General features: G+C 41.4%; 2 protein-coding genes across 5 annotated transcripts; both read left to right on the top strand.

Moving 5' to 3' along the window:
* Positions 1 to 36306: 36306 nt before the first annotated feature.
* On the top strand, positions 36307 to 69829 carry SH2D1B (SH2 domain containing 1B). 4 transcript variants are annotated; one of them, XM_054187939.1, is made up of 14 exons: positions 36307 to 36997; positions 45199 to 45304; positions 47797 to 47850; positions 47979 to 48137; positions 49061 to 49418; positions 50520 to 50707; positions 51881 to 51960; positions 56545 to 56649; positions 58292 to 58346; positions 58774 to 58906; positions 59389 to 59627; positions 63587 to 63650; positions 66131 to 66299; positions 68949 to 69821. In XM_054187939.1, the coding sequence occupies exons 11-14, from the start codon at positions 59494 to 59496 to the stop codon at positions 68984 to 68986; spliced, it is 405 nt and encodes a 134-aa protein (XP_054043914.1). In that variant the 5' UTR covers positions 36307 to 36997; positions 45199 to 45304; positions 47797 to 47850; positions 47979 to 48137; positions 49061 to 49418; positions 50520 to 50707; positions 51881 to 51960; positions 56545 to 56649; positions 58292 to 58346; positions 58774 to 58906; positions 59389 to 59493; the 3' UTR covers positions 68987 to 69821. The 4 variants fall into 4 exon arrangements, with proteins under 4 accessions (XP_054043914.1, XP_054043913.1, XP_054043912.1 ...); XM_054187938.1 differs by having other exon boundaries at positions 56545 to 58346; XM_054187937.1 differs by having other exon boundaries at positions 56545 to 58906.
* Positions 69830 to 72953: 3124 nt separating this feature from the next.
* On the top strand, positions 72954 to 100156 carry CIP2A (cellular inhibitor of PP2A). The gene is made up of 21 exons (XM_054187936.1): positions 72954 to 73144; positions 74779 to 74926; positions 76264 to 76376; positions 77842 to 77936; positions 78530 to 78626; positions 79614 to 79736; positions 79904 to 80049; positions 80733 to 80808; positions 81905 to 82132; positions 82614 to 82773; positions 83616 to 83757; positions 84525 to 84624; positions 85535 to 85653; positions 87255 to 87447; positions 89635 to 89709; positions 89793 to 89903; positions 90682 to 90878; positions 92559 to 92672; positions 94521 to 94603; positions 95089 to 95228; positions 96292 to 100156. Exons 1-21 carry the CDS (start codon positions 73043 to 73045, stop codon positions 96460 to 96462), a joined length of 2733 nt encoding a protein of 910 aa, XP_054043911.1. The 5' UTR covers positions 72954 to 73042; the 3' UTR covers positions 96463 to 100156.
* Positions 100157 to 116676: the final 16520 nt, after the last annotated feature.

Genomic DNA, 116676 nt, shown 5'->3' on the forward strand with positions numbered 1-116676 from the left:
TTATAAAGTAGTATTTTCTTTGTTGTTTTAGGGCACGACAAGCAGAAGAATCCTAAAGTAGGCACGAAAGACAATTTTATATTTGGAAGAGAAGACATACTTAGGCAGGGAGAGGGTGGATATTGAATTTCTTTCTTTGGGCTTAGCTGAATCTGCCTACACTTGATATTTGTGTAGAGAGAGGGAAAAAAAAAGGAAAAAAGAAAAAAAAAGGGAAAAAAAAAGGAAAAAAGAAAAAAAAAAGCAGTGCATTGTGGATGCTAAGGGTTTTTTTTTGTCTTAAAAATGCATGTTACTATCTACAGAATGGAATAATTAGAAAACCTAGAAGTGCCTGTGTTAAGTACTCATGGTTTAGGAAATGGTAACTCGCACTTATGAAGTTCCTTAAACTTGTATGTTTAGGCATCTGTGGTATATATACAATTGCAAGGTTTACGCTCCTTTTTGAGGAGGGAGCAGGAGTGTGGCAGCAGCCAAACATGTTAGATATCTATATCTAATTTCTGTGACGAGAGAGCAAACTGTTGTCACAGAACATGGATCTAAGGCAGTTCTCCCAAGAGAGGAAGTCAGCCAGTTTCCAGAAGCAAGACCATTACTAGAATTTTTGTATTTAAAGCGCTTTTCTGGTTCGGGATGAACCTTGGCAGGATGGAACGTTTTACTGTGGTTGCTTAAAAAGGCAACAATCCTTAGCAGTTCCCAGCAGTCTCCTCCAAGCCTGGAATTTGCTGTACATGACTGGAAACCTCAAGGGAAAAGAATTTCCAGTTTTAGTGACCTCAAAGTCCCTTCAGAGTTTGTATTTTCCCGTTCCTCCACCCCAAGAAATCAAAAAGCCCTCTGGAATCCTACCTCTTTGTTTTCAAAGAAGAAAGTCTTTGCTATGCCACTAAAAGAAGATCTCTGGGGACTGCCTTAACTGTTACTTAGAAAATGGATATTAAAACTAAATATTAATTTTTTCAAGTGCAGTTGGAGAAAATGCAAATTTAACAGGCAGTTGGCACAAAGGTTCAATGCGTTTGACTTGATAAACCTGCATCTCTTATTTACTTAAGAAGTCAAGAAGTTTGGTACACTTTTGCAATGCACGCATGTTGCCAGCAAGCTGGACTTTTCTAAGACTGCAGAATGCGTGTGTATTCTAGCTTCCCAAAGGGGAAATAAATTGCTCAGCTGACAACAGAATCAGGCCTCAAATGCCTTCTTTCTCTATCACTACTCAAATTACAACTTTTCTTTGAAAAATTGTGTCATATTCTAAGTGGCATAGTGGAAAACCCCTTGCAAACAACGAAAGAGAGACTCTTTGTAGTAAAAGACTTGAAGAGTGTAGGTATTCCTGCAACAAGTAAATGACATTTCTGTTTGAATCTTCTAGGATTTGCTGGGGAAAGTAACTACAGCAGAAATTCTTTGAGGGGGAGCTCATGCTGAAGTGAAGTCTGCTCTGGTTCTAATCTCACAAACACATCGGAGAAGTAGAAAAACTCTTCTTTTAAGCTTAGCACGTGGCTCTTTTTGCTTAGATTGCAGGTGCAGACCTGGTGCTCCTTGCATAGCAAACATAAATGAGCAACAATGCTACAGAAGAGAGGTTGGGGTAAAACCGCCAGAAAGAGTGAGGCCTTTCAAGCCAGCCTCAAATGCTGCAGAGAGCTCTTCTGACTCCTATAGTGAATTTTGTAGTTGAGGATAAAATTAAAAAAAAACAATCAGTGTCATTCGTGCGTTGTAGATAAAGTCCTGAATTTAGGTTCTATTTAAACCAATGTTAAGCATAATGCTATCTCATTAACTGCCCCTGAAATTATGGCTGCTATTACAAGCAATATAATGGGTTTCCTGTGGGGAAACCACAGGGTTTTTTTCCGAATGCTACAAAACCTTATTATCAAGGACTGTAAAGAGAAAACTTCTTATCTTGGTAATTCTGCACTGTCAAAATTTCCATTGAAAGCGAACACTGCACACTCGTGCAGCTTTGGGTGGGGTTTTTTGTGTTGCGTGCTGTGAGATAGCTGAGCACTCTCTGCACAGGTAGCAAAGAGAAAACAGAGCAGATGCCACTTCATCCAAGACCTGCAGAAGTAAAGTGTGGCCTTTCCATTGACTTCAGTGGATTTTATTTTCTGTTCAGACAGATACTGTATCCTGAGAGAGAGGTAATCTCTAGTGGTATTTCTTTCAATAGTCACAAGAAGATTGAATTTCCTATTCAAGTTGCTATAATCCACTTACCTGGTTTTAGGATTTTTGTAATTGCCTCCTGACACACTTATACAAAGACTGTGGGCAGATATTTTCCCCAGTCAAAGACCTGATCCTGCAACTATTCCTCATGTGAGACACCCTAGTGAAGCCAGTGAGTCCCGCTCTGTGCTTGATAGCAAGCTCGCAACTCTATCAACTTTGTTTGACCAAAGTGCAAGAAGAATTTGTGAGCAAAATAGTGTCCCTTAAAATACACAAGCTTGTGATTTTAAAAGTTGCTGGGGATTACTATGAGCATGGCCATGGGGCTCAAGGTGAAGCTAGTGTAGAAAACACAAATTTGTGTGTATGGGGCACGGAGCCTTGTGGAGAATCTCCCCAAATAGTCTAAGTCCCTTCCTGCAATGTGAAGGCTGAGCTAATAAACCCGACTCCTCAGCTGTGCTCATTGCTGAAGTGATTAAACCAATTCAAGCTCTGCAGTGCATCCTTTAACTAGCTTAGCCTTTGCTTCTATTCCGTTGCTTCTAGTTTAAGTGTTTGGCTAGGAGAATGTCAGAAGCTTGTCCTCTCTGTTGCAATGAGTTAAACTTGCTCTGCTTTGAGTGAAGTATTCTCAAATACAATTTTGAATGAAAATAGCCCTTGCTTTGAACAAAATGCCACCTGTGCTCTAGCGAATGACTGGCCTCGCAGCTAATGAATTGTTATAACTCAGGCTGCTCTTTGTGCATTTGAGCTCTAAGCCTCTTCCACCGCTCCTCCAAGCCTGTGTTATCACAGCATGGTCCATGCTGGCTCTTAACTGGACTTTGTCCTATCCCTCTTCTGGACGCAACAGAATTTCTGAGCTCCTTAAAAGCTGTTGGAGGCCTAGGCTAGGCTGTCTTGTTAGGGGTTCCTGTTAGAAGTCAGACTCTGTGGTATAGGTGTCTGCTCCCACCTCCCTTTGCCACGACAACGCAGGTAAAAAGCACTTGAACTACTTTGCCCCTCTAACATCCTTCCTGCATTTTATCCCTGAGGGACACTGTTCCCCTAACGTGACACAGTTTCCAGAGGCTGCAGGAGGACACAGCACTGGGAGTCCAGGGGTGTGTTCAAGCACACGCCTGCAAAGGCACAAACAATGATGGGGAAATAAGACAGTGCATGAGCCTGCCTTAACTTAATCTCTGTGTTTGCATATATTTACCAATAAGCCAAGGTATCTCTGCAGTGCAGCTGAATGCCTGCTAAGATATAATTAGTGTGCGTGTAGGTTAAGATGAAGATTTGAAATAGTCTGTGAAGGTAACTCTTGGAAAGTGGTCAGTGACGCATTGGAGTAGTGAATTTGAACCGAATCACTCAACTCCTGAACCTTTCAGCTTAACAGTGTTGTGGTTGCATCTCTATTTAAAGAAATGTCTGGTAAGCAGATAAAAGTGCTTGTCTCGCCACACTCACGGCTGTTAGAACATTGTTTTCTTACTGCTTCCTGTTCAGCGGCACATTTGGGTGCAGCAAAGCGTGTGCTAGTTTCCTTGTAGTATAAACTGTCAGTGGCTTGTTAGCATTTGCAGAAAGTAAGAGCACAGGTGCGTGGAAAATGGCTGTCTTGTCCCACAAAATGTTGTAAGGTGGTAAAGTGATTGTTCCACACTGACATGCGCATTTTGGCATTTCTCAGAGGCCAAAATGAATATTACAGCTGTTAAAGGCGTTTTCTTTGGACATGGAAGTCTTGGGTTAAAGTGTCTGCAGGGAGATGGCAGGACACGGACTGAACTCCTCTCTCCACGTAATAGCAGAAAAATGCAGTCATGGACCCTGCTAGACGTCGTGGGCAGCCTTGCTCTGTCACACACAAATGCTGCATCTTCAGTGGGAGGAAGTTTTCCCACCAGAAGCGTCACGGCCCATTTCACTAAGCTTCCTGGCTAACAAACTCACGTTCTCTCAGAAGTATGTCATTGCTGAAAAACTGATTTAAGCAAACTCTGTTGTTGCTACTTCAGATATATAAACTAGCAGAATAATCCCATTAGTTTGAGTTTTTCTTTGTTTCTAATCTAGGGTACTATGATCTTTCTATTCATGTCCCATGCTTAATAACTCTTATTTTGAGTCTCTTTGACTACTTAAGAAAGGCGCTTTTCTCTTTTATGAAATTATGTTACTGAGGAGTATTTTTTGTCTTCTTTTTTGAGTGAGTGCAGCTCCCACTTCCATAGTTGATGCTTAGGAAAGAGTTACTCTACATGCTATTATTGGTGCATATAAATTCTTGCTACGCTGCTTAGTCAGTACTATATTTGTAGCACTGTCCAGGGATGCAGAAATATTTGCCTGAGTGGCTTCTCTCCTTTCATAATCTAAAGAACAAAATTACATAGTATTTAAAGATGATAGGCAATCGTGTGATTTGATAGCTATTCAGAAATTTCTGTTCAGATGCTGGTTTAACTGATGAATAAAAAACACGCATCCTTCTATATCACCACTGATGTATACGCACACGTGTAGGTTCAGCTTTCTGTGTCAGATATAACCAGGTGGGGCAAAGACTTTGTGACTGGGATGGGAGTGGATGACACCAAACAGCCGGCAGCGCTATCCCGCTGTCTGAGCACTGCAGAAATAGATGGTGTTTCTGTCTTTAAAACTACTTGTGAGTTTAGCAGAAAGTGTGCTAAAACTACTTAGCTCTTAGAATACTCTTTAGGCTGCGGTCTGCAGCTGCTGAAAATAAAGGCTGTTGCAAATGGAGTGCAGAAACTTGTTAGCATTCCCTTCAAGCAGAGGAGGCAGGTAGAGCAAGCTGTTTTCCAACCTTACTTCCCCTTCCCTAACAGAGGTGGCACGTGGTAATAAGTAGCGTGATGGCGGGTAGAGGGGTATAGGGAGGTGGACTGTGTGATGTAGCCGCACCTCAGGATGGGGAGGGGAGGAAAAGTACCAGCACCCCTGAAGCTTAAAAATGAAGTGAGGCAAGCAAGGGAAAGGTGTGTTACTGTTACTATTTGATCTTTGTGCGCTGAACCTTACTTTCTTCTCAGTACATGACTAAGTGCGTGCTTAAAACTGCTCATCTTTGCTGTGAGCCATGAATCCTGGATAAAGAATCCACTTTGTACCTCACTCCACCCTTTACTTGAAGTGAAACTTTATTTGAGGAGTTATAGCACTGTGCTAAAATGGAGAGAAGAATGTAAATTATTTGCTGTCGTTCTTGGAAACAATTCTGTGAACAGTCACAACCTGTGCATTGCTGCTACTTGGGGAGAAAAAAAGCGTGGTGGTAAAGGCTGACCATTCTGGTTTGCGGCTTTCTCCTACTGAATGCTTTTATTCTGAGTTTGAAATATACACATCAAGGCTTTACATCATGGGACAGTTCACAGAGGGTCATTAATCACACAGAGATGGCAGATTCTGACTTGCCTGACACCAGTTTTCCTGGAGCTGTGCTACAACTCAGTAGCAGTAACAAAACTGCGGAGTGCAAAGAAAAGCTGGGATATTCTCCATATGTATATAAGACTGCTTTTCTTTTAAACATTATTAACATCCAGGATACGTCAAAATTTTGCGCTGGTAACACTGTTGAAAAAACATGCAGCATTTGATTGTCATGCAAACCCCAGTTTCTTTCTCCACAGCTATAGGCAAAGGAGGTTCTTTTAAAGAAACTGTTGATAGCTTTTTTTTTTCTTAATTGAGAGAAAAGGCCTCTGACTGAGGCCATCTGTAGCTCACAAAGGTTTCTATTTCACTGGTTAAACATGTATAATTTTGCGTGATTCATATGCTGATGCTACCACTTGACGCTAACTTTTTTCCCCTGCTATCATGTAATGGAACTCTGTAGCTTAATGTGCCCATCCGCGCAGCTCAGGCAATGCTGAAATCCAGAGAGAAGCTATACAGAAATGAATTTGTATTGAAGTGCTTTTTAAAGCTTGATATAGAGGACTTTTTACAGGACTGTCTATCCTTGAAACGTATCAGAACACTTTTTATAACATGTTATAGATAAATGTCTAGTCACTGGTAATATATAGGTTTCAGGAATGGAAACAAGATTAGCCAGACAGTTTTTAAAAATGGTCAAGTACAGTGGTTTATGATGACATCATGACTAGAAATGCTGTGCTATGATAAAGTGAAATCAATAAATGCCGTGCATCATACACAGCATGATTTGCAGTCAGTTCTGATACAGAATACATCTCTTACCCAGCAGCAATACCTGTGACATTGCTTAAAGCCGTGATGGAAGGGTGCCATCAAATGAGGAGTGCAGGTTGGCTTCTCCTGAGTAGCGATAGTAACACACAATTTCCTCCACACACTGGAGTAACTTTGTGCAAACAGAGCCGTGGTACGTGTCCAGAGTCTCGGCTCTGAATTTCTCCTGAGCATTACTATATTTGCAAGTTCAGACCTCCCATGACTTGCTGAGAGCACTAATTCACATCTAATTTAAGCACAGGTGAAATCTGGAGATTTAGTGCATTTAAAGCTAAATGTGTCCAGGTTTTCAGAAAGGGCATTATACTAGGACTTCTAAAATCCCTGGAGTGAGGGAGATTATACCCTACCTATCAGGCTTGTGTTTTATAACATGACTTAAGTATCAATTCAGTAATATTTCCCTGTGGTTGTAGAGAGCCTGACAAAACAACCATGAAATACTACCTGTACTTCTCGCTTTGATGCCCGTGTTATTAAAGATGTCATATTGATGATTTAGAAGGTTAAATTTTAAGTTTGGAGAAGCGAAGGAGGGGAGCAGAGCACTATTATAAGGAATTTCACTAATGTGTGGCGAGCTGTACTTACAGTACCATACTTGTATGTCTCCGCTTTCCCGGTGTGACACCTGCCCCTTTGACCATCCTGGCCCTGAGGTGGGTGAGGGACTCCAGTTAGTTTGCTATGAGCAGGTCACATTTTGAGCGCTGTCTTTCCCAGTGACCTGCCTCCCTAGCTGCAGTGCAGGGCTGCGGCATCTCTCCTGCACTGATTCAGGAGGTAAAACTCTAACGGCAGTGGAGTGTGTGATGGGAGACAGCTGGGCAAGGTTGTCTTACCCTGTATGAGAGACTTGACAGCACGAACAGCAGAAAGAACAGAGGCTTGTCTGCATGTGTGAGCCTTTAGCAGCATGTCACTGATGTCTTCTATTAGGCAGAGGGGAGGGCATGCAGATCTTTAAAACGTAGAAAATGCTGGCCAAGTAGTGAGATGTCACCTACGCAATTAATACTTCTTAGAGTGAACTAGTTTATTCATTGGTCAGAGAGATACTATATGACTATACTGCAGGGTTATTTTGTACAGATCAGCCATATCCCTCCATCCCCTGAACAGAACACTGAAGCTTCCAGTTAACTGGCAGCTGCCTTGCTGTGGCTCAGAGATGAAGATGTTTGCTGTCCTGGAGTGGGATCAATAACTGTGCTGCTTTACTTCCAATGTCTGTGGTTTCTGGCAAGCATAAGGACTTTTCTGCTATCTTAACCCAAACTACGACTTAATTAGAGGATTTTAAAACGGTCGATACAACCATCTGTTCTGTGCGAAGACTTTCCTATGATGATAAGCTGAGCAGCCAGAACTTCAGATCCTTCCAGCAGACACCGGTGTTAATTTGGAGAGCTTTTCAAGCTCTTTCCTTCCAGGCTAGCTCTGTTGTGTTCTGTCCTCATCTCTCTGCTTTTAAGCAAGGAACCAGTCCCAGGCCCTCAGCAGGAGCTGGAGTCTTTTCCCAGTGCCAGTGAATAGTCTCATCCTCCTTTGTTTCCATTTCCTTCTCCTCCCATCTCTGTACAAAGGGTGACTTATCTTGAGAGAGCAGAGCATGGAGTGAAAACAAACCAATATATAGGTACGGTAAACATCAGGTGAAGATACATAATTCAGTTTACCACAGCAGGATGGCGTTTCTGAGACAGGTGTTTAAGGTACAGAAAAGGATTTTCTGGGGTATCAGATACATGGCTTCTGTTGGGAGAAAAGTACTGGGGTTTGTCTTCCTTCATTAGCATGACAAACAAAAAAGCAGAGTGCACTGAGTACCAAAGCTGTATTTATCTTCACGCCATGTTCAGCGTTTTCTCAAGGTGAATATTCTAGCTCAGAAAGAAATTGTGAAAATGCAGACCAAGGCAGCAAGTTCCTAAGTCTCCGTGCATGCTTTTCAGCAGCACGTTTTGAAGTTGAATGCCTTTGCTCTCAGGAAATTCCTCAGGTTATGGATGCCTGAGTTTAACGATGAACCTGTTACATCAAAGACTGAATGGGAGCATAGGTCTTGCTACACAGGGCAGCTGCGTAGTACTGCAGGGAAAAGAGATGCAAGATTTAAGATGAGGGAGAGATAAGGAATAAAGAAAGAGATGTGGGAGAAAGACACAGAGCAGAATTCAAATTGTTTCAGTAAAGGACAGATAACAAAGGTTCCCATGATGCCGGCCGTGCTTCTTTAAAGTAGCCAGAGGCATTGAGCCTTGGATGGTGGTGCTAACCTCTCCTTCTCGAGGAGGCCTGCTGCAAAAGCAAAACTGAGTCCTCACATAAAGACTGTGCTGGGGCAGTGAGGGGGGCAGGAGGTTGGAAGCCGGTAATGGACGTATAAAGCATGTCCATTTCTGTGGAAAAATCTGTGCAAATGTTGAATCTTGCCACTTGAGGATCCTTTTCCAGCTACTTGGTTCTCCCCATCACCTGCCCTGGGGAAATACTCCACCTCCTGCCGAGGGCACAGAGCAAGCTCCACACACCAGGGCAAAAGACTAACAACCAACAAAAAACCCAGAGGAGCTTTTCTAGGTTTAAAAAGGAAGCAGCTGTGGAGGAGCTAATTCTTGAGGAGGTCTCAATTCTCTTCACGTGGTTCGTTGTGGGTTACCTTCACTGCCAGAGATGAAAAGACTCATTCTCAGGTCTCTAGAGAATAACACCCCAACCAGGTTTGCTATGGAATTAAGGTGGTAGTAAATGTAACAGATACCTCCTTGGGCTTTTGGGGCAATTAATTTTGTGGTTTCGTTTTGGTTTTTTCCTCCAGTGGGCAAGCTGATTGACAAGCACTGCAGTGTATTACTACCTCAGTGGTGTCAGTGCTAATGTTTGTGGTTTGCGGTCTTACTGTTGTTGTCATGGTCTGGATGCGTTTTGTGGTATAGGTTAATTTTTAATAAATTCAGGTCACTTCATACAACACATTGTCTTTAGAGCAACTTCTAGCACCAGACTCAGTAGGAAGACATGAAAAAATGACTGCCACTTGTGGAAGGCTATAGACTTAAAAGGTGACTCGGAAAGAACAAAGAGTCCTACACAGTACTGCATCATTTATAGCACTTTTATGTAAGCATGCCAACTGGCTTGATTTATGTGTGTGTATATTTGGACTTATTTTCCTCCTATTATCCCAGAAATTGATTCTGTTTCATCATGCCTCTGAGGTTATTTAAAGACTCTGTGATATTCCATCACTTGCCTGAGCTACAGTGAGTACACTGGAACAAATGCCCAGATGCTCCATCTCCAGAGGACAAGGGCACCTGTGCCTCCGCGCAGAGACGAGGAGAGCAGGTTCTGCTGCTGGCTGGACCATGTGTGCCTCTGTTCTGGGGATCAGAAGAGGAGGTGGTATTCATGTGGGTTTCCCAGGATGTGTCCTCCCTCATTCTGCACTTGTAAATTTTCTCTTAATGTGGCAGTCTGAGGTGTTTGGGATTCTGGTAGCCTAATAGGAGTAAGTGGTGTTACAGAAGCGTGGAGGATGGTTTTAATGTGTCTCCGATGGGTCAAATTTATATGTTGGCTCTAAACACTGTGCACCCACAAGCACTGAGTTTGGGCTTTGTCAGATGTGGTGCGACTCTGCCGCTCAGCACGTTCCTGCCAGGACGTCCACGGACAGAAGCATGGAGAGACGCCCTCAGCAGCACTTACAAAGGAAGGATCACGTTAGTTTTTTCTGAGGGGTAGCCTTACATGTTCTCTGACTCCTTTGGTTATTTACCATGACAGATGAAAGTTCCTGGTTGAACCCATTGAGTGCTAATATGATTATTGTCCAGCAACTTTAGACAGAAGAAGGTCTGGCAATTTAAGGAGATGAAGAGGCACCGGTGGAAAAAGATTTCACCCCTGGGCATGCAAGTGCTATTTCTCAGAAGTAACCTGCGACAGAATATAAAGAGCACCATCTACTGATAAAGAAGAAAATGAACCATTTGTATACAAAGGCTCTTTTTTTCTTTTTCTTCTGCTTAGTCAAGATGTTGGTGGATTTCTGAATGCAGGCTTTAATCTGGATTTTGGTTGTCAGTAGCAAGATGTTTTAACTATTGATTGCATTTGATAATGGTGCTGATAGAGAAGATGGTGTGTTTTACCCATACACGGCCTGTTCTGTCCTTCAGCAATCCCAGCAAAGAAGGGGCCTAGTTAGCACCCTCGATATGCATAGATATGCCTGCTGCATATATCAGCTGCCTCCCTAATCCTTATTGTCATGGCAGCTTCTTTCAATATCAGCTTAGAAAAGCGTGTTGAGCTTCCACAGACTGTCATGGTTTCTTTCCAACGCCAGCTGCCCTCAGCCTCCTGGCTGAAAACTGAGTGATTTGTGACAACCTCACCCGACAGCTTTATGTGCTCCATGCTGGAAACACTCCACAAACTTCAGGCACTTCATACTGACACGGTTTTTTGTGCGTGGGAGTGGGTCATGAGGGTTTTCTTGCTGTCAGCTTCAAGGCAGACCGCACTGTGTTCACCTTAGAAATTTGTCATCATCTTAAAAGGAGGAGAGTGTTTCTAGAGTACTCGTTACCTCTTTGGATCTCAGTCAGCCTGACCTGCCCCCTCTCTGCTATGAATGAGTATCTGTATTTTTAATCTTGCGTCCTCATCACTGAGTGGTTCTACATCATCAGGGCTTCTTGTTCAGTGCCAGAATGAGCAAGAAGTTGAATCATTCAGAATCCCTAATTCCTGAATTTAAATCATTTGCCTGAGTACTCTTTTTTGGGGAGGAGGGTGAGTACATCACACTTGATCTAAAAAAAGTTCCTAGGTAAAGACATCAGAAGTTTTCTTAATCTTTTTGATTGAAAAGTTTAGCTTAAGTAAGCTCTGACAGGAATGATGAGACCTTCACAGATACCTGGGACTCATACGGTGTAATCTCTCTATCCTGATACTGCCTGATGATATACGAAGAGGGAGCATGGCCTTGCTTCCTATTTTACAGAAGCACAAGACTGCCTCTTTTGTTGTACACCAGCACCACTTAGTGCTGAGATGTTCCACAGGTCACTAATGGAAAAAAAAGTTTATACATGTTGGTATTCAGTTTCTAAGTGAAGCCTACGTTCATGAGGCTTTGTGTTATAGGTGACTTTGTGGGAGCACCTAACTATTTTTTATTCTATCTTTGCTCTCTTTTCCCTCCCCGCCCCCACTTTATACAGCTTGCAGCATCTTTTCCTGCTGTTAGCAGTACATCTGTCAAGTACACAGTTTATGCACTAGAATCTAGGGTGCGATTCATTTTTTGGGCCACCCCTTGCCAGTCAATTCCAAAACTATAGATCCAGCAGCTGTTGCAGTTACAAATTTAAAGATTCTGGATGTTCTCCATCTCTAAGTTTCTGTGACCTCTAATGGATATGGGGATACTGAATAAAGTCAGAATATAAACAAGGGAGAGAAGATCTTAGACTGGTTATTGTGGTTGGGGGAAAAACTCAAAAGTGAACTTCTGGATAGTGAAGTGCTACCAACTTGGGTTTTTTTCCCCCCCTCAATTAATCAGCTGGTTTAGAGGGGTCTTCTTCTTACAAACCTTGTTTTAAAGAAACATAGTGTACATAGTGTTCTGTTGGGTTCAGTTTAGTGCAGATGATTAGAGAGCAAGACTGGGGGTGGGGGTTGGCTGATTGTTTTTCTGCTTATATCCGTTATCTATAAACTAGGGAAAAAATCAGATCTAGAACCATAGTAATATCAAGCACATCCTTTCCTGGGAGGAAAGCAGGAAAAGGGGCAAGTAAAGCTCTTCTTGAACCATTCAACTATTCTGAACATGTTCTTCCTGATATAAGATTTGAATGAAACTACTGCTGCCTTACCTTGCTCTGACTCAGAAATAAACACGAGCAAAAGGAAACACGTGAGATTTTTATACGTCATAAGCTTATACCAGCAGACATTTCTGTCACCTCCCATCTTTAAATATGACACTTGGAATACAAGCACAAGATGTTTCATAGCTGATTATTTCCTTCGTTGTTGCAGATAGCATTTGATGGTCACTTCTTGACCAAGCGCAGATCAGCTAATGCTTGTTTGCAGACAGTAGTCCCTGAAGCAAGACTGGAAGAGTGCACACAGCTCACCCAAACGGAGCTCTACTACATAATAATATTAGGGAATGGGAAGTGGTGTTTGTGGCACACCAGGTTCTAAATGTCTGGACAATGTCCAAATGTTTTTATTGCAGTTTTCTGAGTGCAAATAATCTTCATGGTTATTTCCAAAACCTCCTCGGCCTGGTACCCATGTGTAGTAGAAAACAGCAGAGTACAGAGGTGGCAGCTGCAGAAAGACAGCAAGACCTTTGGGATCAGGGCACAGGGGAAACGGAGACTCCTCTCACTTAACGTGCGGAGCAGTCATGCATCACTGAGGGACCAGGGCCTAAATACCTTCAGCTAGAATGCAAATCTGTCAAGCTGATGAAAGCAGTGCCTCTTTTTATTTCAGTGTGAAGGGATGCATGCTCAAAAAATACTTAATATCTTATAATGGAACAGCCTTTATGCTTATATAATTCTCTCTTTAGATCTGCTTTTGACTATCGTCATACACTTTGTTTTTCATCCAAGAGTGGGGAAGTGCAGAGATACAACTGTGTAAAGTTTCTAAGTTTGTCACAGTTATCTGGCAAATATCTGCTAAAGCCTGCCAGACAAAGGCATCATTTGTTTGCTCTAAGCTCTATTTAGGCTATTTTCTTATTTCATTGTAAGACTTCGTTGCAACTTCCTGTTCACTTAGCAAGTGAGTTGAAAGAAGACTTTGTTGCTTCTTTTTTCTATGCTAAATAATTTGGTTGTAGTAACTGTTTTGTCCAGTAATCAAATGGAGAATAGGTGAGAGATTCCATAGCTAGAAAAGTTCAACATTTCACAACAAAATGTATTTAGGACTAGAAACTGGTCTCTAGGTTGGATAGAAGACTTTGTGGTGTGTATTGTTTTTTGCAATGAGTAATGCAGCTATTGTATCTTTGCATGCTGACTGGCAGGAAATAATTCTATAGTTTAATTTTAAAAACAGTTTCATTATCCTAAAAAATGTGGGTAGGTGTTAAAACCAAACCAAACCAAAACAAAAAAAACCCACATTTGTTTGGGGGTCTTTACTTTGTGTTTGAGCTTTGTTATCTCTTTCTTCAGGTGTGAAGCTCAGGCAGGTCTTGCAGCAGAGGTTGTGCCAGTGTGAGATAGTCTGCTTCATGACACTTTTTTTCTGGTAGAATTTGGGGGTTTGGTCTTGAACTGCAAAGAAAGATTTAACCTGCAAGATATAAGATTCTTTTCTTGTATGTAAACATACTTTTCTTGTATTGTAATTCTACTTCTGGGAAGTTTTGGGAACATGTAGGATAGTGAGACTTCATGTGTTGTCTTGGTTTTCATGTTGTTTGTTTGTTTAATAGCAATTCTAATACTTTTATGAGTATTTTCATTTGTATCTAAGGCCAAAAAAAGCCATCTAGATAAAATGAGCACTGACTCAAAGAAATCCTGGTTGCCGCCACACATGAAGTTTGCGGAGGACTGATTCTTTAGTTGGATCCCTGCGCTGCCTATGCTGGCACCAAAGGTGGGAGGGGGAACGATAGGGGCAGAGGAAGCAGAGATGAAATCTCTGCATCTGAAGTCAACAGCTGATCAATAGCAGCATGGGGGAGGCAGGACCCTGGTGTCTGTCCATGTTTTGCATGAACACTGGTACCTTAGTCAGCCTGTATAATCCACAGGGTGTTCAGCATCTACCAGCTCTTTCTGTGCTGCTGCAGTGACACATCCTTGATCTCTGTCCCATGTTTCCACAGTGGGGACAGTTTGACCTTCCCACAGGGACCTGAACTCCCCTCACAGCCCCAGGCAGAGCCCTGTGGCCATCTCCAGGGCAGGCTGGCAGCGTGGGTGCTGCAGGGGACACAACCTGTTCTGCCTGGGATGAGTCATTGGTGCCCCGCAGCTGTTTCCTGGGTGGAAGAGCCGGAGCAGAGCCATTGGCATCTTGTGTCTAGCACAAATGACCTTTGTAGATGTGTGTGCCCATGATAATGCCACTCTTTTGTGATTTTGTCATATTTTATGCTTGCCAATTTTCTGTTTACCTAATGACTATATGAAAGGCAATACGCACCTTTTTCTGTTTGAGTAACTTGCCTAGAAAGCTCGCAATTAGAGTTGGTAGCAACATTTACAGTAAGAGTTTTCCACCAAAAGGTCACGTGAAATAAGATCTAAAATTTTCATTAAAAATTGCTTTGATGTTTCATTTTGAAAAAGATTGAGCAAATATTTAGAATCATAGAATCATAGAATCTTCATGGTTGGAAAGGACCTTTGAGATCATCGAGTACAACCAAACAACCTACACTCTCTGCCACTAGACCATGCCCTGAAGTGCCACATCTAGACGTTTCTTAAATACCTCTAGGGGTGGTGACTCAACCACCTCCCTGGGCAGGCTGTTCCAGTGCCTGACCACTCTTTCAGTAAAGTAGTTCTTCCTAATATCTAACCTAAACCTCCCCTGCCCCAGCTTCAGACCATTTCCTCTGGTCCTGTCGTTATTCACCTGGGAGAAGAGGCCAACCCCCACCTCTCTCCAACCTCCTTTCAGGTAGCTGTAGAGGGCAATGAGGTCTCCCCTCAGCCTCCTCTTCTCCAAGCTAAACATGCCCAGCTCCCTCAGCCTCTCCTCATATGACTTGGTCTCCAGACCCCTCATCAGCCTGGTGGCTCTCCTCTGGACACGCTCCAGCACTTCAATGTCCCTCTTGTACAGAGGGGCCCAGAACTGAAGACAGTACTCGAGGTGAGGCCTCACCAGTGCCGAGTACAGGGGGACGATCACTTCCCTACTCCTGCTGGCCACGCTATTCCTGATACAAGCCAGAATGCTGTTGGCCTTCTTGGCCACCTGGGCACATTTCTTGAAAGCTCCCCTTTCATCACCATTTCACAATACATTTCTTCCTTTAACAGTTGCGGATAAATACTGCTTACTGTGCAGAATCTCATTTTAAATGGTTTAGTTTTTATCTCCTTTGGGGTCAATGCTTTTAGAAACCTTGAACTTCTCCAAAGGGCAAAGTGTCTTGTGACTACAACTAGTCAAACTACTGTGCCTTTAAAGTGCTTAGCACAATAGAAACCTTCATTTCAGTGGCACCCTCTGGCTGCTACTGCAACAAGTACATAACCTGGTTTTATCAAAAGGACTTGGAAAGAAAGTCAGTCAAATTCTCCTCTGAGTTTATTATCAAAACAAGTATTTATTACTTGGAGTGGGTCTACAGGGTAAAATCAGAACACTAAATGGAACAAGGACTGAAGAGATAGGAGGCTATGAAATGAAATACATAAATGTAAGGGTAGTGGAAAAATATGTGTCAAGGAGCAGTAATTAGGGCAGCAAAGGATATATAGCCAAACAATTAATAGCACCAACAATACCTGGATGAAAGGGGCCACTTCTATTAAAAAAAGAGGACTGAAAAGTAAAGGGATTTGTATCGCTGTTGAAATGAGATGTGAGGAGATGCAGAGAAAGATGTGGTGAATTGAATAGGAAAGGAAGGTGGGTGGAGGAAGCAAAGGGAAACCTGTTGTTGCTTTAAGCAGGCTTGGGCAAGCTCTCCAGGGGCTGGCATATGTCCTTTCCTTACCTGTAGCAAGCAGCTAGCATGTACTGTAGCTGGTTAGCCCCTTTTGGAAGGTTAAGTGACTTGCTGAAGACTTCAGTGAACTGGTATCAGCTGCTTCCTCACTGTTGAAAATGCTGCCTGCCTCTGCGTGGTCATATTTCTCCACAAGCCTGAAAGCACCCTAGTGGAAAATGCTTTTATTGGGGTGTTAAGTAATGTGCCTAGCGGTCAGCTTCCAAAGAATGGCTCTGGGACTCTCAGTGGGCAAGAACAGTGTCTCGGAGATCACAAAGGGATTTGTGAGGCTGGATTATGCACAACATGTTGAACACAGGTAGGCAATTGAGAGGATTTAGATAATGGTTAAGAAGATAAATGCCAAAGGTATGAGAAAAGGTCATTGACCTTTCACGGTATCCAACCTTTGTTAGCAGTGCGGCTGCATAGTGAATAATCTAGTTTCATCTTGGTCGCCTGACCGGCTGATAATCCCATTCAAACCTTGGTAATTCAAGCCGATACAACTCACCATACCCTCTTCAAATCTTTATTCAGTCCTCTTCTCCTATCCCCTATTTCAGCTCTGTCAGAAATAAGCGAGGCTAAAGCCTGTATTTAAGTTTCCTGCACAAAGTAAAGGCTAGCTAACCATGCTGTGCAAACTCCTTGTAGCAGTAGCTGGGCAGTCCTTTTGATAGCAAAAGCGGTGTGTGGCTGGAGACGTGGTGTCCTGGAAAACTAGTTTCCTCCTGAGAGTCTTGGCAGCATGGCTCCTATGAGGATGGGCCCCACATTAATACCTCTCAGCCAGTATCTTGCACTTTAGTCTTTCTCCTTTTAATTCCTAAGAGCAATTTAGGTGAGGGAAGAGAGTGAGAAATCAGCTCTCTTTTGAGGGTCAGGAAGAAAACAACCGTAAGAGCTCCAAGTAAAGCAAGCTCAGAATCATTAACCAGGAGCTGAACAAAAGATATAGTGAGTTGCTTGGTGGGTGCATAAACTAACTGCTGGAGAAGATACTGGCAACATCCATACAGAGAAGTGTTACCATGGCAATTCCAGGCTAAAAAAGGGACCCAATTCAAAAGTCCTTCACTAGCGGGGTTTGTGAGAACAACATGTGAATCCTGCTTCCTTCTTCACCCACACTTTCATTTTGAATGACAGTTTGTAATGAAGTAGTAAACTGGCCGGTGGTGAACAGAGCAGGCCCCAGGAGGATGGATGACAGGATATCCTTCTCCTGGATGGCCTGAGCAGGACATAGCAGGGCAAAGGAATGTCCTCTTCAACGAGCTGTTTTGAACCCAGAAAACCTGGCATGTGATCCACTGAAATGCCATATATTAGGGCAGGTGGTATAGTTTCAATTGAACTCAGCCATTAAGAGCTCTCATCATTTGGTCAGTGCTGACAACCCAGGGCCTAACTAGTCTTAAACCAGTTCTGTATATTCTTGTAGCTACACTTCCAGCTCTGCTCTTCTTGGCTCTAGCACTTGCTTCATTACCGTGCTACTGTAAGAGGGAGCACGAAGAGCAAACTCTTGCTTTTACAATCAATTCATCTTGAAATGGGGTTGCATTTGGAGAATGCTTGGGTTTACTTGATAGAGTTCGTCTGAAACCTAATCATACATGAAAAACAAGATGGGGGGATGGATACAAATCACATGAACACTAAAATCTCATGTTATAATGACAGTACTAGATAAAATCTGGATATTGTGCAAATACATTACCCAAGCAGTGACAAAGGTTGGAAATTCTCTGGCTCAAGGAAACAGCTTGTTTACCTAATCTGCTCCCTTTCTGCTTTGTGAGAAATGCCTGCCTTGTAACTGGAAATCTAAGTAGGTAACACAACCCATTTCTTCCTGTGTCATCTTTTATTCTTTCTCATGCAAGGCTGTCCAAAGAATTGAAAACCTGGATGACTTCTCAGTATGTGCATATCCGTATTTGTTTTGAATATCTAGCTTTTGTAAGCTACTTCAACACAGAAACAGCTTACAAAACTAGCTTTAAAACAGAAATTAGCTTATAAACCAATCAAGTATGTATGTCATTTTGGGTTTGGTGGTCTTTTTTTTCTCACTTCAGGCAAAACCACTTCAAAATGGAGAATGTCACTGTGCTGAAAAAGACTGTGAGAAAGACTTGGTTTTGGTGATCATGTGGCTTCAAAATGTTTTATGAAAAATCCTATTTTAATACTCTTGCCTACATTTTGAGCTTTGGTGCAAAATCAACTTTATTTCAAAGTTCTCGTTACCTTGAACTAAAAGTTATTAATGTTTTCGGGAATCTTCCTTGGACTGACAAACAACAACAACATAATTTTCCTTTTATTTGCTTAAATTTTTGTGTCCCCCTGAGTTTTCTGAAATAAATAATCCCAGCCTAAATAAAAAAAAAAAGTACAGACTGTAGTAAAATGCAATTCCATGCAGAGTTATCTTTTCAGTAGGTTGCTCATACTAGCAACAGCAGGTTCTTGTTAAATTCAAATCCTTCCACGTATGAGGGACCTATAACTCCTGTTTCATTGTAGGGATAGAAATTAAACAGATCCATAGGAGTTGTCTGCCTCTTGCTCTATCAGCTGTTATCGTGCTAGATGGCATGCAGTGTGTCTAGGCTGTCATGGCTCCTGCTCAAGTGACTGAGAAACAGGCATTGATCTGTGAGATCTGAGAGCAAAGCTGTGTGGAAGACGATAGTATGGAATACAGTCCATGGCATGGAATTTGCAGGATAGCTCCATTGAGTCCAGGTAAGCATGAGAATTCTTGACTAATTTTATAAATACCGGCTAACAAAATGCTGGAAACTAAGAAGAATTGTAGCAGATGGTAGTTATTTCTGGTGCTAATAAATAATGACACATTATTTTAACAGAACGGAAAAGAAAAAGCAACAATTTGCGGACTTCAGTGGATATTGCATATTAATGGATTGTCCTGTGAGGAGCTATGAGGTTAGTCTATAATCACTGAGTATTTCTTTTGGTTTTTTTAGCTATCTGTAAGAGCAGTAATGCCTTCACAGAGGTACTACATATTGTTTGAAGTCAAATGGAAAAGAACATAGCATTTAATCAGAAGTGTTAATGAATGGAGGCACACTGAAAGCAACCATCCAGCTAGTACTTGACCTGAATGGTAGATCTAGAAAATTATGCTGCTGTGAGAAGTGCCCACTGGATCAGCTGGGTGGTCAGTGCAGTGTGCAAACGATATTTGCACCCTTGCTGCTTGAGGAGTTCAGCTTGGGATTTCGTTATTTTGATTGAAGAAAAGAACACTTGATGGCTTGTTAAGAGAATTAGCTTTAGAGCACTTAAAAGGAAAGGCAACTTTTTTTGTTGAGGCCAAAGAACAAAACCCACCCTAAATCTACAAAATACTTCTAAGGAGGTCAACATTGCAATAAAATAACCAGTCCCTTTATATCCATAAGACTTGGGAGTCGCCTTAATTCCAGGAAACTGAAGAACCCTGTTGGCTCTGAGCCTGGCTTGCAAGTTGATACACAAAATTAAATTCTAAAAGAATTTCTCTCAAGAAAAAACAAGTGAGGCTTGTGCTACTTGTATGCAGTGCTAAATAAGTAGGGGTTTTGACATAAAATGCCACTCTGTAACTTTCCTGGCTAGGTACAAGAAGAATAGGAGAACATCATTATTTTTTTAGTTCCAGGCCATTCATCTTTCACTCTTGGAACTCAGTCTTCTAATATTCATGTCCACATATATCAAGGCATCTCTTAATGGCTGTGAATATGATCTAGCAGATGGAGACTTTCTTTGAAGCTGGAAAGAACACAAAGGAAACATTAAGTTATTTAATGCATTATTTTGTACTTGCTGTGGTAAAGGTACATCATGAAAGACTTGGAGTTAGATTTTCTTGTAACTAAGTTATTACATCTAAAGTTTAGGCAAGGATGTTAAAGTTCCTGCGATGCCAGAAAGCGGAGTGCTCTTTCAAAAACTATATGCTGTACGTAAGTCACCATCAGTGACCATTACATTGCTTGCCAAACATTACTGCAAAAACATGAAAACACGAATAAAAGACAATTTTTTTAGTGTTCTGGACTAATATACATTTGCATATATGTGTATGTATACATACATATGCACATATACACGCATATGCATTTCTTTACCTTCCAATTCTCAGTGTCAGGCTCTCAGAGTAACTCAGCTGTTTAAGGGCACAACTACAATATTCATGTAAAATCTTGTCACTGTTACAATTTATTTCTTTTTCTGCCCAGTAGTCTCCTTTCTCTGAGGGCAGAAAGCGTCCTGGAGGAGGGACTATGTTTATCTGCAGTAGCAAAGCATCAGACACACAGTAAGTAGAGCTAAAAATGAGCAGATAATAGGCAAGTCCTTTATGTGTTCTGTCCCCCTACTAAGCAAAGGTTTTGGGCTCATGGAGATCATAGACATAGCTATTAAGCTATTTTCAAGTGATCTTTTTTTGGGAAAGCATTAAGCTGAAATATCTTCTAGCTACCCTTGTCTTCTTCAGCAGCATAGCTGCCTAGCCTAGTAATGGTACCTTTTTTTCCTCTCATGTTTAAACATTTCCTAAAGTTTGAATACACTAATGTCCAAACCTGTTCGTCTGAAGGGATGTACCTTCTCCAGCACTTGCAATACAAGTGCTGTAAAATAGTGTTGCATTAGAAAGTGCTAATTAGCTTAACATGAAACACTAAAATTAAGAGAGTGTAGGCAGGTTATCTCCATCAACCTACGAGATTTTTCCTAATAACTTTCTCATTGATTTAGAAATACATCTTCTAGTCTCTCATGGCTATTAAATGAGTCCTACAATAGTTAAATAATATGAAAAGATTGAATGCTTTGCAGATCTCTAAATGGACAGTTGAAGTTATTTATATCTTATAGCTGCTTTTCTTAGATAATGTCTTCTGATAATGAAACAACTCCAAGCATTTTGAAAGGTCATCTTTCATTCTTTTGAATATAAAAGGAGATCAAAACATAGTATTTAATGGGAACACGGTAAAAGCTTAAATTATGGAAAGTTCCTGCCTCCCATTAATAAACCAGAGATTGCAACAGACTCAGAGGGGAGCAGCTGAATTGTGTAGTTACCAGTGAGACCTTCCGTGCTTCAGTAATAGGAATGAAAGGGTGACTCAGAACCATTCTGAGTAGTCTCACGTCAAAAGGGAATCTGTTCCCTGATTTTCACCATCAGCAGTCAATAGGAAACATTCCCATTTGGATATTTTAGGATTTGAGATGGACTCAGAACTTTTCAACCATTTTCCTAAAGCTGTCTTAAAATATTATTTCACGTTTTGGTGGAACATTAGGATGACAGGATTAACAAGAGAAAGTTGAGTTCTAGAGAAACTTGAGGTAATGTATCATTCAACAGCTTAAAGTTGAGTGGTTTATAATAAACTGTCTGAACTTTCCTTCAGTTTCCCAGGTCAGAATAACACGGCAAAACTTTTTTTTCACACTGAAGTTTTAAGACACAACTTTATTATGTAGCATACTTCCTTTGCATTTAGGTAACAAGGACAGCAAGAAAGAACGCAGCATGATGTCCGGCATGAACATTGCTGGGGTGCCTCTTTGTTCAAATTATCAGGATTTTAGCAAAGCAACAGGACAGGAAATGTGACACATTCAGCAGAAAAGAAGGGACCTGTAGCAAGAACTGGAGTAATACAAAGGTTGAGTCAAATCTGGCATTGCATTGCATGGTCACCTCCATGCATTCAATCAAATTTTCTGTAATTTACACCTAGGAGATGTGTGTAAGAGACATTTAAAAACATATTTTAAACCAAATAAACCAGCAGCTACTTCTTAGTAATATTTGATTTGTTTTCTTTAGCTCAACAAAGTGATGTTCAGGTTTACCAAGAGAGTTCAGAAATACTTTATTGAAGACCCTTTGCTTTATCTCAACCTTTATTTTTCAGACTATTTTGGGCCAAAGTAGGGATCCTGCATTTCGTCTGTCTCAGAACAGCTGTTGCAGGCATTGTGCCTCAGAGTTTGTGGGATCTTACATTGGTTATGGCATGAGAAAGGAACCGGTCAGGAAATTAAGCTACGTATGTCCATATGCAAAAAGCCATTGCTCAAATTTAATTGGGTAGAATTACAAGTCAAATATGGCCTTCATTAGCATAATGCTATTTTCAGGATACTGTTAGGGATTAGTGGTTTCTCCAGAGAATATACAGACCACATGCATCAGGGGAAAGCAACAGTAATTCTCACTTCAAGAAAAACTTCAGATTTACATAACCAGCCTTGACTCATGATGCAGGTTTTATAAATGACTAATCTAAAAGATGCTTGCTATTCAAATTATGAAGCCCCTGTGAGTACAGGCCCATGACTCTGAATAGAGAAGCCATAAAAACATCAGTATCTCTGACATAAAACTGATGTATTTCGCGATAATGTTTCACACAGAACTCAGGGTTCCATTTATCAGCAATGTCTGTAGCTGGGTTTTGTACAGGTTATATGAACGAAACCATGAATGCTTCAGTCGCATCACAGATGTTAATACAATGGCATAATAGAGAAGCTGAGCGAGGTGGATTTGGGATGTAATGACTCTTTCAAGCCAAATGCTCACAAAGATTAGTGGAGGAGGATGGATGGGAATCTCTACTTTAGAATGATGCTAAACGTCTTCCTACCCATAGCAAATTGAGCTATCTGCTGTGGCAGCAGCTGATAGTAAATAGGTAAAAGGCAGGTTTCTTACCTAACTGTCAGCTTGCAAAATTCAGCTCATTCCAGCAATTTTGACATTTCACTAGTTGCTGTCCTTGACTATTAAATTTCCCTACATGTAGATCAAAATTATAACTGGGAAAGCAAGAAGTTAAAATCCAGCAGAATGCACATTTGGAAGGGAAGGTGAAACAGGGTAGAGAACAGGAAAGAAAGAGTAAAAGAGCCAGGATTCAGAAAAGTCCAAGGAGAAAAAATGTAAAGCTAAAATACAAACCAACCCATATAACTGAAAGCTGCTCATTTTCTCTTAGGGTAATCCATGTGTGTATTAACACATTCAGTGACTTAGCAAAGAGTTAAGCCTTCTCCACCACAACCTGGGGCTGGAACTCCTCTGACCAAGCGCTTGAGAATAACGCTGCTTCCTGACAGCACGTCACGTGTGAGTATTTAAGTATGACAGTAAGACGCTCCTGCATACAGTAAGTCAAGCCGATTTGGTTGCTAGCCAGCGTGAAAGCCAACCAAAGCCTGGCCATTTTCCTAAGTAAATGCGCTCTGCTTTGTATCTGAAAGCAGCTGAGACAAAATTAAAGCAATGCCTCCTGTGAAGCACACCTGCCCCTGCCTTTATGTCTCTCTAAATATTTCACTCCCTGCTCCTTTTTCCTCTCCAAATGCTCCGTGCAGGGGAGGGATGAAGGATTTCAGGGGGGTCCATTACAGCAGTACATCCTTACCTAAAGCAGTGCTTTATCTCTGTTCTCATTTAGATTGCATTCAGACATAGGAACGTCAACAAGGCTGTAACAGGATTGCTAGGTAATATACATCTTAATTTCTTTAGGAGGTTGTGTAGGTGGATCTATGGGCTCCTCTGCTGATATGCTTTTAATTACTTGGAAGGCAGTAGAGTTTCTTAGTATCTCACTATTCAACTTGTTAGAAACTATTTATTCTTAGAATAAAGGGAAGTAGCTATGTAAATGGCAGAATTCTTGCAAGTGTATCAGGCTCCTTTTGAATTGCTTCTGAGATACAGTGATAAATCTTACCTGATGTTTTTGCCACTAACTAGTTTTACTTTTAACAAGGAAGTAGAAGAGTATACAGTTTCATTACTTCTCACATTGAAATCTGAGATTATAATTAATCCTATGCTTTTCAGATTTACACTTTTGATTCCCACAGTGACCACAAATCTGCTCCTGAAAGCTTTTCTCTTCTGCCTCTCTCATCTAGATCTGACATGCTGTTTTTCAAGGTGACACACTGCTCTTCAAACATAAGAGGAGGTGGGGAAGGAAGGGAGGGGAGAAATCATTCCATTATAAATTAGTGCAAAATGAAATAAGGCTTTAAAATGTTACAAAGAAAACATTTAATCTCCCAAAGTATTCCGGGAGCCGTGTATCCTCACCTTCTGCATCCCCCTAATCCTATTAGATAACACCAGGAATAAGCAGCTGACACAACAGCAAATGCCACATAAATGCTTTTGAACTACTTGAAAGTATGAGCAAGAAAATTTGAGATGGATATAAGGCACTGGGAGCATGATAAGAAGCTGGGAGTGTACGGCCTCTAGTCTTCTTCATAACGACCGTCACTCAAACGTGTCCAGTTTAGACTTGAGAAGATTCTCCCAAAGGTATTAAATCCCCTGGAGACTTTTTGATCTGGCTGTCATCTTGCACAAAAGTCCTTATGAATTTCTGCTTTCTTTCAGTGTTTTGATCATATTTCTTTCTCAGACAAGTGAAGAAATGTATTTATTTGGGCTGCACAATTTGAATATGTTTTCAAATAATATCATCATCTGGGTGCATATGTCTCTTTTTCAGCGTGTCCTGCAATTTACTAGGCAAGAATGAGGGGGTGGCGAAGTGCTGCTGGTACCTGGGTGCTCTGGTCTGCAGCAGAATGCTCTGGTGAGTGCCCTGAGCACCTAGTAATTGCTGGGGTTCTCTTGTTTTTCTTTTTTAATCTGCCTCTCCATTCATGGAGTTCAAAATATTTGCATAAATGTCGTTTCTGCCTCTCATTCCACAGAGGAAACTGAGGCAGAGAAGAGAGGAACGAATTGCGCTCAAGGAGAAAATATTAGTGCAGAAATACAGTTTACATCTGAGTCCCTGTCTCTTCTCAGTCTAGTGTATTATTCCTGTCCTCCCCTTCTCTAGCAGAATAGGGTGAGTTGCTCTCGAACAAAGCGAAGCCTGTTGAGGCCATACTATGCCCCTTTCAGCTGCAAACTATAAAAAAGTTTCCTCGCTATCTAACCCCAAACCAGTGAGCCTTTACTTGTAAGCCATACCTGTATTAACACAAACATTCCAAAATAAAGTTAATTTGTAACCTAACTAAACCTGTGAAAAGTTAGATGTGGCTGAAGATCTCCTGCTTCCTTATTCCACCCTGGCATGTGGATAAAAACAGGTGCTTCAAAGATGTCTTAATAGGTTCCCCCCCTTTTTTTTTTAAGGTGAGTTGGATGAGGTGTTTTGGTTTTTTTCCACCCCTCTGCGCCCTTCATGTAAGGAGAAAATTCAAGGTGACCAGAATCTTGTTGCAAATAAAATATCGCTCTGTTACTTAGGACATACATGACTTTAAAGCAAAACACGCATGCGCGAACTAACAGTTGTGCAGGTTACCACAGCTGTAAGGCAGATGACAAACTTACCAACTGATGTCTTAGAAGAGGCTTGTGATATGTCTTCTACTCCTAAACAGAAAGTAGCACAACTTTAAAACTGAGTTTCAGTGCAGTAACGTTCAGTACGCTTTCCTAAAATTAGGTCAATGTATGCTTCCAGCTGCAAGCAGAGTCCAAATTCAGGAACTAGGGAGGAAAGAGGAGGAAGGATGAAAAGGTTTCATTATGCCAAGTCCAGAAAGGAGGTGAAAATGCACACCTGTGTTAGGAATGTTACAATAAAATCAATGTCTCTAAATAGCAAGTACACACGACTTTTCTTTAGAAGTCCCTTTTTGTTTCAGCGCACCTTGTTAAAGCTTTATAGTAGTAAAAAGGAAAGACTTCACCAGAGCTCTGGACACCTTTGCAAGCTTTCAGCCAATAGCTGTATGTATGTAATCGTTGGCTGATTGCATGGCAAAATTGTGGCAGGGAATAAAGGATTTGGTTTCCAAGATGCAAACTCTTGCTACTTCGATAAATGAGAAGTCATTTTCAGTGAACTGCCATGTGAAATACATGATTTGTCCACTGCTTTGCCAGTGCCAAATTTCTAGCAGCCACTGGGTTTCTACCTGCTATAATCCCATGACTAGAGGACACCTTTGTACCAAAACAGGAGCAATATATAGGACTGTGGGGAAACTTTGGAATTATTCACAGTCACACTGTGTCTCAGCCTGTGGATAAGCACAGGATTTCAGTATCCATGGCTGCTGTTGCAGTTTTGAAGATTTAAGATTATGGTGAATTTCTCTTTTATTCATTGGCTGCCAAATAATTGCATTTTTTTTTTCTCTTGTGCAAGCACCCCATGTTTTACCTATATGTTGGGGAGAAGGGCTTGTAAATGGAGGTTAGCAAAATCCTACCATACGCATATTGCTGCTTGCTTCCAGGTATGGAAGTGGTATTAGGCGTGCTGCTTGGCGTGCGTAGAGTCCCCTGTCCCATGACTGGAGGTTCTTCACTTCCAAGAAGACTATGCCACTCAGAAGATTGCCTTCGAACTTGTATTTCTCGTCATCTTCAGAGTTGATGCCTTTAGTTCCAGCCTGTGCGTGCTCATACGACAAGGTTAGTTCCTTCTGGGTCTTATTTAGGAGCTGCGTGTTCCAGAAGACTTCAAATTCAGCCTCAGATGGAGACTTGAAATCGAATGTACAAGCAAGTAGCGCTGATGTACTATATTTAACATATGCTGTGCTGGGAAATTGCTTTATTGTCGTATAGTCTGTAGACAGACAAAGCACAGAGATCATTCAAAAGGTTCGTGTTTGTTGTTCTGCTCCTTTCCTAGCTCTTCAGTTACTGTTTCCAAATTAGTCCTAGGTTTTCATGGTACGTTAAAGAATCACTCACATCCTGGTGTAATCACTTACTAGTGTTACTGTACGATGCCTTAAAAATAGCTTCTTTTATAAGCCTAAAAAGTCCATTTGTTAGGATTGTGGAAGCAGTACTGTTAATATTGCAGAGTGCTTGTCTGCTATATAACCTTGGAGTGGGGAGAAGCTAAATAGTCACACAGTTGTTGTCCTACAAAAACTAGCCTAACACCACTGGGGGTTTTTTTGCGCAGGTGGGTGGCAGAATCCTGTTCAGTTCATAATTCACACAAATTATTTATTTTGTAAAAAGAGACTTTTTGCGGGGAACCTACATAAACTAAGCGTCTCACGTCTAAAAATGGTCTTATAATTAGCGGTAGTACTCGTTGTCATTTGGAGCGCTTCCACTACCACTGACCATTGTGGGCAAAGGAGCGGGTACCTGCATTGTGCTCACACCTCGGGGGGATGTTAGGCATGTGCGCGTCACACTGAGATAATGAAATTATGAATCACTGCTTAATTTTGATTAATGTCAAAGCACTGGAGAAACCTAACTCCAAGTGAGCATCTTAGTGGGAAAGTCCTTTGAGTGGTTCTTGATTTCTTTAGGCGGTGAGAGAGGTATTGCATTTTTCCAAGCTATTCAAGGGCTTAGAGGTTTCATAGTGAATTATTTCAAAGTTATTAGAGGGCTTAGTTTAATGTGGAGCTGCAAAGTATACTTCTAAGTACTAAGCAGTGCTTGTGCTACTACATGAACTGTGAAGTACTTTATGGCAGCAAAATACCCCCAAAAGTCAGCACACCTTTGTGCTCCTAAGGCTCTGGAGCATTTCTGAAAATGTTGAATTTAGATTCAGCTGCTCAAATGCTATAGCTGTCCTATCCACATTAGTTTCTTGATTCAAGAAAACCATGCCTTTTCTGCACGTTTTTTACTGAAAAATAGCTAAAAGTTCCTTCACCAAAATTTGAGAGCCTACAGAACCATCTGAGAAGTGACTAATTCAAGTATTTTGGGAGAACACACGACCAAAGAAAGGGATCAAAATAACTCTTTTGTTTACAAGTTTATCTGTAATAATCACTGCAATGAGCAAAAGGTGATTTTTAGGTTAGGAGCATGAAAAGCAGCTGGCTGTACGTGGAACAGACCTAAGAGTGTATTAATACTTGTGCAGAACAGAGATTATCCAATTTACCCTTTTAATGTTCATAGGCAGAACAATCACCAAATTCCTGTGCAAGAGGCATTGAAGACGAAGTAAGTGGAGAAAAGATGGAGCATTTCAGCTGACTATGAGAACTGAGGTTTAAAAGTGAAGTCTTGCTTTTGTAATCAAGGTGGGTATATTTCCTAAGAGGAAAACAAGATTTATTTTTGTCATGGTTTAGGCTTTCTTCCCTTCATGGTTTAGGGTTTCTTCCCTTTTTTAATCAGTACATTTCTCCAAAAATTGGGCATAATAATTAATCTGAAAGCTTTATGGAATAACAAATGTAAACTTTTATCATATATTATTTAATTACAAATGTCATGCTTCCATTTTTTTAAGTGCCCTTTATTTATAAGGTTCTGCAGATCACTTTAATGGCTTTTCAATTATTTTTCCATTAATTGGTTTTGGTTTCCATGCTCCCTTATTATGGATGTCTGCAAATTACTTTGTGGTTGAGTGAGGAGGAGTGTTGCAGAAGCTTCTGCTTCCATTTCTTTTACAGAAAAACAAGCTGGCGAAATGGAGCAAACATTCAGCATAAATTAAAAGCTCCCGCACATGAAATTTGGAAAGTAGTTTGTAACTATAATTTTAGCTGTTATGATAGAACTGAATTAATGCCCTAGAAACAATGTACTTGGTGAGAACTTGAAGTTTGTGGAAATTGCCTGGCTGCCAGTGAATGGCTTGAAGCACAGGGGCTTCCGATCTAGCCCAAGAATCCCACCCAGCTCCTGGACTGTCATGGTTAAATCAGAATGTGTATTATCAGAATCAGTATTAGGGAAAAACAACAACAACAACAAAAAACCCTAAAAAAAAACAAAAACAAACAAACAAACAAAAAAAAAAAAAACAAAAAAAACCCCCCAACAACAACAAAAACAAACAAACAAAACAAAACAAAAAAAAACAAAAACAAAAAAAAAAAAAAAAAACAAAAAAACCCCAAAAAAAACCCAAAAAAAACCCAAAACACCAAAAGCGTAAATGGAATTTTAGGTAAACTGCCTTCATTTGCTCCAACTCTAAAATGGCTTCCCAGAAAAGGTATGGCCTGTAGGTCATACCTGGTAGGAGCAAGGGTACAGTACGCAGTTATACAGTAGAAGTTGCTTGTGGTGCCACATTGCCTTTTGAACTGCTAAATGAAGTTTTTAATTACTGAAGTGCTGTGTCTGAAGACAGCCAGTATTTGATATTCCGAGAGCTGATAAACATTTCCTGTGACCCATAAAACCGTGGGGGTTTCCCTGATGTTGCAAACAGCCTCAAAAACAAAAAGAAAAAAAAAAAGTCACCATGTATTTTCCTAGATGGTGAGAAAGAATCTGCATCCCGTTGGTAATCTGTGAACCGTTTACTTCGATTGTTTCTGATGTTTGGCTTCCTCCATTGCACTGCACTAATGCCACATGGAATAACAATGCTCTCCTGAACTAGAAAACAGTAAATGGCAAGTGGGAAGGGGCAGCTCTTCAACACTCTGCAAAATGTGTATGAAAATGAACACAATTCTTGAAAGTCATTAAGGTTTTCTGAAAGAGCTGGAGGCTCCCTAAGCAGAGCCGCAAGCAGTGACCTGAGGGAGGCACTCTTATCCACAAATCAATTTTAATAAGGCAAACAGACCAAAAGATAAGCTGATTATAATTAAATAGACTCCAAAGGCAACAAGAAGTCTTGTTTTGGCATGTGAAACTATGGAAGGGTTATAAAATTTCAGATTTCTTCTACAAAACTGTACATCTGGTCAAAAACTTGAGCTTCTTGCATAAAACCGGAACAAATGCAGGCGCCCGTCAAGAATTCTCGAAGTTCAGATGTGCCTCATCCTCAGAACATAAAATGTTCTGCAATATTGCAGTTGTTTTTATAAAGAAATTCCAGTCTTTCCTATTATAAACGAAACCTTTTGTTTTTCTCTCAGGTCTGGAAATGGAGAAAGTACAGACTTCTAACAGTATAACAGGAAAAATGTGAAGATTCCCTAAAGATTGAAATGCAGTCTCAGCCTAAATTTGAGGTCATAAAAGGTGTTGTTGAAAACTAAGGCTTTTAAGAAAGCAAGGCTAATGCAGAGATTATTTCAAATTCAGATGAGATCAATTTGCTGTAATTTTGTATGCATATTAAGTAGTAAGACAATTTGGGGCGGGGGGGGAGGAGGTAGGAGCAAGTGAAACAATCAGTTGAAGACTAATACATCCCACGTTTCTCTAAATCGAGGAGAAAAAAGGAGCAAGCTGGTATGGACTTTGAGCATCGCCTGCCTACAGCAGATAGGCAAGCTGCTCAGGAGAAGCTTTGCTTGTTTCAGGCTTCGCATATGGTACTTTAATGTAAATTATTCTGAAAGTATGACTTAATGACTAGAAATGGGGCCTATCCCTGAAATCTGGAAGTGAAGGAGATGGTTCAGAGCCATGTCAGGAGCTGCTATTCAGACTGAGTAAAAAGGACAGATTGCATTCCATGCATGAAGCAGGATACCTCCCAGGTCCTACCGTTTTACACATACCAAGGACTGTGTTTGGTCTGTTTTCACTGCAGTATCCAGGACTTAAAGTGCATATATAGATATTGTGCTCCTATGGTACAGAGAAGAGCCAGCACCTCTGTTTTATAGACAGAAATTGAAACGCAGAATAGTCCTCTGCTCACTCCACCGCTGACAAATGCCTTAAGAGATGAAGTTCAAGCCTGCTATACCTCATACCTCAAATAGCAGCATCTCTGAGTGTGTGAGAAGGTGGGAGAATGATTTTAGAGTTTTCAGGAAACATGGCAGAAATTTCAGATCTTAATACTGTCAGTGAGATATGAGGACACGTTTTGAGGACTACGGTCTCGAATTAGAGTAGTAACTGAATGTAATTCCTGTGTCTAAAGATATACGTGATACGTAGTGTGTTCCTGTACTGCAGTCCCCTGAGGATTTGATGCAATAGGTGTGTCCTGGCAGCAGTCATTGCCATAGAGCATGATAACTTCTAGTAAGTTTAGATGAAGCTTAGTTAATTAAAAATGACTGAGAGATGCTTGTAAACATTGTCTGTGTGACAGCATAGCAGGTAGTTCACGGAAGTGGGAGATTTGCAGCTGGAGGGACTTAAGCTGTCTTGCACTTTTGGCAGGTGATTGCACTACAGCCTTGGTGGTCTGGGTGAGGGATGCTTCACCTTCCCCGCTGCGTCTCGCCTGCCTTGCCACGCTGGCCTGCTGCTGGGCCAGAGAAACACAGCGTGGCTGCCTAAACCAGCGATCAAGGAACTTCAATAAAAAGGCGAAACTGCCGGAAATCCTGTGGAATTTCCTGCTCCACTGGAAAAAGAGCGCTGCTCCTGCAGGCTGCACTACTGTCCTCTGTAAGAGACCTTTAGGAGCCACAGCCTTCAAAAGGAACCTTAAGGTAGAGCTGTAGTATAAACTGCAGAGATCTGGGGCAGACCTGTCTGGCTTCCTAAAGAACAAAGATTTCTTTAAATTGGAGAGACTTCAGGTTATATCCTGCGTGGCTTGGCTCTTCTTTAACTTATCTCCCTCCCTCTTTATAGACTTGTTAGGGTTATGGGGTGGGGTAAAGGAGGGCTGGCTGCATGTGATTTAGATCCCGTCAGCAAGCTATTTGCTTAGTGTCATCTGATGTGTCTCTTCTAATCTGATGTTCACCCCTACCCAGCAAAGCAAAGCAACTGTCCAGTAGCTCTTGTATCAGTGCTGCTACCAGCTCCTGAGACTAAAGACGTGATTCTTCTAGCCTCTGTTTAGTTGACTGTTGCTTGGGTTAATGTTAACACAGGACACCAGAACGGAACACCACTGACTCCGTTTCAGCAACTGCTATGTAACCGTGGTTGCTCTGGTCTTGGCAAGTATATCAGACACAAACTTCAGTGGCCAGCGCTGAAGCCTCTTATGTGCAGTGAAGGGAAATAAATACCTACCTATATACTTCTCTTCATCTTCAGAGAGGAAAACCATCTGTCTAAACTAGGTGGTACGAAATCCTCTTCTCCACAGCGTAAATTTTTTTCAGTTAGTGGGGAAGTTAACTAGTATGAATACTTCAAGGTATCATAGAATCATAGAATTCTTAGGGTTGGAAGGGACCTTAAAGATCACCTAGTTCCACCCCCCCTGCCATGGGCAGGGACACCTCCCACTAGATCAGGTTGCTCAGAGCCCCATCCAGCCTGGCCTTAAAAACTTCCAGGAACGGGGCTTCCACCACCTCTCTGGGCAACCCGTGCCAGTGCCTCACCACCCTCATGGTGATCACCTTGTTGATTGGCTCCTAGAAGCAGCAGGATTTTAAAAAGGTCATTTTCTGGCTAGCGTGCACTTCTTGGCTGAAAGAAAGTGTGCCTGGAATCAAGTAGTGTGCATCCTGTTGCATCTCACCGCTTCATTACATCTTAACTCCTATTTCTCCACACCAATCCCAAGATTGGCTCTCCCCTGCCTCTCCCCCCCTCCCCCCCGCCCCGCCCTGTTCCGCACTAGCAAACCATTCTCGTGCCTCGGAAAATATGAAAGAGAAAATTGGCAGCTGAGGTGATGAGTCATTGCAAAAGCAAGATAAATTAATTCACTGAAACCCTAATCACATTTCAGTAAATGGGGAGAAGAAAGGTTCGAGTGTTCCTGTGGTGAGTTAAGCTCATTTATCATTTTCAGTTCTCTCTTGCCAAAATCCGTAGACCAGACTGCCCTTAAATGAGGGAAGAAGGGCAAAGGGAAGAACAGGAGATGTAAGGTACTGGTGGATGGAAATGTTAAGTGTTCCCTTTGCCATCTTTTCCGAGCTTGACTTGCTGAGAGACTGGAAAACTGTTAGAGCCTTTTCTCCAACAGATGTGCTTTTCCACTTAGGACTCATGACGGCCATCTCAGTCAGCGCAGGAACCTGTCTCCATGGCAGCCCAATTTGAGTGCAGCCAGACATCCTTGTTAATGACACAATTCAGTCAAGCTACCTCTGGCTGGAAGGAAATTCTAAAGACAGGGTAGGCTGGGCTGTGGAGGGGTTTTGAGAGCAAAAGCTGCAGGGATGAAGAGTCCGATTTATCCTTCCTGTAATTACATCTCTAGACTTTACTGCCTTAAATCTTGCTCAGTCTTTTCCCACTTGCCCCAACTGATGAATTTCTCTTCTGCACTCCTGCAAAAGCCCAGAAGAGAAAAAGAAAAGGTAGTGTGTAAGCAGTAGAGACTCTCAGAGCATGGTAAGGGATGGCAAAGGTATTGGAAAACTGAGCGACAATCTAGACCAAACAAATCTCTTGTATTTAGCAGTCTAACTGCAGAATCTCTGAAGACTGCTGTTACCCTATAGCTGAATACAGAAGTATATTCTGGCTCCCACCGAGACACGGAAGACCACAGGCAGTGTTTGTGCCAATAAAAATGGCTTTGCAAATAGTTGCTCATGTGAAAACACTTTACACCGCTGAGGTAGCTGTAATTATGCTTTTTGCCTTCCAACTTGAACCATGAAAAGTATTAAGATTGAGACCCAATCTAGACTGTAAACATGGGGATTGATTTGCTATTTATTGAATTTCATGGATTCAGAGACAAGCTATTTGCAGGGAATGTGCTTTCTCCAGCTGCAGGGAAGCTGATGTGTGAGCCTGGCATCATCAAGGTTTTGCTTTTAGCCCTGTGTCTTTCAGGTGGCAGAAGCATAAAATCCTGTTCCTTCTGCAGACCATTTCTGTTACTACTGCACTGAAAGTAGTCTAAAGCAGGCTGGACAGGTTCCTATCCACTATGGCATTCTTTGTGGTTTTAAAGTTGTGAGTACCAGAAGAAGAAAGAGAGTGCATTTAGATCAGATATTAGGAAGAAATTCTTTACTGTGAGGGTGGTGAGGCACTGGAACAGGTTGCCCAGAGAAGCTGTGGATGCCCCATCCCTGGAAGCATTCAAGACCAGGCTGGATGGGGCTTTGAGCAGCCTGGTCTAGAGGGAGGTGTCCCTGCCCATGGCAGGGGGGTTGGAATAAGACGATCTTTAAGGTCCCTTCCAACCCAAACCATTTTATGATTCTATATATTTTTGAATCAATAGTGAAATGAATTCTACCTGTTAAGTCTGCATAGATTTGTCATAGTTCTATAACCGTATCAAAACTGCTCTTATCAAACAAATAGTTGTAATATGGTTTGTCAAGTAAAAGATGTCTGACTATGCTAGTTCAGTAGAGATCACCAAAAAACAGAAGTTCAAGTTGCAAAGAACACTATACACATGCACATAGAAGCAATTTTCTGTCTGGGATCCTTGTTCTAAACTGTAATGTGTATACGTTTCCTAGTGATAAAACATAGATTAAATTGTTAGACTTTGCAGCCTGTAATGGCCCTAAAAGTGATATTCCTATGAATATTAGTAGAACTATTAAGAACAATGGAAATAAGCCCTGTGTGATGTAATCCTGCAGGTTTTGTGCATTCTGGTCATAATTCAGCAAAGCACTTAGTAGCATATATTTTGTCTTACATGCATGCACTGTACTCAGCAGGGCTATTTGCGTAGTTAAAGGTAAGGCTGCATTTGAGCACCCTGCTGGGTTAGATTCAGAGCAATTCTCACGTATCAAGATCATTTTTACTACGAATAATGTAGCAGATTTTTCAAGACAGAAACACTCAGGTCGCACTGGAAAGCACTGCTTTACTCTTCAGAAACCACCAAAGTAACTACCTACATATAACCACAGTTCAGTTATGAATGTTCATCCCAGGCTATAAATACTGTACTTAAGAGGAGTGTCTGTACAGAACAGTGCAATGCAACTAACTACTTAAGTCTCAGTCTTGAATGTTGCTACCATAAAGATTCTTTTCAAAAGAAAGACTTCTACCTACCGGAATCTGCCTAGTTGTGAGAACAGAGAGAATTATTCTAAATGGATGCATGTGTCTGATCAGATTTGGGCCAATTTCTTGAGAGCTGGATTAACAGATCACTGTTACCTAAATGAAAACGTCCCCACCACCATCCTGCCCCATCTAAATCTTCATAGATTTTCTTCTGTTAGCATGTCACTACCAATCGCTGCATTTCTCTCTCTTTTCTTTCTATCTGCCTTTCTATCTTTTTCTCTCCTTTGTTGGTGAATCAGTAAAGTTTGTTTCTAGATCTTGTATTCTTGACTTGCCTGCAATTCAGAGCAAATAATTTCCTTTATTCTAAAATCATTCTCTGCCTCAAAAAAGTGTAAGGGGAAACAGTTTTCAGACAAAACACTAGAAAACTATTTTTAATCAGCTGCTGTATCCAGCTTTGTTCTTTAAAATGTTGTTTAGTTTTGATATTATTTTTATATGAGAGATCCTGTGAAAAATCAAGTCTTTTTAGCCAGTCTATTATTCCTAAGGTTTAGATACACCAAATTGAACACAAGCATTCAACTAGCCTAACTATTCCTGTTAATAAATAAACAAAATTGTAACATAAGAATTCTGAGAACCTCCTCTGTCACTGAAGGAAAGACACAGATATCCTTAAAGGAGAAAAACCTGCGAGTTCTTTGCCCCTGACCATTAGTAATATATTTTTTTAAAAAGCACTAATAATACTTAGTTCTTCATTAGAATCAACATAACAATGACCAAACAAAAGTTCAGACTGTGCCAACAGCTAAAAAAATACATTTGTAACAAATATATCACGACCATACCTTCATACCGGACATGTGAGTGCTCCCAACAAGTCTTAACTACCAAAATGTCAAACAGTCCAGAGACAGTGTGAGAATACATTGCTTATCCACAGCTGCCAATTTAGACAAGTTGCACCTCTCGGACAAATACAAAGTGGAACTTAACTTTTTTCCTCAACTCTGTTGGTTATGCAGAAAGTACACAAGTCATTTATGTGGGGCTTCTCAGCGAAAAATAAAATCTGTTAACCATAGAGGAAACTTACAGCTAGACTGTTTTACAGAGGCTGGGAGGGGAGGGCAGAGATGGGAGGACTGTAAAGAATAACACTGGAGTAATGAAGTAAGCCCGTGGATATAATCAGTCTGTAGGTAAATAATTTTAAAACAACCTTTAGCCTTACGGAGATCGTGTTTCGTTTAGACGTTGAATGAGCTAGCTGCATCAGCAAATCCATCTCTCAGGGGTCACCATTTATTCCTGCCCGAAGTCAAACTCCGTTACAGGCTACTGGCAGTGAAAATTACCGATCAAAAATTGTGGTTTCAAAATGTTTGCACGGGGGTGATAAACTTCAGTGAGCTGTATCTGATGTTTCTTGGGGTAAGGAAATATACAATTGTTAAGATTTTAGTTGTTTGTGAACCTCTCTGACTTGATCACAACTCACCTAGCAATTCTATCCTTCCTGTTGAGATAAGATTGCTTGGCTTAGTATATAACCAAATATTATGCTCTGATTGTTCGCTTGTGTTTTTTACTTCAAGGGGTCAGCCAACAGGGCTTTCCCCGATTTGTTTCCATGTTTTAGCAATCCAGAAAAGTCCCCTGTAAGCAGCACCCTTGCGATGGGACCGTGGGCATGGCCGCAGTGGGAATACGGCCGGTTCCAGAGGAAAGCGCTGGGGGAGGAAGACACCCTGTACGAGTGTGTGAAACATACAGAAAACTCTCCCGTTCAGGGTGTCACGCACAACCTTTTGCAACGGATACAAGTTCAGAGAACTCCAAGTGCAGATCATCTAACCCTCCTTAATACCAGACATTGTTTATTTGTTGGAAGCCGTTCCCTCTGAAAACTGAAATGCTTGGAATTACAGTGGATTGGTAACAAAAAAATGATGCGCTCACCAAAGGTAAGAGATATCATCTCCAGTTTCGTTAATGCTGTACCTTGTCTCTCTTCGACCTCTTGTTCCTCCTTGGAAAATGCATTTTAGAATCTGAGTTGTAGAAAGTTTTCCTCATGAGCAGTGTTTTACTTCTGTATCCCAGCTCTGAGCTGACTTAGAATTTATGACAGACCCTTTGAGGGTTTAATTCTCTAAGTTTTGTCAATAATGGTAATAGTTGTCACAGTGAGTCTCAAACCAGGGAATAAAGGGTCCAAATGATCTGGTTTTATTGAGCATATTTTAATGTTGAGCTTGTCTATGGTGAATTGAGCCCAAGCAATTAGTCTGGTATATAAACTGCTTCAGTGGTATCTGTGTGCCTAAGGAGAAAGATTTAGTACAATGAAGTGTTAAATTGTCTGCTACATGAAGAGTAAATGATGCATATCAGACCAGAAAGCACCAGATCTTCCTTACTGATCTGGAGCATATAAACAGTCAGCCTATGAATAATTGGAAACTGTGGAAAGATTAGGACACCAATGGGGAATGTATTTTTGAAGTTGGGAAAGTATCACAATAAAACACTGATATAAAGAAGAAATCTTTTGAAATGCACTGGCACTGTGCCCCAAGCACGTCTGAGAAATTTCCATGAAGTAGCTGTGCCTGCTTGTAGAATCATTGTTTTGTGCGTGTGGTGTGCGGCAAGATGGCCCTTGTATAGCACCTGAATATAGCTGAATTTATTAACCAGCAAGGCTGGATAAAAGCTTTTGCTTTGTCTCAAAGCACACAGGGCTGGTATAATTATAGTGTTCAAGACTGTCACCTGGAGTTATTTTGACCTTTGGAGTTATTTTGACCTTGGTGACATTAGCAAGCTTATGTAGGGCAACGCAACTCTTAAGTACAAAGAACATATCTAAAAGGCGCTGGGTAGGGGTACAGAGGTCACAGGCATTATGAAAGGACACGCTGACCATATCGCAAAGTCATCTTAAAATGTGAAATAATGCTTAGCTTGAGAAATTGGAGAAGAACGCCAGTTTCTGTTCCTTATTTTCATCAATTGCGTGCTGTTGAATCCTGTGCTTGCAAAACAAAATGAGCAATAAATATTTTGCTCGAAGTGGTTTAAGAATAACTCTCCAGCTTTTTAGCCAGCATCCTTGGTTTGAGGCGTAAGTTTGCACTTCTCTAAGGAAATACTGTGATTGCTTAAAAGGGGTCCTTCTGCTTCTTACAAAACAGGGCTTGATTTGACACTTGAGACAGAAGTTCTCTCTGCACACAAAAAATTTGTGGTTTTGTCTCCTGAGTACCCTATATAACACACCCAGATATGCTGCAAACTGAACATCCCATTTAAATGGAGACTTTGACTTTTGTCTTTAATGCAGTTATAACCAATACTGTTCTCCAGTTTCTATAATTTGACTCCACAGTAAAAATTCTCCAGAAATAAAGATTTATAATTAAGTACTATAAAATTTATGGGATTGACAACCATATAGGTAGCACTCAATTGTAGCTGTCTGTATCAGGCTTAAAGTACAAAAGATGTTAAATGTAAAATAATAATTACCTTGTTATTGCAGAAAATTACCGAGATCTAATGCTCTGGAGCCTGAGTCCCTTCATTTATGCCAGTTTTGCACCATTATTTTAATCCCCCAGATCACCTCCTGACTTGTAATGGAATAAAAGGAAAATGGAATCCCTCTCCGTTTAGCTGTGACTAACATTATGACTGAATGTCTGTATTGGCAGAGATCTAATGCCTAAATTACAGATTGCTAACTTTAGCAATCACAAGACATTTCCTCCCTTTACTGATACAACCGAAGTTAATATTTCCTCTGCAAGTGATTGAAGTAACAGTCTGCTATTTATCTGTCTTCTACGTAGCAGCACACAATCAGAAGAAACTTATTCTGAGTGTTGCCCATTTAAGAGCAGGATATTATGTTTGATCAGATAGGATTCTCATGTGTTTCTGCAAAACTCAAAAGCCTTGAAGTAACGGCCAGGAACTGATAAAAGCCCTTGCAACAGGAAAACAATCAGGTATTTGGAAGTGTATGTTAGCTGTGTCTCGTGACATCCTTTTACTTCTATATCAGCGTGCAAAATAGTTGTTCTGAGCTAAGCTTTGAAAACAGAAAGAAAATTCTTACATGCAAATGGCAGGTCAGCCATAACAGAAGGTTAAAACAAAAATTTACAATTGCCCACAGTCTGGGGAGATCCCGTCCCTACAGTACAGAAACCTTAAATGTCCAGCTTGAGGATGGGAAGATCTCAGTGAAGAAAGGGATGGCCAGCACCAGCTCCAGAGCTAGACAGGAAAGCAAGCTTGGCCATTGCCTGCTTTCAGGCTCCAATTCGTCAATGCAGCATTGCCCCACAGGACATCAGGCTTACTTCGGTGCCCCTGCAATGGAGTCGCCAACAACCAAACCACCATCTAAACACTTCCTAGGACAGGACTTTTCAGGGACTGTGGCCCTTCTGCTTCCCCAGAAACCGGCTGGGTCTGGGGAGCGGGGAAGAGGGATGGAGAAGGGAGCAGGTGGGAAGCACTGTTTGCAGAGCTCTGTTCCCTGCAGGTGGGAGGCTGTGTGATGGCTCTTAGTCTCCCTGCTTTTCCAGTCCTGCCTTCCTCAATCCAGAGCAGCGGCTCAGATGGTAGCCTGCCTTTGGGAAGGAGAAAACACAGCTTTTGTTCTGGGACCCTCTCTGGCTGCCCCCACTGCCCCAGCCCATCAGAGCGTGGTGCCCCCTCCCAGCCTCTCCCTTCTGCAGGAGCAGGGTACTGCAACCCCCGACTTCTTTGTCCCCTTACCTGCCTTCTAGCGGGCCACCAGAGTGTTGTTTCCTCATCACTTATCTCCTTTTGCACCTTCCCAAGTCAAGCTGGGGACAGCTTCTCTCATCGCTCCCTCGGTAGGAGTGCGTTTCCCTCCCTTGACGCTGACTGCAGGTCCTGGTGACCTGGGGCCGTGCACCAAACTGCACTCCCAGCCGCACAGAGCTGCCCAGCCAGCTCACCCCATCCCTGTTGCCCTGCCCCTCAAGTCCTTGGTGCTGCCAGTCCCATACAGCGTGCCGGGGGGACAGACGTGCAGGGTTTGTCCTCGGTTCTCCTCCCGTGCTTGCCCTGGGGAGGTCCCAGCCGGGGTCTCGCTGCTCCAAACCTCTGAAACAGCCTGTGGAGAACTCAAGCACATACAAGCGAGGAAGTGGTGTAAGTGTTGCTGTTGTCCATCAGTCTGGAGCAGAATAGTATTTCTCTTTTAGGGGATTGGGGGTTTAGTGGTTGGATGCCACGTCGTATGCCTTATGGTTAGTTTTACTCGCTGTACACGTGAGTGACAAACTAGCTGATGGGAATTCGTGCATGCATCCAACTGTGCAATGAAGGTTATAAGTTTTGGGCGTTTTTGGTTTGTTTGGTTGGTTTTCGTTTTCTTAAACTTTTTAGAGAGGCAAGTGAAGATCTCTGGATTTTCCTGAGCCCCAGTGAGACAAAACCGCACAAAAGGCTTCTTACGAGCACTGATCACTCAACGACAGAGATGTCATCTAATCTAAGGGACTGCATCTTGCTTGGGAAATTGATTCCTCAGATCCTACATAACTACTGTTAATTAAACTTCTGCCATGAAGAAACTAGCTGTGGTCTAGTCCCTTTTAAAGGTGAAAGGATTATTCCTATATCCTACTTGGGGGTTACATTTGGGATGTTCTTACACTGTCGACGTACGGTTTTTGGCAGACATCGCAGGGTTGAGGTATCTGCACTCCCAGAGCACCCGCCCCATCGCACACCCCAGGCACGGAGATGAGGAAACAGTTGAATGCCTTCTTTGGGAAGCTTCTTTGATACCTACCTGTTATTATAAATCATGCCTGTTCGCAATTTGACTGTCCCGGAACAGTTATGTTAGCTTTCCACACGCAAAATGAGACTGTGGGACTTTACCCAGAGAGCAGCCCTTGTGTACCAATTGTGGTCATTTAGATAGCGGTACAGTAATCCCTCCTACCTGGCAGTGGAGAATTGGGAATGTCTGCCCCAGACATCTAATTAAGCACTCCCATGCTTCTGAACGTGGGGCCTGAATTTTCTCTCTCTTCTAATAACTCAGATTCAAGTAATTGAGACTTGTTACAACTGATTATTTGCTATAAATTAATTTAACTTACTAATTTTTTTTTCCTAAAGAAAAACCCTGCATTTTATTCTATTTTTTCAGGATGCTCTTCACAAGCCCAGTCTTTACTGGAGCTATATAAAACTTTGAAAAATCAAGGAACTCATTACAAGCTTTCAGCATTTTAACTTGGAACTTTCCCTGGGGCTTTCCCTGGCTTTTACTTGAATTTCATGTTTCATTTCTTTGCTTATGATGTGATGGGGTTAGTTGAGTGCAAGTAGTTACTAGAAGGCAACAGTTACTTGGAGTCCAGCCTATTTACCATGCCCTGAGAGTCTCAGCTATTGTTCTTTTGGTTCTTTTTCTGTCCATGTGCCTCCTTGTTTATCTATAAGAGGTACTGTGCTAGTACAAATTTACAGATTATTTATTTTGATGAGTATTATCGAATCACTAATGTCTTTTGCTGCATCTCCTTCAGTAGCTGCTTCGTCTTCCTTGATGTCATTCATGTGCTTCTGATGCTTTTTGTGTTTTGTGCTTGAGCTTACAGCAATCTTTTTTTTGTCTCTTTTGCAGGTATTCACAGAAGAAACAAGACTCGCCTTTGCTTGTTTACTTTCTTAATATAGATTTTAGACTTATTCATTTGAAAAAAAAAAAAACTGAAACAAAACACCTAAGCCATTAGCATAGTGACATTTCTCACATCACTGCATAAAAGGGGATCAGAACGCGTTTGTGCAAGGCCAGCTTTTCAAAACTGGAGCTCTGCTCTCTACTACCATTTGAAATGGTTGTGATAATGCCTTTTCTATTAGCCAATTGCTGTTAGCTGTCTTGCCCAGTGCCGTCTGGCATTTTGTTCCTTAAATGTACTTTTTAGTCTCGCTGTACAGCAAGCATGGTTGTGTTTGATGTCAGCTCCTCTGCACTCTAGTTTTACAAGCGTGAACCTCAGTCTGCCAAAGGCCACATCCAGATCACATGTGGCTTACCAAAACTCGATGTGGCTCTTCCTTGCTGCGCTGAATACGCGTGCTCCTGACTTCTTACAAGCGTCCCCCTGGGAGTGCAGATACCTCAACCCTGCGATGTCTGCCAAAAACCGTACGTCGACAGTGTAAGAACAAAGCAGCTGCTCACCACTTCCAGGGGCTCTTGCACACCGCTCCTCAGCATACAGGCAAGGAACGCTGTTTGTGATGCTTCGCTGAAGACAGCAGCATGTCGGTTGGTACAGCGGGCACAACCCGAAGCAGCTCTGCTTTAGCAGTGTGCTTCCCAAATATTGTCAGCTAGCAAGAAGGACCATAGTTACAGCAGCTGATCCAGGGTTAATCCTGAGGATCCTGAAAAAAAAAAAAGCTGACTGCAGCCAGTGCAAGCTCAAAAACATGGCATAACTTCTCTGTGATGCAAGTTCCAATTAAACTCCTCCCTTGATTTTCTAGTTATTCCTGCATTTATTTCCCCAGGAAAGTTACAGCGTAACCATAACTAAAGTCTCTGTTTATGCTGGAGGAAATGGCCTCAAATTACACCAGGGGAGGCTCAGATTGGAGATTAGGAAAAATTCCTTTACCGAAAAGGTTATCAAACATTGGAACAGGCTGCCCAGGGAAGTGGTGGAATCGCCACTCCTGGCACTATATCTACACAAAAGATGTGTAGACGTAGCACTGAGGGACATGGTTTAGTGATGGTTTTTGTCAGAGTTAGGTTGATGGTTGGACTCGATGATCTTAAAGGTCCCTTCCAACCTAGGCAATTCTATCATTCTATCATCTACTTAACTAAGAAGAATACTTACATCAGTTCCCCTGTAGACAATGTTTTTCAATAATTGTTTAATAAGTGCAAACCAAAGCTTGTTTAACTAGATGGAAGAAAATCCCAGTACAAATCTGGACATTTGCAAAATGGAATTTCCATCAGGAAAAGGCTAAAAGCTGATATATTTTACTGTGAAGCTGGGCAATGGTTAAAATATTATTGCATCTCAGACTAGAGTTCTGAAATATTCAAATTGCATATCTTGAAACAAAATAATATTTTTCTATCTTCAAACTGAAACAAAGTGGTTTATGGTGATTTAGTTTTTTTCAGTCAGAATCATTGATGTGAAACAAAATCGTGAGCCTTTTAAATAAGTGGGTTTGGGTCAAAATCTGGACCCATTTAAATAGGTGAGTGTAGATCAAAATCATGGCACAGATACATTTGAAATGAGACTTTTTTTCCCTCAGATCTTTCTCAATATAACTGTTATCCTTCATGATGACCTTTTACATTTTCCACAGAGTTGGAAGCCTTCTTTCTGAATTGTCTTTGAATGTTATTTCTCTTCCCTAGAAAAAGTAAACTTCCTATCTTGGCAGGGGACAAGCTTGGGTTTCATTTTCTGTAATGTAGCAACAAGCCAAACGTGGATTTGTGTTCTGGAATCAGGAGTGTTAAATTTCAGCCATGACACTGAAATTAAATCCGTAGGTAAATGGTGTTTAAGAACAAGAAGCAGGTAAACCCTACTGGCAAGTCATTTGTTGTAGTTTTTTGGTATGATATAGTTCATTACAACCAATGAATCTTCAGACTTCTGAGGAACACAGTGTGAGTTGATAAAGGAGATGTAGAATTACTGAAATGCCATTTTGTAGTTTACATGTGCAGAGTCAGTTTCTTTATTTTTGTCTTTGAATGAAGAGGTGGGTAAGGGGATCTGAGATCAAAAATTTGCAACTGCTGTCCCATAGACAAAAAATTCTTTCACTTTTGTTTTTCCCTGGACATGGACAGTAAAGTAGTATTAATTTTGTAAGGTAGTATTAATTTTGTAAAATATTTTAAAAATATTAACTAGATTACTCTTATTTAGCTTCACATTTAATTTCAATTTCTAGCTAGGCGTAGGTCAGAACACAGTCTCATCAACACTGAGGCAAGCGCCAGGTATAAACTGATTTATTGCTGTAACTCCATGCATGTTTCCATAACTCATACAGCAGCTGAATTGCACATAATGCCTAGTTGTTGGAGGGGATTTTTGATCTTCAAACCTTGGTGGGTTGTAATCAGTAATTCCACCATGCTACTGCTTGTATAGCAGCAGATTTACAGAAAAATGACATAATACACTTGTTGATCTAAACCATTCCTCCCTTGGCTGTTCGGGGTAAGAGCTCAAGCCAGTCAGAAGTGTACACTGCACCAGCATCAACTGGAGCCTGACCATTTTCACCTGGCCGCATGGGACAGTAAATGGTCATCGCCCCTCTCCCGCCTTGGGCTGGCACCGGGTATCTGTAACACAAGTTTGCACCAGGGACTGTTCAAGCCCACTTGTGAGGACAGGGCAGTGATTGGGTTTTGTCAGCATGGAGACATTTGCTAGAGCTCCTTTTTGCTGTGAAAACCGTCGTTATAAGAGTCCAAAACAGGAGATTAATCTTGGAGGAAGATTATAGGGGATATAATCTTCAAGGGATAACAGAAGAATTACCAACTTTGCTGGGCTGTTCCATCTCTGTTGAGGGGCTTAAGGATGGCGGGTGTGTGTGTGTGCATACACATGCAGGTATCACAGCATCATCTGACAGTCAGCTAAGGACAAGGGGCTTGCTTTTTAAAAACGTTGTTGCTGCTTATGTAGTTTAAAGCTTTTTAAGTTTTCTTTCTTAATCTATTCAAGAATTTAGTCATTATATCTCACAGTTGGTGTGTCTCATTTTCCCACTGAAATCTGAAACAAAATTATGAGTTGGCAGTATTTGTTTAGAATATTTGTATGGATTACCCTTACACCGTAAGGATCTCTGGTCCCTCTTGGGTATCGTAAAGGAATTAGCTACATGGAGAGATTCCTCTAGGACTTCAATGGAATTCAGTTGCAATCACTGTTTCTCCTAGTCCTCTTATCTTGATGACTGCGCTAAGAGATCGCAATCACCAAGTCCTAACGCAATCTGCACCCATTCTTTGGGTGACAGAAACAGAATCAATTGGCTGCCTCGGCTACAACACTGTGGTCTTGACTTAGGCTTCTCCTTGGTTTCATAGCAGTGAAATCATCTTTGTGCGAATCGGAAACATTTGACCTGAAGTTAGGAAAGACGCACAGCTTTGCAGCCCAGCAGTGAGCGGCACAAGAGCTCAGGACTCTTTGGTATGTGACCACAAGGAATTTTGTCATTTTTACTTGATAACCTTTTTCCTACTGTTGTGTCTTCATTAGAACATTTATCTGTATCTCCTCTTGAAACATAGTGTGTTCATATAATAACACATACCACTTTTTAAAAGTATTTATTAGAGAGGATGATATAATGCATTGGTCTTCTCGGTGGGTTGGAACAGATTAAGCTTCTTTGTAGAAAACCGTGCTCTTCTCTCATCCTAATTCTGTAACATTCTTAGAGCTGATATCCAACTGCAGCCAAAACACACAGAATAATTATCCAAAATGCTAAGCCTGGTCTTTCTTCATGACAGCTATCACACTGCTTTCCATTAAGGAAACAATGTTAGAGGCTTTTATCAATATAAATCAGGAGGTGACTAAATACCGGTCTCTGATAATATAGACTCAATGATCTCAAAGGTCCTTTCCAGCCATGAAGATTCTATAGAAGATCCCTGTGATCTTGAACCTGCTTTTGGGTTGCGTATTACCCACCACCTAGACTAATGTTTCTGCAAGTAGCAATTCTGAATAGTAATGCAGATTGGAAAGTTGATTTATATTTCAACACTTTTAAAAGATGTTCACTTCCACTCTGGAAGCAGAAAAAATATTATCTCTACTGATTTAAGACATTGGATAATATATCTCTCCATGCCTTTAGCAAGATGATGGTTAGCAGTGAATTCACTACTGCTGATTGATCACAGAGATACCTGGCAGTTGTGAACACCCATTAACGCTTCAGTTAAGTGTTTCCAATGAGACGTGACAACCTGGCTATAGATGCTACATCCTGAGAGTACAGGGACTGAATGGTAGTCAAGTGAGTCCCTAATTAGCTAATTCACTTTACTTAGGAAAGAACATATAACAGTACCCAGTTGGCTGTATTTGCAGTATTAGCTGTGAAAAAACTGAAGAGGATATCTTGCGAAGCACAAGCTTGTGTTGTGACCCAAGAAGTAATTAAGTGCTATAAATACAGCTATTATTACACATCTGATATATAAAGAACTGGAAGCTAGTCACTTGGCAGCTGTGAATTCTTACCCAACTGGCAATGCAAACACTTTTTTGATAGGGTTGTTAATTTTAGATTAATTGATACATAGAGTCACATTGCCATCTAGAGACCGCATACAGATTTTGAACATATTTTGAAGTATTTATTAGCCTACTTACATTTAATACACTACTCCCCGAGAACAGTGCTTTTCACTGAAACAATGGCTTCCTTTGTGGTTATTAGTATTCAGTTTTGAACGTGGGTTTATCATTTGCCTTTGTGGGTTTTTTTTGAAACCTGATCTTCAATATGAAAATGCAAAGACGACTGGGGATTGGTGGAAGCAGGCTTAAAAAAACTAACCTAACAATCAAACCCAACTCCTGAAGTATTCACAACCTGAACCGCAGCCGTGCAGAGACGCACCAGAAGGCACTACGTGCTCTCAAACTAATGCTTATGAACTTCCACACTAATGGAGGTGGTATATGCTCTCCCTGGCTGTAATTATCGGGGTGGGGTTTAAGGCTCAGATAGGAAGTGCTTTGCGTTTCCAGCCTTGCCGGTAAGGGTTGTGTCGGGAAACCTGTCCGCTCGGCACTGGCTAACACGCTGTTTCCAAGCACGCGGCTTCACAGCTATTACAAGGAAGGGGATGCTGCAGGCACAGCGGAGCGTTACTTCTGCTCCGCTCCATAATCCCTGGGGGAACAAGCGCTTGGCAAAAGCAGCTTACCAGAAGGACCGAGGCAAGCAATCTGGGATGAGCGATGGAGAGAAGCAGCACATTTTAATTTTTTTAATTAAACCCAAGAGGTTTAATTAATGTCCTGTAATGACAAGGAGCCAGTCTGAATTTTCCTGAGACCTGAAGCATAAATTGAGATCTGCCCCTGAATATATCCACCTGCAGCTGTGCTGGAAACTTTGGGATTCAGGTGGCCTCAGGGTGAAGAGCCAGCGTCAGAAGCTGGGCAACATGTCTATGTAGATCTTCCACTGCCATAGTTTGTGCAATTCACTCGGGCATCCAAAACCAGTTGGATTATGTCTCTTGCCTCTGTGGAGAAGACAGATACACACATTTCATGTAAACTCCAAAAGGGCAGTGAGGACCCACAGAAGTGCTGTCATTTGTGCTTACACTTCATATCCTTGGTGTTTTGAAGGAGAAGGAAGAATAAGGTTTGGAGGCCCGGAGGGCAACTCTACTGTACTGGCAATCTCACACTCAGCCCTTCTCAGTGGCTGTAAAGCTATTTCAAAGCTGAGATGATGGCTTCCTCTGACCCTTCTCGATTCGTTACTTTACACTAGATGCTTGAATGCATGTCTTCTTTGCATACTTGCATTCTACATGCAAATTTAAACTCTTTTTTTTCTTTTCTTTTCTTTTTTGTTTTTAAGCAGAGTGTAAAAGGAGATTGGATAACTGTGTGGTAACAATAAAATACTGTGTGTGTTGCAGAAAAATCACTGGCAGGAAACATTGGCCCTATCTGGATCCTGATGTCTCCCGAAAGTATGTCTCTACATCTTCTTGAAGAAATTGTTCTTCCCCTGGCGGAAGGAGACCCCGCTTTTTGTTGCTCCAAAGGGTGTTTAACTATTATATCCTCATCTCACTATGTTTTTTCTGTCTCGCAAAAGGGTTTTTTCTCTTCTGGAAATGAAGACAAAACAGTGAGAGAAGCCTGACAATTCCCACAGCCAGTCCTGGATTACCTTTCTGCAGGAAGAGCAATTGTGCATATCTGCATCCAGGGTCTGCCAGGTGGTCGCTATGCAGAGGAAGTCTCAACCCTTTCTGTGAGTGCTGATAGACTGCCTGTGTTGGGGACATCTAGGATTTTGTGGCCAAAGGAAGTCCTTGAGAAAGAGCACACTGCCACGGTTGCTGGCAGCCCACGGGGCAGCCCTGCTCCTCCTGCACCATCGCAGCGATGTCTCTGAAGAAACCAGCTCCATGCTGAGATGGGTGTGCAAAACTCTGCCTTGCTGCCTTCTGTTCCTGTTCTTAAACACATAAGAATTTTTTTTTTTTTTTTTTACCTCATACAGGAGTGGAATGGGGCATATTAAAATTTGGGGGCTGCTGCAGTCCTCAATCCAGGGAGTAAAGTCAAAGCAAAAGGGATGCAGTGTATTTGGGGTTATCCATCACCACCGGACACATGGTGCCATGCACCCTTCAGCTTGACTCTTTCCTGTGATGAGGAAAAAGCACCTTCCTTTTTTTTTAACTCAGCTGAGTGAAATGTAGAAAGGGGAAAGAAAACGACAGCATGTCCCAGTCAAAATATGTAAGCAAGGGAGCTCCGAGAAAGTTTCTCGAGTTCAGTCTAGTTTACAGATCCTGTTCCCTCCTACTCCTTCATAGGACTAGTCTTGGAATGGCAGAAAAACACTTCTGACTTTCTTTAGGTAGATATATAGATAGATGTATATTGCTTAATCATAATACAGTAATACAGGCATATATACTCTTTGTTTTGTTGTTTTATACCAGTTAGTTTGTTGGTTCCTTCATAGTTTCTATACATAATTTAATCATAGTTTAAAACAAAGAACAAGACAAATTCTGTAACATTACCCAGTGTGAGAGACTGGAACCTCAAAATAATTGTCTTAAAGCTTGCTTAAGTTTCTGCAAATCGCCAGCAGGCTTGCGGGCTGATAAGCTTGTTTGTGTCTATTTAGCACCTTCTGCAGACCATTCTTTTGTTTACCAGTTACCACCCAAGATTGCCACCAGCTGAAAAGGGTGTAGGCCTTTGGTTATCAGAGTGCTCAGACCTGTAAACCCCAAACTTGCTAAGGCATGAAGACTGTGCTGAGCCAAGTGCTGCCCAAGCAACAGGGAGCAGGAAGAGCTCATGCGGTGACCATGTCAAACGACAAATACCTGGGCAAAGGCTATCGTCACACTGATTGGTCAAGCTACAGACTGACGTGGACTACAACTGGTGCGGTTGACCCACCACAATTTGGGAACCGGAACCCCCACCATCATCAAGACTTGGGAACCACGGATCAACGAGACGCTGCTGAATTCCAGAGGACCGCCAAGATGTCGTCGGGCCTGTGGTGGTGACTATACTCTTGCTGTGCTCCATAATACTGCTTCTCCTTTCTGCCTTTCCTCTACTTCCGCCTTTACTCTATCGCTCATCTCAGTGACTATTGATGGGGAATAACAGTAAACCTGCAGTGAGTGGCATCTGACCTCGTTTGTGTCTTAATCTCACGCTTGGAATCATTGCGAACCTCTCCCAGGCCCAATGGAGTCGGACTGGGACGTAACACCCAGAAATCTGTTTTCTTTCCCACTGTGAAAGGAATTTCTTGCATGTTTAGGCGTTCCAAAGTTTAACAGTTGAGTGCCTTTCTAAAGCCAAAGTCTACAGCCAAAGTCTACCCGCTGTTTGTCCAATATTAAATGTAACCATTGCGTACTTGTCTGTAACAAGCCGGGTGAGATGTTATTTAAATGAAAGTTGTTGAGGAAACCCACAGAGCTCCTTTCTGTTTGACAGGGCAATTTGTTGAATCACTTCAATGTGACAAATCAGCGTGACAGACCTATATTTTTTCAGCAGTCAAAAAATAACTCTAAGCTAAAGAAAAATGCCCAGCATGTAGTAAAGCGAGGGCTGCGGAGCAGAGGGGTCTAATTGGGCTCTCTCAGAGGGTGCTCAAGAAACAGGATCTACTCAGCAGTTTCCTGATAGCTCTGTTAAAAGTCACTTTATAGTTTGAGATTAATAATCTTCAAATTTGCAGGGAAGCCTGTGGGTAAAACCTCTTCTTTTTTTTTGCTGTAAATCCAAATGCTCCCCATGCAGGGTTTTACAGCCATGTTCCGGGCTTTCTCTGTGGGGACAGGGATGGTCCGGGACCCACGGCTGGGACCAGGCAGGTCCTGCTGGGACCAGGGTTTCCTACTGGGCCTCGATGGCAAACAGCTCCGGGGTCCAGGTCGCACCGCCCTAGTGGCACCCAGGACCCCCCGCAGCCACGCCAGCCCCACGGGGAGTGCGCTGGGGGCCCTTGCAGTTTGTAACTGAAAAGTCTGCATTGCATTTTCTTTCTTTCCATCCTAGTTACGGTGACAGAGCATTTGGGGGTTTTTTGGGCATCTTTTAAGCGGTGTCCTGTAACGATTTTTTTTTTTTTTTTTTTTCTTCGCAGGTGAGAAATAAGGTCCCTGTGAATTCACATCCAAGTATGTGTCTTCTCTAGATGGCAGAAGCGAGGCAGTGAGCTGCAAGTAGGACGGACTCAACAAACCAGAACAGCGAGCGCTTGCCACGCTTTTAGTACCAGCATGTCAGGTTGCAGAGCCACGAGCTGAGACGCTGGGAAAACCGCGGAAGGAGGTTTGTTTTGCTGCTTTTTAATGGAGAACATCTGCATACATGGATTATAACAGTCTTTATGTGATCACATATTCTTATCCTTCTCCCCTTTACAGGAGTTAAGTGAGCTTTGTTGATAAACTCCCAGATTTCCAAAGAAAAATGGAAGCGTTCGTGCCCCTAATTTTCATTCCTGCTTCCTTCTTCATGATTAATTTAACCAGTGCAGTGGAGTTATTTTCAGAGACACCAAGTCAGAGAATCATTTCACACAGCTTTCATGCTGTGAAATGGAGCATTTGGGTTTGAATATGAATTTGATAGTAGCAACAGTAGCAGCGGGAAGCTTTATCTGCCAAAGGGAGCCAAAATGAAACAGAACTAAGAGCTCCATCAGCAACAGTTAGTGAGTTATAGCTGTGCTGTCGTAGTTCAAGTCCTTTCTTTCTCCCCACTTAATCAAGTGACAGAAAAAGTGTTCCTGCCTGGCTCGGCAGCTCAAATCCAAGCATGCCATAAAAACGTAAAGCCCTTGATTAATGTTGGCCTCTAGTAATTTGTGTCAAAAAGAACAGAGGTTTGCTAAGTAGCCCGGGGATTTAGAAGAGCTAATTTTGGCTGAAGAGCTATACTATAATCTAGTTTCCTAAATCTTAATCTGTTTCTTTGCAAAATAATGAAAAATAGTAGAACACCCGTTAGGGGTTAGGGAGAATGTTTCTCACTGAGACAGGAAGGTACATTCACAGGTAAACGGTAAGTTGCCAAAGTGATGCTCTTAGGCTCTGAAATCCAGAGAACAGGTGGGAATCCTCACATGGCCTCCACTCAGGTTACTTTTGGAAACTGACCCTGAAAGAGAGAAAAGTTCCTCTGCTCAAAGACAGCTGTGCTGGAAAAGATCAAAACTAGCCACATGAATTTGATCAGAGAAGCTGAAACAGTGCAGGAAAACCATATTGCAGTGCAGTTCATGGGTTTTGTCTACATGAAAGTCATAGTTCTAACCCTTCATACTGCTCTAACGAATCACTTGTATGATCAATGTTTGCTTACACATCTTTAAACAAAATAAAGTTAAATCGTCTTTAGATACTTTCCCCTTTGTATTATTCTCTTCAGCCCTTGATCATTTTTAAGGAAAATTGGATTTTCTCTCACTCACTCACCTCTTTTTTTTTTTTTTTTTCCTAGTTCCCCTCCTTTCACTCCACCAGGGGGGTGCAAACTGGACCCCGGAGCTGTTTTCCATCAAGGAATCTTAGCAGCAATCTGTAAGTGTTAGACACACTAGTTAAATTTTCTTCTTGAATTTACATCATGATGATTTTTCTTTTGTTCTAAAGCAAATCCTGCCATCAACAAATATCACAAAAAAAACCTTTGTACCCAGGCACAATACACTGCAAAAGTACAGACCGGCATAGATACCATGCTAAAGTCGTGAATTTTGCAAAATTAGATGCAATTTGCTACTATAACGGTATTTCTTGCAAAAACCTTTATTGGTTCAGTTTGTACAGTAAGCCACAGTATTGTAACTGCTTAGCAACATAGCTCAATGAGAACTCAAATTTTCAGGAGACTTAGCTAGAGCTCAGCTTTCTTTCTGTTTTCTTATCTTGTGTTTTTTGCTATCGGTCAAACGACAAATGACCCATCGGCTTCCTGCTTTATCACACCAGCTGTCAAGCACACTGGCTTTGCTTCTAGCTGCTTTTGACCACAGCTTTCAATCTAACCCTGATCTCCCACACCTTCCCCAGTTATTCTCTGAACACTTAACTCTCTGAACACTTAACTCTCAATGCTGTCAAGGGACCTAGCTCTTCCCCAGATTTCCTATTCTTACAGGAGGCGCTACCAAGAGCTTTGCTGCGTTAGAGCTGCAGCCAGGAGAGGTGGTAGAACCAATATATATCTCAATAATAGGAGACGTCGCTATAAAAAGACCCCACTGAGTTTTAAACTGACAGAAGGAAAAACTAAAAATGAGTAAAGGCAACAATAGGGCAGAAAACAAGTTAGAGTTACGGTCACCCAGGACTTGGCACCACTGCAAAAAACGTTACAGGTCTTGTTTCTGTAACAGCTGCTCCGCATAAGCAAAAGTAGCTTACTATCTTGCTCTTCTCATCAAAAGATTTCTTCACTTATAGGCATCAAATTTTATAGAAGTAATAGCCAAAGTGGAGTCAGAGAAAAACAAAGAGAACAATTGCAAGAAAATGTGAATTGTGGGGAACTACTGAAGGAAGTGGTTCCATTTAGGGAAGAAAACACAAGACTGACTAAAGGATATAAGTGCTCTGACATATAGAAGACTTCTAGGAAGTGATAATCTAGCTTTTTTTTCCCTATGCATGGGTGGAAGCAGGCCAAGAGGAAGTCTCTGAGGGAAAAGAACTTCACTTTTTTCCCCCCTTTTCTAACATCTGAAAGTTAGTCACTGTGGGAGGCTATCCTAGGAACTGTGAAATCCCCTCCAGTGGATGAGGAATAAAAAACAACCTAATCCTATTTTGGAGCAGAATAAAACAATTTTTAAGAGCAGATTCACAACAGCCACAGCTTGGTTTGGTGTAGCTACGATTTCCGTGATGATGCCCAGAGGCTCAGCCTGGCTTGACTGCCTCAGCCACTGAAGACCCACCGCTTTGGGACATCCCTGTCATTTTACCTTCCCAGGCCTCTCATCACAACCTACACAGAACTTGGAGCAGTTCTCGGTCTTTTTTATCTCTGGAACGAAAAGCCCCTGTTGCCAAAAACTGTCCACAGCATGAATTAGTGTGGCTTCAAACTCTGTCACCGCTATGAGGACAGCCAACGTGAAAACGAGCTGCACATGAGAAACGAGACCAGGCTCACCAGCTGTGGTTTTCACCAGATGGGGTTACAGCCGTTTCCAGGAAAGCACTCCTCTGCACGGACTAGAAGCCCCGGCTCTACCCTGGATGCACAAAAATTATTATGCCAGGCAGTATCCTGAATTCACTGAGAAAGACTCTGCTCCTGTCTGTCATGTTAGGCAACACCCCTTCCAGTTCTTCTCTAGCCAAACGAGAGCCTCTGAGATACCAGGCAGTCTAGAAATTTCTATACTGAACAGTGGCAAAGAAACCCAGGTGTTGCACTCCCTCTGCATCCCCCTGGCCCATAACTGAAATACACACAGATTTTGTCACCGTCAATACCATCAGCTTGTATTTCTGACTACTCAAACTCAGCTGAGACGGCAGCCTGAGTATGCAGGTTTGTGTAAGCTAAAAACACTTGCTAAATTTGTTGAGCCAGGAATACTTGTTAGGAAATGCTTGCTCAGAGTTTACAGCTAAATTTGGCCCACGGAGGTATATTGTTATGTGATCCCAACATATATGGCAAAGATTCGACGCTGTGTGATACAAGCCATGGTGAGGCTCGTGGTGCAGCTCTGCGGTGGCTGACACAGATGTCTCCCACGTATTCATTTATGCAGCACCCATCAAAAGGTATCCCAGGCTGTGATCTGCAAGTCCTCTTTTGTCTTTGCCTTGCATTTTTGCCCTGGATTAGCACACCCCTGCCAGAGCAAAGCATCTATATGTATGTGCACGCGTGCAAGACACAAGGTGTCTGGCCACTGAATCATGTTTGTGGTTTAGTGACAGACCAGACCGTATTTACAGCCTCTCTCTTCTTTCTCCCTCCCAGACCTCTTTCTCTGGTATATTTCTATGACTTCTGCTTTTAAACCAAGCTGCTGTTTTCAGCTCCACTCGAATACTACAGATCGGTGAGGTAAAAGGAACATATTAATTCCTGGGTGTCCTGTTTTATCAAACACTGTCAGGGAGCTCTGGAAACTGTACTGCCTTGACATATCCTTTAAATTCTCAGCTCTGCCAAAGCTGTGCTTGCATCATGCACAGTGCACAGGCAGGTTTTCTGTCTCTGAAGCTGCTGTTTTACAGGTAGAACTTCTGCCCAGGAATATCACTTTTTTTTGTTTGAATAAAGAATAGGCAACCCTAAAAGGAACTAAAAATCCACAACTGCACAACCCCTCCCTCTTCACCCCATGATGCTTTCCAAGGGGAGAGATTTTTAAAATGATGATCTTAGATGAGCCAGAGCAAAACTCTAATCTGGCCACGTCAAACATGTCCGTGCCCCAGCCTTCAGCCGACAGAAATACATCAGATACGGGACCATGCTTGCAAACAAATGGAATGCGTTGCACAAAATACACCATCTGACTAGTGACATAGGAAATTTCTTCCCTTCCTAACAGGAACTTACCATGATGGTTGCAAAATGTGAGTTGTTGCTGAAGTTTTACCAAAGCTGGCTATGCAGATGCAGACCAGTAAGAAAACGCGTGGTCCCAGTTTCTGACTCGGTGCTGTGGTTGATGGGACAGAAGCAGAAGGAGCTGGAGTTTCTTTTTCTCCTGGAAAGCACAGCAGAAGTGTTTCTAAAGAGGAACAGAGAAAACACTTGGTTTTGTCGTAGGCAGTTGTTTGGTAGCTGCACAAAAATAGTGAGGAAAGAAAACCTTCCTCAGCAGAGAAAGATATTGAGCCCATTGTGCTTTCTCTTAAAATGAAGTTGGTGGTTTCACCCCCATTTTTCTGTATCCGGAGCAGAAACTAATTCTTTAAGAAGCGGGTAGAAGGGTTGGCTTCCTTAGACACAAAAGTAGCAATTCATCACCATCTAGTGCTGCTTGAGATGCTGTAGTTAGTCTGACTGACCTCCATCTGCTGCTCCAAAAGGTTGTGGGTCTCCCCACGCCAGTCCAGTGTCACACCTGCCAGCCCTGTGTGGCTATCTCAGATGTCCTAGGATGCCTATTATAACACTAGGTGCTCTTTTAGACCTGCGAATATACACGCTCAGAGAATTTTAGAGGTGATTCAGTTCGGTGGTTTTCAGACTTGGAAACTAGGAAGGCTAAGCAGAACATCATCAATAGTAGTATCTAGAGTTGAGTATTAAGCTCAAAATTTGTCATTTTCACCAGTGTAAGCACCATTGCTCTGATACCACGTGAGCTCAGTAACTGCCCAGACCATGAAGGAGGTTACATGTATTAGTGATCATGTGTGATAGTATCTTTCACTACATTCAGTTATTTATTACCAAATCTACAAATCTTTGGTGTCTGTTCCAGCCCCTTTTATTTACGCTAAGGCCTTCTCCCAAGTCTAACCCTTCTGCTGTCCTTGTTTCGTTTTTGTTAAAAGCTTTTTCTATTTGGCATATTGAATTATTTTATCACAGGCTAACTTCTTTCTCTCCTTAAGATGTGTTTTTCCTTTTCAAATCTTCTTTCTCAGTATTCTCAAGCTCCTGTCAATTTGTCCCCTTCTTTTTCTTTCAGTCCTACAAATATTACACAAATGGATATTTTTTTCATTATTTGTCTGATAATCCTTAGCTATTTTACCCTTCCCTCAAATGTAGCTCCTGATTCCCATTCCAAAATTTCTCATCCCATTGAGACTCTTGAAGTTGTTGCCTCTTGAAATTGTTGCAAGGTCTCTGATAAATTCACTATATTTCAAGTCCCTTGCTTTAAACTCTCCTTTATGTCTCAAATCCACTTGAGTATTTTTTGAGGTCCATTGCTTCTTCCCTTTCAAAGTTTTCTCAGTATTCTTCCTGTCACTGCATTGTCTTGCTTCTTGTTCCGTTTCTCCCAGTCTCCCCTGTTGCTGCTCCTGCTGCTCCATGTAGAATCCCCTCTCCACGCTTTGTCTTCCTGCCTCTGGTGCATTTGCTCCATCCAAACCCTGCTCTCGGCTTTCCCTTGCCTTATGCCCGTTGCCTGGGTCTCAGTGTCATCTCAAACCTCACTATATCTTTCCCAGAGCTAGTTCAAGACTTCCGAACAGCGTCGATGGAACAGAAATGTGCTGACTTAAGGACCAACGCCAACACTGCACATGCCATTGGCAGGAAAAGGAAAAGGCTGGGTAAGAACGAGCCTGCTGCTACCACTGTTACCTGAGGAGGAAGGTGGTCAAGGCTGTGGATGGTGACTGCTGCTGAAAGGAGACCCCAGCCCCCATTTCTCCTCAAGCACTTTCTCCTTCTCAAGGTTGGGTTGGTTTTTTTAATCATCAGAGAAGCACTCTACTAAGGGGTCAGCGGGCAACGTGTGGCTGCTCTTTCCCTTTACGTAACTTCTAGATTCAGATCTGAAACTAGAGTCTGAAACTTCTAGATCCAGTATTGAAATTACCATCTTCTGTTTGTGCGCCTAGCTAATGAGGTCTTTAGGGAAAATTGTGAAGAACGTGTAGTCATTACCTTCCTGAAAAAGGAATTTACAGTTGTTTCCTATCTGCAGAGGAGAGAGAGCCTGCCTGAAGCAGGGCAGCACTGACCAGCAGCTACCCTTCCTTTGCAAAGCTGGGCTTCTGAAAGAGCCACCCACCTCACAGTACCTCATGGAAATCTTTTATTTATAAGATGCGTAGACAAATGCCCCAAACGGTTTTAACCCATAGGAAAATATAGGTGTATTCGATAACAAGAAGAACTTTTGCCACATGCTCTTAATGATGCTTGCAAGGTGAGGGGGAGTATTTTCCCCCCACTCTCACTGCCCCCTTGGGGAAGGGAAATTTTTCTATTGGTAATCTGTGGTCACTGCAGCACAGACTTCAGCTTTAGCTTCACCTTGGACTTGCCCTTTTTTATATTTCTCTCTTAGGGGAATCTTGTTTTCTAACTCCCTTAATTTCTTTGACACAAAGGCATACCTTTCCGCTTTATTCCTGAACTCAGATGCCATTTGGAAATGCTCTTAGTGTCATGCATGATTAACTTGCCGTTAAACACGCTAATGTTCGTATAAAAATTTTGTGGGTATAAAGTTGTGAGAGTAAGAAACATGAAAGTAACGGCTGCGTGCACAGCACAGCTGACCTTTCTTACTAGTGCTCAGGCAGTATTTACCTTTTTTTTTTCCACAGGATGTTTTTTCCACTCTGTGGTCAAGATGCCAGTGGTCACTGTACCTCACACTTGGTTTCTCTATTAAAATCCTTGTGTAGTTCTACAGCTTATTTTGACGAACTCTGTTTAAACTTCTCCATGAACAGAGAATTGCAAAGTTTTTTCTGGAGCCTTCCATGCCTTCACAACTGAGGCTGATCAAGACATCACAAACACTCATTTTCTTTTCTCAAATTCACCTATTGATTTTGAACAATAAAGACAAGAGTTCCTATAGATAGTGTCCTCCTCACCCTATACAGTCCTGACGTGTTCCTGTAGCATAGCTCAATCTATGGCTTTAGTGAGGTAGATGACACACAGAAAAATAATAGTCACATGAGTGACCACCCCCACCATCATAACTGATCCTTTATCATACTTCATTTGCAAAAAGGGAGGAGAACTGAGATATTGCCAGCAGCATGCTGTAACTCTGGCATTTCCTAAGTGCTGAGTACTTGCCATCACAAGTTACTTGGAGTTTTGTGAAACTGAGGAAGATTTGTGAAAAAGAAGGTGTTCTTTTCCAACCTAAATGATTCTATGATATGATTCTATGAATATCAAAATGACATCTTTTGCCATTCCCTTGTCTTCTGTGTGGATTATCAGCAAGGTGAATCCTGGAACTGCACCACACAGGTCCTATGTCACCAGTACTAATGGGGTAAGTGGGAGTAGTGGTGCCAGACTTTACCATCTTGAATGGAAATTGCAGGGGTCATTACCTTGGTGGGAAGGGTCACCAGCACAGCTTGGCAACATGGAAATTATGACCCATCACAAGGACTTCATAGTTCAGAAAGAGTTAGCCCTAGGTGTCAGAGCTGGGAGGTGAATGTGCAAACAGTATATTTTGAAATCAGGAAGACCTTTACCAGTGCCAACGCTCATGTATCTGGACTCTGTTTTGAACCTCGAGAGCGGGCTGTATTGCAGGGGTCCCAGATACTTCTCCCCTCCTTTGAGTACTCAGTCTCTCCTGCCATTCTTGCCACCTGAGTCACTGCTTTCCCCACATCTTCAGGTCCTCCCTCAATTTGCTCTCCCTCACAAACGCTGCCCAGCCTGGTTCTTATCTTCTGCTTCTCCAGGTCTGTGTGCTCCTTCCCGGTCCTTGGGAACCCCTGGGTTCCAGCAGGGAGAGTATGAAATGCCTGGGAGAGCATCTCCTGTGGAGCTGGGCAGCATTTCCTACATCAGGGAGCAGCAGTTCTACACGTGGCTGTATCCTGTCCTTGTTGAATTGACGGCAGCTTCCCAGGGGTGGCAAAACACACTATCTGATCCCCTTCTCCTTCCTGCCGTGTTTCCTAAATCATGGCACAGAGACAGCAGAACTTCATGATAAAATAGCTATACTTTAAAAATAAGAAAGCGGGGGGGGGCGGTGGGTGGGCACGCTATTTGCAGAGCTTCAAGCAACTTTAAACATAAAAGTTAACTTCAAAATATAACTATGCTTAGGTGTCAACTTAGATATTGCATAGCTTCAAAGCTATTGCCCAACTCAAATGTCAGTTCTGCTGATATAATGTGGCAAGAGACTCTTCCCTTCTGATGTGGACTGTGACCAGTGTAGACAAACCATTTCCCATTTCCTGCCTTTGTGAGCTGTAAGCACAGGCCGATAGCTGATTTCACTACAGATAGGTCCGTGATAACAACACAGATGAACTCGTGTATGTACTTAGCACTTCCAATTTCAGTTGTCTGCAGACAGCTGCATTTGGAATAAGGCTTCTTTTAATGCCACGCTTCTGCCTTTCTCTGGAATTGCTTTGAAAGGCAAGAGACCTTGTTTTCTTTTGTCCATGGAGTTCTCATTTTTTCATGGAAAGATAACAAGAAGAGCCTGTGAAGAACTGCTGGTCAAGAATGGGAAGAACGGTAGCTATTTAATACGAGAGAGTGAAAGCGTGGAAGGAGCACTGTGTCTCTGTGTCTTGTAAGTATTGATGCTAATTTTTTTATGAGTTCTCGATCCAAAGACAAGCGTTCATCTTCTCTAACATTAATAGTTCTTCCCTAATATTAACAGACTTCAAGGGGGTGTGTATATGTATTCAAGTAATGCTGGTTGCCTTAGGCTTCCTTGTAGTGAGTGGTGAGAGCGTGGCCTTTGCAAAAGAGTTTTTATACAACAAAGGATAGATGAACTGTAATCTGCTGATGCTGGTCTCTCTCTGCAGACGATAAGGGGAGCCCAGAGAAAATAGCTTAGCCTGCCAAAACATGGTAAGAACCTTACTCAAAGTCACTGCCTCTGTAATGATGAGTAAATAGCATTTTAGCACTGCTGAGACCCTGAAAAATCTCACAGCAGGTTAAAAAATAGTCCCTTCTTCATAGGCTTTCTATCTGATGAAAGTTTAGCCTTGTGCTTCAAAGGAATAATAGCTGATGTGAGAACATAAACTGAGACAGAAAGCTATAAAGTCCTGTTTGAATTCATATGACAAGTCCGTGGACAAGACAGGCATAGAAAATTGCTACTTCTAGTACTTAACTTTAATTACTACCATTAACATTTTATTATTTTCTTTTCCTGTAGGGAATAGTAATTTTATTTCCCTTTCAAGAAGCCTATTTTACACTTTTCATATATAATTGATCTGTTCCTAATGTGTTTAAAGTTTATAAATTAGTAACTCTGAGTCTTTGTTTGACCCTATGAGATTTTACACTCTCCTTGAGGATGTGTTTGAGTATGACATGAAAAATTTTTAACACCACATTATTATTCAATTCAATTAATTCAATTAATTGAATTAATTCAAAAATATCAGCAAATGTTTTTACAAATAATCAAAAATATGTTTCTTTTGAAATAAAGGAGAAGGGAGAAAAAGAGAGAGGGGAGATGGAGTACTATGGCGTTGGTAGGGAGAAGTAAGGAGGTCCGTGAAATGATAGAGTAAGGAGAAGAGAAATGGCAAGAGGGGGACAAACTGAGCCCTCAGGGAAGGAGCTGCAGGAACCTGCTTTCAATATGGTGTGGAAGGAGACAACATAGCGGGAGCGGGGAGGGCAGGGACCGTGGGAGAGAAAGGACATGTACACCCTATCAGAAGGGACAAATGGGGATCCTGGCACAGAGGAAGAACGGCAATACTAGTCCCTGACGTGGGAAAACAGCTGTTGAGATCGCACGCAGTAGAGGCAGATGAGAAAGCAAAGGCCTGCTTAGGTGTGTGCAACGAGTTTCACCCACTGATGTAGGAGAGGGCACACCTACACAGGACATCATGGGCAGGTGCAAGCTGACATAAAGGTTAAGCTTGGTGCCACGCTAAAACAGTTGCTTTCCCTTTCTTCTTTTTCTTTCCTTTTTTTTTTTTTTTTTTTTTTAAGGGCAAAGCAGATCTACCTTGTGGTATTGATAGCTTGCAGACGTACTTTTGTCCATCAGCGGTGTTCTGGGCAGGCATATAAAAAAAGCATGTGACTTCCAGCTAGTCTCTCTGGGTTTTTAGTGTTAAAAACTGCTAAAAACTTCAGTGTATTTGTCTTTAACTTGTGCATTAACAAATGTAGTTTGTTAACGTAGTTAAATTGTAGAAGTGCCAGCAATGGTATAACAGATACTGGCTTGGAGAGGTGTAAGCAAGGGTTGTCTTCAGATAGCAAATGGGATGGATGGTAATAGTGTGTTGGCTCGGAATTGTCTCGGAGACTGGACTGTCTGTCAGTGGTTGCTTAGGCAGAAGGAAGCTGTCCTAAAACTGGAGGCAATCAACACTGGAATCCCCAGTGCTGTTTCAAGACAACTTTTGGATTAGGATTGCATCTCAAAGCATTGCTTAGCACCTAACATAGTTGATGCAAAAAACTGATGCATGCTTCTCAAATTAGCACATCCATGGGCAGAGATACTGACCCACTTGCGACAGAAAACAACTTTTTTTGTCCTCTACTGATCGGGGTGTTGGGGGAGGGCACTCCCATGGAGGATCTGGGAGTCAGAATGATGGGATCAGTTCAAAAGCATCTCTTCTGTAATCGGGCAGGGCGCACAGCTCTGCTGATACATCTTCCTCCACAGCAGACTGTCGCTTTCATCCAAAGCTGTCGCAGGTCTCTGACGGTGCCTCAGTCTAGACCTACTGCTTTTGCTACTGTTCTCCTTACGGCTCACCATGTCATTCTACCAAAAAAATCTCCTCTCACCCTGCTATTCTGCTACAGGATCTCCCCTGTGCCCAGACCAGGCGCTTTATTAATTTGTACCATATGCAGCTGTTGGTAAGCTTTTAGTAGTTAATGCGGAAAGAGAAGTTCCCATTTTAATGGTAGTTTCATGTTTATTCAGTAAAAACTACAGTAGACAAATAATATCTAGGCAGTAACCTTTCAAAACTTGGATGACAGGTAGAGAACAAGTTTCAGAAATTCTGGTAGGTTTTTTTTCTCACTTCTACGTCTATGTTTAAAGAATGAACATCCTTCGGGTTGGAAGGGACCTTAAAGATCATCTAGTTCCAACCCCCCTGCCATGGGCAGGGACACCTCCCACTAGACCAGGCTGCTCAAAGCCCCATCCAGCCTGGCCTTGAACACTTCCAGGAATGGGGCATCCACAACTTCTCTGGGCAACCTGTTCCAGTGTCTCACCACCCTCAGAGTTAAGAATTTCTTCCTGATATCCTATCTAAATCTACCCTCTCTCAGTCTGAAGCCATTACCCCGTGTCCTATCATTACACTCCCTGATAAAGAGTCCCTCCCCATCCTTCCTTTAGGTACTGGAAGGCTGCCATAAGGTCTCCCCGGAGCCTTCTCTTCTCCAGGTTGAACAACCCCAACTCTCTCAGCCCATCCTCATAGGAGAGGTGCTCTAGCCCTCTGATCATCTTCGTGGCCCTCCGCGGGACCCATTCCAACAAGTCTATGTCGGAGTTGACCAGGCCACGGCTCTTCTCCTCCCTGCTGATGGCGACACTGCAGTTCTCAATGACGTGTGTGCCAGTCCTTTGCCTGCAGTTTATTCTCATGTTGACATTTGCACAAAGTGGTTTCTTGTACTGTGGAGCAATTCTGCTGGTGGGGAGCAAGGACTTAGGCATCCTATGGAAGTAAGGACTCTTCTCTTACATGGCACCTGCAGTGGAGTTCCAGGCTCTATTTTGTGTTTTACCGCCTCAGAACAAGTAATACATGTTCCCAGTGACATCCAGCCCTTTCTGTATGTATAAACTCGAATAATTTTCATTGCTTTGACTTACCAGATCTATTTTATTGGAGCTGTAGTATTACAAAACTCAGCATAGGAAATGCACCTAAGACGCCAGAGGAAAGCTCAGGCAGTTAGCTGATGTGGAGGTGAGCTGGCTGGACATGCTTTATCAAGACCTATGCTAAAGCAAAGTGCAGTGACTGCAGATTGAACAGAACATTCTTACCTACATTTCCCATACCTGGCCTAATTCTGCAGGGCAAAAAAGAGCACCATAAATTTGGTCCAAAATCAAACAGATCTGCGTAGCGATGCATAGGGGTTTAGGTCTGAATGAGTAAGGTATGATAAAGTAATATTTGGGTTTCTGAGGCTTAAGGAAACAACATGCATGACTAATTTTGGCTAACAGAAGATTAAACACATGACTTAGAGAATCTTAAATATTTTGAAGGCTCCAATATATGAATCAAATGGAAAAACGAAGGCTCCAATATATGAATCAAATGGAAAAGTGAACGTATATATGTATAATGGGTGTTATTTAGCATGAGGTATTCCTTTAGATTTGTTTCTTTGCTTTTAGTCTTTCATTGTATTGCTATTTACTTTAAGATACAAGCAAACAAGCAAAACCAAAACCTGGCTGTCAAGATCAGCTGTAGCAGTCTAAGCAAGTTGCAGTGGTCTGACAGTTCATGAAAAGCATAATGTATACAACGTTTTTCACAGGTTTGAAAACCTCATCTACACTTACCGTATCTTCAGGGAATGCCAAGGATATTTTAGAATACAGGTGAGTAACTCTCATTTCATCTGTAAAGATTGCTCTAAAGACCACTGTCCTGATTAAAAAAATTAATACACATGAACACATTACCTTAGAAAGTATTTCCAAGTTTGCTTTCTTCTCTACTCAATTCTTGACTTTTTAATGTTATACTTATTGCATATGAGCTCAGAAGTAGCTATTATCTTTGTAGAAATCCCTTATAACCTAAGTGGATCTGTTATTTGTTGACAAGCTGCTTTCTGATTTGACCATTTCCTTTTTATAGCATTGAAGAAAAATCTATCACTTTCATTATTTGCTCCTGCTCCTAATTACCTTTATTATTATTATGATTTGAAAGCTCTGCTATTGCATTCAGCATCTTGTAGGGGTTTTGAATATTGCAAGGATGGTTTTGATTTAAAGAGACCTATCTATAATTCTCTGCGATTCCGGGGCACCTGAAGTGGTGACCCCAGATAATGCTGCTCATTACTTGAATAAGCATAAGAGCAGACTGGATCAATCAAATCCCTAGGCAAGGTGTGAGGACACTTAAAAAGCTGGTTCACTCCTTTGCTTGTAGTAGGGCAGTCAACAGGACTGCCAACAATTAAGTAGCATTTAAGTGGAATGAGGAGCTCACTCCATAAAGAACACACCAAGCTCTCATATGCTGTTAATTTCGTGCTTATTAGTGGTTTGGACTGAATACAAAAGACACAATTTCCCATGAAGAATTGAATGGTTTGTTGACAAAAAATAATCTATTTTGGACTATAGCCACTCTTCCGGATTTTGCTGTCATGCCTATCAACAGATAACTCCTCAACACTTTCTGTTTCTTCAAACGCAATTTTCCTTACAAGTTTTTGCCAAAAACGTGAAAGAAGGGTTCTGTTCTTCAAAGTTTTAAGTCAGATTGTTTTGTCTCTCTAAAATAATATACTGAAATAATATATGGATGGTGGAAGGGAGATTGTATAGGTGTTTTTAAGGGCCAGATTCATCCCTGAACTTTCTAGAGTGCGGTAGGTTGACCCCCGCCAGCAGCTAAGCACCCACACAGCTGCTCCCTCACTCCCCGCTCTTCACAGGACAGGATGAGGGGAGGAGAACACGAAGAGCAAAAATGAGGAAACTCCTGGATCAAGACAAAAGACAGTTTAAGAGCTGAAGCAAAGTTGTGCGTGCAAGCAAAGCAAAGAAGGAGTTTGAGCACTACCTTCCGCTGGGAGACAGATGTTTAGCCACCTCCTGGAAAGCAGGGCCTAATGGTTATTTGGAAAGACAAGTGCCATAACCATGAATGTCCCCACTTTCCTCAGTTTTTATTGCTCAGCACAATGTCATGTGAGATGGGACATCTCTTCGGTCAGTTCAGGTCTGCTGTCCTGGCCGTGTACCCTCCCAGCATCTTGCGCACCCCTAGCCTACTCGCTGGGGGAGCAGAGCAGGAAAACCAGACAACATCAATGCTGTGCAAGCATTGTTCAGCAACAGCCAAAACAGGGGTGTGTTATCAACACTGTTTTAGTCACTAATTCAAATTACAGCTCTATACTGGCTGCTACGAAGAAAGTTAGCGCCATCCCAGCCAGACCCAGCACACGGAGGCAGTGGCACCCAGTCCCACACAGGGCTGAAGGGAAGCTAAAGGATGCAGAAAAACAAAGAAAATAAAGACATGTTTCTTTGTCACATAGCAAATGAAGTGAAACCAAAGCCCCATTCACTTTCATCGACCAGTAGTAGAACCCTTGCTGTGACTAGAGCTGATTAATGTGCCTACTGTCTCACCCTCCTGAAGTCACCAATGTTGCAAAGCGTACAGGTCATTGGGGGGCTGTGCCATGGAAGCCATTCCGTACAGCTGTGTGAACCCGCACGTTAAAAAGCAGTTTGTGAGAACGCTGTTCCCCAGCTTGGGAGTGTCATCCTCTGTGCTCGGCCTCAGGACCCTGTAATGCAAATCACAAATCTGAGACAAATCATAAAGTCCTGCCCAAAAGTGAAAGCTGGCACCGGGGACTTTGATATGGATCCTCAGACAGGTCCACTGCCTCTGCAGCTGTCCTTTGCTTGACAATGCTGACCTTTGTAAAACGTTTGGCTTCTGCTTGTCACGTAGGTGTTTAAATCCAACATTTTAAGTGAGAAATATGTTGCCCCTAAACTTGTGCTCTAACAGCCGAGGGAAGTCTGTAACGCTGTCACTCTTCCACGCTGCTGCAGTGGACAGCTGCAGCACACATCCGAGCCGGTATTTTAAACTGGTGTTCTTTTTTTTTTAAAGAAAAGATGGTGAGGGAGATTACACTTGGTGCCATAACCACACCAGCAAACAGATGTCCCCAGTGTTTTAAGGACAGCAGAATATCTGTCACCAAATCTGTTTACAAAACAGCTCCTCGGTAAAAAAGAAACAGCCTACCATTCCTTTCATTTAGAGAACCCTGTGTGAGGGGCAATTGCAAACAAACTTTATTTTCCTTTCCTTGCAGACTTCTGAAGGTGTCCCAGAGAGGATCTTCAAAACATTAAAGGACCTAGTATACACTTATGAAAAGCCAAATCAAGGTCTAATAACAAACCTTCGCTACCCAGTAGAGAAACGAAAGTCTTCACAAAGAAGCCAGAGGTTCAAGTCAGGAAAGGACGACATTTATGATGGTGAGAAATTTGGTATCTCTGCCTTTGTGGTGTGGTTGGTTTGTTTCTTTAAGATGACTTCACTGACAGGTCTGTGGTGAATAGTTGCTACTGAGAATAGTTGCCGAGACCAGCCTGCATGGACAGAAGTTCAACATCCTTCTTTCTCTCTTATGTTCACTGGAAAAGGATTATTCCCAGCTGACAGATTACGTACCCTCAACAACTGCAAGTTAACAAATTAAAATTGCAAGAGATACAGAAGGCAAAGCATGATGTTGCCCGCAGCTCACCCTTCATGGGTGTTGATGCTTCTAGGTTAGGGAAGGCTGAGGACCAGTTTTACCCAAGGTGCTTCTGCCAAGCTGCCAGGCCCCTGCACTGCACTGGGAGTTGAGGTTGTCTTTTACCTTCGTTGTCCAGGTTTGAAAGCTATTTTTATACCAAAATCTAACTAGGTTATTTTTGAGATGCTAGGGAAGAAAAAAAAAAAAAAAGGAAAAAAAAAAAAAAAGAAAAAAAAATCCAGCTAGCTTGTGGCTTTTTGAGATTTGTATTAAAACATGATTAATTTTTTAAGTTAGTATGTTGAAAATAAGACGCGTATAGCCTTGTCCTCAGAATCACAGCTTTGGAACCAGAGAGTTCAGTCTCTGGTTTATCTTCTGCTAACTTACGTTCACAAGTCCCAGGTATAACATAAGTATACAATGTTTCTACATGACAGAAATATGCAAATGGTATGATAAAGACGGAGGTTTTCACAAAGTGGTAGACCATGTTTTATAGTCCAAGGTCAACTTTATGTCCTTCATTTGGGGAGGATGAATAGAGATACTATTAGTAACTTGCAGATGTACCACATCTGCTCTAAAAAAAGGTTTTTATGGTATCTTGTCATTGTCACTCCAGGGAGATGGAAAATACTGCAGTAGCATGGATATATATATTTTAGGAAAAATCAAGTGTAATACGTATTTTGTTGTCTGGTCCTGCAACATAAACTTGTCTAGAAGATGCACAATGCCCTGGGCTGGACTGACAGGGAGGAAAACAAACACTTTCATTTCACTGTCAAAATGTTTGTGGTTGTTATAAAAACAAGGGCTTTTAGAAATAATCAAATCAGTTTGGAATTATTGCTGTTCAAATTTAATTTAACTTTCACTTACACTGCAGACCAAATGTCCTCCTCAGACTGCCATGTTACGTGCTCACGGGGGGAGGTTTGGTTAGTGTCGGGATGGGTATCATCTCCCTGAAATGCAGGCATGGCACAGAACCCCGCGGTGTTTCCCAAAGCAAGCACCACATTCATACGGCCTGGTACCTCGTGTTGCACCAGCAGCTTTGCAGCACATGCAGGACCGAGTGCTCCAGTGCAACCAGTGGAACAGCACATGGGACCGCGGTCACAACATTGGTAGTTGGACAGTTTTGAACGTTGTTTTCTAGCCCAGGAACAGCTTGTCTGAGAGTAGCTGCTGGAAGAGACAGTAGGAGATCATGGAGATTGAGCCCTAAGCGTTCAATTTCTGCCTTTCTGCTATCTTCTCAAAAAACATAATACATCCAACAAGGTCTAAGAGAGAAAGCTTTTTTTTCAGGCTCTCCTCCCTCAGTCGGGAGGAGAGCTTCTCTGTTGGGTATTTATTTAGTGAAGAAAGACTGTATTATGCTATAGTCTTAGCTATCTCAGCTCTTGATCTGATTTACTGAGTAGGGATGATTTCCAACATTTGAGTGTTTCTCAGGAAAAAGAGGTCTCAGGTGGATACAACTGTTTCATACAGTAATTTACAGAGTTTGCTGGCTCAGAAAAGACAACATGGGCACAGAATCACAGAATGGCAGGGGTTGGAAGGGACCTCTGGAGATCACCTAGTCCAACCCCCTGCCAGAGCAGGGTCACCTAAAGCAGGCTGCACAGGAACGCGTCCAGGCGGGTTTTGAATGTCTCCAGAGACGGAGACTCCACCACCTCTCTGGGTAGCCTGTTCCAGTGCTCTGCCACCTTCAAAGTAAAGAAGTTCCTTCTCATGTTTAGGTGGAACTTCCTATGCTCAAGTTTGTGCCCGTTACCTCTTGTCCTGTTGCCAGGCACCACTGAAAGAGCCTGGCCCCATCCTCCTGACACCCACCCTTTATGTATTTATAAGTGTTGATAAGGTCCCCCCTCAGCCGACTTTTTTCCAGACTGAAGGGACCCAAATCCCTCAGTCTTTCTTCATAAGAGAGGTGTTCCAGTCCCCTAACCATCTTCCTAGTTCTACACTGGACTCTCTCCAGCAGTTCCCTTCCTTCTTCAACTGGGGAGCCCAGAACTGGACACAGTACTCCAGATGTGGCTCATGAGGGCCAGGTAGAGGGGGAGGATGACCTCCCTCGACCTGCTGGCCACACTCTTCTTGATGCACCCCAGGATGCCACTGGCCTTCTTGGCCACAAGGGCACATTGCTGGCTCACCTGGAGGACCCAGTCCGTTGGGTACGGGGCTTAAACATTGGCCCTGCAGTAGCAGAGCGAGCACTGAGAAACTAAACTGGGCTGTTGATACTTGTCCAGCAACACAGCCATGGGCCGTCCTTGCTTACCCTGGGCTTTCAGAGCAGCCACGTGCAATGACATCTTCTTTTTCGTTTGTTTGTTTGTTATTGATTTCTTTACAGAAATTGATGACAGCGATTACATCACTGTCTTACCCTGAATGATCTGCAACCTGGTGGTTTGGGAAGCTGCCATCCCAGCTGTGCCACAGCACAGGAGATGAGCTGTGGAGAGCTGCCAGCTAGGCATCCTCTGCCGTGCATCTCTACCTCAGGAACCGGCGCCTTTGGCGGACTGGCAGAGCAGTTGTATTTTCTCCCAGTAGATCTAGTACAAGCTGTGATATATTTTTGTTCAGCAATAAAAGAATTAATTTTTATAAGACACATGCATGCATATACAATATATATGGGAGGGGGAAGGGTATCTGGGTGCACATCTGTGTATTTTGATTTTTTTAGTCAGCCAACTGTCCAAGATGTCTACTGCTAAAATGAATAATCTGTTAGAAAGCCACATTATAAATACAATAAATGAATTTGCATAAAGCAGTAGTTTATGGCAGACCTGATATCTGTTGATAAAAATGATACATAATAAAAATTCTATTGAATGATATGATGCTTAAAAACCTCTAAACTCTTATTTTGTGCACAATTCATGTTACTTCATTGCTGGATAAGTGGATAGTGTTTCAGCTGTGTCAAGGAATACCACCAGTATTACCCTGTAGTTTGCAATAATCTAAATTAAAACAAAAAGGCTTTGTTAAATCCATGCTGTAAAGGATTAATCAACACCATGAAAATGCTTTGAAATACTTTTAATATCAATGAATGTTTCTGGTGGTTTATGAGATGAGTGCAAGTTCTACATGCATGTTGGTATGAACATATCCTTTTTTTTTTTTTAAGAGATACTGTACTACATTTCATTTGCTACTGCCATTACCTCTGTATCGTAATGTTGTATGGGTTTTGTTATTTTTCAGTGTAAGAATTTGCTTTAATCTTACCCCTCACTTTAAATATTTAATATATACTTTTGTTCTGAAGGCGGCCTGCAACTAGCAGCCCAAGCCAGAACTCGAATGTATGTCCTGATATTCTCAGTCGCTAGTACCAACCCCCTCTCCATTCGTGATCTTGAGGAAGACATTTATATTTGTTGCGTGTTTGTTTAAGATATTTCACAAATTATATATGTATTTTCATGGGTACTACTAGTTAGATTTCTTTCTTATTATACCAGTATTTGGCATATATATATACACACACACAGAGATACACACTTACATATATTACCAGTATCTTATATTACCAGTATTTGTCAAAGGACTTTTAGATCTTTCAGTGCTTTGGACGTCATTATGAATTTAGCAGTGCTAACAGTTTTTGGCGCCAGGCTGAAATGGTACTTGTAGCATGAAGAAGACAAATAAGAATATTAATTAACCCTGGCATTGCCAAAAATACTAACATATGTGTCCAAAAATCATGAATAGAAAAGAAAGTAGTTGTCCACGAAAAAATGGTACTATCGGAGGGAAAAGAAACAACCCTTGCCCTGCAGAAGTGCACGCACTGGTGTGTCTCTTCATTGGCAGAACTCAGCACCCGTCTGGGAGCTGGTTATCTCATGTACCAGCCCCAGCAGCTGCTGCGTCAAGACATCCCGGCTCCAGCAGCCTGACTTCTAACAGTACGGAGCACTACAGGTTTTCTGCAACAGGAGTCTCAGCAGCTCTGTCAGTCAGACTGATGTTCAGCCTCAAGAAAAGGCCGAGTGACGAGGAATCCCCGGCCGAGCCTCATCACCCTTACTACCTGATTCCTGGTGGCTGAACAGACTGTTACTCACAGCCTACCCCGGGCTGTGGGGCTTTTGGGCTGGCAGTTGCTCTGCTCCAAGTGCTGCGCTGCTGGCAGCCCTGCTTTGGACTTGCATTTACAAAGCCGTAGTGGCTGCAGCTCCGGATGCTGCACCCAGACCCGAGGGTGCATCCAAGCCAATGACCAGATAAGCTCTCAGGCATTACCTCCGAGGTGGTCAGCAGAAGTACTGCTTCAGCAGAAGGAAAAAGAGGTTAATACAAACATTCCTACACTTCTTCACAGGCCTCCAAGATTAGGAATAAAGATCTGTGCATCAGTTTCCAAAAAGTATTCTCAAACCCTTCAGTTACTTTCCAACACTCCAAAGAGCCGTTATGTGTCCGCCTGTCCGTGCAGCGGTGTAGCAGTGAGGAATCACACCAGGCTGGAGCTGAGCGCTGTGAAGGCGCAAGGAGTGACTGTGAAAGCACCTTTGGGTGCCCCGGGCTGAAGGGGCAGCTCCTGGCCAGGCCTAAACATGCGTGGGCCGGTGGGGGGAGCAGGGGGTGGGGGCGTGCAGTGGGGCGTGGGGCGCTGTGCGGGCTGTAGGGAGCCCATACCCAAGGGCGATGGTCGCTTGACAGTGGCCCAGGGGAGCACCGCGGGTTCGAGGCCCACCGATGCCTTTTGCCTGACCGCCCGCCCACCGCCAAGGGGTGGGGGGCCACGACAGGACCACAACCTTCCTCCACCTCCTGCCCGCGCTCTTTTCTTTCTTAGGACACCGTTGCCCGCCTCGGCCACAAGGCCACATGGCTGCCTCACGCTCACCTGCTTCTCCAAGCCACCAGCACTCCCAGGTCTCTCTCTCTCTCCACGGCTGCTTGCCAGCAGCTCAGCCCCTCACCTGGGCTGGGCCATGGCCTTAGTCCTCCCTACGGGCAGCACCCGACGCTGGCCCTGCTTCAACTTCAGGAGCTCCCAACTCTCCGGCCCGTCCAGCTCTTGCCGAACGGCAGCATGGCCTTCTGGTGGCTCAGCCACTGCTCCCGGGTTTGTGTCAGCAGCAAACTCCCTGAGGGGACACTCTGGCCCCTCATCCAGCTCCCTGAGGACCATGGTGAGGAAGACTGGGCCCAGGACTCACCCCTGGGCAACACCGCTAGCTACAGGCCTCCAACTAGACTCTGCGCCGCTGATCCCAACCCTCTCAGCTCGGCCATTCGGCCACTGCTCAACCCACCGCACTGTCCTCTCCTCTAACCCACGCTTCCCAAGCCTGCCTGGGAGCATCTTGGGCGAGACAGTGCCAAAAGCCTTGCTGAAGCCCAGGTAGACAGCGACCACTGCTCTCCCCTCATCCACCCAGCCAGTCCTGCCACCACAGAAGGCCACCACTTTGCTCCAGCGTGACTCCCCCTTGGGCAATCCCTGCTGACCACTCCCCAGAACCTTCTTTTCCTCTACCTGCTTACACCTAACAGGTGTACCTCTAACCTGTACGCTTGCCTCCAGTCCTCAGGCACCTCTCCTGTTCTCCAGGACCTTGCAAAGAGGATGGAGAGCAGCTTTGCGAGAACTTCTACCGGCTCCCTCAGCACTCCTGGGTGCATCCTATCAGGGCCCATGGATTTGTGCATGTTGAGTATGCCTACGTGATCCCTAACCCCATCCTCCTCAACCAAGGGAAAGCCTTCCTTTCTCCAGACTCTCTCTTACCTCTAGGGCCTGGGATTCCTGAGGGCCAGCCTCAGCAGTAAAGACTGAAGGAAAGAAGGCATTCAGTAACTCACCCTTGTCTGCATCCTCTGTCACCAGGGCACCCGCTTCATTCAGCAGCAGGCCCACGTTTTCCCTCATCTTCCTTTTGCTCTTGAAGAAGCCCTTATTGCCCTTGACATCCCTTGCCGGATTTAATTCCAAGTGGGCCTTCCTCCCAAGTGGGCACTTCGCTTTGCCTCTCACCAGCGCCTCACCTGCACCGGGGCCAGCCCTGCACGCACAGCTTGTCCTTTTCTCCTCAACGAGGCATTAGCCCCAGACCGGGAGCCTTTTTACCCCTTTTCTCTTACCTCCCCTGCCTACGGGAGAGGCCAGACAGCCGCAGGCAGGAGGCTGCTGGCTTCACACTCAAGCGGTTCCACGTCCTAAATTTCTCCCGCTTCTCCCTCAGATGGTAAAACCCCCCAGAGCCGAACCCGAGGCACCCCCGACGGCCGAGGCACACGCCACAATGACTCCGCCCCTCTGCCCTCCCCCGCGGTGCGAGGTGGTCTCCCGTCATGCCCCGCGGGACAGGCGGCTGCTCCTCCTCAGTGGACGCTGCCATCAAAATGGCGGCGGCAGCGGGAAATACGAGTGGCGTTTGTCGATTGCGGCTGTGAGGAGGTAGGTGAGACGCTATGGACGCCTTGGCCTGTATGAAGTCCCTTCTCCTGGCAGCCTCGCAGTATCGGACCGCCAAGACGCCGCCTAACGCGGCGCTCCTGCAGCGCAGCCTGGAGGTGAGAGCGGCGCCTGTCTGGGGCTCCCGGGCTGCCGTGGGAGGGGGACGGTGCGGCCAGGAGTGCGGGGGTGGCCGTGTTGTCCCATCGGGCTTGGGGCTCGGGTGGCTTTTCTCGGGGCTGGGCCTCGGCGGGCTCCTCTCCGCTACCATCGCCCTGGGCGGCCGTAGCGCGGCCCTGGCGCCGCCGGGGCCTCGTCCGGCGTAGCTCCCCGCTGCCCGCCGGGCCTCATTGGCGGCGTCCCGGCCGGGCCCGCCTCATCCCCCGTGGGTCGGCGGCCGGAGACGGGGAAACCCGCCCGGTGACCGATCGCCAGGGGAGCTGGTAGCTGAGAGAGGCCGTCGGACTGAAGAAGCGTTCCGATTTTTACCTATATCCCTGGACTATTACTGTGTACTGTATCGTAATGTTTTGTGGTGTTTGTGTGTGTTTACGGATGTATGCAGTATGTTTATAAACACAGAGGCTGAAGCACATAACGTGCCTTATGAAGGCCTTTTTTTTTTTTTCGTATCCCCTGAATTCTGCCCCACAAGGATCATTTATTTTCCCAATTTAAAAATAGCGTTTGAATGACGAACTGGTCTTGTATCTGGATTTTCCCAGTTTCATGCACCACCTCATCAAAGGTGTTTTCTGGGAAGGGGTAGGCCTGTCCTTGTCCCTGCCCCTGACCTCCCGGCAGAGCCTTCCCCACAGCCTTTGCCGTGGGCACCCTTGGTGTGTCGAGAGATTAATGCATTGGCTGAACTGCTTAATCTGCAAGGTACCCTTTTCAAATATAGATTATTTTTTTTGTAATTGCTAAAATATCAACATAAGAGTTAGTATTCAGCTTAGCTTTCTTCTCCATATCCACTGTAAAGAGGTATACAGGGGATATGCAGAACCAGCATTGTATTCTCTGGTATGCAAGCATAACTTGTATCTGCCTGTATTGGTGTGCAGGTGTATCACTTTTAGCGTCTAATTACATGGGCTTTCCTGAACTCAGGTTCCATTTTTTAATCTCAGACACAGGGTGCTCCCAAAGCAGCACTACCTGTTACCGCTTATCCTTCCTGCAGTGGCACCTTTGGGTTCCCGTCCACATCTCTAGAAAGCAGCCTGTTGGGCTGAGCTGAAGGCTGATTACTAAGTTTCTGTTAAGCAATCTGTTTGTTTGTTCTTCTAAAAATAAATAATTTTTTATCTTTATATTTATTAGATAAATCTTTTATCTATGGTAAAACACATGTAGGAAGAATAACCTGGTATTAATTCTGTTCAATGTGTGAAGAAATACAAAGTTGTGCTCTACTATAGCTATGCTTTAAAAAGAATGCTGTTACTATGATTGCTGTCAGCAAGCAAAGAAAAGAAGCCCCACTATAGTTATAAATTATCACAGTATAAACTTGGTACTTTGCAAGAGTATAGGGAACAAATTCACAGGAATGAAACCCAGATTTTTTCCGAAACTTTTTTTTTTTTGCAGCAAATGTGAATACAAATGTCCTTTTAGAGTGGCACTTACATTCTTGGTTTGTCAAATATGACAAAATCTATTTAATACAACTCTGTGCTTTGACTTCTGTGTTAAATACTTTGTTTCAGCTGCGTAATTGAGGTTGCTGTTCTTCCTTCATCTCCAGGTTATCTCTGGACTGAAGCTTACACGATTATTTGCTTCGAATCAGATTCTACCAAGTGAATGTCTCAGTTGCCTAGTAGAACTCCTCGAGGACCGTAATATAAACCCATCTCTAACCTTGTCTGTGGTTACTTTGCTATCACAGCTAGGTAAGGTTTGCATCTGAACGTTTTATTTTTGGCCCGGGAAAGGGAAGACAAGACAGGTGCTGATTCTGTGGCATGGGTGGTGAAGTTCTTGGAAAAATGCATAAAGTGTGAATGATGAAGTGTTTCTCATTGTAGTGGAGTGCTTGTCTGAGCTTGTCTGTACGTACAAGGTCAGATAAGATGTTAAATCACAATGAGAAGCTGATTTTAAGTCATCACTGTGAAATGACAATGATCATGCTTGTCAGAATTTGTTTCCTCACTGAGTAGAGTGAGGAATTACCCTCTTGTCCTTGATTTTTGGAATTTGAAAAGACTACCTTTTTTTAATGAAGTGAAGAAATCTGCTTAGGGGATGCAAAGATAGGGAGAAGCCATGTTACATCAACAACTGTCATCACTTCAGTTTAACTCTCCCATTGGAGTGTTTGTTGGGTGGCAGTTTGCGCTTTCTAATGGCCTGCGCCTGTGTGTTTCAAGTTTCCCAATTATGAAATAGGTTCTAGTGCCTCTTACTTGTTTCTTGAGATGCTTTTTTTTCTTCTCCCTTTTCGCAGAAGCAGGACTTCATTGTCTAGGGAGCTCTGTGCTCACCATAACCTACATATGTAGGTTACACATACAGGGAAAAATTACCCCTTCATTGCTTAGTTTCTCATCGTGTATGTGTAGTTATTCAATATTTGAGTCCTTTATGATGAACTCCTGCTTATCTTGTCTGGTTCTTGGAGTTTTTAGCCTCCTTGAGCTTCCTTTTAGGTTTTTGAAACACTTACTGTAAAATTGTATTTGTTGCTGGGGTTGTTAACTATCTTTTCCAATCTGTTGGGTCTGGAAATCTTCAGGAATTAGTCTTCCTGTGCTGATCTGTTGCTATACCTGTCATCCTCGTCTGCTATATCTCTTCCAGGACTGCCTAAGCAGAAGTGGCTTTTTTTATTTAACTGTTGCTAGATAACCCTATCAAGGTACCAGTTTTAGTCTACTTGCCTGCCATAGTGTGAAGCGATAAACTGAGGTCATTGATTTTTAAGCTTTAAGGCCTTTTAAGAACAGGTTTCAAGATCTCAAACGGAACTAAAACTTTGTAGGTAGGAGGAAGGCTGTTCCTTCAGTGTCCAAGCATCTCAAGGAAAAGTATTAGTGTTTCAGTTAACTGTAAGTTCAGAAGTAAGGTAGAGATACAAGTGCATAGGAGCTGTGATTTATTTGTAGTTGTATGTGAAATATACATGAAAAACTGGTCAAAGACTTTGGCTTCTGCTCAGATTGGTAGCTAATACAACAGTTGCTTTTACTATTAGATGGGGGTTTTGTTAATAATTCTTAAATTCTAGCTTTAGACAATGAGACTAGAGAAGCTCTTCAGGATACCTACAATCTGACCAGTGTGCTGGCAGGAGTGGTTCATCGAAGTTCTACTAATCTTAGCGACCCAGTCTTATTACAGGTAACATGAAATACTGCTTAATAATATTTGGCTACTGTTACATGCTATATATTATATTCTATGCTTATAATAACTCTTTAAAAGCTCTATCTGAAATAACGTGTTGAGGAAAAGTTGATTTAAGCTGTATATTTTATTTGCTGTATGAGGCTAGTATGATATGCTTTTAACACTGCATAGAGTTCTTTGTATTCTCTCTTTAATCTTGCTTGTGCTTATCACCTGCTCTAATTAATTAAAAAAAATCCCAACAAACCAAACAAAAAAAAAAATGAAAAAAAGAAATAGCTGCTTGAGAGCTTGGAAGGTTATTTTCCTGTTAACGTATTTAGTTATTTCTCCTAGTGTTTGTAACAAAAGTGTGGAGATTGTTTTATCTAATCTACTTTGACAAATAATTGTGAAGGACTGAAAGGAAAGCTGTAGTTGACAGTTCTCATGGAAGGTTTGCAGGGCATGTATGCCTCCTTCCCTCTGGTTAGTACTACCTGCCACTGAATGCAAGGTGGCTGTGCTGATGGAAGTTTACTTCTTAGGAGCCAAGTGCAGACATTATTGCTTTTTTTTTTTCTTTCTTTTTTGTGAGCACCTGACGCTTCACATTCTGACTGCACCTATTTTAACCTGTCCTTTCTGTGCATTGAACAGTAAAGTTGGGCAAAACTTTCTTTATTTTATTTTTTTAATATACACAGGTTTTGTCATACGTGGTTCTGAGGTTTCAGTAAGTACTTGCTGGCTAGCTGTGGTCACACAGAAAATGAATTTGCTAGCAGTTCTGTTGCCCTTACTCTGTGGAAAATGAGTCAAGCATCCAGTAAAGAACACTTTTCTCACAGTTTAAGCACTAGGAGTACCAGAAGACTTTGGGATCTGGGTGACTCACTAGTCAGTGGCAGAGATGTTGTAGTTATCAAATAGATCAAATTATAAGACCTTTAAGCTCTTATATCAGCTATTTACACGATGAGATTTTGTTTCAGCTGCTATCCTATGCTGTGTCATGTTTGAGTATATTAACACTAACTCAGTTATGTTATGTGATGAAAGAATGCTGTATGAAGGACTTTACTACCGTTAGATCTGCTGGCAGTCTTTACAGCACACCTGTTCTCCTATAAAATACTTCCTGCAAGAGGTTGCAAAGTGCTTTTTGGATTTTGGTGAAACTTCTAGATCTTTCAGTAGGACAAAGTCCCTCTCTTGCTGACAGAATGGAGAACTTGATGATAAGGAAAAGAGGAAAATTGGATGGGCTAAAATGGTAACTCCTCTGTCAAAATAAAACTTTACTCATCTGTGTGGGCTTTTAGTAAGTACATCGGCATGGTAGGATATTACTCAGTGTGCTTGCAGCAGTTCATGTAATTGTTATGTTACAGAGTCTGACAATTTTTCGTAGCTTGTAACATTCTTCAGTGAGATGCTACAGGAAAGACATGTGAATAGCTTTTTATTTCCTTAGAGTATTCAGTTGCTGCAGAGGCTAACCTACAATGTTCCGGTCTTTTGCGCTGGTGCCAACATTGATGAATTAATTTCATTTCTATTGCATCATGTGTAAGTATGCACTTAGTTGTCTTTTCTTACAGGAAATATCTATCTAGGTTTCTAAACTGACTGAAGGCCACTAGCATATTGCAGATTAACCTGAGGTCTCCAGAGTGAACTGTGGCATTTTTGCTCTGAAGTTAATGCTTTTCTTTGAAAACCATGTTGTTACAGACTGTCAAATGCAACGATTGTGGGACTTTGGGTGATTGAATATTAATTGTCCTCTTAGCCCACCCCCACACCCCCAGGAGTAGGGAGCTAAAACAGAAAAAAGCCATGAGAAAATTCCTGACTGTCATTAGAAGCAGACTTATGTTAGGTTAATATGAATTTTGTGACTATTAAAAGCACCTGCAATAAAGGACTTTTGATAGCACCTATCTCCGATACTGTTTTTCTAAAGATGTGCTCAGTTAAAAACTGCCCACGCTAGGGGGATTGCAATCTGATTTTGCTTTGCTTGGTGGAATGGTGTCTAATTAAAAATCAAAACCAAAAGAAAACACCATATAAAATAAAAAGTCTCCCAGCCCTTGTAACTAATTGTGGATGCTTTAATAAAACCATCTTTGTTTAAATTTCTGGATTTTTCTTTTAAGTCAGTCCACTGAAGACGAGTTAACGATACCGTGTTTAGGACTCCTGGCAAATCTCTGTCGTCACAACTTATCTATTCAAACTCAGATAAAATCTTTGGTAAGAGCTTTGGTTTTGTGGCATGATCCTCTGGTTTGAGGGCAAAAGAGGGTTACCTTATTTTGGGGCCTTACCTTATATCTCTTATACAATTTTTTTGGAGGGGGCAGGTAATAATAACAACCCTGACCTGTATGTTCTGCAGAGTTGGCAGTTGTTTCCTCCCATATTGGAGGAAATAACCAGTAGAGCAGAAAGTTGGGTATTCTCTTTCCTTCTCTACATTGATATGTTGTTGCACTAGCTTCTATTATGTGTTCAATTTATGCAACTGTTGTCTGCAAATGAAAGGTGAATTTAAAACTTGAGCATTCCTCATTAGAAAAACTAAATGTTGTTAATATGTAGTTGGATTTTTGGTAAGCTGCACTAACTTTGGCCAAGAAAGACTTGCTTTTTAAAAGATAAATCAATGAAATGCCACTGATCTTGATGTCAGGTCAGGGCCCTTGAATCCTCAAATACACATCCGTGTCTGAGCTACTCAGTTCCATTCTCTTCATAAATCAGTGCAAACATAACTTATTTTTCCATTCAGAAATACAAATCCATCTACATGGCAGTGAATGTTGTACTGTTTACCTTGGAAGAAATGCGGTGGGGAAGGCAGAACGATTGTGAGATCTGATCACTGAGCGGACAAGGAATGGGGGTCAATTTTCAGTGGTTATTTTCTACTAGAGACTTCAGCAAAATGACTTTCTCATCTTTCTTTAAAATAATGATAGCGTTTCTCCCTTGGGTTTGGTTTGCTTTTTTTTTTAATTTTTCCTTATATAAATTCAACAGAGAATTTAGTCATTGACATCAACACCAGTATTGTGCAGTAGAACATGAAAATAGGTTTCCTAGAGAAGAGTTAACTTTCTAATATATTTTTATTATGATTATTTGTATGGCTTATTTATAAATATTTACAGTCTGTAAGTTTGATGTTTTATAGAACAGAATAAAATTTGATACCTATGTTTCTCTTTTTTGCTTTAGAATAATGTGAAGAGTTTCTATCGTACCTTAATAAGTTTCCTGGCCCATAGTAGTTTGACTATGGTTGTGTTTGCACTTTCAGTATTATCAAGCCTTACTTTAAACGAAGAAGTAGGAGAAAAAGTAAGTGATACTTTGAAGTCTGTTCTGTTCTTAAGTTCTAGATAAAATTAATAGTCACACTGGCAAAATAAAATTCTAATTCCTAGTTAGTTTTAATCCAGTTATTTTTAATAAGCAAGAGACCCAGCAAAGCAACTACGTATTCATGTATAACTTATTCCTTTCAGCTCTTTCACGCTCGAAATATCCATCAGACATTTCAGTTAATATTTAATATTGTTGTAAATGGAGATGGTACTCTAACAAGAAAATACTCTGTTGATCTACTCACAGATCTTCTGAAGAATCCCAAAATTGCACATTATCTTACCAGGTATGGCTTCACTTTATTAAAGTACAGGATATTTTTCCTAAGTTCTCTTTCAGTTCCTTTGCTGTATGCTATTTGTATTCTGAACCAAACATTGAAAAAAATTCCCTAGATGCTTTTTGAATGTTGCCAGTTGATTATAACTGCTGTACCTGAAATTAAAGAATTCTTGTGTTACTGATTTCACATAGAAGTGTGAATCAAAATCTGTCTCTTTTCGTTGTCACTTAAGGAATATGTAATAGTTGTGTTTAGAAATTCTTTGTCTGGACAGTATCAGTAGTCAGACAACTTGATGAATAGCTGTCTTGCCTTTTACAGGCCTATATTATATTGACATGCAATAGTATGGTTGAAGTAATAATTTTACTGGAGGGTGTTACAGAGTAGCTCTATGGAGAGTTTGACTAGTGGTTCTGGAAATTCAGCTAGGAGAATTTAGTTGCTGAATTTCAATCTAAATCTAGCAGTATGTGGCTGGAAAACCTTAGCTTATTTTAAGGAATTTGCTATTTTTAAAGTTTAATCTATTTTAAATAGAAATTGCATTACCAAAACTATCACTATACTTGAAGTGTTTGGGAGTAAGAAGGAGAACAGGGCACTTGAATTCATCACTCAGTATAAATGTCTGAGCATGGTGAAATTCCTTGTTTTCCTTTTTTTCTCTTCTATGTATGCTGTAGATATGAGCACTTTACTTCATGCCTTGGTCAAGTTTTAGATCTTCTTCATGGAAAGGATCCTGATTCATCATCTAAGGTATTTATACTTTTTCAGTTTAAGACTAAGAGGGTACAACTCCTAAACTATTTCCACTTCTGTAGTCAAAAGTAGGTTCCTTGTGTACAAGGGTTGATAATGAAATACACTGACTTTAGGACTCTTAAGTGGCTTATGGTATTCACCAAGTTTATATTTTCTAGTTATTCAAAAGGCTGTCAGGTTGAATTTGTAATGGTTCGGTGTTTTGCCAGATTACGTGTGTCTGCTTTCGGCAACAGATTTAAGGGCAAAATGCCAACATAAACACCTTTTGTGCTTTGGCTAATAAGAAATGTTGGAATCCACTAGAAATGCAGTGTGTACCCCACTTCACTAGCTAAAATTTGAATTAATACTACTCAGACTTTGAACTGATGATCAGGAGCCATGATGCTAATTTCAAAGCCTTTAGAATAAGTTCTTTCATACTTGTTGAACAAACTGATGGTTTGATTGGTTAAGTGGTTAACTGTTGCATTCAACTTTGTCTCACTACCACTTCATGTAAATGAAATATTGGCTATCTGTTGCTACAGGCTAAAATATGAAATATTGTGAAAACATTTGGGCTAAATACATCTGAGAAACAATTCTTAAGCTTTTTTCATGAATGTGTTTCACATGATAGTAAATAATAAATGCTAGTATTTCTGCATATGTGGTGGTGGTTGTTGATTATTGGTTTTATTTAGAAACCATATTTACAAGGAACTTGCCTGGGTGCTTTCCTCTTTGTCTCTGAATGTGCATCCATTTCTGTCTCAGAATATTTTCCCTTCCGTAGCTTTCTTCATTCTTCTTCGTTCTGAGTGTATACGCTTATTAGATTGCTAGCCAGCAGTTGTGCTTCTTAAAAAAGAAGGGAAAGGAATACACTGAATACTGACTGTCACAAACCTTCACCAGTCCAATGAACTGTGTTTCTGCTGATGACTTGGCTTTAAGGAAAGAAAACTATCATTCAGAAAACTTTAAAGTGCTAAAAGGAGTTGCATAGAACTTAGATATCTCTTTAGACTTGTGCTACAGGAGTTGCAATTTCTGTGTAAGTACTTGATTTAAAAGCATTTGAACTCTGATTCTTTTGACACAGATCTTAGAGCTGCTGCTTGCCTTCTGTTCTGTGATAGAACTGCGTCATACCCTGCAGCAGGCAATACTGGAACCATCTGGCTTGCCAGTCTCTGGAAATACCAGATTTGTGTCTCGCTCAAAGACTTTTGAACCGTCTGTTGCATTGGTGCACTTCTCAAACCAGCCATTGGAAGGCTATGAAGACTGTGCAGTTCTAGCATTGCAACTATTCAAGGAGATTTTTGAGGTACCAAGGCTGATAATTGAGTTTAAAGAGCTTCTTAGCAGCTATATTTTTAATTTATTTTTAAACAACTATTAGGATTTTACTTGAAAAATAGCATGTAAAAATATACCTGAAATAAAATTCTTCCTGTTCTAGAATTCCATACTTTGTAATACAAACAACTTTTCTTTTAAAGATATGCTGTATTTTAGAAATATGTCTATGTTGAAAGTTAAGTGGAAGATATGGGTGGCTCATGAAGTCATGAGGTAGATACAAAGCTACCAAAGAATTGCTTTCTCAGACTTGTAGAAGTGAGGAAGCTTCTGCTGTTCCTGTGCTCTTTGTTAAACTTTCTCCTCTGTTATGATACTGATCAGTCTTAAACCTGAAATAGCAAGAAGCTGGGAAAGGTAGAAAGGCTGGTGGAGGAAGGGGTAGAGTAGGCTTGGCTTCCTTGTTCTGTAGTTTTAAATATTGACATAAAATGTCTTTATTACAGGATGTTATTAATACTGGGAACAGTGCCTCAGCTGAGCACTTTGTGGATCTTTTGCTGCCTGTTCTTCTTGATCATCTTCAGATGCCAGAACAGATTGTGGATGAGCTATTAGTGAAGAAAAAGTGTGAAAGAATGGTCAAGGCTATTAATGTCCTGACAAATATCCTTTTTATGTGCCTATTGGCAGTTAAGTTGTTATTCCTCCACCATGATCTGCTCTAAGATGTTAGAAGAAATGTCCATCTTGGGGTACTTTAATAGCTTTTAATGACAATAACTGCCCTGATTTTACTTAGGACTATCATCTTGAAAGACCTGAAGTAGCTTTCTAATCGCTGTGGCATTACTTTGTATTATAGTGTGCAGGATAAAATGTGGTGACTCTTCAACAGTATAGAAACACTTTGAAGATCAAAAATGAAGATGAGTGTTTTCTGTTGAAATTGCAGGGGGAGTTTTGGTGGCCATCTTCTTGATCGGTATAGTATGTTTGCCTAGCTAAGTCAAGTGCAGCTCCCAGGCAAATAATCAGTGAAATAAGGAAAAATAATGTGGAATGATATGGTTTTATACCCCTCTTGGAGTCCTTGGTGTTCAGTGTCATGTAGTAAGGACGTGATGGCAGGACATAGTCCTGCATCTAAGCTGAGTTCTGCAAAGAACTCTCTTTGCTAGTTCACTCCTAGATAACTAGTTCTTATACTAAAGACTGATTGTTCACTGCCTCTTGTTTATCATCTTTCTTTATGCTACTCATTTTATTGTGGTTTCCCTTAGCTGTCTGTTTCCAAGTAAGTGTGTGTTTTAATTGAAAAGTGAGGCTTGCTTGGCTTGTGAGTTAAGCATGACTTAAGAGGTTTGTGTAGTTGACTTTTAAAAGGATTTTGAAGGCTCTTGTGCTTTGATACCCTAACTTTTGTGTCCTTTATTAGAAGAAAATGTTGCCTTTTGGTGCCAACACCTAAGCATAGGTATATTAAGTTTATTCTTAACTCAGTCTACTGCTCTGTAGAGATGACATACTGAAAATGCGTGCCTCGAAGGTACTGACTGCCAGCCAATGCACGTCTCTAATAGAACACCAATTTACCTATAGCGGGATTGATACTGGTTTTGGGACAAAAGTAGTGGACTCTAAAATGTGGTGAGCTCACAAATTTATTTAAAATGTAACTTAGCAAGACTTGTATGCGAGTTGTGATATTGTTCCAATGGAAAGTATATTGTAGTTGAAAGTACCATTTAATTGCATGTAAATCAATACTGGTTTTAAGTCAAACTTAGTATTTTTGTGGCAATAGAAAGTAATGTTGCTGGTCAGTTCAATAAGTAAAACCTAGCTTAAACGTTCAGATATTGTTTTCAGTATAAGCTGGAGTTCATGTGGAACAAAGACGTTAAACCCCGTGCAGTAGCTCAAGCTTATCCAAGCTGAAGCTTACCAGAACTGCTCATGGCACCTAATGTTTCATCTTTATTTTATGCAACCAGAGTTGAAAAAATATCACACATCAGTGTTGGGAGGGGAATTATTGCACTGAAAATGGAATATACTCAGTGTCATTAACCTGAATGTCGATATACCTAAAAGATATGGCCAAAACCAGTGTAATGTAATTGACCTATGATTAAATGCTCCTCACTTTCAACTTTAAAGTGGTTTTTTTTTGGTCTTCACTGTTGCCATCCTTGGCATGCTGGAGAAGCTCAGCAGCATGTCCAAGGAACTCAGTGATCTCTCTTGGTGTTAGCATTGTTGCCTTGCTAGTCATGTTTGATTTCTTTGTGATGGTGTTTATTCATTCTTTTAAATTAACTGAATTTATTTATCAGTGCTGATATGACAAATATCACTCCCCTTTTTTTTTTTTCCCCCCACCTGCTTTGCTTTTCTATTTATATGTTTAAAAGCAAACTTGCTGCTGATATTATTTTGAAAACACTTGATCTTATGAGCAAACTGAAGCATGATGTACCTGGTATGGAGGTCAGCTTCTACAAAATTTTACAGGTATGCTTTTAATATGTCTTATGACCAAAATGTATCTGTGAAGGAAGGTGTCACTGCACTACAGTAGTCTTAGTTCTGAATGTTTTGCATGCTTATCTCTGAAGTGGTAAAACTTCAGGAACATATAGTCCCCTGGGCACAATTCTTAAAGCTTTGTTTCATTGTTAATTCATCTAAAATAAGAGCAGTTTGCTTTTACTCAGTCATTTATTTCAGCAATGCATGTGCAATCAGACTTCAGCTGCCTGGTAAGAGTTATCCTTTTAAGAATGCATCAGGATTTCAGTTTAAAGGTAGCAAACTAGAAAAAAAGCTATCGCAACCCTGCAATTATTTGTGGGGTTGGTTACTATTAAATATATACATCTAAATTGTGACTTTCCATAGTTGAAACAGTTTCTGGTAACTGTTGGTCAGATGGTACCTTAACAATTTACTCTGTAGATGGAAAAGTAATCCAGACAGTCAAACATGTCATGCTGTTTTGGAGGATTTTCTTTCAAGAATGGGAATTATGTCATTTACTTAATGTGTAATTTAGCAAATGAGAGTTTCACAGTCCTCAGGAAATCCTAAAAAAACTTAAGCTTGTGACCTTTTATGATGGGAATCGAGTGCTTGAAAACTTGAAGGAATTAAGTAGTCTCTGTATTTGTTGTGTTGGCTTTAATGGGAAAACATGTTTCTAAATGCTCTGAACTGTAAACTATTTTTAAAATCCCTTCTCTTCCGTTGACTTCAGGCTCAGAAACTTAGAAGGCTGAACTTTAAGAAGGTAGCTTAGGTTTTGAATAAAACACTTCTGTGCTCATGGGCCTTGATATTGTGACGTCTGGGTAGTTTCGTGGGGTTTTTTTTGTTTTGTTGACTGTTATATCTTGTTTTGGCCAAAGTAGTTTCTTTTTTTTAGGATCAACGCTTGATTACGCCTTTGACGCTGGCTTTAACATCAGACCACAGAGAGCAAGTCCAAGTGGGACTTAGAATACTGTTTGAGGCGGCACCCTTGCCAGATTTTCCTGCCATAGTGTAAGTTTATTTTTGTGATAGGCTGGTAGCATTTGACTTTTTTATGGGCTTAGTGATATTCATGTTTCTTGGCATACCACTTTCACTTCATCAGAGGAAAACTTGTCTTCTTTATCTGCAGTTAAGAGACAGTAGTGATCTTCAAGGTCAGAGGAAGTAGTCCAAATGCTGATGGTATTCAATTAACATCAGGTCCTAGAGACCATAGTAGGGACTGACTTCCATCCCTCAGGGTTTACTTGTCTGAAGTCTGTGCTTGGAACTTGCTACTTGGCGTGTGTCTAATATTCTGACTACCAGATTTCTCTCTCTACTGAACTCTGTCTCACGTGTCACCCTTCAGTTCCCCAAGCTTTGCTTACCCTTTTGCAGTAACTTCCAAGAAAGAGCAGAATACGATAAGACAGCGGATGGCGGTTCAGGTAGTATTTAAGGTGGTGCAAATAGGGGGGAAAAATATTGAGAAGCTCTATTTGATGGAGTCCTTACTTCTGCAGATGTAATAAAATAGGAAAAAACACTCTTAAATTGTACCACGGTCTTTACAACCTAGAAAACCAATCTAAAACTTCTTTCCTTTTTGTTAGCAGAGCTTTTTTCAAACAATTCCCATTTTTCTTTTTAAGGACTTCAAGACCAGATGTCTTTTGTGGATATAGGAAACACTTTTATAATAGGCAGTAACAAATAGTCTGGCTGAAAGAATGAAGGATTGGTAAATCCAATATGCCTGGAGTTGTACAATAGAATAGCCAAATAACATGTCTGTAAATGCAAGTTAAAAATAGGCTTTGTTCACTTAGGAAGCAATTGAGACAGCACTTCAGTGAAGTGGTTAGGATAACTTAGTAATTAAGGCATTTATCGAGAGGAAAAGATTTTTGACTGGTGCCTCAAAAATCAGCTCTTTTGACTTATTCTCTGGTGTGGAACATGCCATTAGTATCTGCCTTGAAAATGCCAACTACAAGTTACATACAGACACTGGAATATAGGTACTGTAATTACTTCTGTCTAACCGTTTGTGTTCTCTTCCCTGTACAAATTCTAACCAATTGCACTTTTATCTGCATACTTAAATTTTGAAATGTGCTGTACTTGATATAGTATTGTAAAATGGCTTCGCAGACAAGGAAAAACTAAGGCTTATTGGTAGCACTCTGCCTTTTCATGATTCAATCTTATTTTTGTGCCTAATAAAAATTCTTACTAAATACCTTCCTAATTACAAACAGTGGCCTAGTTACGTTGAATAATGTTATGGGAAATAACCTGTTTCTCAGACTAGTAAGGGACAGATGATCTGTTCTGCTCAAGAATAGCTGGACACCATGCCCTTTCTCACCATGCAGTGAGATACTGCATTTGTTTCTAAAGGTTAGCCATGACAGGCCTTTTTTTCTACTTTCTGTATTTCTGTTCAGTTTGGGCATGTGTCTGATACTACATCTTAATGTTGTGTGATAATGCAAGTGTGACTGTTATGTAATCTGTTTGCAACAAAATAGAAGTTAATTATGTTTTGAAATTGTTCTCATCTTCAATCCTTGCAATGATATTCATAGCAAATTGTTTCATTAATAGCCTTTATGTATATACAGGCTTGGTGAAAGCATTGCGGCAAATAATGCTTACAGACAACAAGAAACGGAGCACACATCAAAAAGAATCCAAATGCAGTCACTGATGACCAACACTACTTCAGTGAGATGTTCTTCATCCTGTCCTTCAAGTGATAAATCCACAACTTCAAATATTCAGGAATTAATACAAAAACTTCATACTGGACTAGAGGTTAGTAGAATTTATATACCCTTGTAAAATATTTGGCACTTTTTTACTGCAGGGGGGTGGAAATTAAAATCCAAGTGTCAAGCTGTAGCATATGTATCAGTTGAGTTCAGTTTCGATTCCTACCTATTTAGAATGTGCTCCTTTTACTGAGCTCCTGAGCAGAAGTCAATGATGATTCTTTGTGCTACATCGGAAGCCGAGCTTCTTATTGAAACCCCTTTCTCCAGTGGAGTTGCCCACACTCTTCTAGCTGTCAGATGTGGAGGCAGGTGGCAGATACAGTCGCGATTACATAGAAGTCTACAAGGAGCCTTTCCTCCCCACTTCATAATGAAATAGGCGGTGATAAAATAGAGATGATATGTTGCTTTAGAACTAGAGTATAGTGCATCTCTTATATGGATAAACACACATACAAATGTTTTCCTTTTCTTGCCTGTAGCTGACACTAGCATTTGCAGTTCAATTTTTGTGGCCTTCTTAGAAAGGCACTATTATTACTTCAGAAGAAAGTTTTTGCTTCCCTCTAGCAACATGCATGGTGAATGAGACACTCAAACAAGCACCACATACAGTGCACTTCTTTATGAGCCATTCTGTCAAGTACTGAATGTATTTCCTCTTTCTCTTCTGTTCAAAGCAAGTTAGTTGCTTTGTAGCTGCTGTAGACTGAATGATGGATTACTGTTCTATTTTTCTTTTGGCTTAAAAGGATGTTATACAAATTGGGAAAATTAACAGAAAGTGCCCAATAACAGCTTAATATCTGTATTAGTGGCATTGCCTTAGCTTTGCAACCCTCCTCTCTTTGTTGTAACTGATAAGAATGAAAGTCAGCAAGCTAACAGTTCCAGTCAGCCGCTAAAATAATAGCGAAAAAGGTCGAGCGAATCTTCATTGGCTTACTCAGTATGCTGACACTGGATGCTCCCATTGATCATACGTTTTAGGACTGTACGTGACAGTCTGTAGGTGCATTGCTGTACATATATTAATGTAAGTCCAAGCAGCCACAGGTGCCTAACCGCACAAATGGAGCAGCTTCCTGTAATGTGGCAGATTGTAAAGCTGCTTCAGTTTTTGAGGGGAGAAAGTTGTTGATGAATCGTTGAGTGAATCTTTTCTTAGACCTTCTAATTAGTAGAACTTTCCTTTAAAAGTCAATATACGCATTCACTTAAAATATCCAGTACTTCATTTCTGTGTGCATTCCATATGTTGTGTGAAGCTCAAATGTGTGTAACAACATAATTGAGAAAACACTTAATAGTATTACTGTACAGAGAGAGTGAAGGGAACTGAAAGTAGCTTTTCTTATAGGAATAATATCTAAAAGGACATAGAGATGACAGGTTCGCAAGCCGGAAAAGGAAAATAATTGTTTCCTATTTTAGGGACAGGAAAATAAGCTGAGAACTGGAGCTGTGTGGGGACTACTGTTAATATGCAAAAAACCTTCTTACATAATGGTTCAAAATGGTGCAGCGACGTTAGCTTTTCAATAGGTGTTCATTGTATGAATAGCTGGGATAGCTTGCTCTTGGTCATGCATCAGCATATATGAACAGCTGCTCAAAACTGGTGTTATAGTAGTGCTGCCTAAGAAAAAATACCCTGATATCACCAAGTAGCATTCCCACTTGACTTGGGCATATATCTTAATAAACACTTAGGAGGACTTGTACCATATATGGTAAGTTTCCTCTAGTAAGTCAATGGGTTACCATGGTAAGTTCTGTTCTGGGTAGCATTCTTTCCTGAACCTTTTCTGGTCATCTGTATGTTGAGAAGGCCACAGAGTATGAACAACAGTTTTTAGTTATGTGCATTTTGTGCTGCTAATATTGGGACAAATTACTTTGGGTGTTAATATGTGGGGACTGTTAATTCCCCAGCAAAATTAGACCAAAGGGAACTGTTTTAGAGTGGTGATGTTACCTTTTCACAGTGCTGGACTGAAAGTCTTCTGCAGATGAATCTTCTTTAGCCTAAATAGTTCAATTATTCAGAAACTTTCCACAAGAGTCAGGTGTATGTATTTGAGCCGACAGTCTCAGATATAAAAATAAGAACTCAAAAAACAGTGGACAAGCAGCATTCACAAAACTACTGAGCTCTTTCGGCGCACATTACCTGTCTAAGTAAATACACATTCACGGTAACAGTAATTGTAAAACATTTCCACAGATGAAGGAGCCGGTCACTGATACGAGGATATCTGACATAATGGATGTCTATGAGCAGAAGCTGTCGGCATTAGCCGTGAGTACGACCTAATGTGTATGGGTACGTTGCTGTCCGTACATTCAGAAAATTTTAATGACAAACATTCTTCCTGTGTACAGTCTAAAGAAACTAGGCTGCAAGACCTTTTGGAAGCAAAGGCACTAGCTCTGGCTCAGGCTGATAGGCTGATGGCTCAGTACCGATGTCAGAGAGCCCAGGCTGAGTCCGAGGTAAGTAGCAGGGGATTCCTTCTGGGACTCTGGGGTGGGACTGAGTAATAACTGGCTGAGTAGCTTTTAACTGTATTAGCATGTGTGGAAACTCTATACTGCTTGGCTGTAAGCTATGCTTGCAAGTTAGAAAAGTCTTAATTTTCGTCATGAATATCCTGTTTTCCTTTGAATTGTTCTTTGGATCAGTTTTCTTTCCCTTATAGGGAAGTATGTTCTTTCCCTTATAGGAGATCAACAAAACTAACCTCCTGTACTGATTATCGTTTCTTAACTGTTAGTGTTAATTTAATGGTAGTAATTTCAAAATTAATAAAGTTATCTACTAAAATTCTATATAGCATTTGCTGGTATATGAAGGACTCTTTCCTGTTTGTGCCTTTTAATCACTTGTCAAAGATGAATTTTCAAATAAGGCTTGCTTCTGTGGAGTATGTATTTGAGGTGTGCATCGAAAACTACAAATAATTTGTGTTCTTTAAAGGTTATAATAAGGATTGGGCTGCAGATTACTAAATCCATAGCTAAAATGTATCAACTTTTACTTTTTTCTTCCCTCCCCCCTCAGACAGTCTATAAAGGGAGCTAAGGGAATTTAGAGCGAACGCAATAATTAGTAGTTAATGTTAGGTGAGAGAAATCCATTTCCTAATGTAGCTGATGGTGTTTTAGTGTTAGATCTATGGCCTCAAATATGCCTATTACAAAGTGACTTGCAAAACAGAATTGCTTATAACTGTGGGGGGGGGTTTGTTGGGGGGTGTCTTTCCACTCAAAGGCAAGAACTCTTGCTGCAATGCTGAAGGATGCAGAACGAAAAAATGAAGAACTTAATGATTTGCTGAAAGCTCAGCAGGTAGAATCTGAAAGAGCACAGACTGATATTGAACAGCTCTTTCAACACAACAGGAAATTACAAACAGTTGCTGAAGAACACGAAAAACTGAAAAAATCCTCTGTCGATCTTCTTCAGAGGTAAGGCGTGTAAGATCTCTAAGCAAATATTTCATATTCAAAGAGTGATGAAGCAAAGCCCTTTACTGAGCTAAGCACATTAGAAGGGCAGCATTACATGCTACTCATTATCTTAAGTGAAAAATTAATTTTATTTTTTTTCTTCTATATGCTTGTTGATGAGGTTAACTTAAGTCATTCAAGAAGTTAATATGTTAAATGGAGTGAGAACTAAAGCTGGAGATGTTGAAGGTCCAGTTCAGGAAACTGTGTACAAAAGGGAGCATTGTTCTCTAAGAAACGGAATTAACAATGCTTAGTTTTTATTAGTATTATACTGTACTCTTGGCTTTTTTCCTTAATCTTATATGTTGTCTTGGTGAAATGCTATAAATAGTCTGGAGAAGCAGCCAATACAGTATGTTTGCATATGGTAGGAGGTTGTATCTTTGATCACTCACGTAGCAAATTTGACTGAAATTAGGTAAAAGTGAGGTAGGGAGGAAGGAGGCACCTTCTGTGTCCCAAATTATTTCTAAGCATTATTTCTTTTGGATCTTAAGCTAAAAATAGGACATGTGAGATACAAAATGTACATAAGGATAGAAACTATTTATGAAAATAGAATATGCTCTGGAAGAATAAAGGCTTAAAAGAACTTTGGCTTTTTATCTTGCATAAGTTGGTCTCGTCACTAGGTGTCAGCAAGGCAAAGAAACTGATAAAACTGCGAGCAGGTTTCTGGCTTAATAATGCCTTAATAAAGGGATTATATTAGACACTTTTGAAGGCATCCTGCTGCCAATAAGAGTCACTGAGGGAGGCTGTATAAAACTTGTGTCCATTATGTGGTTTCTTTAATAAGTATCTAGTATGGTCACTGTGGAAGTACCTCCTTTTTCACTTGAATTGTATGTAGTCATAGACTCTGTGAACATGTATGTGACTAATTTCTGTGAAATAAACCAGCCTCAATCTAGTATCTAACAGTTTTAAATTCTCCAAAGTAGGAATAAAATAGTTTTCAGATCCTTACAATGTGTTTATAAAGGAAAGACTTGATTTCTAAACAATCTGCACACTTTAAATATACTGTTCCTTAAAAACAATCAGATAACTGACATCAGGGAAGAGAATTTTCCTTTTGGAAGGGAAGTAGAAAAATGTTTGCTCACAGAATGAAATCTGCTTCATAAACTGGTATTAATTGCACATTGCATTGTCTTCAGTATGTTCAGTGTTAGTATCACCAGACAACTGGAGCTCGAAGGGGTCCTTTAAAAGATCACAGCAAATAGCTTATAACAGCTCATGTATGTCAAATTTCTGAAAGCATACGTATGTTATGTCAGTTCCTAAGAGTTTTCTACTGGAGGAAGGTTGCTTACTGATTGTTAATAATTAAGGATATGTAAGGGATCCACTGAAGCTTGGTTTAGTTTTGTGGGTTTTTTCCCCCTTCCTCCAAGTCTGTTAGGTTTTATTTTTTTTAAACTAACCATAAACACCACCCCAACATCAAACTACCACCAAAAAATTCTCAGCCAAACACTACCATCCCCCCCAAAACGTCTTGCTTTTAGCTTCAGTGGCATGATTGCATAGGTGATGTCAAGTATTTTTATTTGACAAACTATTTAAAGTAAAAGCTCTTCAAAAGCACTTGTACTTTTCAACCATAACACCCTAATTCATTTCTAGGTATGAAACAACTGAGAGACAATATAAAGATCTGCAGATTACATTTAATTCGCTAAATAAACAAATGGAAGCAATGAAGAAACTAAATGAATCACTCAAGCAGCAGAATGACAGGTAAGTTCGATTCAGTCTTTTTAAAGCAAACTAAAGATAAACAGTAAAACCAAATAGTACTTTAGTCTCAATTTCTCAATTCTGCTTTAAGTAACATCTGAGAACTGGAGTTAGAGGAAGCAAAAGATGCTACAAGTTTTATATGCGTATGTTAAATGAAAATCCGTAGTAGTTACTTTGGTGTTTATTTTGTTTACACCTGTATTGGTTTGGGGCAGGGGGGAATACCCAGAGACTTCAGTGACAGTAGGAATTAAAAAGAGTAATGAAGCCAATCCAATTCTTGTGTGCATTTGGGGGGTCGGGAGGTGTCTTTTTGGTGGTTGTTGAATTCTTAAATGCTGTTATCCAAAGATTTTCATGTATTCCCTTTTAGCCTGCAAGGCTTCTCTGCAATGTTATTGGATCAGAAGAAAAACAACCCAACCCTACGAAACTAATACATTTTAAAATCATATCAGAAATAGTGGTGGCTGTTATTCTGTCTGTGATATAAAACGTCATTCTTCAACCACAAAACTAGCATTAGTTATGTCTTCTTGAGGGATAATTATGATTATTTTCCTTTTTGATGGCTTAAAAATAAAGGTCTGATATACCTTTCAACGATGTAACTAAGGGAATAGGGTTCCTATTAGAGAAGTTTTATTTAATACTTAATATTGCATATCTTTGAAATATGCTCATAGGCAGGCCTTGTATTCAGTTTAGAAATAAAATGCTATTCTTATTTTTACTTGCAAAGTTCACTTCATCCTCCCAGGCTCTTGCCCTGTCAGTAATCAGAGAGGTCCAAATCACTGCCTTGAGTTCTGATTCGAATGTATTAGTATGCAAATTTTTCTGTTAGTTTGCTACTGAATAAATTTCAACATTTACTTTCACTGATGCAGTATGCAGCTCAGTGTAATTGGGGAGATACTCTGATGAAAGCTGCCCCTTTTTAAAGGCAGGTTAGGGAAGCAATTATATCAATATTCTTGACTGCCACAAATAAAATAGCAACCATGGAAATACACTCCTCCTCTCTCTCTTGCTAGAGGCTGCATCTTAGAAATTGGTAATAGTAAGTGGATAAACGAGTAAACAAGAGTGACAGTAGATGCCATCTAGGCAAGGCAAGTGCCAGTTAGAATGTGCCTTAGAAATGAGGTTAGCTAGTAATGGAAAAAGTACATTAGCTTCACAGAGTATAAAGTGCTCAGGTTACAGCTGTAATGCTGGTAGATGACAGTACCTATATATTAAATGATTGTGGAAACTAAATATTATCCTAACTAGTGAGGGCTGCAGCAGACCTGTATATGGGCTACGGCGATATCTTATGCAAAATGGTCAGTTTTGCTGAGTGTTGTGTAACAATCTAGAAGATGTTCAGAATAGTATTGGAGAATCTTTATGCATGGATGTGCTTGCATAGATAATACCTGAAACAGATTTTACTAATGGTATTGTTGATCCAGGAGCACACTAAGAGCTAAAAGCCCAGCATGCTTTTGTCACTAATGGTAGTAAATCTTGACTTGGTTGAATGACAATTTCAGTTCTATCATGGTATTTTGAATGCTTTATGGCTGTAATCCAAGGTAGCGGTTTCTGGTCTTTAAGATCCAGGTATGAAGCTTTTCAGTGATTTCTACCGTGTCTCTGACCAGAAACGGGAAATGACTGTTTCATGGGGAGGGGGAAAGAAAATCTGTCTGTACTCACACCCTGCAAATTCATAGGTTTGTTGATTTGAAGCTCCTGACAGCAATTGGAAATGATACAAAAATCTAGCTGCTTAGGTCACAAAAACAGTGGTATATCTCATTTTGATCATTAAAATTTGTTTCTCTGCAATTTTAGGACTGCTGCACAGTTGGTAGAAACCGAAGATCGCAGGAAAGAATTACAGCAACAGCTACAGGAGAGAGATGGCAAAATAGCAAGTAAGTCCCTTACCTAGATGTTGTTTTTAAGTGCTCTAGTTAGGTAGATATATCTTATTGAGTAACTCGTAAATCTTGAAGTTAGCCAGGGATATGTAATTTAACAGTTGAATGAAACAAATATAGATTTTTAGTTTTTTTGAAAGGATACCTAAATGTGACTTCACAGACTATATGGACTTCACTGATTCTCTGCACAGCATCATGTGTCCCTCCAGGATCTTTTAACAGCATGTCCATTAGAACTATTTTCTGTAGGAACTGCAAATTACAAGAGCTTAATTTAACTCGTCCGTAAATGACTGGAAGCGACTACTAAAACTTAGCAGTAGGTGGCACTACTCAGTAATTCAATTATTAGCAGCCATGTTGAAACTAAAAAAAAATAAAAATAAAATAAAAAAAACATAACTTGTTTCCTGTGTAATGCACTATCTCTTTTCTAAGTTTGGCAACCCATCTTTTAATGTGTTTGTTTTCTTAAGCCTTGCAACAGAAAATAAAAGTTCTGGAAGAAAAACTGAAAGCTCAGCAGAAAGAAAAAGCAGATATGGAACAAACTATAGATATTCTTAGAAAGGAATTAAGTAAAACGGAACAAGCAAGGAAAGAACTGAGTATCAAGGTAAGGAATTATTTGCATCTGCATTCTAGAGACTGGAATTTTATCTATATAACTGATACAGTTGGTAAATCAATATTTCAGTGGTAAAGTAGCTAAAGAAACTAAAGCAGTCAGTATAGTGGACAAGAACAAATTACGTCAGCTTTAATTGTATACCTTTTGAGTTTTGAGTAGCTGAGCTTGAATTTAAGATAAGAAGTTAAGGTCAGGTTCTAATGCTGCATGGTGTGAGAGTACATAATATTGGGGAGGGGTGGAATTGCACCTGTAGTGCAATATTAAATAAGAGAGTACAGAACACTCTTCTTTAGTAGTTTTGACTACCGTAAAATGTGGATTGGCATACTTTCTCCCCTTTCTTGTGTCCCTGGTATACATGCTGCATACGTGTGCACCAAAATGCATCTGATTTTCTTTTTGGTCTTTGAAATTCTATTAAAGTATCTATTTTTATCTCTAAGAAAATAGTGTCTCTTTCCAAAACAGAGACCAGTTTGGCTATACCAAGTTAACCAGGTAACGTTTAAAAAAGAAAACAAAATCCCCAAAACTTCAGTGCAGCCTCTATGTCCTTGCCTGTAAACTCAAAAGGCAGAGATTCGTTTTTACATGCAAACTGATTAGCAATTGCAAAGTGAGCAGTCTGGCAAAGCATTTGCTGTATTTCCGTTCCGTGGAAGCAAAGGCTAATCTCTCCAAGCAGCATTATCCAGTTTGTAGCAAATATTTCCCTTGTTCATGGTAAATATTTAATGGTGCAGGGCTTGAAATGAAATGTGGATGGCTTAACTGTGAACGCGTCTACTTAAATGGGACAATGATAACACGAGGGTCGGTGCTTTCCCATGGTATCTAATGTTTTAAAGTGTGGCAATAGCTGTAATGATTCATGTGCACCAAAGGTACAGCTGAGATAGATGTTTCTAAAACAAGCCTGAATTTTAAAATGATGCTTTTTATTTACTTGCTTAAATTCACTGCCAGGCCACTCAACTTTCACTGTATCGTGTATGTTTTTCAATTGATAATGTAGGAAATGATAACATATTGTTTGTTTCTGCAGGCATCTTCTCTGGAAGTTCAAAAATCCCAGTTGGAAGGACGCTTGGAAGAAAAAGAAGCGCTTGTAAAACTACAGAAGGAAGAATTGAACAAACACTCCAATATGATTGCAATGATTCACAGTCTGAGTGGTGGCAAGCTAAGTGCAGAAACAGTGAACCTCACTTTATAGGGCTCTGTTGCTAAGGTTTTAGTATTTTATACATATGTATAAATATATGTAAAAAATTTTTTAAACTTGAAGCTAGCGTACTATCTGGCTTAAAAAAATCTAAAAGTAGTTTAACTATCAATTGAGAAGAAAAAGTAGTAATTGTGGAAGCTTTGGTCTAAAGAAAACTGAGCTATTGTATAACAAATAGGTCTTATGATGGTCTTGGCAGAACTATTATCATCTGTATTGGGAGCTGAATAGAACTCTTGTTGGTGAATAACCTTCCAAAATATATATAGGGAAACATAAAGCAAAATAGGAGTCACTGTCAACTTTTTTGTCTTTATATTCTTCTGTTGACTTTCTGGCAAGCAGCATGCTTCATAGGTTAAGCACTCTTATAGTTTAATCTTGTTAATTCTGACTCTTCTGAATACCATTATTACTTCTGTAGTGTTGCTTCCTGATGCCTAAGGTACAAACAAAAAAAATTAATTTTATCAGTTAGAACACATTACACTGAGAGCTGTATTTATCAGCATATTGGTGCAAGTGGTCTAGTAAATACATGGAGGCATTTCTTGTTACGAGGAGATATGAATTTGAGCAAGTAGAACACCACATCTGAATGACTTTTCAGCAAGTAGCATCAATTAGGGAAAGCATGCTAAAATTAAATACATGCATGTACAAATATTTCTTAGATGCTAGATAATAGTTTGCTAATTCTACAATACTTCCTTTCATTCTTTAAAAAAGATCTGCACTTTTTTGACATTCCTATCTGGTGCATGGTAGCTGTTGTCAGCGTTGTCGCTGCTGTACAGCAACAGGATTTCCTACATTATTCATAATATAACTATTCAGATAACTTTGATATTTTAAAAAACGTACTTTCATATTACAGACTAGTACTAGAATTTGATGCATGTTTTTGAGTGGCAGAACACTGTCCTTAGTTTACATGTGACATGAATAACATGTCCTTTAGTAGTTGGCAGAATTATTTCATTAGTATATCTTTTTCTGTAGCATTACTACCTTTATATGTATCTAATTTGTAATCACTGATTTTAAAATACAGAAATTCTTTGTTTTTTCAGTTGTCTTAATGTGTCGTACTGAATCTGTTCAACTTGTGTCTAAGTACAGCCTCGTACATTCTGTTGCAATTATACAACATCAGATGAATTGTATCTATTTTAACCTGTTCCAAAAATATATTTTTTTATAACTTAACCACAGGTAAGATTTATAGGCGTTGTTCTGGTCTTGTGAAGACCAGGGGAATAAAAAAAAAAATAATTGCTCTATCTTCTGTGTCTTATGTATTCTCTTAAGTGAGGTAAAATTATAGGGATGACTGCCAACTTTGTGCAAAATACATGCAGTTTGGTTGCCTTTCTGCATAAAATACAGTTACTGCTTAGGAAGCTTAAAAAAAAAAAAGTGTTATCAAAATTGCTGAAGTGAGGGGTTTACTTTTGTTAAGAGTTTTGCAAACTCAATTGGGAAAGAAAGCTTCATTAACCATAGATTTTTACTTCAGTGAAATGAGTTAAGAAATTTGAGTGCCAATGTAAATTTGCAGACATGGGTTCATTTCTGTTTAAGTCTCTTGTCATGAGGAAAGGGTAAGTAAATGTTTTTTGCTCCCTTTCTGCCAGAAACTGCTTGTGTAAAGAAATTCAGTAGAAATTGTCAAGCTTGTTACTAATTAAACTGATAAATGCTGGTCTGACTTTGTTTTCAAATGGTGGAATGGCAGGGCAAAAAGTCAAGCTGCTCACCAGAGTAAGGTTATGCAGTAATAAGGTTCATGTCCCCAGAAAATGGTAAATGAATCTTTGGTGTTTATGTGCTAGAATCCACAGTAATAAGCATAGTGTATAAATATTGATTGGTTTTTTTTGCCCCCCCCACCCCTGGAAAAATGTGCTGCTTCAGTATGTTGTTGTAAGCCAGGCATTGCTCCACTCTGGGTTGCATAGCAAATAAATGCATGGACACATCAAGCTACTTTGACAGCGTTTTGGCATTTTTTTCCTGGCAGTGCTTTTCTAATTGGTAATGAATAGTGGCTAATGGAACTAGCAAATTGATGTCTCTTTAACGTTTTGTTCAAAACATAGTAGTTTTCATGAGGAAAAAATCTGTAGGTCTTTACACTTAATTCATGCAGAGAAATAGCTGTGTTCTGGAGTTTTGCTTTTTAGGTGTCTTGATATTATCAGTGTTGAAAACAGTTCTGTAATAAGGTTCCCTGTGCAGTTTAATATTCTTGCTACATGCTGTATCCAATACGCTATTGGACTTTTTTCTTTCCCCACAGGCTCCTCCATTTAGTGCAGAGAGTAGCTGGCACCAGCACAACGAATAACCCTTCAATAGAGTCGATTTTTAATTATCTGTGTGTTATGTCAGGTTGTCAATTGCCTGGTTTACAAGTGCAGGGACTCTTGAGCTGTCTTAGTTCAGAGCAACCTCACGTCTTAATATTGGGCACTCCAGTACTTCTTGTCTGACAGTAGCTGCCTTCTATTCTACGTAACCGGAGAAAGTTTTCCATTCAGCATGTGGTTCTATATAGCTTTGTATGTTGTTTCAATCCTGCTGTAAAAGCAGTATTTATTTTACTGTTTTCTGTGCTGTCTACTTCATTTTTGTTGTACTTTTTGAGGGATAATGAGATGATAAACAGTTTGGAGTTGATGCTCTTAACTCAGCATCTGTTGTATATCGTCTACATCTTACCACTCCCCTTCTCTTTGGTTTCGTTTCTGTGTTCTTTGATCTTTTTCTACTTCCCTGCTCACGGTTTATTTTAGGCTTTTGCTTTCCCCTGCTTCTGCATATCTCTACCTCTCTCACCACTGATTCCAAGTGACAGTGCCTACCACTTGCTCTTCCCTGGTGAAGTCTGTGTCTTGTATTAAAATTAGGAAGCTTTTCTTGTGTGCTGTTTGGATCTAGTAGTGGAGTCTCTGGGATAAAAAAGGCTGTGGAATTGAACTCTGACTTTTGAATTCAGAGCAATTGATCATCCTTGCCTGCACAGAAGATGGAACATGAAGCTTTTCCTGAAGCTGTTCCCACATTGTCATTGTCCTCCCCCTATACTTATCCCCATTGTAAATGAGACAGAGCATTTTTTTTTTATTGATGTGGTCAAAATATCTATGGTGTGGTATTTGTGCTAACATACGCAACTTAATGTAGGCAAAAAAACCCTTTCCTCCCAGGCTTGTGAAACTTTGGCTGGAATTTTCTTAACTTCAGGACGAAGTTAACATCCTGCACAAATGGGAGGACTTCTGAGCCTTAGAAACTGAAAGCATGGCCTTGCTGTGGGAAGTGATCCTAAATGTAAGCGCTGGTAAGCAAGCCTGTTTGAAACAAGAAATATAATGAACAGCTGACATGATTTCTGATAGGTTTTTCAGTAAGTATTTAGTACTGACTGTGAGTAGTAGGACTTATTTAGAGATGGTATAAACAAAATATAAATTCTGAGTAAAGAAGTCTAAAACCCACTTATGCTACGGATTCACCAGTGCCAAAAGTGTTAGCTGGTGTTAACTGCTGGTCAGGATTTATGTCTTGTTTATGCTCGCAATTTTCTTGATTCAGAGGTATGTGTCTAGTTCTCCAGGAATCCTCTAGCAATGCACTCTTCTGGAATAAGCACAGGTCAAAAATGGGGTAAAGGCCACGGAAACTGTGACGCTCAGCTTTACAGGTTTGGTTTAAGTGTTCTTGTAAAGATGTGAGGAGAGGTTGTCTGCTGCTTCTTAGAGTTTATTGTTAGCAGCCAAAGATCAAGTATTTTTAGGCAAGTACTTATTTCACAAAAAAATGCTTTCAACCTTGCAAAGTTGGCTTATATATAAATAAACTCCTCCATGCATTCCCATCTGGTTACTTTTGAAATCTTCAGACTTGTTCACTGAAACAGGCTTCCTTTCCAACTCTTTCCCTTCTGCAGCATGACGAAATTGGGAACAGTCTGCTAGCTTTATATCCCCAGTGACACATTCATGTGTCTCTACCCCTGTCCAATCAAAATTGGCTGCTTTCCTAGGAGTGCACAGAAATGACGGATAACTAGTTATGCTGAATTATGCCACACTGAAAACTGTACAGCTGTTGATGTAAATATCCTGGTAGTCCGGACCATGGCTGATGTCCTGGGCAAGGTGCTTCCTTACCTCCTGAATGGCAGTTTGGATTGTTCTGGTCGCTGCTGGAAAAATTAGATACCAAAAACCAAAGAGGGTATCCATTTCAAAACAGAAATAACAACGTATATGATCCTTGTTTTTATGTCCAGCTTCTGTTTGAATCTGTTATGCCTGAGCTTCTCACTGTTGCAGTAATGTTAAACTCTTCTGAAGGGACAACTTCGTGCCCCTTCTGACATATTGCCCTTTGACCTGGCATTAACTGATGGTCTTGGCCAAAGAGCTGGTGGTCATCTGGAGTATCTTGTCTTATTATGGATGATTCTCGTAAAGGGGAATTAGTCAGAAGAGCCAGCTGGATCCATGCATGTGTTTCATGCTCAGTGTTAGTGTCACGTTTATGTGACTGGAAACTCTCCTTGTCTCCTCTAACAGCTTTCTAACTGAACTATAAATGCAAGTTCGAGTCTAAAAGGTGGGGTTTGTTTTGTGTTGGGGTTTTTTGGTTGGTTGGGTTGGGTTTTTTTATGGCATTTAGGTTTTGTCTGAAAATGAAAGCTCAGGTATTATGAGAGCCCTTATATGATATGTTGCTACCACTGATGTGTTTACAGTTTGTCTTCTTAACCCATTATTGTTGGGCTGTGTTGATTTGTTTTTTTTTTAGCAAGTATTGCAGCCACTTTGCTCAAACAATAGATCTTTTTTTACTGAGGATGTCTTGGAAATGGAAATATACAAGTCTACTGGTGTACCTCTATTAAAACTTGTGTGGTGTCTGCCCCACTACCCCATCTTTCCAGGAGGCATGTGTAAGAGCATCACTGCAGGCTGCATTCTTCCTTCTGCCATATCTTCCTTTCTAAACAGAAGGCTTGTGGAGAAACCACTAAAAGGAAAACAATGTAATAAAGCTAGTGAGACAGCAACTTTCTCCTTTGGCTTTACAAATTCTGAATGTTGACTGGGGAAGCAAGCAAAACAAACAAAAAGGTCGTGTTGGGGGTAAGGCACCCGGCTGGGAGGAATGAAATCTGGGTTCACTTAGCACAGGACTGGAGTCCTGCAGTGCAGGCTCTGGCCTAGCTTGAAAGATGGACTTGCATGGACAAAACTGGCCACAGTCTAGGCAAGAAGCCTAGGAGGTGTTCAGCCTACTTGTATCAAGGACACATAGTGTTACACTTGTAAAACTGAATCCAAAGTTGTTAGGCTGGTAGCTGAGCAGGTAATGAAAACCTCTATTTAGTGTATGGGGGCAGGAGGGAAGAAGGTACAAAGGACCCTGAAGCATATTTGGGAATGATCTGAAGTATCTTTTCAGTCAGTACACAATCCTAGTCCTGACCGCAGCACACTATGTGTGTGGCAGGAGTGGGCATAGTAGCTCTTGTTGCTTAGGTGGACTCTGAAAGCACTGCTGGCTTGCAGGGCTTTGAAACATCTTCTAAAGTTCTGCATCAGAGATGAACTCTTCAGTGTTTGAGAAAAGTGATAAAGGTGGCTTCACATTCCTCGTTGCAACATGGGGAGTCTAGGGAAAGTGCTACTGCAATTGGTTGCTTAGCGTTTTTCTGTGGGAAGTTCCCAGCACTGGGATGAGGAAAGCAGAGTGCAGGGCAAGGGGAGAATTGTGTCATCAGATCCTAAAGAAATTGATAGGGGTGGAAAAATCTCAGACTTCCTTGGCTTAGCTACTGTAGTATAATTGACTGCAGTTTTCTCTTAATGTGGTTGGCTTGTGATACAGCATCTCTTGTCTGACCCGAGCCTCTGGGTTGTCATTTAATACGCGCCGATTGTATTCTGTAGGACCCTATCCCTTGGGCCAAAGTACATCTGTGAAAAGGTTATCTCAGCATAGAGAACAAGCACCTCGTACTGCTGGGGTCCCCCACACAGCAGGGACGGCTGGCCCTCGAGTTCCCCGCACATAGCTAAACCTTTACATGAGAGACCAAATACTGTATTGGTTAAATTTTTCTTCAGACTAACAGAGCTATCAATGTGTTTTAGGGTTTTGCACTGTATTAAGTTATTAAAAACTAATTTTGTAAGTAAGCAGCTGTTGTTTTGGCTCAGTTATACTTCAGAATAATCTAACTGGGTGTATTATTTGCTTATATTGATACGCAAGTGTTGCATTTCAGTTGTGTTTTACAGTAGAGCCAGAACGTCCTATAACCTTTGAAGGAAATATAAGGCTATTGTAATTTAAAAATCCAGAGGCTTATGATAAGCCCCAGGAGAAAAAAATAAAATCCAGTGCTGCTCAATTACAATATATTTTGTTTAATCTTGGTTGGAGTGTGGGGGCCATGATCAGGAGACATTTCTGCTTACTTATGTATCATATCAAGTACCTTAATTGTTTCTCTTTTTATCTCCTGAGGATAAAGATTAGAAAAACATCTTTGGTTTATTTTTATCATGTATCTAGCAATTGGAAGCGAATCTAGGTTTTAAAAGAAGCCTTTAATTTTCTTCCCTGTATTCAGGATGAGGTGAATCAATACAACTTCTTTGTTGTGGCTTTTGAAGGCAGCAGGAAATCTCAGAGAGCTATTGTGTTCATTTCAGTATCAGTTTAACGGTTTGCTTCAACACCAAAAAGCTCCTCAGAATAATGCTTCAAGGTATTGTGCTGTTGCCTTCCTTGTGTTCTGCAAAGACCGAGTAAACGCGTTTATGCCTTTCCCCAGCAAGAGCCGAAGTCGTTTTTACTGGGGGCATGGGGGTGTTAATACTCTGGGGAGCAGCATCCTGTGTGCATGAGGCTGTTGTCACTCCTTCACCTGTTTAATGTCAGTGGCTGAAGTGCTGTATATTTTTAGGCACGGCGCACTTGGGGAGCGCAATTTTTGGGCTGGCTGATGCACGCTACACTCCAAGGTGACTGTTTTCCCCCAGAGAGGTAACGGGCCCCTCAGAACAGAGGCTGCTCCTGCCTCCCCCTGCCTGAGCAGGACACAGCAGCAGCTTCGAACTGCTCAAACACATGCTGCTGCTTAGGCTGTGCTCAAACGCTTGTGTACGTGTGAAGAACTTTGCCGATATGTAGCTGTTAAACAGATTAAGATAAAACATATAACGTGTGGCCCTTTTTTCGCCCATTCATTTCTGTATGGTACTTAGCATTATGGAATCTACACGTGATTACCTTCATGTTATCAACAGAGAATCAAGATGCAAATGGGGGTCAGCTGCTAATTTGGGGCTCCTTATGTGAAAAGTTGAAAGCCTCCATTTGTTAGTCCGTAACACTTAATACACGTGTACAAATGTGTTTTCTGTAGCTCCAAAGGATGATTCTTGGTAGCTTTGGCTGCAGCCCTGTCATGTACACAGTACTTCCATGTGCTTCCACTCAGCATTTCCATACAAATCGAGGAATTTCAACCCAGTTGCATAGAAAATAAAACCACTGTGGTGGTTGCCAGTCTAAAGGCTGGTGTAAATGGCTTGCTTACCATCACACAGGTACTTGGTGGTGAAGCTTCCTGGCATTCTAACGCAGCAAGCAATTACTTGAATCTTAAGACCATCTATCTTTTCCCACTTCTGACTCATACAGAAGGCAGCTTCTGCAGCAGAGTGAAAAGGGACAGGCAGACGGCAGTGTCTCCTTCACCACCTGACTTTGCCTTCCTCCCCACGCAGACCTATCTCATATGCAGAATGAGGCAGAGCCCCCAGGGGAAAAATAGCATCTAAGCACATCACTGGAAGCAGAGCGCTTACGCAGGCAGGTGCTGAAGCGAGGTCGCACAGCCTCCAATTTTAGTTCTATTTCTGAAGCCTGGAGTACTCAAATGACATTTTTTCCTTCCCCCTTTCCATCCTGCTCCCAAGCCTTGTTTATAATAAATCTAACTACTCGAGGCCTGATGATAAACTCTCATGTGTATTCATGAGTTGGTGAGAAGAAAGCATAGAAGCTAGACCTAAACTGCTGATACAATTTTATCGGCTTACCAAGTCTGCACACAAGGAGGACTGCAAGGGACCGTTGCTAGAGGGTGGAAAGCCTTTTGGCTGATCCCAGGTGGGTGCAAGTCCCGAGGTACAGAGTTTCTCTAGGAGATGACTTCGCTGTTTGATAGGGGGGTGATACTTGTTAAGTCTCCTCTATCCTTTCTTAATATCCCGATACTGAGATAACTCATGTTTTACATCCATAAGCCTGAGGTTAGAGGGAAAGTCCTTAAAATGTTGGTGTTTAAATTCTGTAGGAATTTTACCATCATGTGTGATGTGAGCAATTAAAAAAGCTATTACGCTACAGCCATGGATAGGCAGGACGTACAAGTGTCTTTTGTCCCACAAGCTAAGAAGCGTGGGGTGGCTTGCTTTACAGCAACTGGAGTGTCCCCTCCACCATCACCTCCCCAAAATTCGTCTGTTTCTCAGAACTTCAGGTAGAAAGTGATTAGCAGAGAGATAGGAGGAGTGGCACTAATCTTTGGAAAGTATTTTCCATTCATTGCAGTGTTGAAGTGTGATAAAAATTTTAAATCAGGTAGCTGAAGTCTGGCATTAGTCTCTGTCTGTTGTTCAGTGATAACATTTTCCTGGATTTCTTCCAGACTCGTTAAATATTGTCAGTCCTAGGCAAATCTAATAAGGACATGTGCTTGGATGAGAACTCCACTGGACTGAAATGTTAAACAATTGACCATTCAAACCACTTTATGAGCTGGTAATTTTTTATTAGATAATTACAATGGTGATTCACAACTCAAGAATATGCTGAGGGATTCAGTGGGCTTACTGATGCCAGCTGGGCTCTGGTAACTTCTGCACTTGTGCATAGCCCAAGGTAAAGTTAGCTCAGCAATTTAGGTCAAACCTGTTTTAGTGTTGTCTAAAATAAGTTGCTTTCCACAGTTCATGCACATAGCCAGCTTCCCTTTCATTCAGTAAGGTACTGTGTAACAGTTAAAATAAAAAAAAATAAAAAAAAAAAATCACAATAGCTTTGAGCTTTTTGTTAGTCTCTATGTATTATTCCTCTATGCAAAGGTCTCTGTAATCTCTTTAGCACTTTCTGGGGAAGGAGGTAGGATTTTCCCTTCTTCCAGGCACAAGTCTGTAGTCTAAGATACCATCTCAATCATTGATTTTATATATAAACACCACGATTTCTTATAAAGAGCTCAACAACTAAAGTAGTACTTGCTGCATGTCCTTTTGGGGTAATCTTTGCTGTGTGGCTCAGTTCTTCACAGTACACATGTACTTCCTTCTTTGCAATGATTTTGTCTCCATAAAGGGTAAGAAAGGATGTGTTTATTTTTACCCAGTTAGAAAGGGATAAAGCTTAGATCAGATCTGGGACTTGAGTTCAGCACTCGGGTAGCAACACTTACAAAGGCTGATTTAGGCAAGTGAAACTGGATTTTGCTATCACGTGTTAAAGGCTCTGACATGCTTGTATCTGTTAAACATTAAAAGCTAAATGTCCTCAGATTCAAGATCCTTTAGGCAGGCAAAATGCTAATGTGAATGCTAGCTACAAACCTCTTTTGCTGTGAAACGCTATGAACTCATTGAAAACGGTTTTTGAACACCTCAAAACTATTAATACCTTGACTGGGCAATTTGTTTGGAGATACTACTGCATGCGGTGTTGCATTTTTAATAACCCTGTTTAGCGAAAAGAATATTGGCTAGTTTATATAGACTCAAGTGGGTCGATAAGCGGGTAGCAGATGCATGTGACATGCTGGAAAACCACTTACAGAACAATAGGCAAGGTCACTCCATGGCATTGTGGCAGCGTTTGCAGAATTGCAGGGCCAGGTCTCCCCCACTTATTCTTCCAACCAGGAGAAATGCGAACTCCTCTTCATGGATCCATGCATAAATAGCTTGACTTCAGAAGAGAAGACTCAGCAGCAGGAGCTGGTTACTATGGCTATATGCATTACTCACTCTAAACAGAGAAATCAAGCCAACAATCGCTGTATACATTAACTATATTTGTACATGAAGGAAGCTCATTGCCAGCAGCTGTGTGAAGGTGTTGTGCTGAAAATCCCAACTTTGCTCATTCCAGTCAAGGACTTAATGACTTTCATACATTTAAAGCAGTGCATGCTGAAAGCAGCAAAACTTACGCACTGTGGGATCAGGTCCTCTGTCCTCCTTAAGCCCTTGTTTTGCTCTATGCAAAAGTGACCTTAATTTTCTTGTCCCTGTGCCTCTGGCGATCACAGAACAGCCCAGGTCAGAAGAGACCTCGAAAGACCATCTGGCCCAACATTTCATGGGAGAAGCAGCCTGGATGAGATTATCTAGCACCCTGTCCTATTGCATTTTTAAAACCTCCGCTGATGGGGGCCCTACCAGGTCCCTGGGGAGGTTGTTCTACTGGGATGGAAACAGCATGTCATGATGCTGCCTTGGAAATTATGGAGGTTGGCCCAGGCTCTGATGTGCAAAATACGAGAAAAACAGCTTCTGCCCGTGTTAGCTTCAGAGTCCAGCTTCTAACCAGCTACTGACTTGTAGGACCCTCACCAGAGTCACTTTCCCTTTCTCAAATGTCATTAGAATTGATCAGTGAGCATGAAAGTAACTGTGGGTGCGGAGAGATCTATAGCAAAACCACAAGCCTTGTTTTCATTGGCTACGAACTTAAAGTGAAATATTTCATCTTCCCTTTTTGAAGTTACCCATTGAAGCTAGCGTTTCTGTGGGGCACCCAGCAAATAGAGTTTCCCTTATTTTGTTGCAGGGTGGCTGTCAGCGCAGGGCATGAGTTTCCCCCTTTATACAGCACTGCACAAACAGGTAAGGGTTGGGTAAGTGAGAGGGATTAAGCCAAGGCTGTTACCACCAAAGGCTCTAGCTAAAGCTCCTGTTCCTGCCTCCAGTGCCCAGATTTTCACCCAAGTTGGAGCACTGGACTTGGGTATTCTCAAGAGACTGTTGGTAGCTTGGAGCACTTCTATTACCTGCTGTCAGTTGTAATTCCGCTGTTAAGGCTGAAGAGGTTTTTGCACTTAAAGTAGGGGCTGAATCTTGGATCGGAATGGAAAATAGAGCATATTTGCTGCAGATGTAAAGGCTTGCCTTTTGAAAATGGACTACATTGTTGCAATCTGCAAATCTTTTAATTAGCCTGAGTTCAAATTAATTAAAAAGTGTCATTTAAAGAATTAAGCCTTTGCGAGTTTTACGGAGTTCTGAATGATCTTAATGGAATAAAACTGACACTTGGTACTTTCCATATAATTAAAAATAATTGAAATCTTCTGCCTGCATGTATATGCAGAAATTAGCTAATAATTAAGCCAAGTTATTAGCAATGGCTGTATTTAATGTTACATATAGTGTACAGCCAGACTAAAAATTCTTAAATGGGTCCACCGCGATATCAGAGATAATGCAATTTATTATCAGTCTTCTGCAGTAGCTGAAATGCCACTCTTATTGGGGAGAAAGGGCACACACAGACTTTCACTGGTGGATTAACTGTGTCACTTATCTTTAAAGTTTAAATGGCTCAATGATTGAGTGGCTTGCACGTTTCTGCTTGAAATGTCCCTCATACTACTGAAACGTTGCCTGCTGGTGGGAATGAGGCAGAACCACAGAGAACACCAGAAGTTTGGTGCTGGAAAGACTCAGGAAGTAGGATCTTCACACCATTTCTTTGTATGTGATCTTCCTTTTTTTTTTAAAAAAAAAAAGCCCTAAGCTGGCTCTACTGCAAACTAAAAGCCAAACCTGTGAATGGAACAGGCTGCCTTGTAAGGCTCCAGTCATGCCAAAGAGGTGCAAGTTTCTTTGGAGGGCTGGCTGGCGATCACTGGTTGTTTTAGGCTTCTCCAGTAGCTCTGCCCTTAAAATAGCGCTCTGCTGTTGGGCGCTCTGCTCCTCCAGAAAGCCAGAACTCTTGCACAGGAGCCACAGCTGCTGCTCCTCGTTCAGTCTCCACGTAGTCATTTTGAAATGGGAGCTTCCTGAAGGGGAGGAAAGAAAAAAAAGCCTGATAAAATGAAAGAATGCTAGTGATTACTCATTCAATGGCTTCAGAAAGGTGGAATCAGCTTTAAAAAAAAGCTTGTAGGAATACAAATGCTTAGATGCCTTAGTCGCAGTCTGTTCTCACTTTACAGCACAACAGTAAGACTTTTTGAACTCCCTAACTGTATGTTTCTTATTTCAGCTTAGTTGGGTTTCTTTTTATCTGATCTCTTAATTTCCTGGACCAGTGATGCTTGGTTGCAGGCTAATGGCAGCATCATTGTCATATTCCTAACTGTAATTCTGCCCTTAATAAGTATTTTTCTTCAAGTTGAATACATAAATACCGGGCTGGATTTACTTAGACTGGCTGATCAGAAATACTGTTGGTGCAGGAGGATAGTATAACCTCTGGCGTTTGCATTTTTAATACGAATGATCTGGTCCTATCATCAGTTCACGCAGAATCTTCAGCTTTTATTTAAGGGCCCTAATCCTTTATGGCTAGGAAGACACTCTCTTGGCTGGATTCCTTTTTTGGTATTCCAGATCTCTAAAGAAATTCTGATAGACGTGACAAGTGCTGAATCTTGAGAATGATGAATTAGATGTCAGTGCTTAATACGTTTTGCCAGGTTGTAAAAACATTCAAGGTGATGTGTCCATCCTGTTGTTTCAATGAGAGGTTTATTTTGGGGGGAGGAAGAGGGTGTCTTTCAAGACAGTAATGAATAAAGCAGGAGTAAGATTGAAACAATACCTGCTAATTATTCTTTCTTGCCCATATATGGTTGTCTTTTTTTTTTTTTTTTGCAAATGCAGAGCCACAGGCCATGAGCTCTCCTGGTGCTCTCCTCCTGCCATGGGCTTTCCTGCAAGTCCAGGAAGAGAACGGTGTGGAAGGAGATTACAGGCCGGCTCCTAAATCATTTTGTCCTTGGTTGAGGGCAGGGAGAGAAAGGAGGTGATGCTAAGGAAAACTACATGTTATGAGTATGTTACGGCGTAGTTGAAAACGATTGTCACTTGCTCTTTGAATGCGCACCGTTACAAGCAGCTGCCATGGCTGGCTGAGGTCCTCACACATGTCCTCGCACACACACGCGCTCCTCGCTCAGCCCGTTGCTGCCAAGCTGGGTGGTGGAAGGCAGACATGAACCCGACCAGGGAAAGAGCACTGTGCAAAAATATCTTTCCTTTGCTAATACCTTTTCACTTCTGGTTCTGATAACGGTGGTGGGAGACACTTAATGGAGATAGTCAGCAATACTGCCTGAATCCAGCTCCCAGAGCTTGGCTATTGTGAAGGGACTCGGACGGCCCTTTTTTCCATGTTACGACTTTATCAGTGACTTAAGGTCTGGAGCTCAGCTCAGCAGAGCCCCGTGTGACATGTCACATGTTGTTACTGCTAACAAACAGGCTGTGGTGTGGGGAATAGGAAAAATGGAAGATTTCATTTCATTAAGTCGTTTTGCAACCTCCTTTCCATAAGCTGTACAAAATCGCTCATTCATACGTGTTTCTTTTCATGCTCACTAAAACACATCTTGAAGCTGTAGCCTGAAAGACCATGTCCTTTCTGGTTAAGGGAGTATTTGGTGGGGTTTTTTCTTTGAACTTTATGTGTATGCTGTGATCAAATCAGTAAGACCTGTCTGCGTTGCATGGGTATGGGACAGAACTGATGCCCACTGTTGGACTCAGTCTTAAACAGCATTTGGTTTATTAGTTCTGGGGAATGGATCTAGACATCTGCTTTCTGATTCTTTCTCTCATTGAAATAAATTCCACTGATTGGTGTCATACTGTAATTTGCATGCTTTTTTCATGCCAAGGCAGAGACACCCTGTGTGGCAATAGAAAACTCTAAGAAGTTCAGGTGTATTAAGGGCAGTTTTCTGATTGCCACAAGTAGCTAAAATTCAAGTCTCTGTGTCCACTGAAGAGTCAACCAAATTTCCCTGAGACGTAACTTGAAACATTGCTATTATCTTTGAATGTCTCTACCTATTCTGTTTTGAACAATAGTGCTACTTGGTGCTATTGCTCCTTATACTTTCAATATCTAAAATCTGCCCCTCTTGTTCTTGATTCAGAATAAACTGGTCAGGCAAGCACAACTTGCCATTAGTTTTTACATGGGTAAACTTCCTACTACTTAAACCAAGTAAGAGTGAAAGAGGCGACCCATCTGGTGAGAAACTTGTCTCCCCATGGAGAAGAGTGGGACTCTGACTCCCAGGGTGCTGTCAAATTCTTACAGCCCCATTGCCCGGTGTTTTTTGCTGGTCCTGGTTCCTGTGATCATGAACAGGCTGCTTCTTTGAAGGTAATCAGCTTTGTATCTCCGTAACACAGAGAAAGCAATGAGAATTAAATGCCTCATTGTTTATATGGACGTAGCCCCTACCTTTGCCTCAATCGGCTTCCATTTCCTAGAAAGGTGTCAGTAATTTCCGTATCGCAGTGACTCTTTTTTTTTTCCTGCTGATGGATACGTTGCAGATCTTGAAGTATGAAGGTGTGTCAGTAATGGATGACTGTAAGTATCCAGACTATGCAGGCCATGCTGGCAATGCAACAGAAATCATCTGCACTTAAGCTCTGCAATTTCTTCTCTGCGGTTCTGGTGCACGTTTTGGTGAGGATGGGTGGAGAGATTTTTCTGCTCTGGAAAATCCCTGTTCATCAACTGCAGTACAACAAGAAGGACCAAAGTTTCCAACCAGGACCAGTATATCCTGACAGGCAAGCAGCAGAAAAATCCAACTTAAAAAATAAAGCTTTCTTTTCTTTTTTTCCATAGCATATTTTCATACCCCAAAAGAGCCCATATTTTTGTCAAAGTTCTGTGTTAAATTTTGCAGCTAAGCCTTCTGCTGTAAATTTGGAGTCTCTGAAAAACATCAGTAATGATTTAAAAAAAAATAAATACATCTTTCTATAGCTATATAAATGAAAAAATTTATTTTTTTGCCCTGCTGGAGTTATTGTTAGGATCCCATTCTCTCCTCTAGCAGAGGGAAGGCACAGGCACCGGACCCGCAGAACAGCATCTAGAGAGGTGAGATGAATAACCATCTGCACCTACGGGGCAGTACAGTAACAGCTCTTCAATCAAGACTGTTCCAAAATGGTCTGCTGCTGGTGAGAAGTTTCTGTGGGACGGGCTGCGTAGATCAAAACCTGAGGTTTTCTGTTGAGTGAATTTTACTGAAAATTTTACAAGTTACTCAACTGGGCTGATGGTCCTATCAAATGAGTTATTTGGTGTTTTCACGCTGCTGAGCTACTGGTATACAAAGTGAAGCTTCAGAGATCCCCAATGAGGCAGGTCATGTTTCCTATTCTTGCTCAGTGTTTTTACAGTATCATCACACAAGATGCGTTTTTTCTTTTCTTCTTTCCCTTTTCTTTTCTAGACCATTGTGTGAGACTCTAATGCCTAAAACAGTGTATGTGGCAGGTGCTTTGGCTTTGTGCATTAAGCCTCAAGCGTACTTTTTCCTCCCCATCGCCTTCATTTTTTTTTTCCCCTGTAAAGACAAAACGTGTATTTGAATTACAAAAATAAAAGATATTTAAAATCAATTCTGCTACAACAGGATTAGCTGCTGCTGGGGAGCTGGCGTGGCTCTAAAGAGAGTTATGCCTGTAGCTTCACTGGAAATCTCAGCTGTTGCTCGCTGTTGTGGCAAAGGCGGCCCTCCTCTGCAAAGGCAATGCCCGGCCGATTTCAGTGGTGGTCTTTCAGTGGTTTTTGGTCTAGACACGTAGCACAGCCTTTTTCCAAAGGGCTCCATGGGTTTCTCTGGGTGGTCCAGCATGGCCTTTTCTCACCGTGGCCTCCCCGACACTCTCTCCTGTAACTCTTGGCATCTCGGCACCCCCGTCTCTGCCCTCCCCAAACAGCGCTGAAGCAGTGGGAGTCTGTGGCAGCCCAGCGTGCTGCAGCTCAGCCCTTTCTGATGGTGCCCTGCTGCGCCTTTTCAGGAAATAATCCAGGGTTAGACGTGATGTGCTCATCCAGCAAAATAGAAATGGCCTGTGCCGAAAAGAGACTTGAGCCTAAAGTGCTGCGGGGCTCGTGCTGGTGGCAGGATTTCAGCTCTAGCATCAGCCTCCGTGTCTCGCTGGTGCTGAGCCTGGGTAGCAGGAGCCTGGCGTAGTGGAAGCGGGGAGTGCAGCAGTGGCGGAGTCCACCACAGCTCGGCTGTGGCATAGTGCCAATTTGTAGGATCAACTTAGCAGGTCTCCAGGGGAAAAAGGTAATTTTACCTGATTTAAGCTGGAAGCATGGAGCATCATAGCTGGGAGGGGAGGGGTTAGAGAATAAACATGTTTTCACATATATACATACATATGTATGTATGTATGTGTTTAGATATACATACAGACATACAAATATGTATCTGTGTGTGTTAACAGATATATATACTTACATGCACACACCAGCCAGTTGCTCCGGAATGTTGCTGCTGGAGACAAGGATGCCATGTCCATTTTTGAAGGTGTTTAAATTCAACTGACAAGAAGCATCGGGTCGTTAGACCATGTGAGAAGCACAGGGTTGTGTTTTTTCAGGCTCACAGCAGAAAGTAATACCTCTGGAAGTAGATTTCCTTTAAAACCTAGCCTTATTTCTTCAAGGAGCTTTGCTGACTGAGTTTTCTGGCAGAGGTGACCAGCTTGGCATAGCTGTGCTTGGAAAGGAACAGTGTCTTGCCTTTGCTTACAGAATGTAAATGCTAAAAAAAACTTCATACAGTCTGCTTCCTGCAGTGCCTTCGTGCTATTTAGTGTCACGTCAATCACATCGGGCTTGTTCTGTCGGCACTTACAATGTTAATAAAGTATCCCGCTGTGGCAATTATTTCACTAATTAAACTGTTGCTGCATTTTTTTAGCATAGTTTGCAGTTGGCATAAGGTAAACACAAGACAGCGAACAATCCTTGACAGGAAGCCGAGTTAGGACGTGGAGAGTTACAGAAGCAAAAAATTGAAAAATCACTTGTGTCTGAAAATGCATGAATATTTTCCTTTGTTTCCCCCTCAGCTCCTCTGAAAAATAAACCTTCACAGCAGCAAAACCAGGCGAGCAGCGAGGAGCGTACCCACCTCTGCCCATACCTGAAAGGCAGGCTCTGAATCCTTGCAGCTGAAATGCAACAAAGGCAAAGAAAGGCAAGTTATCTTGCAGGAGCTTGGCACGGGGAGCTAGAATATGTTGTGTCTGAAGGCCTAGGAGTATTTTAGGGCAGTGCTGCCTATTGAAATGGAAATGTGGTTCTCGGCCTGCCTGAGCAGAGACAGGCATCGTAGTCACAGGCTGAAGTAAGGGTAATGAAGTACCCTGTCTCTGAAGACAGATTGTGCAATACAAACCCCGGAGAGACATTTATGGATTATTTTTTTTCTTTTCTGCATTGATCAAGACTAAAGTACTTCCGACTATTCACTTCAGAAGGGCATAATAAAGTTGGTGAATGGGCCATGGTAATTCAAATGACATGCTGTGCAAATAAATGCTTAGTTAATGAATCCTGAAAAGATTAACCTGAACTACTTACATACATTATTAGGGCTTTTAACTCCCTGCCTTCCCCCAGTGGTTACGGAAAATGCAGAGCAGTTTAAGGTGGGGGGAGGGAAACCCCAAAACTTGCTAGTGGCAATTAGGATATGTGAAAGTTGGGAAAAGGATGCACAATAACTCTGAAAACATGCCATTATGTACTCTCTGCCCTGACTGGCAAAGTGGGATGCTCAAGATTATTGGAGACTGAAAACTCTGAGAAAATCTCAGAGGGGATGGGGTGCATCAGCTTTTAGAGAGAGAAGAGTGAGAAGGCACATGACAGAAACCTGCATTCCCTTCTCTGGTACATCTTCAGAGTGGAAGAGCTGAGACCATTTATTTAACTAGGCGTACTTCTTACTGTTTTCACCTTCCTGTCTTTCTTAGGGCTGTGAGTCAGTTTGAGATTGATTTACCAGCGCTGTTAATCTGCTCTCAAAGCGCTGTCAGTCTCGCTCCCAGAAGCCGAGCTCTCCCATTAAAACCCTGACCTATTTAAACGTTCTTAAGATACCGTAATGATCGAATGTCAGCAGGGGAGAGGCAGCAATGACAGCTCTGAAATGTTTATTATCATAGCCCGGGTTAGGAGGGGAGTGTGCCGATGCAGCCTGCAGCTTGGCAGGGGATGAGAGGCGAGGGCCTGCTGGCAGCCTGGCCAAGGGATGGACGCTGCGGTGAGCTACCAAGCTAACAAGATTGGCTGCTCTCCGCTTGTGGTTCTGTCCATTAATTCTACGCAGTCACTGGTGATTTCAAGCTGTTCAAAGCGGGAAGAGGTGTTCCGTTTCAGGGCTCTCCATACTGATAGCAATAGATCATGGATTTCAGTGGTTTAAAAGGCACTTAAAACATTTTTGGTGGCTTAGGAATTATTTCCCCAGGCATGTTTGCATGAAAGCAGATGCTTTCCCTACAGAAATTTAAATTTCCTTTTTACTGTCGCACCACTCAGTAGCTATCAGCAAAGAATTAAGTGGAGGAAACTATTTAAAAAGATGATTCTGAAAGGAGCACGAACAGAAGCTCCCAGTATCTTCTCAGGTTGCAGGAGCTTGTGCCCGCTGCCAAGCATATGCACTGCAGCAGGGGGAGCACAAAGGCTTGCAGAAGCCTGAAAATCTCCAGTTCTAATAAGCGAATCTAGCTGTTATAAACACACTTTAAATGTACTGTTTAGTGACAATTTTCTCATCCTTCAGAGATGTAGCGGAGTGCAACTATTTTTAAAGCTAATTTCTTCTTCCCCTTCAATTTCTCTTTGGGGCATCAACGGCTTGAAGAATTAAACCATAATTCCTCACAAGAGAAAGTACATCCACTCAGACAGAGTGGGCCAGGATTTGCTGCTGGGTATGACATTCATGTTTTTCTTCTACTGAAACTATTCCCAAGTGGATAACCTTTTTCTTTCAAAGAGCATCCAACTAGATCATTTTGGCTGTTTCCGATTTATCCTTTAAATGGAGACTGCAACGGCAGCAGGGACCGTTAGCCAAAATAAAACCCCCAAGGTAAATAATAGGTTCTCAATCTTTTTCAATACAGGCACTTAGATGCATTACGCAGAGGGATAGTCTTTCTGCTTGCTTATGGAGCAGTCCAGAGGATCCTGATTCAGAAGCAGCTTCCTCCAAGCATCTGTATCTTCAACTGCTGTCCTTCTATCTCATTGATCCCACTCTTCAGGAGTGCTGGGTTATTACAGTGCACGTTTTATTAAGAGTAGCCTAAAGGCCAGCTTCTGTCAAAACACAGCTGGCTGGTTGGTATTTTTTCTAAGAAAATAGAGAGGGTTCATAACTGTGCTTTTACAGATCCCAGGCGCCAACTTTTCTATATAAGACCACAATATTGACACTATCTGCGTCTCGAGCTGATAAACGTTATTGCATTCCTTTCCAATTTGTAATGTTATTAAAAATAGGTTAGTCACAAGGGCTTCTTATCAAAGTCCCTTGTTTCCCTAGAAACGGTGACCAGCATTAACCTTTCTAAAAGTAGCCCCTGCGAGAGACAAATGTCTTTGGTTGTCACTGTTACAATTTTAATCTAGGGTAAATGTGCTGCAAATTCTGGTTCGTATTAAAAGAAAGCAAATGAACTCCAGAAAGGCAGGAATAACATGTGCGATATCGATTCACATCAGGTTAGCAAGGAAAATAAATTGATCATGTTTGAACCAGCGCTGGCTGTGTCCCTTTCTAAGCGACAGAAGCACTGAAATTGCATTGGCATCAGCAACGGAAACAGTTGTTTGCAGCCCCAGAAAAGAAAAAGGGAGGCGTGGGAGCGAGATTGCAGTGTTTGTGCAGGACTGATGAAAGCTGAATGTTTGCAGAACAGAAAAAAATGTGATAACAGCGTATTTGTAAGAAGATACCTCCTTCTAAGCAAGAGAGGTGGTAATGGGAATACTGTGTTTAGAAGTAAAGCTACTGGCAATGTGATAGAGGAGCAAGAGGCAGAGAGTATCAGCGCGTTACACCCTCAT

The sequence above is a fragment of the Rissa tridactyla genome, chromosome 1 (assembly GCF_028500815.1).
Source record: "Rissa tridactyla isolate bRisTri1 chromosome 1, bRisTri1.patW.cur.20221130, whole genome shotgun sequence".
Lineage (NCBI taxonomy): Eukaryota > Metazoa > Chordata > Aves > Charadriiformes > Laridae > Rissa > Rissa tridactyla.

Bases quoted from the DNA above. Each gene is read 5' to 3' on its own strand.
- SH2D1B (XM_054187937.1), top strand. From the start codon at position 59,494: ATGGAGTTCTCATTTTTTCATGGAAAGATAACAAGAAGAGCCTGTGAA. The intron at 59,628-63,586 runs GTAAGTATTGAT...CGTTTTTCACAG, and splicing joins GCACTGTGTCTCTGTGTCTT to GTTTGAAAACCTCATCTACA. The intron at 63,651-66,130 runs GTGAGTAACTCT...CTTTCCTTGCAG, and splicing joins AAGGATATTTTAGAATACAG to ACTTCTGAAGGTGTCCCAGA.
- CIP2A (XM_054187936.1), top strand. From the start codon at position 73,043: ATGGACGCCTTGGCCTGTATGAAGTCCCTTCTCCTGGCAGCCTCGCAG. The intron at 78,627-79,613 runs GTAAGAGCTTTG...TTTTTGCTTTAG, and splicing joins AAACTCAGATAAAATCTTTG to AATAATGTGAAGAGTTTCTA. The intron at 82,133-82,613 runs GTACCAAGGCTG...TCTTTATTACAG, and splicing joins TATTCAAGGAGATTTTTGAG to GATGTTATTAATACTGGGAA.